A 144,179-nucleotide genomic window follows, 5' to 3' on the forward strand; every position below is an offset into this window, starting at 1 on the left:
TAAGAGCAAATGCCATTTTTTGACCACTTGAAACAATGGCTTTTCAAGAATTACAACTGGCTACTCAGAAATGCTGTTAAGTCAGGCCATAAGTGACAACACATTTCACACCGTGAAAGGGCATCTGATGCTTCTCTGCTACTATGGGAAAGTAAAGGAGGCGGCTTAAAAACCATCTCCTACACCGTTCACTTATTAACAAAGCAAACTGCTTCCTTACAAAAAGAGCATTTCCTTTTTGCTTTTCTCAGAATAAAAACTTTTTTAAATTCCAAAGCAAGTTATAAACTTATCCATATTACAGTAGTTCATATGGGGTTTGGAATTCAAGAACAGCTATGGAACTTGGTCTCAGTCTTTGTGCTGGTGGCATTTGGGCATGACTCACCCATGACATCTCCTGAAAAAGATGACCACAGAATCTCTTTGATCAAGCTGGTTGCCTACAGGGCTCTGATGTTACCATGGCGAAGGACAGCAGACAACCACATCAACACTTCCGTACTAGATTCTCCACTCTCTACCTTGGCAGACACTCAATTTACTGGCAAAGATAAAAGAGGTTGATTAAGAAGTTTGGGTCTTGCATCTTCTTTAGACTCAATAGAACCTCAGTGGTTTTCATCAGCAGACAGAGAAAATGTGAAGGACAGAGGAGAGGTCTGAATTCTGGAGTCTCCAGTGAGACAGAGGACCAGGACAGGAACATTTACTGCAAGAGATCTCCTGCATGAAATAGAGGCCTCTAAAGCTCATGAATTTCAAAACTCTGACATGTTAACAACAAACAGGTACTTTCACCAGTACTTTGAAATACCAAGTAGGTTTCGGGAAAACTGATTTCAAGACCACAGATCATATTTAAATTTACAGAAGTTAGAACAGAAGTCAAATGCACATACTGAAAAACATGAATCAACTCTGAGTTGTAAATATTCACATACACCTCAGCTAATGATTAGTGAAGAAATGGTATGACATCACCTTCTACTGGATTTTAAAATGAAATATTAGTGCCTTGGCACAACCAGATCTTATTTTCCTACTTTGAAAAACTAATGCATACACTGCGTGGTTGACACATAACATCTGCCTGAATGGCACTCATCTCAATGAGTTATTCAAACAGGCTACTCTGGACACACAGTTCCATGATGAAGCCTTGTAAAATTATCTATTTTTCTCAGAGACAATATGTTGTACGGGTGTCATCACATTCTTCTACTCACATTCAGGTAGCTGAAGACATCTGTCCCTCAAAAGCAATTTTTTTCCCAGGTATCCAAGAACAAATTTACCATTACTGACAATAGTAACATTAGGAACAACTGCATAAAAAAGGTGTACCTAATCGCCACCATTCACATGTTGTGTAGACTAGCTCCAAGTTTACTACAGCTCATGTTCTGCCTATGGCGACACACTTACCATAGCTACATATTGGTGGAGCAGCAAAAGCAACATTTGGTCAAGACGTGAAAATTGCAGAAACATTTCTCAGTAGAGCCATTGCAACGTTCATCCCATATAACAACTGCATTACCACTAAAAACTACATTCTTTTTTTCTGTGGTAGAACTTTTATTCAGAGGGAAATTATAACTTTTGCATTTACATGGCACAAATTATATACAGTACACTTTCCATGATAAGAATTATGATGCTGTTCACAGAAAGGTATCAAATTTGAGATAAATAATGCAGAAGCTAAAATATACAAACCAGGGGTGGAGGTGAAACTATTGGCCATTTTTATTATCTATAGAAGAATTTCAAGGAATAATGTTAATTCAATGTTCAAAAATTTTTAACAAACTTCTAGTAAAGTTAATTGAAATATTTATAATACTATTCAGTGGTTGCACAGTATTTCCAATATACAATCAAGAAGATGCACAGAACACAACACTTAATATGAAAAAAAATCTATTGCACCCACAATTTAAAAGGTTTTACTGCCTTCTGGATGCTGCACTACCATATTTATATAAACATTTACAACACTTCAGTAAACACAAAGGTTCTAAATGTAGTGCAGCATTATGGGGGGCCACTTTCAGCTCTTAAAATAAATGTTAAATGCCCATACACTGTGCCATTTATTCTAAGACGATGGTTTAAGCTGTAACCCTTAATTCCTACTGTGAGTATCAAACACGCTTTCCCCATGTTGAGGAGATTACCATCCTCTATATTCTCTGTATTCTGAAACCTAAACTGTCCTTGGCTTCATTGTCATTTTGGCTTTTTGCCTCAGTGCTTGTGACAACCATCCCTTCTATTGGTTTTTTAATGTCCTGTTAAGTAGTCCTGCGTAGAATCTGAAGCAAAAGAATCTGCATCTTCATTATCAGAATCATCACTGCTGTCATCAGCCGCTGGCTCCCCTGTCAGCGCTATCCGGGCATAATCGTCAGTGTCTATAGACTTGCAGAAGTGAATGGCGTACTTCAGTTTTTCCTCTAGCACTTGCTTACAGGAATACCGGGGCAGCTTCAGGAGAAAGAAGCAAGTGTATGACTCAGGAAGGAAGTGGTCTGGAGGATTGTATTTATCCAATACCTGTTGAAAGCAAAAAGCATCATATTTTTCATTCACTGTCCAAACTACGAATAAATATCAGAATAATACTTGAGACATTTTTTTAACAGCATGCTAGATTTGTCATTCCAATGTTGAAGTTTTTTAAAAGCACAAGGGAAAGACCAAATGCATTTTCCCTACACTAAGTAAATAGATAAAAACAGACATATGTGAACTTCTTTGACTACAAATTGGGTTGGGAACAATCTAAAAAACCATCGTGTTACTTCAGCAAATATCAACATATGATTTGAAGATTGTGGGTTTTTTTTAATTTAGCTGAAATGATTACTGAGCAAAATGCTTAACAAATACCAGCAAAAACAGTTGATGACTGACAGTATAAAACAACCAAAATCCAGAGAAGCAAATGGCTGGGAAATGAAATGAATATCCACTCGCCCAAATCAAGAGAGAAAAATATTTAAACACATTAACGGTCTCTGTTGCGCTGTTGAATCTACAATGTAATGTTGCACAAACAGTCTAATGAAATCAGCTGTTCTCTTGTTATATCATGCTACTACTTCTCCACTACCAGATTTCTAAAATAAGAATGCCACAGCCCTCACCTGAATAACAAAGTCCCTCCCTCTGAAGTCTGCAATCGTCCTGGGCAGCCTCGTTCTGCCCCACACAAACCGCAGGAAGAGCGACCGCTCTGTGTTGGAGAAGGACTCCATCACTTCCCAGAACCACTGGATCAATGAAGCAGTTGGCTCAATGCCTTTGTAAGTTGCTACAGATTTCAGAAGGTGAAGTGGAATATCTGGGCTTCCACACACCTGAAAAATAAAACACAGTGATAGGCTACAGAAGTCTGATCAAGTCAATTACAGGTGATCTGTTCCCTCCATTCTCATAAAATATTTAATGAGCTTTTACACTGACAAAATGAACATACAAGTATTTCAAGTGCTGTGGATAGTCTTCTATTACAATAATACTAAATATACGTCTTCCCATCGGGGAACAATAATGAACCTTCTTTCACGTTTCTGAATAACACAAAACTAAACTTTTTACTCGGGAAGATTATCTCCAATTCACCTCCTATGTCCCTGTTTTGTAGGAGTTTTTTTGGCTTTGTTTGTTTCATCCAGAAATAATTAATTACATCATTGCTCAGCTATATCAAAATAACCTTATTAACACCAAAGGGGCAATTAAACATTTGCTAGTCTTTCTTTGGACAAAACGTTTGCGATCACAGAGCTAGCACTGTAAATAGTATTTAACGTGAGTTTTGTGTTATAAGATGTAAGTGCAGAATCTCACTCCAAGTCAGTCTGACAGAGGTAGCAAAACAGAAATTGATACCATAGTTTCCAGTTCATATCCTGTAAAGAGCGAAAGCAGAGGGACTGGAACAACACGCGCCATCCCCTCACGAACTGCTGCAACTTGTTCATCAAATTCATGAAGTCTGCAGAGACAAATTTTCAGAGTTTCTATGAAGGCCGTTTCTAGCAATTATTTCTAGCAATTACTGTAATATCACGGAAACTCTAAGCAATTCTCCTGAAGTCCCCAGCTATGTGCCAAGGAACATTAATAAAAATTTATCACACAAGATACTTGACTTATACCAGTTTCTACAGCAATTGCACAGCCAGCTCAGTAGGGAGAGATGCCTCTCAATGTTTAGGATATTTTATTTCTAGTATTATTGCTGTGCTGTGCCTGGCAAGACCAAACCAATACCCCATTTGGAAACAACGTGCCCCTGGGAAAGAAATGTCTGTGCTTTGAAACTCTGCCCTCAAACGTTCACAACACTAGACAGACATTATGGTAAAAAAAAAAAGGGGGGGAGGGTTGGGTCTGAGATAAAACATGGTATCTGAGGACAGGAGTTACTGTATTTCAAGACAGACACAGTTAAGTCTAACACTTTGCTGCTTCTGCTGCCACCCCTGATTTGTGTTCTGCATCTTCTTCCCTATCAAATAATTTCTGAGATGTTTTACAAAGCTCTCCAGAGCGAAGATTCGTTATAATTGACAAGTCCTGTCCTCAGGCTAGTCACCGCCAAAATAAACAAAGATGTCAGGACAAACTTAGTCTTATGCATCCACTTTTTCACATGTATTCTCTTCAGGTGCTAATTTTTATCTCAAGGGCTTCCTATAACTAAAAAAAACTTGATTCCTAATCTAACCATTTAAATGTTTCTCCCAAAGCACTTTTAACTGTAAAATGCTTTAGAATTGCTCATGTCCTTTGAGGATGGCCAGAACTGGTGAGGGAACAAAACAATTTCTTCAAAGGAATGTAACATTTTATATAGACATACCATTTATCCATTTCATACGAAATTTTTACTGTCAAAAATAGGTTTAAGTATGGGTTCATAACCATTTATACAAAACAAACAAAATACCCAGAAAAACCAAACCACCACCACTGACTATAATTCAAGTAGTTGTTGGCAGACACTATAACTACAAACTAAGACGCAAGTATATAGTGTATATGATACAGTCTTGCCCAAGCACCCTCTAAAACATTTATCCATGGCAGAAAGAATAAAACAACTATGAATCACTTTCTTGTCCAAATTATCTAAATTTCTATAGTTCAAGAGGCACTAGGCTCACTGCTTCATGTAACACATGGTTCCTTCTGAGATATATGTGTCTAGATTAGTTACCTAGGTATTTAAGCAACCAAAGGCGTGTCTTCTCAAATACTGAACAAGTATTTCCCCTTGATTTCAGTGCAATGTTCAGCTTTGGGCACCTGTGGGTGAATTTGCTTGCCTGCACACAGGTATCAGACCTATTTTATTGTGTTCAGGCAACGAACACTTTGGTTTGTGTGTTCCAACTCTAGCTCTATCCCAGCCGAAACCAGGACAGAATATAATAAGAATTCGTCTGGGACTGCTCTTGATTGCGACTGCTGACATGGACAACTGTGGGAGCAGTAGTACTATAATACATCTAAGGTCTCTCCACAAAGAACTAAATGATCAAGCTTACTTCTGTATCACATAGGAAGAACTACACAGACAGGGCATTTCTCCACCTGTTAAACTGGCTGCCAAAACTGCTCTGTCAGGACAGCTATTAAAATCTAGAGCCATACCTGCTAGTTTGTTTCCTGAAAATTAAGTTTAATCTTTTCTCTTTGGAGAGAAAGCAATCAGAAAACCAACACTGTAATCACATGAAAATTTTAAAATACTTTCACATAGGAGATTGAGGTAGTACGTTGTTTAAAACCTTTTACATATTTGTAAAAGAAAATGCTTATTTGTGTCAGTAATTTGAATGACTTATTCAACAAACCTGTAGTTTATTGCCATCCTCACGTATTCAGCTCTATTATCCAGTGTAATATGGGTGTACTTGGAACTCAACTGAATATCCTGACCACTTGCATTAGGCACCGTGAATGGGAGGCTCATAGCTTCAAACTCTTCTGAAGTAGCTTCATTGTCTCGAATGTACATAAGCCCAGGAATAAAATCTTTATCAACCTTTTGAAAACAAGCCCGAGGTAAAGTCAGTTTACTAGCACTATACAACAGCGTCTCTTGCATTCCAAAAGCAGTGCATCATGTGTCATCTACCAAAAGCACTGTCAGATGTCTGACTATAATCCACCCAACTGAATTTCAAAGCCATAAGATATCTTAGTATTCTACACAAAATTTCATTACGCTGGGATGTGAGAGGGTGAATGTGTTCTAGATCTCAATCCTTATCGGGAGCAGTTGCAAGAAACTGTATTATATAAGAAAATGGATTTAGAGCTTAAAAACATAATAACGTCTACAAAGTCTAGTGCTGGTTTCAGTACAAAAGGAACCCCCTTACTGACAAGAAAATAACTCAATGTCCTTACAGTAACTACATTTCTACATGATAGTATGTGAGAAGAAGCTCTTCTCTGTAATGAAAACCTCTTCCTCCACATTTACTGAGCTCAGTAAAAAGAAAACTGCGGTGTTCAGTATGTGGGCACAAACTATTTTCAGTAGTAGTTTGAACTCATTTTCTTTTCCTTCAAAACAGTGTAGGTGTGTGCACCCCATCAGTTACTGCATCTTGGCACAACACGCAGTAACAGCTACAAAAAGGTCTCCTGGAAAGTAGGAGTTCAACCACAAACATTTGTCTAGTCTAACCCATGGGAAGGTTTGAGAATGCTCTAGAATTCAAAAAAGCTTATTTAACTACTTTTGAATGACTTAAATTTACGGTTTTAACAGGCACTAGAAGTCGTCCTTATACACAAGCTCAAAATGGAAGAGGACAGTCAAAATACAAGTATATAGAAACCAGGGAAGCCAATCACTGCAGAAAAGGTTATGCTATACTCTTGTGTCTTCTCTAAGTTACATCCTACTCAGAAACTTCGTGCCTACCTCACTGAGATCAGCAATTGTTAAATTCATTCCTGCAAGCTGTTTCCATACTGGCTCAGCCAGGTTGAGGCTCAGAGGGCTGCCAGTCCGGATAGCGATGCCCAAAAGTACACCTGTAAGTTTAAACATAATATTTTTAAATTTCTTTTTGTTACATTCCAAATATTCTGATCGTGTAACAAAAGTAGAATGTCAAAATGCTGCTGAGAAATTACCAAGAAAACGAAACATGTTCATATGCAAGAGTGACTTGGCAGCAGGATTTAATAGGAAACAATCTCTGTTTGCTCCAGATTCATCTCGTCCATTTGGTGTCACAATTAACAGAGGGGTCAGCCCATTCTGAAGCTCCTCACACATTTCTGCTATTGATTCACTATAACCTCCACCGCAATCATCCACAGATTCACCTTGAAGAAGAAAAAAAAGGCTCCAAGTTAAATGCTCTGCCAAAAATAAATGAAGTATTGAAATAAACTGTATTTCCTTCCATAGGGATGACATAGTAAACAGCAGTTTACTAAAAGCTACGCTGTCAGATCTGTCATATGAAAACCCTTCATGTTTTGCTTTATATTTAACCAGTTCATTGTAAACTGTATTATTCAGAAGATGACAGAACATATCACAGTGTCAAAAATGGTATTTTGCCAGAGTATAACTAACATTTTTGTGGTATACACCAATCAAAATACAATAGAGGCAGAAAGTCAAAGCACTGTGATTCCTAAGTGACATTTTAAAGTAGACACATTTTTTTATAGCTTGAATGCAGTAGATAGAATGGCTCTTCAATCCAAGATATTTTTCATCAAAAAGCTCAAAGTAATACATGAATTGTAAAAATAGTCCTATCAGTAAAACCAGCTAGCCAGGATTACTCACCAGTCTGGACAGCTGAAAAACAGGTTTAGGTTTTGCAGAATGTTTGTTGTAAGCAAAAGAGTTGCCCCTGGTATTTGAGGACAGACACATTTCCACTAATCTTGAGGTTTTTTAAAAATTCATTTTAAAAGGCTTTTCTACTACCTGACATTTTAAGCACCTTCCTCTGCCTACACACATACATTGTTTTTCTATATGCCTTCCTTCCTTCAGGTACTCCAAAAAAGTAAATCTGAAGAAAATTGTAAAGTTAAGTGTGAAACATGTTGGGGTGGAGAATCTGCTTACCAACAAACTTGACTTTCCAAACACGATGAGGAAGCAGAAGGCTGTCAGGGCTGAAGGAACTCATTTTAGCACACATCTGTCCAAATACTGACTTTGTCCCATCAGGCCCAGCTAGTCCTCCTTTGCTCCTAGAGCGTTTTACCTATTGAGTAAGCACATTATAGAAGTCACTGTAAAAAACATATTTCAGGTGGCATCGGTGTGCAGATCAGACAATAAGATCAAAGTTTATTAAATACTAATGTGTTTAGTGCAACATTTGCAGAGGTCCACAGTGTATCTTGCATATATGTGACAGATACAGAGGTAGAACCAAATTTCAAATTACAGTATTTTTCAGTACTATGTAATATCCATCTCTATAGATATCACAGACTCCTATCACATATTCCAATCCTCTCTAGGAGGATGAAAGCACTTTAAATCTCAGGCTATTAGGAACCCAGAATTATTTCGTAATCACATGATGGATGAGGTCCGAAGGCACCTCTGGAGGTCATCTGGTCTAACCACCCTGTTCAAGCAAGGCCACCTGGAGACAGCTGCCCAGGACCATGTTCAGACAGCTTTTGAGTATAACCATGGATGGAGACTCCACAATCTCCCTGGGCAACCTGTGCCAGTGCTGGGTCACCCTCACAGTGGAAAAGTGTTTCCCAATGGTCAGAGGAAACCTTCTGTGTTTCTGTTTGTGCCCATTGCAAAAATATACATCAGTGAGGTGCCCCTGGAGCTTTCTCTTCTTCAGGCCCTTCACTGGACCCTCTCCAGTATGTCCATGTCTCTCTTGTACTGAGTAACTCAGAACTAGGCAGTATTCCATGTGTGGCCTCACCAGCGCTGAGCTGAGGGGAAGGTTCACCTCTCTTGACCTGCTGGAAATTTGGATGCCCAGAAATTTCTAAGTTGAGAAACCACTCAGTCTTCTCTTAAAAAGAGGAAACTATGATTAGAAGGTCTGTGAAAGCAGTAGTTAATTCACTGTTTTTAGAAACCCCAGACCTAAAACACAAATTAATCAAGTGACAGTAAAAATGCAAGCAATCCTGTCTGAACTGAATAGGATGGCATGCACATTTGCTATTACACGTTTAATTTAGTATTTATTTACTAGCAACACGGAATTTTCATGTAATCTGAACATTCAGATGCAGGAATGGTTACAACCTGACTGGTAACAAAGCAATGTCCCATGAAGGATTATTGGTATTTCTGCCAGTACCTTAATACATTGCTTGCTGACAGATGCCCATATTAAAATGTATTATGTCATTAGCAAAGAATAAAACACTTCACTGAAAAATGGCAAAAAAAAAAAATCATACGAATGTTTTTAGGCCACAATCCACCACAGATGTTTTAGTGTTTTATTGTACATGTCTACAGCAAAGCTGTTGTTCATGTTTACAAATCATCCCCTTTAGAGACACAGTAAGTATTCTGTGAAACCTATTTTACTGAATAGGGTCAGATATAACCCTCATTAAATACATGCCCAAGAAGGATTTTCATAAAACAGTCTGCCATCAGAAAATATCACCTTCTGGAAAACCGATTTTTCTTGGACCAGGGAGAAATGCAGTTGCTCAAAAGCAGCATACAGCAAATTGTGAATTAATTGAGTCCAAGAACTTGCCTCAGTGAATAATCACTTTCTGGGAGCAGAACCATTGCAACAAAGGGGCAGAGGCACTCAAGTCAATCTGTCATCTGGTTAAAGCATGTTGAAATAAGAAAGACCAGAAGTTAAGTTCTTCCTCTGAATCTGAAGAACAAAACTTTGTCTCAAGCAGACTGAGAGGACCCACTGAAATACTGGCAATCCTGTGGGAACTCTCTCCGACTCACCAAAACCTGGGAGAAATGCAGTAAATAAAGCCATGTACTCAGAGCCTAATAAAGAAGTTTACAAAACATTGACAGCTTATTAGCTGGAATCAGCTAGGAAAGAGAAGTATGTACATAGAAATATGTACCTAGAATACAGATCCATGAAGAAAACAAACACAGTTCAAGGATATGCCATTAAATGAATCTCCAGAAGAGGCAGAGAAGTATCAGTGTGATAGTTACAAGAGCTCAGGCACAGTCTCACCTGTCCCATGAAGGTTTCAGTTATCTATGCTCAAACTGAAATGCTACCAAAAAATACTGTATAAAAAGTTGAAGATTAAAGAAAGACTATTCTACACAAGCAGACAAAAATAGCTCTGCCTGATCAGTGTAGGAAAACGAAGGCTGTCATAAAATGAGTGTTCTTTAAAAGCACATTTGATAAGGCAGAAGACAATAACCAGGAAGGAGGAATGTTATTTAAACTGAAGTATAAGACTCACAAAAGAACAAATAATTAATTCATTGATATGCTGCGCTTACTTTAAGATCAGATAATTTTTAATCATCATGCTAGTAAGATTTCCGTAACCCACATTTAATAAGGAGCCCTAGTGAGGAGGAAGAAACAGTTCTTAAAGTGGTATTTTGTATATCCATGAGCATGCCACTCCTCTCATGACAGTAGAGATCATTGAACCAGGAGATCCTTTGCAATATTACATTCCTGAAAGCAGACATTCTCCTTGATAACTGGAATTTATTTCCCTTTTAAGGGGAAGAAATTCCTTTCAACTGTTGTGATAATCTCTTTCATCCAAAGGCAAGATACAATTTAACAGCATGAATGTGTTTGCCTATAGGTCATAACACCCTGTCCATTTGACACCACATGAGCTACACTGGTATTAAAGTACTAGGTAAATCTGACCTGCTAGTAAGAGGGTCAGTAAGTAAACCTGACCACTGGAGACCCGTCCAGACATGTCACTGTTAGTTCACTTTCTGGGTCAGTCTTCAACTGCTTCTATCACACCTTTCCAGAACAAGGCCCAAGTCATATGGATAAAACCTTCATTAAATTTGCTTTCTTCTGCCCTACAGAGACCTCCAGCAGTGTCCCAAACTATCTCAGTGCATTCAAGCTTGTCCTCATACAACACCTTAAACCATAAAGTGTCTACCCTCAATTTTATGCTATAGGAATACCAGGCTGGCACTTGGGTGAGTTGCAGTTACAGCCATGATGTATTTCACACACCTCGAGCTGGAAAATTACATAGAACTACTGTGTCCTCCTATCACAAGGCTCCCAACAGAAAAGATCCAGGGCCAAGTAGCTTGGAAGGTGAATGTGATCTACTCTACAGGAATCTGGTTCATGTAAAACTTGACCACAGGACAAAGGAGTGATGTTTGGCTTGCTTTTACACCACAAGTTAGACAGCTGTTATTTCCAGTCCTGGTACTTCCAAAGAAACCACTGAACAAAAAGTTAATCTGAGGAAATATTTTGAAAAACAAATCAGTATCTGGAAAAAACTTTATGAAATAAACAGATGAGTTTTTATCTTACAAGGAAGATTAACTGAAATGACTGCACCATATAATATGTAAACTGTAAGAAGAGTCTTCTGAAAGCAAAGGGATCGTAAAGCCTAGCTGCAGTTAAACTCAACTGCAAATAAGATTTAAGTTCTTAACATTGACAATTAGCTGTTTGAGACTACGTAAAGCAGCTTTGATTCTTCAGTTAAATATTATAAAGGATTGAACAGTCTAAGAGCCTGCACTTTCGTTCTCTGCAAAAGCTAACTGAAGAAATTAGGACCCATACTTGGTACTTTGTAATCAGGCCAGATTAAGAATTTGGTCTTTTGCAGCCTTCACTTAGCTAAACCTAGGACTGACTTGTGTTACAGCAATACTTCATTTTCCCCAGAAGCTATGAAGAAGGGAAGCCCTGCAGCTACCAGTTCTTTTCTAGATTTCAAAACGGATTCAAGTAAAGAACAGGAATACAAGAAAAAGCCTATCTTAATTAATTAACTCAACAGGAGGAGGAAGACACCATGAAATGAGCCCCAAACCTATTGACTAGTTCCCTGCTCTAAAGTTAACTACTTGCACTGTTTTATTGGACTTTCTGAATTCACACACACACAAAAACTAACGAGAAAACCTGTGGCACTCTCTTCAGGTTCAACATCCCAAATAATAAACTAAAGCAACACATTTTAATCAGAGAGTCATGGAATGGTTTGGGTTGGAAAGGACCTTGAAGATCTGCTAGTCCCAAATCGCCTGCTATTGGCAGGGACACCTTTCACCAGACCAGGTTGCTCTAAGCCCCGTCCAGCCTGGCCCTGAAAACTACCAGGGATTTTGGGCAACCACAGCTTCTCTGGGCAGCCTCATCATCTGCATGGTGAAGAATTTCTTCTTTAGATCTAATCTAAATCTACCCTCTTTCAGTTTAAAACCATTAACCCCTGCCCTATCACTACACACCTTGTAAGAAGTCCCTTTCCAGCTTCCTTAGGGGCCCACTTTGACTGCTGGAAGCCTGCTGTAAGCTCTCCACAAAGACCTAACATTACCACAAGAAATGTTACGTGCCCATAGGAAATTGCAAAGAAGAAGAAACACGGTCCAGCCACAACAGGATGTGCTTATGTTTACTAATTAGTCAGCATCTTCACAATTTCTCCATTCTAGCCTTAGAAAGAATAGGTTTTCTTACTTTTTACAATAAAGAAAGAAAACCACCACTAAAGGAAATAAATGCATGAGAACTCTGTAAGACCAGGCTTCAGTCCATTTAAAGGAAAACAATCATTTACTATTCTATGTTACAGAAGTATCTACGGGAAAAAGACATATCTGGCCTGAGGCACAACATCACATCTTCTAACATCAATGTAAGGAAAAAAACCCTTTTGTATCAAACAGTTCTGCGATCAATATGACCACATGTGATGACCAGTAAAGGACAAGACCTTATCAGCCTGATTTTTAGTTACATTCAAGGACTTTTTTTCCTTGCCTTTTTGCTTTTCCTTCATGTGCTCTGTTAGGAGAGCAACAGCTGAATAATTCATGTGACCATTTGGAAAGGTAAGAAAGGCATCAGAATCACTACTCTCAAGTTATCTAACGTAGCAAGTTTTGAAAATGTGGTCTTTTGTCAAACAGGACATACTTTGCTCATTAGAGTCTAAATCATTCACTCAATATAAGTGACCCACATCCCCCGAACAACTACAGTGTGGATGAAAATATACTGAAGAGAAAATGAGCAGCCCTTTCTGCATTCGCTTCTTCATTGTTTGATTCTCTCATAAAAATCCAACTCTTCAGTACTCAGATACCAAACAGCTGAAACATAAAGGAACTTGACAAATGTGTAGGACTGTGTACTAAACATACAGATGGTAAAATCAAAACTTGAGCTTAAGTACCTGTATTCTGTTGAGCTCTACAACTGGCCCATGCTGACGATCTCTCACCATAGTTGCTTGCACAACTTTTCTGAAAGCTGCCTCCTAAAAAAGAAAAATACAAAAAAATCCAGATAGTGGCAAAACCGCAAGCAAATAAGAAAGCTGCACATATTTCACAGATAAAATACATACTTATTTGAACTAAGGAAAAGAAAGACTCTTCAGCAGAACAGAGAAACTGATCCTGCAATACTATCCTTCAGCAATCTCCTTCTGAGTATATCACTAAACACTACAAAAGGCATAACACTTCTGAGTTTTTCTTTAGAAGAAACGGAAATAAGTATCAAATACTTTTGAAATACTAAAAATAAACAAAACCAACAGAAGATAAAGCTGTGAGGCGTTAGTTAAAGATCATGTTATTTGTGCTAATACAACCCAACTCTGAAACAGATGGGATACTAAAAAAGTAAAGAAAGCCTCTCCTGCATCACCCAAAATCAGGGCTTGAAAAGTTGTACTGCACCCAGATTCAGTTATCACTAAGCGACCAACATGCCACTGAGCATAGGTATAAATTAATTTATACCAGAATAATATATGTATATGGAGAATAATTACTGTCAGCGAAAAACAATCAAAAAAGCCAAAGATGAGACTATCTTACTATGGAATGCCATGAACAAACAAATAAAAATAAACTAAAAAATAAGACTTTTCATGCAAATTCAAGTGTCTGAGGTTCTCTCACTAAACGTTTGGATCAAATGTTACACGGTCAGTTTCAAGCAAGCTTTAAAAAGATTTTTAAGTCTTTGGAATCCCTGAAGGTAAGCCTGACTTAAATGCCTAGATATGAATATGGCATCGCAACTTCTGGTGTCTCTGCTTAATGCTTTTGACATAAAATGTCTGATATCACATTTTGTCTTATATCTGAAGCCTTTCTGTAACTGTTATGCAGACTCTTAATTATGCAAAATGTGCCTCCTGCACACCCATTCCGATACTAAACATAATATACCTAAAGACTGCCTATTAATAGCGCTGACATATAAAAGTGTAATGAACAGAATAGCTAGGATTTCTCTTTCCTTTTTTTCCAGTGTAGGTTTTGATGAAAAGTGTGCAGTCTTCTCTTGGTCTGTGAAGCATGCTTTCTGCTGGATTGCTCTCCTAAACTATTTTACTGGAGTCTAGAGAAAGAGACCTTGAGACAACACATGCTAAGGAGCCTAGTTACAGGCCGTGTGTCTCATTTAAGGACACAGAGCAGCACTGCAGAGGGAAACTTAACTGCTTCTCTTTTCAAATATATCTCCCAGCAGACTTTGTTTATATAAGGTTATCATTTTTTGTTAGACAAGTTACTACGACAGTGAGAAAATTCAGATCCAAAACTGATGATCATGCTGAAGGCAAGTCAGGTTTTTAAAGGCTTCCCACATCTGAAGTTTTGAATAAGCGCTGTAGCCTTCAAGCATTATAATTATCTGGATTTTCTTATGACTGAATTTACTTAAAACTGTAAGAATCCACTTCCTTTACTGATTTGAAATCGGACTCCTCTGTGTTCTGTCTTCACTTATAGCTCAGTCTAAAACAAGTCTGTACCTGCACAGAGTTTTAGATCACCTCATCACAACAACTAAAATAGGAAAAGCAGACAATGACCATTTCATATGTATCTTTTTTTTTCCAGGATACCATCTACTGAATACTCTAGAATTCAGCTATACTACAAACTGAAGTATACAGTTATTTTAAGATGAACACACAACAAATCTATGATGAAGAACTGAGGAAAACAATAAAAATAACATGTTCACAAAGAAAGAAGTTTGCATAATCAGAATGCAAATATTTGATATACAACTTAAAAAACAAATGGAGATAGATGGCTCTATTTTCTTCAGAAACAGTTTAAACAGCACATTTCACTTACAGCTACAAATCATTCCCTTAAAAACATTCTGATAAATACCTTTCCCTGTGATATCAGAATTCCCCGTAATGTGTCAAAACCAACTGAGGGTCCTTGGCCAGTTTCATCAAGTCTTCCTTCAAGATCAAACATTGGAATGCAAGGACAGAAGAGTTCAGAAATGTGATGCAGCAGCAGAAGCCTGTTTCTCAATGAAATGATGGGAATTTCCTGTAGATGATTGTACTCCATAGGAACCTATAATAAGGCAATGATATCCAAATGCAATTTAGAATTATTATATATTTTATTTTATTAAATAGAATAACCATTCATGAGATTTGTAGGCAAATTTGTATTAGAAATTCAGATATTTACTTATTCACACTGTCAAAACTTAATTCATGGAGTTAAGCTGTTTATAAAAAATACTAATAGTATCCATCTCAACCAGAACAAGTATTAGAAACACGACAATGAGACTACTCTTGCTAGTCCTTATTTTACAAATCTCTTTATTCATAACCAGACATATTTTACATCCCATCATCACTACTCCCAGGCATTACAGCTGAAAGAAAAAATATTCAAAATCTAAACTTCTCAACATAAAGAAAGCAATGAAGAACTCCCCTGGAAGACATACGATTTTCATGGCTGGAATACAGAACTAAAATTCCTGCCAATTTGCAAACTGAGTTACTGTTCTGCATTGGATTAACACTGAATGAAGAGTGAGTCTCACCTCGGAAAACTGGAATCCTTCTTTGGAAATATGGAAGTAAAAACAAGTAACTCAAAGCCAAATCAAAGCACACTGAGCTTATGCAGGGATTTAGGAAGGAAATACGTCTACTGAAAGATCAGCAATACACATACTAAGTACATTTAAAATCTGAATGCAATAAGCCAGAAATATTACCTGTGTAGGGAGCTTGCCAGCATTAGCAGGTTTACTGGTTGACCAAGCTAAAGTATGTGCTGAGCCACATGCTACTCTGTTGATCTTTTTACCCTGAAGTGCTGCAACCAAGCGTGGTCTCTGGATGGCGTTAGTTGTTCCATCTCCAAGCTGCCCTTCGTCGTTATCTCCCCATGTATACACTTCCCCTAAACCAAGAAAAACAATTAATTGTTCTGAAGCTTTTTGCCTCCCCCACCAGCCTTTTTTTTTTGTATCAGGTTTTATAAATCATTTAATCAAAGGAGGCCTTGGATGGTAATCAAGATTTTTAGGACTGACAGCCATCCTGAAATCCACTATCTAATGCAGATAAATCTTGAACAACACAGTTAAGCCATGGTCTATGTCGAGCAGCTAGGATAAGATGCATTTATTTCCTCACAATTTGTATAGCTTTAATAGTTCTTTTCCAGCACAGGAAGAAATGAAATGGTGGATCAGAAGAATAACAGGTACACCAGAACCAGCCTATATTTGATAGTTTAACAGCAAAAAAAGCTGATATTGAAACAAAAAATAATTAGAAAAGGCTTGACATTTTGTATAAGAAAGATCCTGTAATGGGCTGTATTACGAGACAGGACATTAAAATGGCTGCTTATTGCTGCAAGATAATTGGAAAATACTTTTAAAATAGCAATCCCGCTTCTGAGCATTCATTATCTGCAGCTATACCCGATTTCAATAGCACCTATAAAACACTCAGTTATTGTGCAGACTTGTTAATCAAATGTGGGAGTCTGCTACAAAGAATATTCAGCTTCTCAACCTGCTCAGTAAGAAGCAATATTGTTTATGCAGTGATTCATTTAGCAAGTTAAACACCTCAGTAGGATCAGAAGACTCTGTAAAAAAGAAAAAGCCAAATCCATTCATTCTACTGCTTGACCAATCTGTAATTACTTTGGGAGCTCTATATTTTGCTTTGACCATCAGCATTTATGAAACTTAAGTCTCTATTTTTTTATTAATTAAAAACTTTCAGCTGGTTTCATGTGATCGTTTTAAATCAATGACATGCTTGCTGCTCAAGAAATATGCAACATCTGCAAACACAAAATATGTCCACACATATAAGAGGATCAGCATTTTTAGTAAGGACAACCTACCAACAGCTGACTATAAAACAAGGTTTCATTTTTCTTAATTCAGTACTGAGAACTAAGTAAATTATTTGATTTTTATACCATCTTCAGTGCAGCAAACACAGTGCAAAGACCCAGTAGCAATAGCAATGACTTTCTTTCCTTGCAGTCCCTGCACTTGTCGTGGTCTTCTAACATGGTCATCAGATCCATGGCCTAGCCGATGATAATCTCCTTTGCCCCTGCACAGGAAGGTAAAACATTGCAAAACTGTGTTTTAATTGTGGAAAAAATGGAATGACAGACTGCGTCTGACATGTGGCCTGTAGATGTATTTATAAACAGTTTAATACCAGAATATTCTCTACATATTCAACATTATACATCGCTAGCTCGTATGACATGGGTGTGATTCTGCTGATATAGTGAAAGTTCTTAAACCTCCAGCGTGCTGTCCCTACTTATTCTGTGTCCGTTCTTTTACCACTTTTGCACGGAGTTGTTTGCTTTTTTCCTCTTAAAATGGTGAAGTACTACAAGCATTCATCTGCAAAAACAGTATGTTTACTGACCACAGACACTGAAACTTTGTACAGATCTCCCTAATGCCATGCAAACAAGGGGGAAGAAGGATGTTGGGAAGATATTTTTAGTCTTTTTAAACACTTCAGTCTAGTAGTTTAAACTACAAAATTTGGAATGGCATAGGAAGATTAAAACAATGAACTTATATCAAATTCTCGGACTGCAGCCACCACAAGCTACACACAATTTTGCTAACATATGAAAATCCTATTTATGCTATCATCTGCCACCCTGCATGACACTTCAGGCTTATACTTTTATTGACCTCCTTGGAACTTGTGCATCTTATAGTGGTCAATGCCTGGAATGACAACTCTGTGCTTAGGTTTCCAAGACAAAATACTTCAATTCTTCATTCAAATAGCACTACAAGATGTTCCTCAAAGTAGTAGATTTTATTACTAATCAAGACACAGGAATTCAAAGAAGTTTTTGATGGCGGGGCAATTTAAAACTGTGAAGGCAGTATACTGCTAGTACCTGTTGTAGACAAAGTTGCATCTAACACTGTCAAAATAACTAATACGAAATACTTGCCACGTATATACTGCTCCAGATTTTGTAAGAGCCACAGAAAATTGTGATCCACATTCGACTTTAACCACGCCAAGGCCTGTGAGGGAATCAATCTAGGAAAATAATATCAAATGAAATTGAAGTTAATTAAGGATGTTCTAGTTTCATAGACTGCACTGTCTGAAGTAAAATATAATGAGCAAGTGTTTGCCTATATGTGTATTTATAAATTAAAATGTGTATGTAGATCATTTAGCAGAATGCTACTCCTTTCATCTTTCTACAATTTACTACTTAAAACGTTAAAAAGAAGCTCAGATTTGGCAAACTGTTAAAGATCACCTCTAATATGTTTCGGCAATAGCTACTCAGGAGTTGTTCCTTAATAGAAATGGTAAGGCTCTGTCTTCAAATACTCAACATCAATCATCCCTAGCTTGTATGACACAGATATGATTATCCCAACACAGCAAAAATGCTTAAACCACCAGTACAATCTTCCTATTTATTCTGTGTAGGTCATTATGCCACTACACCATCAATCCTATGAGACTGATGATCGATGAAATGCAAACAAACTATTTTCATATTGTGTCACATCATGCGATTAAAAAAACTGATATTTGGGATAGGCTTCGTCCACTTGGAAACAGAACTGGGACACTTGTATCCAGGTAATAAAGTGTGATTCTGGACTAAAAATCTACAATCCACTGTGCATACCTATACACAGTGACACAGTTCCCAAATACAAACAATGCTCATCTTCATAACAAGTGCTGTAATTCAAATTAGATGGCTACATGGATTTCATTTGTAACATATGAAGAATTTCCAAGTCAACCATGGGATTTCATTTGTAACGTATAAAGAAATTCCAGGTCAACCACGCATTCACACGAAAGGTTTAATATAAAGTAAGATTATTTTTCAATCAATCAATCAATACCCTGTTCTGGAATTCAGGTATGACTTCAGCAGTATTATGGAAATGTATTGGAAATATTGGAAGTATGGAAATATGAAGATTTCTTGGCAAAATCTAACATTTTGACAGGAACCAAAATTAAAATGATAAATACTGCTGGAACTGGCAATGTTCTCCAAAGAAAAAACCTTCAAGTGCAACTTTAAGTATCAGCACAAGATTTGAAGACCTACTGTAGCCTAAAAAGTTCTTTCTCAACAACAATCAGAAGGATCCTGATGTCCTAGGACGGGTAGAAGTTTGCAAATATTGACAAATGCGTCTTCAGCATTCTCCATCAACCTCATGTTTTCTAAAACAATGAAAAAATTACATTCAAATACCTTCATTGGTACTTTACAGCCGTCACTGCCTCCTCTCCCAAGTTTTCCATAATCTCCATCACCCCAGGACCAGACTGTATCATCATCAGTCAGGCACAATGTCTGTGCATCTCCGCTGCCACAGGCTATGTCAATCACACGGTAGCCCTGGAGAGCTTCCACCTGTAAATAAATCGCCCATTTTTGTTCATAATAGAAGACTCAGTCATTCAGTTTCAGAAAAGATGACAAACCCAACTTGGCAAGATGCTTTAGTGGAACCACAACTCCGAAAGACCACAGGAACAAGCAAATAAAAACAAGTCAAAGGGCTTTGTTCTTTTCAAATCAGAAAAATGAAAACTAACCATGTATTTTAAATACTGGATTGTTCTTTTCAATTGGTGAACTAGTTAAATTTTTTTGACCAAAAAGTCAGGGAAAACAATTCATACGAAACACCTAAGGTTATCAAAGGCTCTATTCTGTTAAAATAACTTCAGGTTGTCTGGGTGAGTACTGTATACCGTAAGAAAAAAAAAAAGTCTTATTTTCAAATGCTCTTCTACTAGTTTACAATTTTCCAGTACTTGCATCATGATCTGATTTTAATCAACATCTTTTGAAATGCTGCCATCTAGTGATGAAGTATAGGATTTGGATTTATAAAGTAAAAGGATGGTGACCCACATGTATTGCACCCTCCGCATCCTCACCCCTACTTGAAATAGGTTGCAGGTTGCACAATCCATCATTCAAAGCACCATGGAACTTCACATACTTCAACTCATCTACAGATTATCTATGTTCATACTAACTAAGAACGTGGAATGGGGAAAGACGTATAGGAGAGATGGGTAGGCCTTGTTTTTTGGAAGGCAGGGGAACAAGAACAATTGGAGACAGGTGATAGAGTGCCAGAATTGACTAAGAATGTACAATACCTTCATCCCACAAATTCAAGCACTGAAAAAAGTTAATGTTTGCACAGAGCTACAAAAAAAAGTAACAAGCTAGCATTCAGTTTGATTCAACTAATGCAATCTTTGCTGTATTTTCAGCAAGAGAAAACAGCTAGCAAAATGAGCTCTCATTTGAAAGGCCAGGCAGTTTTCTTAAGAGCACTATTGTAACTTTAGGCTCTTACAGTCTAGTTGACAGGAATACAGCAGTCTGAATTACAACTCATCAGCTAATCAGTACACTGATTCTTGCCATATTCAGTACTGTCCAGGCTCTCAGATTTACCACTTAAGAATCAAATAGGAACAGCTATCTTAATCAATAATTGCTTAACTCAAATTCCTTTAGCAAATAGCAATTAAATGCCTTGTAATTACTTAGGTGGAGCTCTTACTAACTTACTATATACTTCAGCAACATCTTGGTGTTCAATCATGGGAATTAAGAGTAAAATTACAGTAGTTTGCAAGTGACTATCACAGTCATCACTCATATTTCCAGAACGTGAACAATGAGGGGACCCAGGAGACAAGGAGCTCCTTTGGTACTTTTCAGTGCAAACCACTCTTGTGAAGGGGTGGAATTTACTTCCTGGCAGGTGGAGTGTTTGACTTGGGGTTTTCTGTTAATCTTCTCCAAGACAAATTCCTAAAAAAATGTTTAGTGACCTCCAGCAAAGTTTTACAGCTCCACTTTTCGCTTTATTCCTCCAATCTATTCCTGTTTTCTAAAGCGACTGTTCATTTCTTACAAATACATGCCACCATTTTGCCACTGCATTCTTAACATGCAGAAATCCAAAAAGTTGCAAATCAGAAGGGAAGAACAGGACAATGGCTACATAAAACTCCGAAGGTTTCTTACCAGTTTAGGTTTTAGCTGGTCTTCACTATCTCCATGCCCCAGGCGTCCATATCTTCCCTTACCCCACGTGAAAAGGTCTCCTGCAGCTGTAATGCAGGCGCTGTGGGCTCCCCCAGCCGCAACATCAACCACTTCTATGCCTCTCAGAGATTCAATTACACGGGGACGATCACAAGGGCTGAAAAGAAAATAGTTGCCTTGACAAAACTTTTAGAGCAGACCATTCACATTCACTAATCTATGGAGAGAGGTTTTTAAAATGACTACAAGGACATGTGAAATAACTGAGTATTTGCTTTTGCTCCAGCTTAATATCCTAAAGATATATGTTTAATTAGTCATCTAGGAATGTTTTACAGGTCTATAAAAGCTTGAAGTATTTTACCGTACTTTATACTACAGCATTACGGGTAAGCTGAAACTACAAAACCACTTCCATTAAAATCTAGTGAAAGCTAAGCATTTACCCTGGAAAAATCAGTCCAATTTAAGATACATTATGAAAATTTCTAGCATAAAATGCACTCTTGCACCCCATGGACATTTTCTTTTTGGATCCAAACACTGTTATCTTTAACACAACAGAACTTTTGCTTTAATACAGGCAGCAATGCATATTGAGATCAGAAGCAGAATGGCAGTACTGCTCCCTAAAGTGCAAGACAGATCCCAAAGGAAAGCCACCGGACTTCAGCATCCATCGATGCGTTGGAACACAAAGTCTGATTACAGAAATCAGAGTAACTGTTTATCTGAAAAATATTTTGTGGTTCTCCAACTTAAAAATGTATATTTCCACACCGCTACTTGACAGTAATTTCTCCATGTAGGCAGTGCTCATACAACATTTCAAATAGATAGCAACTATAATAAGTATCCATTAATAGGTTTTCAAAACAGTATTTCAAAGTGTTATTTACCTTCTGTTTCCATGACCAAGTTTACCGTCTTCTGCTTCACCCCAAGAATAAACTTCTCCCTCAGAAGACAATGCCAAACAGTGCTTTCCTCCTGAGTTCACTGCAACTTTCTTTATAAACACATGTTGAATGGATTCCAGTAAAGTTGGAGTAGAAACTGATTCTGTTCCTCCAATTCCAAGCCTACCACCTGCTCCATATCCAGTGGCATAAAGCTTTAAAATGAAGAATAACATTATGTTTTTTCTCTCGAATAACATTCACTAGACCTATAGAGAAGAATTCTTAATGGATGTATACTAGAATACAGTTAAAGGAAAGCTTGAAAAAACAGTGTCTTGCATACCTCTATACCATCTTCTGGAAAATAAGAAGTATTTTGAAATATTGCACACACAAACGAGTGAAAATACAGCTACATATAAGTCAATGAGATATTCCATTTTCAACCCTAAGGCTGACTTTGTAAAAGTATCAAGAAACCACAGCTCTGTGTGATAATGTTACAGAATCGTTTATCACCTGTAGGTTTCTTTCAAGTGGCACTATTCCAGTTTTCTTTCTTCTGTGGAATATACACACCTAAACACAGTTACTTCTTCCTCTCCCATCCCATAAATACATTTTCAAGTACTGCTTTTCACTCTCCTTTCATCTATCTGAAAGTAATTTCTCTCAACAGAATGATGCCAAGTGACATCATTAATCTGCCCCTTACCCTTCTGTGGCTCGTTAACAAGGATGATACTGACTGCTGAGGACAAAATCATGAGAGTATCTCACTACATGAATGTAACTTAAAAAATGTTCTAGCTAAAATTCTAAATTACATTCTTTACACAAAGCTGCCATCTGTATAAAAATAAGTATTTTTTTTCAATTTGTGAACTTATTTTTCCTGTACCTTGCACTAAACCTCTGCACAGTGCTCCTTTTCTCTCAGGATTTCAGCATCTGCTAATTAGAACCTGCAATATCTAACTTAGAGGCATTTAGCCAACTGTGAACAACCTGAGATTCCAATTACACCTCTCCCCTGTTTGAGAGACATCATTGTCATAACATTTTACTGTCTGTCCTCTTTTATGAGACTGTGAGCACGTTACGGGTATTCAGCTTTGCTTTCCAAAATCTGATCTGTTTTGAACTGACAACTAAAATATATATCTAGTTCCATGCATTTAATGGTACAGTACACGGAATTTTTAGACTGCACTGGCAGAGTTGGTATAGTTCTGTTTCTTTAAAAAATAAAATAAACCAATAGTAGTAGTGGTAGTAATAATAATAATTTAAAAAATCCATGCTATGCACATTATTTTTCATTAGGCTGAATCTATTTCGACTGAAAATGAAATATTTCAAGGCAATCTAACAAACAATTATGTGTTGTATCCTTACTTTCCCGTCAGCAGTCACTGCAAACAGAGTCTGTTCACCTCCAATTAACTGCACTGGTCTAAGTGTAGCAAGAGCTTCACATGGAGTTGGGACTTTGACTTTTGCCCCTTCAATCCCACCAAGTTGTCCTCTGTGGTTATGACCCCAGCCATAAATCGTGCCACTGCCTCCAGCTGAAAGCGTCCAATCATCAGGCCGTCTGCAGAAAATGCAAACCAAAATTTTAAAAGAGCTTTTAAGAAATCACAAAAAATGTGTTTTATCACTGTAGAACAATGAAGCATCACAAGACCAAACCAATAACAGTTGAAAGAAATAACCTATTCATCCACTGGACAAGCTGCTCATCCTGTTCTCTCTTAAAGACATCATGGCACTCATGAAGAACATCCATATTTTCATTATCTGCCATTAATTCTCGGATTTTCTTTGCCACCTGTAAAATATTTTGAATTAAACAATATTATTCAAGCTATCAGTTACTTGTACCACAGTTGGCATAAAACACTTCAAACTCAGTATATATATTTTTAAATGAAACACTTTTGTATGTTCCATGAACCATTTAAAATATTTGTGCAGTACCTCATCAAGGAAAAGGCGAGGTAATGGTGTCCTTTTATCAAGAGCCACAGCAACCCTGGATGCCATACAGTATCTCCTGAACCAGGCCCATTTGTGGGTCTCTGCACAGCAAGGAAGAGTGTCCAACTCCAGATCACAAGCAAGAGCCACAAGCACCTGCAGATAATCAAAAAACATTTTAGAGATGTATCAAAAATGTATAATAAAATGTAATATGCTTTTCATGTAGTTGAACAGCTCATAGATCAGTAAGGCCTAACATAGTCTCAAAGACATGTAAAGTGCAAGGGATATTAAAAGCCATCTTCATTACTGCCATTGATGGGGCAGCAGCTAACGTACCCACAGTATTTCACATGGATATGTATCTAATTTCCTTTTTTGATCCAGAAATTTTCACTACCCACATGTGATAAACCCTCCTAGATTAATTAACTTTTCTATACCAAATGCCACGTGCGGAACTTTTAACCTTCCATTTCTAAAGTAAGTCTCCTTCATACAATTAAATCAATTTTCAATTTGATTCAATTTCAAATCAACGTTGCTGATGGAAGATTGTGAACAAAGGATTACTTCTTTCCTATATGAATTTTTACATATTTTAAGAATTTATTTTCTTTAATATAGATAAGTCCTCTTAGTTTAATTTTTACTACATATGAGGCTTTTTCAGCCTTTTATTCTTGTTACTCTTCTCTGGACTTCCTCAGTTTGTTTATTTTGACTTTGAAGTACAGGGTCCAAAACGGAACAGCCTTCCTTTCAAGACATTCTTATCTGTTCCAAATAGATGTAAGCAAAAGCTTCAAAGTATTTAAGTAAATAAAAATACACAACACTGCTACTAGGACAACTCAGAAATCACTTATCAAAAAGTGTAGTCTACTGTACTCCCAAGATATTTTTCTGACCTACCCATCTTTGCCTAGCTAGGTCCTCCTTTTGGAAGTAATATTCTGATTTTGTCAGAAAATGTTTCTAATATACAACTAGGTGACCATACCACATCTCACCCAAAAAAAAAAAAAAAAAAAGTCAGAACTATAATAATCAATTATTTACTGATTGTACTCCATTACCTTAAAGAAAGGGCTGTGGAGCAATTGTTTGCCACCTCTCACAATGGGGTCTTCATAGTCAAACTGTCGCTGCAAAGCTTCTGGAAGACCTTTAACCAAAGCAGCTAAAGCACTCCCTGTGAAACTCTAGAGAAACCACAGAATTAGAAAGTTAGTCTTACTGTATGTATTTTAAAAGTACATTACTTAGATGACCATGACAAAACCTAATTAACTTCCCAAACTGCAGTTAGCTATGTGAAGTATCATTTACATCTATTTCCTAATAGAAAAGTACTTCTATCACTTTTTGGTAATTCGAAAACAACACCCACACATTATTGGAATTTTTCTCTAAAATGGAATACCTTCACAGACTTGCAGACCTGTGCAAGAAAACTATTCATTTGTACACTTCTTTTTTTACCGTTAATAACAAAAATGTTGTACCTCAGGGCCAGCATTTTAACGCTTCACATACATCTTAGTATGAAAAATGTGAAGAGGGGAGCACGACTGCCTTCTTACCAAAGCTCGTGTTTCTCCATCATTATCCCCTAGAATCCGGTTGATGTTAATAGACTGGCCAAACTCTGTTGTGAGCAGTTTTCGTAGCCTCTGCAAGGCCCACATTCTGTGGCCAGCAGCTAAGGAAACATAAGCACACAAAGAAGGTAATTACTTAAAACAATCATTTTAGCTTCAACCAAATAGGCTTTAGTTTAAGACAACACCTACCTAAGGCACTCAGTTGAGCACAAGCTGCAAGAGAAGCTGCCAAGCGAGGAACTATACTCCTGTTAGAAGCAAAATTTAGGCGAAAATCCAACAAACACGTAACCAAATCCATCGAGGGACATGAAAGAATGCAACGATCTGAGAGAAGGTCTTTAGGGCCTGCAAGAAACAAAAAGCAAAACCAATAAAACAAAAGGTGGGGAAGATTTATCCTCAGACTAGAATAAGAACAGAACATAGGCAGGATTTAGCTGACCAAACACAGCAGTCTACAGTACAAGTCTGCATCTGCATTGGTCCATTCCACCTCCCTTTGAAGGGACTGGAAGAAAGGCGCACTTTCATAACGTAATTCACCTAATTCCAAAATAGATTCATTATTAAAAAAAATTAAAAAAAAAAGATTAAATGTGCCGCAAAGTATCCTCTTTTCACTGATGAAGAGGAAAAACTGAGTGATCACAAAATATTTTAATCTCTTCCCTATGTACAAGTGCAGCTCTCAAGACTTTATTGAAAATGTTGTCTTAGTATGAATGAAAATGTTTTCTTAGTATTTATGAAAATGTACTATTGATCTTGGGCATGTAAATATCTTGCAATAAATACAACTGTAATAAACAGACATGTAAATCTACTCTCTCATCCTTCTGTAAACACCATATATGATACCTTACCTGCAGCTGGCATGATAGGGTAAACAGTGAATCGCCATCCCCATCCATTCACAGAGCCATCACTGATGAACTTCCACTTTAGTTCATCACCTGGAATTCGCAATTCACTTGACCAATCTGACCACTCACGACCTGTTACAGTAGGTAATATGAACATATTCATTATACTGTTTGAGCCCATGCCAGTCCCTCATCAATAGAAACTTCCCTCCATGGTTGTATATTATAAACATCACATAAACGTATTCACAGAAAAGAAAAAAAAGCTATGTGAAGTACATGAACATTAACTATAAGGATGTTACACTAACACAACTTAAGCCTTAAACAGTTCGATTCACACTGCTAACAGATACCCTCAGTACTTTTAATACCACATTCAAAAGACAACTGTGAGGTCTTACTGAAATCCGTTGTCCTACTTTCAAATTATCTTTTAATGTAACAAAAAATAAAACAACATATACATTAAATTAAGCTTTACAGCTTTTTCCAACCAGAAATCCAATTGGAAATATCTCAATAATGAGACACATGTGCATCTGAAACAGTCTGAAGAAAATTAGTCAACAGTAAAAGCCCAGAAATGTTAAGCACAGGCAGTAACTACCAGGATCCTTGCACATGATGCAATCTATGAGTAGTTCAGTGTAAAATGTGATGAGATTAAAAACATTCCTCTAAAAATCTACTGCAAATTAACAGTGCTTAAAACTTAAATCAGAGATAAGAGGATAAAAGATGGGAAGATTTTTTGGAGGGTCAAATACATAGGCCAGAGTAGAGAACAGAAAGAGAGAGCCTAGATAATATTTGGGGCATTCGACAGCAGAAGAGCATTTGTCTTGACTGTATGAAAGCTCAAATTTCTCTAAGTATAACTCAAAAAAAGAAAAAAAAAAAAAAAAAAGCTAGTGAAAAAAGTACCCTTTTCCAATTGTGTTCCAGTCTGCTAAAGTATACTTTGGTTATACAGAAATTCACACATTGGCAGGAGTGCTCAACACTGATTCATTACACTCTAACTGCTCTTAGGAAGAGCACAACAACATGCTCTTCTGATAGATTCTTTATATTTAAAGATGCAAGATCACTCTTACATGTCTGTGTCTAGATTCTACATCTTTTTTAGGTTAAAACAGAATATCAATTTACATAGATTTTCCTCTTTTTTTCTTGGCATATCCCTCACAGTAAGTCAGTCACAGACAAGCGGTACGTTTCATTCAGCACTTAACAGTAAATCACATGAGACATTTTCGAAAACCACTAGTTCTCATAACCTGATCGGACGGAAACAATTCTGTTGACACCATCCATTATGGTGAGTGGATCGTGCCGCCGCTCTGTAGAACACTGGCGATCAAATTCTACCCTCAGTCCCTCAGCACCTAAACAGCAACAAAGAGTTTACACACTTCTACTGCGCAGTCAAAGTCATGAGCAAATGCAGTACTCTAGAAATCCACATGAAATCAAACACAGTTGTCTGGAAGTCATAGCGCTCATTAATAAAAATAACTTCCTTGGGTTTAATGACATTATTTGTCTGTAATTTCCTCTCTTTGAAAGGCTTACATCACAGCAAGCTCATGTGACTAAAGGCTAGCAGACAGAAGACTATATTCAGAACATTCCCAACTAAAGCTGCAACAGAAAAATTGTCTATTTACAGTGAAGGCAAATAGCTCTTTGTTGCCTGTACCTTTTGTTAAGTACTAGGTAACTTAGTGAAGGAAGCACAAAATGAAAAGACAGCATTAAAACAAATTATTTCCTTAATGCTAAAGACAGGTGTTCAATTACTGACCCTGAAAAAGACTCCGTCCTTCTCAGCTTCACAACTGAACAGAAAACAGCAAGGATATACAGCTGCAGTCACAGCCAGCAAACCCAAAAATGCGCATTTCACAGGATCAAGATGCTCATGCAGTAAGTGTTTTAACAAGTAACTTCTTATAGCAACAGGACATGTAACGTTGCTTTAGAAGTTCAATAAACAGTTTTGTCAGCTAAGGAAAAATTTTGTGCATGCAGGCTTGAAAAATTAACTGAATTTTAGTACCATAAGAATTCCATACCTGGTATTTTAACTGTGCCACTAGAAGACGTGTCATCAGTATATGGATGGCTGCTTTCTACCACAACCGGTTGTGAAGAGAGGCGACCACTTTGTGAATCAGTTGCCACATCTTCTAGTTCAGTAACACACAGCTCCAACAACATATCAGCAACCTAAGAAAAGAAAAACATACACTTTAAGAACAGTAAGTTTGGTTAGTCCAAGAAATTCAAGCTAACTACCATTCTTCCCAAATTTAAAATAAATAAATAGATCACTTGTTTTCGGAATTCCGATTCATAAACAATCATATTCATTCGAAAGTACTCTTTTTGGTGGTGTTGAAGCTAGAAAAACTCCTAAAAGCCAAACAAGTTTGCAGTAAGTAAATGACAACACAAAAAAATTGTTTTCCCCTTACAGACCAAAAAAACCAAAACATACAAAAACACTGTAAAATCTAAACTGTGAAGCACAGGCCGAGAGCTTAATGAAAGTTGTGAGTCTCCCACTGTATTCAGCGTTGGTGCAGCCTCACTTCTAGCACCATGTGCAATTCTGGGCCCCACAATTTAAGAAGGGTGTGAAGGCCCTTGAATGCCTCCAGAGGAGGCAACAAAGCTGGTGACAGGGGCTGGAAGGCAAGTCCTGGGAGGAGCAGCTGAGGACTCTGGGCTTGTCTAGTGTGGAGAGCAGGAGGCTGAGGGGCGACCTCATGACTCTGCAGCTTCTGAGGAGGGGAAGGGGACAGGGAGGTGCTGAGCTCTGCTCCTTGGGATCCAGTGATGAGACACGTGGGAATGGCTCAAAGCTGTGCCAGGGGAGGTTCAGACTGGGCACTGGGAAGAATTTATTTACTGAGACAGTGGTCAAACACTAGAACACGTTTCCTAGAGAGGTCAATGCCCCAAACCCCTCAGTGTTTAAGGGGCATTTACACAAGGCCCTTAATAACACGCTGTAACTTTTGGTAAGCCCTGAAGTGGTCAGGCAGTTGGACTAGATGATCACTGTAGGTACTTTCCTGCTGATATGGTCTATTCTATTCTAAATGTTTAACCAATATGTAATACTGCAAAGCATTTTTAGAGAGAAAATTCCAATAATACTCATTTTTAAAGAGCAGTTTCAAATAAAAATTCTGACTCTGGAGGTAAAACAACTAACCAAAACCACCACCAATGACAAAAAACACCCAAACAAATCACAACAAACACCCACAAAGTTGTTCAGCTACTCACTATTAATGCTAGAAGCAAAAAAAACAGATGTAAAGTTTAAGTGTATATAGTGTGCATCTAACTGGTGTGGGAGGGGTGTATACCCAGAATATGGGCATACACAACCAATTAATGTAAGGAGTTTGAAAACTGGGGTGGGGGTGAGTAACAATTTGAGAAATGCCACTGAAATGCCTCTACACGAATAGCATCAATTAGGCTTTCCCACAATCCAAGTTTACCTGAACACAGATACCGTAAGATTTCATTGTTTGAAACTGAAGCAGTTGTTGTCATTTATACCATTAATAAATAAAATTTCTCTCAATTCAATGCGTACTCCTTAGCAAAGTCATTATGCATCTTTCTGGTCACTGAAGCCAAGTTTTATAAAAGAACACAAAAATCAGCTTTGTATAATCACTTCCAGTGTTTCAAATCAGTCTTTAAGCGGTGCAAAGCCATAAATTAATTACATCATGTGATCATATTAAAAGAAACGCATTGTTACTCGTCGGAAAAAAAAAAAAAATCAAAGGGTAAAACTACAAGAAATATTAAGCAACTTTCAATTCATTACTATAGGCAGATATTATATAAATAATTTATGACTGGTAATATTCTTTCATATAGCTGTTGGTACCAAATATTAAATCATTTTTACCTGTTTGTCAGTTGTCCCAAAAAACCCCACACCCATGGATACTTTGTAAATAGTTACAAAGTTCAGTGCATCAAAACTAAGAAAAATTACTATATTGTTAACAATGTATGAACAGCATTTTTAGCTAACAATACTGACTGCATTAATTGGAGAAATGAACTTGGATGCAAAACACAAGAAGCATGGAAGTTTTTAAACTAACATTCCACTGATCCAGGAAATACAGCTTTGTTTAATTCAGCTTCATTCCAATAAACAAAGCCACTTGTCCAATATATAGATACAGTTCAGTAAGCTTCTATTTTAATGTCTAATTGCATCATGACAAATCAAGGAAATTGTCTATTATTGACATTTCTAGCACATGCATGTATTCATGTGATAGAACCATAGCATCACTTCAGTTGGAAGAGACCCTCAGGATCATCGAGTCCAACCCTAGCCTAACTCTGGCACTAAATCATGTCCCTAAGAACCTCATCTATATCTATTTCAAACCTCTCCAGGGCTGGTGACTCCACCGCTTCCCTGGGCAGCCTGTTCCAGTGCCTGACAACCCCTTCTGTGAAGAATTTCTTCCTAATATCTAACATAAACCTCCCCTGGCACAACTTGATGCCATTTCCTCTCATATTATCACTTGCTACTTGGGAGAAGAGACCAACCCCCTCCATGCTACAACCTCCTTTCAGGTAGTTGTAGACAGAGATAAGGTCTCCCCTCAGGCTCCTTTTCTCCAGGCTGAACAGCCCCAGTTCCCCCAGCCGCTCCTCATCAGACTCCTCATTCAGACCCCTCCCCAGCTTCGTCACCCTCCTCTGTGCTCCCTCTAGTGCTTCAATGTCAATCTTAGGATGAGGGGCATCATGAAAGCTCACAAGCATTTAAGTTCAACTTGAATTTTCGTTTTTATTAAGTTTCTCAGTATGTTGAACTGCACTTCAAAAACAAGAAAATAGCCTAGTAAGCTACTACTAAGAAGGACATAGTTAAAATGCAAGAGTAACAAAAGCTGACCTGTGGGTAAGCTGTGCCCATACCAGACAGAACAGCCGAAAGAACGTCTCTTCCCTTTTCGCCTGCTCGGTTGGACACAGCGAGCTTTAGCAGGTCAACCATGACTCGTGTGTCATCTGGTACCAACAGACTCGTAAACTCATCCAAGTACTGCGGTTCTGGCCCAGATACTTTACTCTGACTTTCCACATCCTACAAAACAAATTGAAGAAATATTTAGGCAGTGAAGATGAAAGGAGTATCTCACTGAATCTGAACAAGTTAACTTGTCTGAAGAAGTTCAGAGGTAGTTTAAAAAACAGTTCATAAATCCAGAATTATATGGCCCCAAAATTAACCTACTGTGAAACACATTTCTCAAGTGAAAAAGTTCTTCTAAAACTTTAACTTCAGACAAAAAAAAAAAAAAAATCCATTTGTCTTCGGATAGATTTTCAAAATGCAATCACATACGGAATAACTTTAAAAGCATTTAAAAAAAAAAAAGGCAAAACTGCAAAACTGCTTGATATAAGCATGGCAAGGACTTCATTTTTAAGGAAGGTATTAACAACATTACTTCTTTGGTTTTTGTCATGGTTTCTGCGATGATACTGGCAGCTCCAGGATCATCTGTGACTGGAATGAAAGGACGGGAAGAGGCAGCAGCAGCTGACGGAGTTACAGCAGACGGTGTCACAGCATCTTCAGAAGAAACAACCTAACCAAAACAAATAATAATTAACAAAAGCTGCAGCAAGATACTGTAAAACCTTTAGGAATCTAATTATTTATTAGAAGGACTTATGTTCAAAGACAGAAGCAATGTAGAAACAGCCATAAATTCAAAGCGAATAGATTCACTCCTTGTATTTTTAGCTTCTATTTTTTGTTCCTTGGCAAACCAGCCAACAACCCCCTCAATGCCAGCTGCTACAAAAACATACAATAAAACATCAGTGCCTGCAGAAAAGCCTAAAATGTACAAGACAAGACCTAACAACACGTGTCAAATTAATAGTCTGTTAAAGGAAAAGATCTCTTCAGTAGCAAGCCTTTTCTTTTTTCTGCTTCTGTTTGCAGTAGAGAATCAACATAACAGAACTCCTTTCAGGTCCTCCTGTGTACATTAGTTGATATAAGTTCACAATTACATATCATTAAATAACTGTCAAATTTTCCCTTAGACGTTGACTTTTTTTATTTAAAGATCACTCCTGTAAAATTAATTTCATACCTAGTCACATGGTTAATATTTTCTTGTTAATTCTAAAATACTATTAGAAATCACCACAATTGCATTTAAATGACACAGTGCATTTTGAAAGTTCAAAACTGATTTCACACTAAAACTTCACTTTTTCCAAATCTGAAACACGTAGAGTACCCACTCCTGACATCAGAGCATCAAAGAACTGTTTAATCTGTGCTATTATCAGACTAAACAGGACAATATTTTTCAGCTTTACTCTTAAATACCGATGGAAAAATTCACTCGACCCTTTACCTCTCCTCTCCTGTCCTGCCATGGGTTTGGGCTCAGCCTCTCTTCTACATCTCCTCCAAGCACGCATTCATCTCCACTGGCAGGGCTTCCTGCAGAAGTAGCATCTGATGGGGGGGCTGGTGATGAAGATGGACACTCTACCGGTGCAATCATACTTGCAGGCATCAATGCTCCAACAACTGCATCCCTGAAATAATTGAGGAGAGATTAACATAAAGCTAATTATACTCCCTTGTTGCACTTAGAAAAAATATGTTAGCTTGTCTTAATAAAATAAGGAAAGGTTTCCAAGCTCTGAAATGAAAGAGTAGTTTTATCTCTATTCTCCTTTGGGCCTGATGCTTAAATATGGTGTTTTAAGGTCACTATTTTACATGAGTTCCTCGTCATAAATTTTAGCACAAATACTCTGTTCTCTACCAACAAGGAGGGCACTATAAAGTTATGTTGTTCCTTCCACCCTGACCCCCACTGCTTCCTCCATGTCATCTATCGTGATTTACTTAAACTCCTTTTACGTGATTTACTTGAGCATTCTTAAACATTTTTTCCCCCCCAGGTACTGGCAGCTCCTGTAAAGAAAGCATTAAGAGCATAAAGCTAAAATCAATATAAAAAAAATTAAATTGAGCTTAGGCCTATCCTGAAGAGTCCATATTTGTGAAACAATGTATAACTGAATCAGAAGACCCTACTAGACAGTAAGTTATGTCACGTTTCGCTCTGCAGAAGACAGGAAAGTTTGTGTGCCTACCTGGCATACATGATTTGTAATGCCATCAGTATATGAGATAATGCCTGCTGTTTAGCAACGTTCCCATCAAGTGACAGGAGAATCTTTGCAAGGGAAGGGCGATTCGGCTTGGAACTGTTTGCCCCACTAATTTTGTTACTGGCAGCAGAAGAATCTGCATCTGAAGGAACACCTGGAATGCGGGGGAAAAACGGCAAGAGCTTTTTATAATGGTGTAATACATAACTGGAACTGATTTATCTAATTTTTTGTTTAGTCAGAAAGATGACTGTAAAACTAACTCTACAGTAGATTCTTAAACTGCAGTGTCTACAGTTACAACATAAAATCAATACTGAGGCTTTGCAGCAAAGGCTTTCATAAAATAATGTTCCTCCTTGTTACTTACTCAGGAAGATTAAGGTAACATAGATATTAATATTTTTGTGATCAGCATCTAAAACAAGTTTTACTTACACAGAAGTTTCTCAAATAATATTAGGTAGTCTTAAAAATACTAATCAAATAATATATATGTAGCTCTTACTCTCTTTAAATTACATTGCCTCATTCACAAAGGCTTAATTAGCAAAATATTCAGTGCTTTTATATTCAACACAAAAAAACCTGCTTTTTTGCCTCCCTAATTCTTAAGTCACTTACCTTAGAAACAAAAGGTTAACAGTAGCACCAAGAATTATAGCAAGCAGTATCATGTAAGACCACCAATACTACAGTAGCATCCATCTACAATTACCTCCATAAAGCTCTATCCCATAATAAATACGAAGTCTTTGGGGCATTTCATAAAGCATGTTGCATTTTAACTTCTTGAAGCACAACAAAAGTTCAAACTAATTATACTTCCGATTAAAGTCACTTACAACTTCTACTTTCCGGTAGAGATTTTGTTGGGATATTTGTAGAGGTGTTTATGTTTCCTGCTGGGTTTTTTGTGGTGTTTTTTTTAAAAAGAGAGTTTCCTTTTTGTGCTCTTCTGTCACCTATTAAACTATACACACAACGAACTCTCTAATGTGATTAAACACAAAACAAAACAAAAAAAAACAAATAACAATGTAAGCCAATAAATACCAACCAAGATAAGATGCACCTAAAGGGTCCCTCGCTGTCTGGAAAAGCACTGGTTCATGAACAGCTGGTGTAGCTACATCCACTGTTGTCCATGCTACACTGTGGGAAGACCCACAAGCAACCCGGGTGATTTTCTGGCCTTCCAAGCCCTGGACGAGCGTGGGCTTTCTATTGACTGTAGTAGTTCCATTGCCTTGTTGCCCATGGTCATTGTCACCCCAAGCGTAAACCTGCCAGTAAACATTTCCACACATTACTTTGCTTCACTAGTTGCTTCATTTAATTGTTTTCTTAAAAACTTGAAAAAAGGAATCTTAGTGATTTGTATTATTAATCTAGGACACTTTAAGAGAACCTATTGCTGGCACTTTTTTTCCCCCCTGTTAAATAATGCAAGCATTATCATACTTTAAAATAAAAAAAAAAAAAAAACAACCATTCAAAGCAGCACTTTATCTGAGGATTCATACATTACTGCAAATTCGGAAATCATACATTGACTCATAAATTATTACAGTGAACAGTAAGTCAGTAAGTTAGAAGAATTAGGTGCAAAGTATTTACATTGGGGAACTGAATCAATACTAGGTAATGATAATGCTGGATCACAGGAGAAAAATCTGTCCAGAATACTATGATTGCTGTTACATTTCAAGAGTGAGAAGCAGGAAACTGATCACGAGATAATAAACAAACTAGGAAAATATTACAAAAGCTACTATGGTAACATTTAAACTCCAATAATAATATGAAAGCTAATATATTTAAAATTACAATCATGCTTATATTTATTCAGGACTTTAAAAAGTAAATAAATACCAACTGACATTTTTATTCCATTTTATCAGCACTGATGCTATTGCACTCTTCTTCCTCAGCAGTTTAGTTTATTCCTTTCTGGATCAAGGAAAAAGCGGGTGACACACAACGTACCTGTCCCGTGTCAGTAACCGCGAGACAATGGAGTGCGCCTACAGCCACGTGCACAATCTTTTTACCCCTCAGTCCTTCCACAACTTGTGGCTTTCGTACATGTACATCTGTGCCATGGCCCAGCCTGAAGTAGTCACCCTTACCCCTGCAACAGACAGTAAGCGTAAAATTCAAAACAATTCGATTGTTTACACATTCCTCTGTCAATGCAGCTTCCTAAATGAAAACACTTTGTTTATCACTGGAATTAAACAGAAGCAGCAACTAGTAAATTCTTCAAATCTGAATCACAAAGGCCTGAAAATGTGGATGACCGCAGTTCTGTGACTCTGTAACTTCTCACCTCAGTAAAGAACAGATATCATTATGACTAATTTTTGTACATAGTGCAACTGTGATTACACTGAATATCCTCTGTTGCAGAAACACTGCAATTGTAAATACTTAAAAAACTGATGTGTTTTGATAGACTTGGACAGATTTATATGCCTTAGGATAAACCTAACAATAACAGACCCCTTGACAAGTTAACTCACATGAAAAAAGATATATGTGAACTAACATGTTTTCAGAAATGAATTTTTTCACACTATTGCAATCCTCAGTGTAGGTTTTCAAGTCTCTATGGCTTAAATTCTTCAAAAATTGTTATACACAAACTGCACTAAAAGTATATCACATACAAAAGTAATGTAAACATCTTAAAATGCCTCTAAAAATGTCAGTAAAGAAGAAAAAAACCAAACACAAAAAACCCCTCAGATTTCTTCCGCTGTGGTTTTAGCAACTATTCACTCAGTTCTGCTGCTCACCTCACCAACACCAATTTTTCTGAAGAAAGGTTATATTATGCTGCCGGTGAATGTGATACATGCAATGCTATTGCCCACCTAAAGTTGTAACAGAAGCTGTGATGTTTCCCTCAAACCAGTACAAATTCAAGAAGAATAAAAGTTTAGAAGCAATGCAGCCATCCTAAAGTGCAGACAAGCACAGCTGAAACAGCTAAAAAAAGTCTCCTTGAAGACCTGTAATGTCATGAAATAGCTAGATGTAACAGTGTAAAGACAAACTGAGGGAATGAAGGAATGAGCAAGAATTTTGCAGAGGTCTTAAAAGACTGTTAGATTCCCTTTCCTCTTAATCCTTTTGTCACTACAAAAAAAAAAGAATTTAAAAGATGGGTGAAAGTGAGAGAGAGAGAGTTTCTTGTGGCCACTCTGAGAAACAACATCTCTGCTAAAACTTCATCTCCCTTTTGTAAACAGAAGGAACTTATAAAACCAGAAGTTTTGTGGGTTTCTCTTCATATCATTAATCAATTGCTGACAAATAATACAACAAAAAATGAGCATTTTAAGACTTCTTAGCTTTGATATACATCAAACAGGTCATAGTCTCATTACACAAGGATGGGGTAAGACTTTGATCTGGTTAGAGCTCTGAAGCTGATATGCCATACAGTAAGCTCCCAATTTTACAGAAAGGTTTATCAACTCAAAAAAACAGGTCTGTGTTCAAAACAAAGCAGAAGCAAGCAGACAGAAGAAAAATAAAACCAGTTTCTGAATAACTCTCGGTGATCCTTCTCATACCAGCTGTTGTTTTGAGGCATCATTACTGACAACTCAGTGGCCCTCTGAGCCTGTGTTTCCAAGGAAGTTCTTCCCATCTCCTCTGAATTTTAGTTTACTTCCCTATCTACTACATCCTTACTCTCCATCTCTGCTTCAGCTGTAGGTTACATACTCTGAACTATAATTCTCAGGTTCTCTTTTTCCCACTCCACTCCAAAGTGTGGAATTAACGTTCCTTTACACACCCCACTGCTCCAAAGAGAGGGAATGATCTTCCCCCTCCACCACTGATTTGGTAAGAAGACCCAGGCACCCTAACGGAGTACAGTACACAACTGAGCATGAGAGTAATTGAAAAGATCAAAGCTTCCCTGAAGAGCTGCCAGTTTAAAAGATAAAGCATATAAATAAGGCACAGATTCAAGTTAAGATAGTCAAGCAGTAATAAATGCAACACATACTTAGCAATTGCTTTGTTAATGCTTTCTGGCAAATGTAACGTACCATGTCCACACCACTCCCGACTTGGTCAGTGCCAATGAGAACTGTGCACCACACTCGATCTGACAAACGCCTTGGCCGTTCAGCCTTTCAATGTTCTGAGGAATGTTGCATCCTTCACTTCCTCCTCGGCCCAGTTTCCCAAAATCGCCATCACCCCAAGAAAACACCAAACCTAACAAACACCAAATGGCAGGTCAAATGACAATCACAGTACTCCTATGAGCTAGAAACCTTCTGGAACAAGATATTCCTACCTTCATCTGTCAGAGCAAGAGTCTGAGCATCTCTGCTTCCACAAGCAACCTGAATGACTCTGTGGCCCAGGAGGACTTTAACCTACAAAGCAGAAAAAGTAAGAAAGGCGTTTCAAAAAACTTTTGTTTTAAAACTTCACAGACATTTTCAAGCTCTTATGACTGATCTTCCTCATTGTGCCCAGCCTGAGCACACCATTTAGCAAAGGATTATGAAGCCTTGCTCACTCAGGACCCAACGTTGCTCCATGACAGCAGCAGCTTCCAGCTGTGTATCAAAGCAGATGCAGACATGAATGTTCCAAACGGCACAAGCCATTCCACACCACTTCCCAAGAAAAAGAGACTGGATCTTTTTGGCCTTTCCAAAACAGTCAGCCTGTTATTAGAGGCATGTGTACCAAAATCTAATTCAGATCACCCCAAAAGGATGTCTTCATGCTTCCATGAGTTTTGTCTTTACTCTAGCTCTATCATTTATTAAACTAACAAACACATTCACATTTCAGAACAAGAAACATTTCTTTTACCATCTTAGGCTTCAGCTGCGTGGTATTATCTCCATGTCCCAGCCTTCCATATTCTCCAAGACCCCACGTATACAGTTCACCACTAGAGGTAATGGCAGCGCTGTGGGAACTGCCACAAGCAATATCACGGATGCGTTTGGTTTTCAATGCTTCTATCAGTCTGGGTTTATCACAGTTCCTACAGAAAATTAGTAAAGAATTCATTGCATTAATTATCAAAGAGAGCAGTCAGACAGAAAGGGACCTGGGGGTACTAACTGACAGGAAGCTCAACATGAGCCATCAGTGTGCCCAGGTGGCCAAGAAGGCCAATGGTATCCTGTCCTGTATCAAAAATAGCGTGGTCAGCAGGACAAGGGAAGTGATCCTTCCCCTGTACTCTGCATTGGTGAGGCCACACCTGGAGTATTGTGTTCAGTTCTGGGCCCCTCAGTTCAGGAAAGACATTGAAGTGCTGGAGCGAGTCCAGAGAAGAGCAACACAACTGTTGAAGGGACTTGAACATAAGACCTATGGGGAGAGGCTGAGGGAGCTGGGGTTGTTTAGTCTAGAGAAGAGGAGGCTTAGAGGTGACCTCATCACTCTCTATAACTACCTGAAGGGAAGTTATAGCCAGGTGGGGATTGGTCTCTTCTCCCAGGCAGTTAGCAATAGGACAAGGGGGCATGGGCTTAAACTCTGCCAGGGGAAATTTAGGCTGGATATTAGAAAGAAATTCTTTACAGAGAGAGTGGTCAGGCATTGGAATGGCCTGCCCAGGGAGGTGGTGGACTCGCCGTCCCTGGAGGTTTTTAAACTGAGATTGGACATGGCACTTAGTGCCATGATCTAATAAACGGACTAGAGTTGGACCAAGGGTTGGACTCGATGATCTCTGAGGTCTTTTCCAACCCCGTCAATCCTGTGATTCTGTGACAATATACTCTAATCTTCACAATACAAAAAACCTTGTGTAATAGCTAACAGTAACCTAAAGATAAGATGCAATATTATTATTACAAGAAATACACTGTAGTAGCACCATAAATCTAAAGTTTACAATATTTTAACATATTTTGAAGTGTGTTTAAATAAATATTTTATGTATACACTGCAAAACTCAGGTGGCAAAGCCAAAATACCAAAATGATTAACCAATTAAAAGGTGTATAAAACAAGATGAAAACTGATATCCTGCTATTGCCCAAAGTTGAGTGATTTGTTAGAAGAAATTATTTCTTCACTCCGAGGACACAGAGACAGTAAGATTAAGAGGTGACACTCCCATCCCAACTTTGCTCTTTACGAGAGAGAAATTAGAACTGGAATTTACTGTTAGGCTTCCACAAGAGTACTGGAAACTTTTACTATTTATATGATTAGAATATTCTCTAAACAGAGGGAAGAATTTCAGCTCAAGGTTTTCTAATGTTGACTGTGTATCAGAGCCACTGTTAATGTTTTATAGAATTATGTATGGCCTCTGGAAAATCTGCTCCCATGAAATGCCCAAGAGTTCCAAGTCTCACTTTTAATAAAATTACAGGAAACACAAGGCAGTTGAACAATAAACAACAATAGTGCTCTAATCTGGACTTCCCTTTTCACTGATCTGACACACATACCCCTACAAATAAATATTTGTAGTCATATATTAACTGAGTTGGGCACTGTAATTTTTTATGTATTCTGAGCAGATCTTCAAAATATATCAGAATGACAAACAAAGATTTCCCCATGGGCTATGTTTATCTTTGTTTTCTTTCAAAGGATTATTCTGTGGTGCATAAAAAAAAAATCCTGAGACAATTCAAATTTTCCTCAAAACTGTCATGTGAAGGATTAAACTACATATTACTGAAAAGTGTAAGAAATGTATTTCTGGTTAACAAGTTTGTGAATTTGTCTAAAAAAAAAGGCTGCAAAATACTGTTCGAGGCTTGCAGTATGAACTGTTACAGCTCGAGAATGTAAAACTGGTACGGTTTTATACCTCAAGGCTCCTCTGTACACCTTACCTCATAAAAGTAACCAAGAGCTCTAATGTCCAGAAATATGCTATTTCATCAATGACATTCAAAAATACTATTCAATGACATTCTAAAATACTATTAAATAGTGTATCCACTATATTTCCACGTATTACACTAATTGAACCCCTCCTTTTTAAATTATTTAAGACCATTACAAACACTACACCATGAACTGACATACACTGCTGAAAGAATCTTTTAACAACACAATTTTGTATTCCCATTGTATTAAAAATCCTGTCATTGTCAACAGAGGTGGTCAGCTAATGTTATAACATACAATACAAAAGTTTTCTTACTGAAAAACAGACAAATTTGGTATCCTTACATTCGGCTGAAGTGGCCAAGTTTTCCATCATCTCCTTCACCCCAAGAAAATACCTTTCCATCAACAGTTAATGCCATAGCATGTCGGCCACCTAAAAGTATAAACATAAATCTAAATTTTCAAGCTTTCAAGCAGGCTGTAGGTCTAGTAAAATCTCAGAAATTTGACACTGTTGTCCTTCTGTAATATTATTGCATGATCCTTTCAGCCCAATACACGTTATTTGTTTTCATCTGAGTTTTTATGTGATTTAATTTAAAACACAAAGCTTTTGTGAGAATAGGTTTCCTGGCATATTAAAAAAAAAAAAAAAAAAAAAAGAAAAAAGAAAAAAAAAATAAATAATCACTCAATTTGCTATTTTCAATGCTGCAAGAAAAAGAAAAACTAAATCCACCATTTAGCAATATTCAAAAATGAAAACACATTCTTTGGAACAGACTGAAGAACTATTCAGCAGTTACCATATTTAACTTCTAGCAAGTAAGAAACTGCATATGGCCTAAATTCACAGATTTTAATAACAGAACCATTAGATTCAATCTGACATTTTCTGCAACAGACAGAATTTCATAGCTTCTATTTATTTTTAAAAACTTTTTAAAAATGGAATATGCTTGGGGCATCACAGCACCCAAAAAAATTGCAAAGCAACTATTTTCAGGCTTCATACGTTATGTTTATGTACATAAGAACAGCAATAGTCAGTACCTGAGTGAACAGCCACCTTCTTTACCACATAGTTACTGAGAGCTGTAATCTGGCGGGGAATAGGCACAGTTCCACTAGATATTCCTAAACCCAGCCTTCCATTTGTGGCTTCTCCACAGGCATATACTTTACCCTCTACAGTCACTGAAATGAAGAAGCGAGAGTTTGAAACACCATTAATAGTTCACAACTAGAAGTCTGTTTCTGCTCTTAAATAATTATATTTATTTAAAACATATTACCTGCAAAAAGGCTTTTGGACCCTCCAGCTACTTGTACGACATTCAAAGCAGATAGGGTTTCAGAAAAGGAAGGAACCTTTATCTAAAGCAGACAGGAAATAAAGATCGTTACAATACACTTTAAAGTTTCATGCTTTCAAAAGAAGAGCTATTCTTAAGTGATAAACCAGTTAATCTAACAGGTACTTTTTTTTTTTTTTTTCAAATACATGAAACTCCATGTATTATTCAGACGAAGCAAGAATGGACTGAAATCTGCACTTCTGCACTGAGGCCTTTACGCACCAATAAAATACAGGATGGAGAAGACAGAAATGGTTAACTTTTTGTTTCTTGAAAGGCATTCTACGTATACAATATTATATGTTTTATTTACAACATACATTAAATAAATGCTCTCTTAATATACTTTTCCAATTAATGACACCTTAAATTGATTAAACATTTGCCATTTATCTCCTGTTTTGCATTGTATTAAAAATTATGTATAAATGGCTGCACACAGGAATGAAATTCCTCTCAAATTACACTGAATTCTAATCAAGTTATACCAATCAAAAGATCAGAATTCAACTTTTTTCTGCTTACTGCACCAGCTCCAAGTACAAGACATACATAGAAAGGTTCAAAATGTTCATTTCATGCACATAAACTCAAAAGGAACAAAATACATATAGTGCTACACATTTTTAGAACAATTAGTTCACTATCATCTAAAATAAATGGTTAAATGGCTTTTAAAACTCAAACTGGATTTCAGCGTAACAACCAATTTTCCATCCAGGAGACATCCATGTCTTAACAGTAAAAAGCCATTAAAACCTACTCTTCGTAGCTTTTGATAATAAACTTTAAAATTCTGAATACATTTTAATTAATTCTGAGTTGTGCAAGACTTGCACATTTTATTTTTAGCTCTGTCTGTTTTGTACTGAAGTATGAAAACAACAAACATACCTTGGAACCTTTTAGTCCTCCCAACTGGTCTTTGTCATTCAGTCCCCAAACAAAAACTTTGGTTCTTATTGTAGCTGCCGATTCAAGCCCAGCTGCCTTCTTTCTAACAAGACTGAACATATCGAGAGGAAAAAAAAAAAGTCAGGTTAGCAACCTGCATACTACATAGCATAGGCATCTTTTTACTCTATTTATTGATTTTATATTTTGGAACAGTTTCAGTACTCAGATTACACCACCACAGTTAAGTGGTGGCTGTAACAAATAAATATCAAAAAGACCCAGAATGTTTTGCTGAGCAGTGGGGTAAATATACACTACACCACATACCAAATACAGACACATCAAGTTTTTAGGTAGGCTTCAAACTCCAAGTATACTGCAGAAGCAGAAGAGTTGTACAAAATGCTACCACCTCACCAGTGTGACAGTCTTTAAGAAGTTAGTTATTAACAAATGACCTACTTACAATTCTGACAAACTAAGATGCTGATTTCTCTTTCCGATCTAATTAAGTTGCTCTTCTTACAATAATCTCCTGATTAGAATACATAGACACTGCAGTTCTTTACCATTTCCCCCCCACCCCTGCAGTTTCCTACCTGCCGGTGTTGGCTTTATCATCATCCTCTTCCTCGTTATCAGAAGCAAGGAAAGGGACTGCCGCCAAATCTTCATCCTCTGCACGTATACGTCCCAGTATGCTGAGGCCATGTATCTTGCAATCAATCCCAGAGCTTCTGCACTGCTTGATTGCAACCTCAATATACCTGTGGTACTAAGAAGAAAAAATTGAATTGCCATCTTTTGGGTCTTATGTAACTTTATAAAAGATAGGAAAGAATTAGAACTTTTGCTTCACTTTGTCACCTTAACAAAATGAATCCGTAACTTCAAATATGTAGGGCTGAAAAGCCAAATAATTCATACTTTAAGATAAATACATGGAGAATGTTATCACTTCCAATTTTCTAAAAATTTATTATGCGCTCCTCCTTTCAGTTACTGAAAAAGATCAGAACTACTATTCAAAATAAGCTTTATCACTCACCAAAATTATCCCCAAATTTAAGTTTATTGGGATGTCTTTTTGGCTCATAGGTATGTTGATTTACACCAAAAAAACTAAAATACCTTTGCTACTAAGGGTAGTATAGAGTTTGCTGTGATGATGATAAAACTTATCAGGGAAATTAACTTTACTAAACTCCAAGAAATAGTGCTAAATCAGAGGAAAAGTTAAATAAGATGCTTTAATAATCACAACAGGGCTTCTCAGCTTTCTCTTGCAGCAAAATATTTTTCTTTTGCATACAAGAGTAATTCTCACACAAACTTCACTTACTTCCGTACAATCACTGAGAAGAGGCACTGTGGTGTCTGTAGGATTTATATTGATTGTCTTTAGCTCTATAAGGTTATTTAAGGAATTCCCCCCTACAAAACAAAACACGGAAAGAAAAATATTTTAAGATATGGTGTTTGTTTCATAAACAGGCACTATGCATGTTAACAGATGACTATGTTAACTGAAACCAGAAAATTATCTATCGTTGAATGTACAAAAAAAGTATTTTTCAGACTTCTCAGAGAACACACACATACCTGAAACTACAACTAAAGAGGGCATGTAACTGCTGTCTGCAGGGTCCACTATCATCTTCAGTCTGTGAACAAGAACATCTGGAAAAATCTCCAAGCGAATCCAGTGCTAGGGCAAACACACAGAATTTCATTTTCAGACAGTATTGTTAGGACTATTGTACAGTTAACAAGAATAAAATGTGTGCTGATTTTGGAGAAAGCATGAAAAACACTTAAGAAAAGCACACGACAGCTGCAATGCACAGGAAATCGCCAAAGGAAAATGGCCTTGTGAACTTCTCACCTGTCCAACCTCCACATACAAGAGAAAGATTTGCAGCAAATTATTTATTTAACTTGAGAGCAACCCCATTGAGAAGATGGAGAAAGCACAATACCATACAGAGGTCAAGAAATGGGACATAATGTAAATCTTTGACTGGTTACAGTCTGTAATCAACCCGAAGGAAGGGTACTTGGGGATACACATTCTCAACATGGTCATCAACAGAGCATCAAAACACACTGTCTTGCCACAAATCCCAGTGCCTAGACTGGCCACAAAGCAGTGCTGTGGGCAAATAAAACTGGCAACCACAAACTAAGGAACAATACTTAAATGTTTTTATAAACTCTCTGGGCACAGAAGTTGAATGTACATTGAGCAAGTTTGCTGATTACGCTAAACTAGGAAGAGCTGTGGACTCCCTTGAGGGTAGAGAGGCCTTACAGGGAGATCTGGATAGACTAGAGAGCCGGGCAATCATCAACCGTATGAAACTTAACAAGAGCAAGTGCTGGATTCTCCACTTAGGATGAGGTAATCCTGCCGAGAGGCTGGAGAGCAAGCCTCAGGAAAGATACCTGAGGGTCTGGGTTGATGGAAAGTTGAACATGAGCCACCAGTGTGCCCTGGCAGCCAAAAGGGCCAACTGTGTCCTAGGGTTCATCAAGCACAGCATTGCCAGCCGGGCAGGGAGGTGATTGTCCCCCGCTCTGCTCTGCACTGGTGCGGCCTCACCTGGAGCGCTGTGTGCAGTTCTGGGCACCTCGATATAAGAAAGATGTCAAACTACTGGAGTGTGTACAGAGGAGGGCAACCAAGATGGCAAAAGGTCTTGATGGCAAGACTTATAAGGTCACTTGGTTTTGTTCAGTTTGGAGAAGAGAAGCCCGAGGCGTGATCTCATCACCATCTACACCTTCCCCAAAGGGGGCAGTGGAGGGGGAGGTGCTGATCTCCTCTCTCTGATGACCAATGATAGGACAAGAGAAAATGGAATGAGGCTACGTCAGGAGAAGTTCAGATTGGACACTGGGGAAAGGTTCTTCTCTCAGAGGGTGGACAGTCACTGGAACAGGCTCTCCAGGGAACTGGTCACAGCACCAAGCCTGTCAGACTTCAAGGAGTGTCTAGAAGACATTCTTAGTCATATGATTTAGTTTTAGGTAGTCCTGCGAGCAGCAGGGAGTTGGACTTGATCCTTATGGGTCGCCCTTTCCACTTGAGATATTGTATGATTCTATGCAACTGAAGGAGTGCATGGAGGCAGTTTTAGCTAGTAAGAACATAGGTGTTTTTTGTATAGCAAAGTAAATTTTATATTTCACCTAAGTAAAATATAATCAGTGTGTTTGTTAAGAACAACTGTCACCAGTTATTATACTGAAAAGGTAACTGAAACCATATAACCAACTACAGAATAGAGTAACTACCCTGTATTCCAAAAATCACACAAGTTCCTTATGATTCACATAAAATAATTAGAAAGATGAAGCAAAACTTTAAAAAATAGGCACATTTACTATGAAGACACAGTTTTGTACTTCAGATGCCTGTTTTTACTACTCTTCTATCTTACACAAAGGTAACAAACAAATATATTTCACCAAGGTAAATACTTCTCCTATTAAGAACAAAGTGTGCCAGAATCAACCAGTTGTGGCTTAAAGTTACCTTTCCTTGTGAGCCAGAAGACTGCCAGCACTGCTCACTACCATCAATGAGACGTGAAGCTTGATTCACGGAGGATGAGACATTCAAATTCTTAACTATTCTTGACCAATCATCCAGTAACATTCCCCGCTGGCTGCTGTGCCGTCTCTTCAGCTGCTTTCCAGAACGTCCACAAAACACCGGAGACTGACCTGCAGGGTTAAATGAAATGTTAAGCACGTACCTCTCAAAGAAAATTGCTTTCATTAAAACTATCAGCAATGTGAAAGGAAATACACCAAAGATTTCAAGTATGTAGTCTAAAAGTTGACTACAGAAGCACGTCACACAGGTATGTTAATACTACTCATGCTTGAAGGTCACAGCTCAAGATTTTTTTCTTAAAGCAGTTTCAAGCACTTTACCGGACTACAAGTTGTCACACCTGCCACTTGGGATAGTCGCAATTTCTATTCTTACACTTATAATTGATTTGTACCAAGAAACGAAGCATAATTTGGTAAAAAATAAACATTAAAAAAAGTAAGAAAAATTACTCTCTTCAGGAACGTAAGACACCAAGATAAATTCCTAAAACTGAATGATAAAACATTACATTCAAACCTTAAACTGCCAGAATCTTTAAAAGACTAACACTCTTGACAAAGTAGCCACTTCAAAGGGTCCTTCCTTTTGAAATTCAAATCAAAATTTACAATGATATATACTTCAAAATAAAGGCCCAGAGCACATGAATTTTGTACACAACCATAGCATAGAAAAATATGCAATCAACCCTCAAAAGAAATCCCTTATAGAAGAACAACCATAGCTAAGTTACAACACTCAAAACTTCCCAATGTTGTCCAAGAATGAGGTGTCTTAATGAGTTGTTGATTTCCTCCCTGCAAAACCCCACTTCTACTTTCCTTCACTGATCTTTGTAGCTTTTAGAAAGCCTGACTAAAAGAATACTGTAACTCCTCCACCCTATCCAGGGCAACAGGAAGGATTACAGATGCACACCATAATAGCTGTACAGCCATATTAACTGATTTATTAATGGAAGGTCTTTCTTGCCCTTTGGACAAACCATCATACAGACACAATGCATGTTCATGATTCCTAGTAAGGAATCAGTTTTACTCATTTTCCAAACAAATTAATCTGTCTACATGTAAATATGAAGAGCTTTATTCCGGAAGTCAGCACCATCCTGCAAATACTAGGGATCATACTGATTTTTCGACAGGTGGAAAGAAGAGGGGAAGAAAGAAGCTAGTGTCAGGTAAGTTTTGCATAATGATGCAAACCCCAAAGTTTTGGACTTAAAATGGCTGCACCTGTTCTTGTCTTAAAAACAAGAAGTTCTGATTACGAGTCCTTCAAAAGGCTTCCCTGTCCTACCTCACCTCTCCGGAGTCTCCAAATCATTGGGGAAACGAGGCAACAGCCATTACACATCAATAGGCAAAACTGTTGAAGAGCAATTCAGGTGTGAGTAGGTATCTTATGTATTTCAAGCTGCACTTGCAGTCATGAGGATTCCATCCAAATACATTTAGACTGATAGCAAAAGGCAGGTGGATTAAAAAACTATCCATTTTACTCTTGGTATAGCTGAACACTCAGTTCTGACAAAGAGTTACTGTCAAGTAGCCGCATTTTTACAACTTTTTTATCACTATGAAGAAAGCTTAAGGGCTGTGGTTTTGGTGTAGTTCACCACATGCAATTGTAGCATTGCTATGATCTCCTAAAAATGTTTTGTTGTCTAGAGGGTCAGTAAGAACACTGATTTCAGTGTGTTAAGGAGCCAAAATTTAAGACTTATTTAAAAAAACAAACTAAATGCGTTTAAAATTAATCTAAGAAACACTTAGATCCTGAAACATACCTGGTTCATTTATTCTGCCAAAAGTATGCCGGGTGTTATGCTTCCTCGTTTTAAAACAGGTTTCACAAAAGTCAAAATCATCACAGTTTCTGCATTTGAATCTAGGTCCATTGATAGGAAACATCTGACAGCCATCACACCTGATTTCACAAAAGAATGACAAGTAAATACACTCATGGTACATCTTAATTGTAACACAAGTCAAGATAATGGAATCAAGACAATAAAGCTATAGGATAACCCATATACATTAATAAAAATGTAGATCACCACTTACGTGACTCCAGGGTGAATGCTGGGGACCAGTTCCATTTCTGACAACAAGCCAGTCCAATGAGACTGCTGAGGAAAGTCTACGATGACATCTTTTCCATTGGCACTAAAAGCTGTGACAAAAATATGCAGAAAATACATGTTGCAAATCTCTATAAAAGGAAGCAGAAAGCACCCAGTGCAACAACAAAGCAGAAACGCGTAACAAAAGTGACTTTCAAAAGTCATATTTTATTTTAATGGAACTATCTATTAAGCTAATCAGATAGCCTGAAATGAGGCAGATGGAAGGGGAGTTCTAAAGAATTTTTAAAGATGTATATTATTATAGTTAAATTCCTTCACTCTGGATTTTTCATTTATTTTTTTAAAAACAGTTCCAAAAGAGAAAGAGTACTTCTAAGCACAAAGACAGTATGACCAAAATCTGTACCTCTTCACAGAATCTATGCCTGACAGATTACTTCTATAACATCCCTTACAGCTTGACACTAGTGCAGCCCAGCTTCTCCACCCTTCCATATGAAGTCTTCAAGTCAGATATGCTTCTCAAAAGAAGACCATTTGTGGTTCATCCGAAGTATAAATGAGAACTATTACAGGAAGCTGCACAGATTATTTGAGATCTTTACAGTATGTGAATGGAGTGGCTCAAATAGCAGATGAACACACTAATGAAATGGGCTGTCACAGAGTACATGCCTATAAAATCATCACAGACATCAAATGCACTCTATGCTCTCTTATCATCATGGAATATTTCACAGAACAGTGTGAATTCTAAGTGTGTCTAGAAGATTCTCTCCTCAAACACTGCAGAAAGCCCATGTGGTTTCCACTTTTATTAATTCCCCACACCCCATTTTGAACATACATTACCTTTGACAACTCCCACGCTTCGGTGAGTAACTGATCCCCATTTGTATTTGGGTGTGGTAACAGAGCTTTTCACACGCACTTTGTCACCTATCTTGATATGAGAGGCAGAACTCTGCGGTGGGAATCCTGGCAGTTGCAAGAATAAATGCACGGTGAGTGGGTTTTCACGCCCCCCCCCAAAACAGATCTCCCTTAGTGTATCATTCAGTTTTTCATTAAAAAGCTGTCAGCAGTGAACTTACCTAAAAGCTCAACATGGATGTATCTGACCCAGTAAGTACCACCCTTTTGTTGCCAATCACACTGTACGTTCAGGTCATGCAATCCATCTCGATCCAATTTAATAACTTTGCCTACATCTCCTTCACAAACCTCCTCATAGGTTCTGCAGCACCTAACCATCATCCCCACCTAGGGAAAAAGGACAATTGGATGCCATAACTATGCAAAGACTTTTGTACCAGGAGGAGAATAGTTTCAACCTAGCTTTTCACCATCATGCTTACCTGAATATTCTCCCTCACATACACAGCATAGTCATCGTTACTTAGGAAATCAGCTCGTTTTTTATAGGTCTGGCTCTCTGTTACAACAGCACCGCTTGACTGGAAAAAAATCCAAAATAAAAGCATAACAGTTACAAAATTTGTTTTCAAGTCAGATCAAAATTGTTAGAGACTGAAGACAACCCAACCAAAAAAAACCCGATAATATCGAAATTGCATGCCAAAATGAGAAAAAAAAACAAACAAACTGCAATAGGTCAACTGACTACACGGCTAACATTCACAATCTACCTCACTTTAAACTAAGGTTTAGTTTCCAAAATTACTTGCAAAGAAACGTAGCTGCAAATTTTCAAAATGTATGAAACAAGCTGCAAGTTGCTTTCACAAAATCTGCTTGCCTAAGAAAACTAAAACAAAGACTATTTGTAAGTAATCTACTTAGCCTTCAGATCACACATTCACATTCTACTGCTTAGGCTACTTGTTTGGAGAGAAAAACAACAAAGACACAGTGGTGAATGCTAATCTTCTGCCTAAAGTATACTATTAATTTTTCTGTTCTGTAATACAATTGGATTTTGAGTATTCCCTTAGAAAAACAAGCTGAAGAAAAAAGATAAGACTGTAGCTATCAGAAATCATTCCTTTCAACACTTGATTAACTGAAGAAAAATTATGAGAACTACTGCATCCCAGCTGGGGTGAGAACCTTCAGAAAACTTTGTCTTGTTTAAAGCATTAAATGTTTGTTGGTTTTGTTGGCTTTTTTTTTTTCATTTGAGGCCAACATATAGTGCAGTTTCTCACTGCAATATTGATAATGATATCAGAACTCAATATCAAGTTAATTTCCTTCAAAACATAATGCATTTCTTTCAATTACAAAGTCTCATATGTGCCAGAAAACTCAACCTATCTCCTTAGCAAATAAATAGAAATACAGAATCCATTTCATTTTATTGGCAAATCCTTACTGAAACAGCTCGTGGAAGCTAACAGAAGCTTAATATAAATTCATATTAAAGCCATCACACACAGTAGGCATTGTAAAGGTTATTTCATCACCCATAAGTGAAAACAGTTTTTACGTTTTTGTGATTCAGTTATTAATTCCTCAGTCATTCCTTGTAGCTAACATACTTTTGTTTTTCAAACCAATGGAAGGAAGGCAGGGGAAAAAAGTTAAAAAAAAAAATAGAGAGTCCTTTACAAATATTACACTATAATATCGACTATTTTAGATGAAACCAAGACCAACTATCAGGGATACTTACAGCTATGACTAGTGAAACATCTACCTGTATTCCATTCTCCCCCTGTGCTACTCAAATATTTATAGATTATTCTTGAGTTCTTTCATGACATGCCTTAGAAAGACACAGCAAATGTGGTCCTGGTTACAGTCTTGAAAGCCTGGGTCAGCAGAATGTCTTTAACCAAGTTTGTAAAAGGAAAGAATTATAGAAGTTCAGCCAACTAGCATGGTGCAGGTTTTAGTAAGTTGATACTTACCACAGGGCAAGCAGCTTCAGCTTCTTCCACTTCCTCTGCTATCTCCTCATCCGAATATTCATCAGAGAGAGTATCGGCATCAGAGAGATCCGTAATTTGAACATCAGGGTGATCCAACAACCAGCCAACCAAGGCTTCCACTCCTAATACAGAAAACAAACTTAGTCTGTCTCTAAGGGATTCCCTAACATTCTTAAGATAGTATCCAAAAAGCGAATTAACAATTGCATCCCTGTAAGTAGCGTTTAATCTGCTCGTGACTTTCCTTCATCATTAATTTAACTAAATGAAATACCTGGTAATCCAGAAGCACTTCCAGAAGTTCCAGACAGAGATTTCAGAGCAAATTCTATGTTCTTCCTAGGAAATCCCATTTCCATAAGCTGAACTACAATGGGGAGGGGTGGAATTGGAGACTGTTTGCGCTTCTTCGCTTTTGTGGGTCGGATATGTTGCACTGTGATGGGTGTTGTAGCTTCACTGGAGCTGCAGTCTTCAAACACTGGAGTTGAAGGATGTGTCGACTCTACAGCCAGATACTGGCATACTGCCAAAGCAGCAGCCTAAATGAGAACAAATAAATCAGTCCCAGTACAGCAAGCATATTAGTATGTTTTGCACGTTTGTGTGCCTGAAATGAAAGGCTATTTGCCAAAAAAAGGGTTCAGTGTCATGTTTTTTTATTTAAACCTCTAGATTAACAAGTTTCAACTGGAATGTGAAGTACAAACGCTTATTTAATTACATTAGTTATTAGTGGAAAACACAGACTTACCTCAAGCTCCTGTTTATCAAATATTGCTTTCACAGGTGATGGCTGTGTAGCAGCTGTCAAAAGTTGCTGTAAAAGAATCATGGGAGGCTGAGGTCCTTCAGGAGACATATCTCCTATGTCGGGAGAGGCAACCGCTCCATCCTCTTGAAACAAAAACATTATTTTAACCAAAATCATGTAATATAAGTCAATCAGGAGACTCATTCTGAGGCCCACTGGTTGATCGAATACGTTATTTCTCGCATATTTCTTCTCCACAGGAATCATGCATTTAAGACTAAATCATGTGTGCCACAATCTCCATATAAAAAAGGAAATGATAAATTTGTAGGTAAACAATGATTTTACTAAAATACACACAGAACATGTCTGGCAGAAACTGCTCAGTAGACAGTGAAACTGCACAAGGACCTTCTGAGTCCACCTTGTTACAATAAGATTATTATACAGAGATCCTTCCAGGATAAAACACTTTTTGACAAACAACAGTCTCAGTGATCCCCAAAACCATGGTGTATATTTTATGGGTTGAGTCATTTCCCTCTCTAATATCCCTCTTCAGAAGAGCTCCCTATAGATATTCATTGCCCCTTCAAAAGAGTATACCTTTTTTGAACCAATTGCCTCATGATTCTGAAACTTTTATATTTGATTTGGTATTCTTGTTGGCATAAATGTTCATGTTTCCTAGATCTTTACTGTGGCTACCTCAGGAAAGTATCCTCACTCTTAATTCCAACAAAAGGAAGTTCCCATATTTGGAACAGTAACAAAACAATTAATAGTCCTCAAGTACTTATGCAGTTTGGGTTAAAAAAAAAAAAAAAAAAGGTTGAGTGCTTTTTTTCCCCTTAAAAACTGATGGTAGAAGTAAAACCATCTTCTATTCCTGGGAAAAAAAACCTGATGATTCTGTTGACTTAAAATTTGGCAACTGACAAAAAAAAAAAACAAAACCAGAAATATACAAATAAACCAAATATATTAATATATTTAAAAATTATCTATGTGTGTGTGTTTACATATATGGATATATTTTAAGACTTCATAAATGCCCAAAGACTTAATATAAACTATAAGGGCATCAATAGCTATCCTGAAAGCTGACAGATCTATTTTCTTTATTTTGATACATAGAAGGAATGTATTTAGAGAATGAATTCAAATTATTAAAACTAAAATTCCTTAAACTTCTTTTAAGATTATGCTTAAGACACTGAATCCTGGTACTTGTTTCACTGGAAACTGCAAAACATTCAAAGTAAAAGGAATAGCCAACTGAGAACTCATAGTTTAAGTTCTAACACAGAAAAAGAAACCACTGCAAAAAAACCACAAGTTTTTTTTCAAATTGCTTACAAAGCTTACTAACTACAGACGACTTACAAATTTAGCTAACTCCAATATCTCAAACTTCAAACACTTGATCCACTTAGTCTTCAAACCTAAGTTAAAAAGTCAAAATGCTTTTAATATATAAGGTTAAAACATTCCTGAATTTTAATTTTTATTTGTTGGAAGGCAAACCTAATTTCTAGCCTCCAACTGCCACTAGCAAGAGTTATAGTCACGTACTCTACCATCAAAACAAACAGCAGCACACTCAGGTTGCATTTCAGAATACCTGAAGGATTTATTGTGCTCTCATGAACAGCTGGCTGAGACAGGATCTGCCTTAGTGTATCCTGGTGAGAAAGTAAAGCTCGGCCTGCTTTCAGTATGTACAGCTTCAATTGCTGGCATCGCAGCAGATCCAAATCCACTTGACCTATCAGAAATATTAAGCAGCAATTAGTGATAGGAATATTTTATGCTAAAGAAAGGCTATTACTCACAAAACCTCAGTCCAAAAGCTAGTTCACATCTTATCTCACTGTGTGAAAGCTTCTGAAGTACTGATGGTTTGAAGTAGCTTGAACAGCACCTGGATAAAAAGTCTACATACATTCTACGACCCATGATATTAAAAACACCACCTTCCTAGTTTTCACACTCTAGGCAATCATATAGATGATATATAGCACAGTAAATGGGGTTAAGATGTTACATGCATTCAATATTTTAAACAATTCAATAAGAAGAGTCCAGACTCAAACCTTATTTACACTTTCTCGAAGTCAAAACGGCATTCCACTTACAGCCCAGAGCAATTAATCTCCTAGCTAAACTTGTCTCATAAGTGCCTACTAGTCAGTGTTGACTAAGAAAAAATTGTAAGGTTCCAGAAAACCCCTTTTCTTATATACATATATCCAGCTATTTAAAACAAAACCAACCAACCACAAAACAAACACACAAAAAAAGAACAACAACAAAAAAAAACAAAACCAACCAACCAACCAACCAAAACGCCCAAAAAACCCACAACAACTGTACCTGAAAGACCCTGATTGGGTGACTTCATTCTTTGTTTTTCTGTTTTACTTCCAGCAAGATTCACTAACTGAGCCCAAATTGATAGCATAGGTTCAGTGAAAGGCAAGTTGTTCACATTGAAAGCCACAACTGGAAGCTAGACGGTGTGGGAAGAAAAAGAAAACAAAAACATACAGATAAGCGTTTTCCAAAATTTTACAAAATCATTCAAAAGTTTCAACCGTTACTAACCAAAGAAGAATAAAAATAGCATTTCTCTTCTTGCTCCTGACTAGGAACAACTGGAGAGGATTTCTATTCCCTGCATAGCTCCTAAGCCTGTATTTGTATCACACAATTGCAGGCCTACTTGGTGAAAAAGCGAGAGAGGAAGGAAGAGCTGCAGTCCCTGAAATAGAACAGGCACTTTGCGCTTTCACTAAAGCCGTATTAACCAACTTGAGATTAAGATTCAAATGGAAACACCCAACTTTTTCTACATGACTTATCAAATCAAGTTAAACACAAATAAATAAGCTCCTCTCAGATAAGAGCTACAAATCACACTGTTGTGACTGGAGATTTTATGTCAAGTCAAAGGACTTCAGCTCAAATCCCTTCTTCTTTCACCTCCTCAACAAATGAGGATGAGCATTAGAGGCCCTATAGAGGTTTGCATGAACATCATCTCAGATTTGCATTCAGAGCATCGTATTTGTTAAATACCAGTGTTTTCACTGCATGAAGAACAAGTATTTTCTTTGCATATCAGAGCATTTAACAATACCCTTCCCTGTCTTAAAGCCTCAACGAAATTAACTTACTGGTTTTAGTTGATTCAGAGGGCACACTCTACACGTTCGCATGTCATAAAACTGGACAGTGATTTTCCCTTTGGGGGTGATTCGTGTCACTGTGCCTTCTCCAAATTCATCGTGAACCACTTGTCCACCCAGTCTCAAGCGACTGTCTATGCCCCCAATCACTGCTAACACGGCCATGAGGCCTCCCACCTCTGGGTTCTCAGTGTCAGGAAAGTAGTCATCCAACACGGCCTAACAAAAAAACAATAAAATTAACTGTATGGAGAAAACATGTACTTCTATCTGCTTTAAAATACAAAGTTAATCACGCATACTTCAATTTAAAAATTACAACACAAAAATACACATATATAAATAGAAAAATGGTTTCAAAATTAGGCTTAACATTGTTTACAAGCATTTAATATTTATAATTGCAAAATAAATATTGCTATAAAAATGAGCTTATTTTAAAACGTGGAAACTACCCCTTCTGACTGTTTTCCTGCAAAGATGTGGGTGATGGAGGTTAGCTGAGAGTTGATGTACTTGTTTATGAGTCCATTCCACTGGCTGAGCGAATGGAGCGTCCTCAGCAGTGCCACTATCTCTTCTGCTAATGTACTACTGTGAGTGGCAGTTAGAGATGCTTGGGGCCTGGCCTTTCTCCTTCTCAGAGTAGATTCTAGAAAGTCAAAGCAATTGCACAACAGTTGTCACTTTAACACATACATTTTCTATACATAGAAATAAGACACTTGAGGGGAAAATTCCTCTACCTCTGAGTAGTGGGATATCTGAAGAGCAAGTACTAAGCAGGCTGCCTAAAAATCCAAACAGTTTTTCCACAAGAAACTTCATATCTCTTGACCTTTCATTTTTATCCCAGGATGGAAGTACTGCTTTCAATAAATGTACAGCAAGGATCTAAAAAGAGAACAAAACTTGTGTTATTCAATTTTAAGTCACCAAATATTAAAGAAATTCTCAAACATATTAAGTACAGAAGAAAGACATTTTAAAGGTCAGCCTTCCTTTGTAGTTCTTCCTAAAATGCTGACTTCTTTACAGCTGTGGAAATTACAGTGCTACTGATGTTCTCTTCAGTTTGCTAAGAAATATTTTTTAAAATGTTGTGCCAGTTCAAAATCAGTAACAATTTTATTGGAATATTATATTAGCGAATCCAGTATTTTCAAAAGACGCAAGACAAACACACACTGGAAACAGTGCAAATGACTAAAACACAAAGGAAAAATAGGAATACAGAACGGGAGGGATTGTTCTGATTCCAGCCTCAGAACTGAGTCCTAAAATACATTTCAGAATAGATGTTTCCAAGTGTTCTGCAATGAAGGTAGGATAATTAAAAATCATGAGATAAAAAGCTGAATGATACAAGAAGGCAAAAAGCAACCACAGTGACACCCAAAAGTAGTTACATGAAACTAAGGCCTCCGATAGAGTACAGGAGGAACAGACTGGCAGCTCCACATCAAAACACTCAGCGCAGGACTGACGAGAAGCAGGGGAAGGTTGCAAGCACTTCCATATCAAAGAGCAAGTGGGGCGGCACATTCTGAACAGGAACGTTTCAAGTTTTGAGCTTCCTCATCTTCCACTCAGAAGACCAACACAATAAAAATACACAGTAATGGTGAAAAGATCTCTCTGCTTGTAAACCTCTGTCAATAACACATCTTGCTAAAACTTCAAGGTCTCCTCCTTTTCTTGTTATTAATTTAGATGCTGGTACGTGAGGAATGCCCAATTCTCTCGAGTATTCCCTGAACAACACAGATTACTTTAATGCACTAAGTCCCACATGATGACAGAAGTCTCATCATATTTAATATAAATTTGCTGGAAAACCACACAGGAATGCGCAGGCCTTTATGATACAAGGCTTTAGTTAAAAACTGTTGATGTTTTATCAGGGAAAAGATTAAGAAGATCTGTTTATCCCTGATCCTTAAAACTTGGAAGAGTTACTTGATAATAAGGTTGCTTTTCAGTCTTATGAAAAAGGCACTATAAGATGTTGAGGAGAAGAATAAGAAAGAAAGAAGAAAAGGGAGAAGGAGAAATGGGACAAGAGAAACACTATACCAAAATAACATAAAGATGCAGCTTCTTAAGAGAGACTGCAATTAAAACAATAATAACAGTTTAGTGTGGACGGAGTGACGCTAGATAATACACAATTTGGTAACTTTAAAACAAAATTGCACATTTTTCCTAACCATCTTTTTGTTATTCTTTTCTTTATTCAACGTCTAGGAAATATTAAATGGGTGTTTCCAGAACATATTTGTGCAACACTTTTGGTCTCTCATCTGTACAAAACTTTCAGGTTTTCAATAGAACAAGGAAGGCTATAGTGTCCTGAAGGGTGAAAAACTCACAGCTGTATATTTAAAATAATGAATCCTAAATATAAGAAGACATGTTATCTTTTCTCCAACTAATTAAAAAGTGATTTAAGAGCATCTGTTTTTTCAAACACTTTTTTTTTTAAGACAGCTAAAGTGTATTAAATTCATTGCCTATCAAAGTAATTTGGAAATACACACATTACCTGTCTCTGTAGTGAAGCAGCAGTGAAAGATTCATGCCCCTCAACAATTTTCATTAGCAAAGTTATCCACTGAGATGTACTAAGAGTGCTGCACATCTGAGGCATCAGTGCTATACTTCGAATGAATCCCAACGTGCACCAACTCCTATGCTGTTCCTTATAAACTAATTTATTTGGCAAGGAAGCTAAAAATAAAGAGATACATACTGATAACAATTGACTTTTTCACCAGCTACATATTTCTCTATATACTACACAGGGCTTTTTTGGACAAATCATAACACTGATCTACTCCACTGTCTTTACATGAACTATTAACTTCAATTTTAGAGCCTGTAATTAATTTTATTAAATATGCCTTTAAAACAATTCTCATCCTTATCCTGTTTCCTCATTTCAAAGTAGTTACGAGTGTTACTTCTGAAATCACAAAGCATCTATAGAAATGAATACGACATACCCAGTCAATACTGTTCTCCCCAAAAAGACTGCTAAGAAATCCATTATCTAAGCTGACCATACCCATCTTGATGCTCTTTATCTCATGCATTTCTCCTGCTTTTACTGCTTATGTTATGACTTATGTTGCTTTTGCTAACAGTTAAGATTTTGAAAGCACTGAAAATGCATTTTCCAGCCTTTGGCCTTAAAGGATTAGAAACTAATAGCAAAAGATTTACAAAGTTACAAGACAACAAAGCACAAAACAGCAGCATACAGCTGAATCAGAGTGTTTCTATATAACATACCTGATTTATCTATTGTTCCACTCTCCACAAGCATACGGAGTAGACCACACAATGTCCTAGTAGCATCACTTTGCATGACTTCAGCATGGACTCCAGCAGAGAGACACAGTGTCTGCAACAGGTTCACGGTACTTGTCAGCATCATGGAAGTGGGGTGGAGGTTCCTTTCAACTTGTTCTGCTTCTGAAGGAGACACAAAAAGCAAAGGAATACATTAATACTGAGTTAATCTACTTTGCAAAGAGTTCTGAAAGAAACATGATGCAAGAAATTTGTTGTAAATATTTTCTCTAAGATGATTTCACATGAAGAAAATTCCTTATTTCCAACTGCAAGAACAAAATATAAACCAGATATTTTGTGCAGATATTTTCAAGTTTTTCTCAGCAGTACACAAAAGAAATTTCAAATGCAGTGCAAAGAATAGGGAAGCAGTGTGACTAGATGTATAATTAGGCCATTTAAAAAAACCCATTTTAGAACGGCATTAACATACGTTAAAATGATTACCTCCTGGTGTCTTTAACTAAAACTACTGCAGCTAGATAATACTGTTTTCTTTGGCCCATTTGCAACAAATGTGATACTGTCCTTTTGATCCTCCTTTCTCAGAGTAAAGCTACCTTAAGAAAGATTCTGGTTAGAAATGTACACCTATTAAATTAATCTGCTTTGATGAAGCATTTTCTCCTGTGAAAGAAACTTTCTCATTTTACAAGATATCAATTCTGGAATTCATCTAAAAGCCTGCCTCCAATTCTACCAAAAAAGAGTGGGTTTTTTACCAGAATCATCCTCAGTGTCTGAATCCTCTGTTGTGGGCTGTGTTGCCGGCGGTGGCTCAGCTAGTTTAAGATCATATTTTCCCTCCTTCCCCATTCTGTAGGAATTTGTGCTTCCGGTGTCCCACTGCACTCTGATCCAGCCATCTTCTCCCAACTCTCCAATGACACGACCCAAACCTGGAGGGGGTCCATCCTGCCAGAAAAGAGGCTCAAGTTACATGATCTACAACACTAATTCATATCCAAAGTTCATAAAATAACAAGGCATTTGCTCTTCTTTGCTGCTAACATAATGGTTAGGTAGTAAACATTCAATAATATTTCAAAATTCTGCATAAAATTGGAAAGCATTTCACAATCTTCAAAAGAAATCACCCCAGTGAACTGCACCACCCAAGTTTAGATCTATTTTACTACGTAGTACATAAGTGCTGTAAGCGCCACCTAGTTGGAAGTGTATAATATTGTAGCAAATAAGTGATCCAATTTCCTGTTAAATCGTGATTCAGAACAGTCTCACCAAAAAAGAATTTTCATCCCCCATAATGAAGATAAACAAATAATCGATGTATTTTGTGTTAATTCTCCAAGTCTTTGAAATGTAAAATGACCTTCAAAGTTTGAGCATAAAATTCACAGACAGTCCACTGAACAGAGATTTTAACACAACCAAACTTGTATGAAAGAAGTTGTACCTGATCACCCCATTTCCAGTCTACCCCTCTCACCACTCTGGTACCAATTTTCATCATGGCTGCCAGCTCTGGTCCAGAAACAGGGAGCTGAACAGGTGTTGTTTCCTTTCTTGACTCTTCTAGGACTGTGGCAGAAGCTCCACGAGAAGAGGCAATCATATCTTCTTCAATGTTGTCAGAAGTAGGTCCTGAAGAGGTAAAAACACACAAAAAAATTAAAACTACCTATAAGTTTTTCTACATACCTTTGTCACACTCAAAACTTTAAGGCATATATCTTTTGCAACATAAAAGCAATAACAAATAGGACAGCTGACTTAACAAGTGATACACAGAATCACAGAATGTTAGGGACTGGAAGGGACCTCAACCCTCCTGCCAGAGCAGGAACACCTAGATGAGGCTACACAGGAAGGTGTCCAGGCGGGTTTTGAATGTCTCCAGAGAAGGAGACTCCACAACCTCCCTGGGCACACTGTTCCAGTGCTTTGTTACCCTCACTGTGAAGAAGTTTCTTCTCAAATTTAAGCGGAACCTCTTGTGTTCCAGTTTGAACCCATTACCCCTTGTCCTACCACTGGTTGTCACTGAGAAGAGCCTGGCTCCATCCTCATGGCACTCACCCTTTATATATTTGTAAACATTAATAAAGTCACGTCAGATGAGCTTTTAGGAAATTAGGATATAATGGTTTTCAATGCACAGGGCTCTAAATACTTAGTTTTGAACAAAAATAAGTGACATTATAATGATGTGTCCAGTGGCTAAATGTTTTTACTAAAACAATGTTTTTGGAAAAACTTCTTACGAACACTCTGGTTAAGTACAAGTTACGAGAACAAACATTTGCTGTTATCTAAGAAAACCAAAACAGAAAAAGTAGGATAACATGAATCATGGCAAAAAACATCATAGAGCTTCTTACAACAGAACAAAGGAAGACTACAGCTTAAAGATGCAGACTGGGAACAGTTTTAATATGTGGAACACATGAAACTGAATGAGTATCGAGTTGGGAGTTTAATGTTTTCATTTAAAATTTTCCATTTTTAATTTATTTGTAATGTTTCCACCAAAACTACACTATCACTCCTGAATTCTAGCAAAGGATGGCCAAAGAAAAGGCTTAGGAGAAAAGTTATGAAAGAATAAAGGCTCCAGTCAAACTCCTTTCTCAATCGTGCTTGCAGACAGTTTTTTTTGCATTGGGGGTAAAGGTGAATAGCATTAAGTACCATCTTTAAGCAGCAAAGTCATCCTATTTTTTGCATACACCAACATGTAAAACACACAGGAGATTTACAAAACACGTGCTTTCTTCCAAACAAGAAAGCAGAAGATCCCGTACCTATCAGCCGCAGTGCTGTTTGCGTCAATGCCAGCATGCCAGAGTTCAGGAGGAGGCTCAAGGTATTGGCACCATGCTGCAGTGTCAACATGTTGAGCATGACCAACAGAAAGCGTGCTTGTGGAATAGTCCCCAGGCTTGGTCCTGCTGGATTCTCATTAGTAATTGTTTGAAGCGGAACAGGCTGCACACCTATCCACAAGTAACATAAATAACAAAGTCAGTTGACATTGGCGAGCTGCAATAAAATAGGTTCTAATTTGTTCGATGGTTTAAAATATTTTTTATTCCCTGCCAGGCTTTAAGAACTTATAAGCTCAAGTCCCCAGAAACTTTTTATAATTTGCATTTTAATGGCAAAATGTTACTAAAGAGTAATCAATGACCTGCTGCTATGACATCAGCAACATTCTCTTAAACACTGAAAAGTAAAGTTAGGGAGGATCACGATGATGGGGTAAAATGATACAAGGATGGACAGAAAGTCAAAGTATTTCTCAGCACAAACCAAGGGAACCAATTTTAGGATCCCAATTATTGGGAACTTTAAAAAATGCAACAATATTAATTTAAAACAGTTTTGACCCGAGCCAACAGCAACAAAATGAGGTTCACCTAGTTCTTTAAATTTTGCATTAGCATCTAGCAAGATGTTCCGGACATTCTGAATAGCCCATGCATACAACTTTCCAAAAGTTACTTCTAGCAGCATTCTGTTAAACGGTGGGATCAGATCAACATCCTTCAAGCAGTCGGTAAGAGGTTCCCTTCATAGAAAAACAACAACACAAATAAGTATTTCTTTCTTACTGAAGAACTGTGAAAGCAAAAACAACAAAAAGTTTTACCCTATATTGGCTCCTTCTGGAATAAGCCTCTGCCACCCACAGAACATTGCATACTGGACAGATGGGAGCAAAAAATTTTTTGCTGCTAATTTCAGAATAGTATCTATGCCCTCCAAACGAACTTCTGCTCTTTCCAACTGCAAAAGAGAAAAAAAAAAAAAGTCACACCCATGCAAACTTCTAATACACGCAAGCCCATTTTCTTCCATTTTACCTGTTTTAATAAACATTTTCTCATTTTTTCTACATCCACCGGCTCTTCTTTCAGTGCAAATTCAACAATGGTATTGAGGAGGGCAGACTGTGGATACAAGCCTTGGACATTTTGCTTCAGCCATTTGTATTTGTGAACACCTGTAACTGTACTCAAAAGTGGTTGCCACTTATCCTACAAAACGGGAAGGTAGTATGTTAAAACATATTTTAAATTACTGAAAATATGTTATTTCATGTAAATACATGTCCAAATTTAAAATACTAGGAGGGAACAAAAAAGAACACTTCTTCAAAGCCAGGAAAGAGCTTAGTATTATTTGAAATTCATTACTTTATTTACAATTACTACATAAAATTTCAAATGCATTAATATTCAAAAAATACGTAGTAACTCATCACAACCTTTTGTTTTGAAATGAAGCTTTATCTGAACACTTCTAAGATTACCAATAATCTAAAAATTAAAGAAGGTACCTTTACATATTCTAAATATGCAGTACACAAGCTTACTTTTAAGAATTATTCACCAAAACAATGCACCATACTCCATTATATATCTCAAACATCATTAGCAGAATACTACATGTCAAGTTACAGCAATCTTGCTTTAGCTAATATTTTTTCCTCTTGTTTTTCTTATTTACAAGGTTGACTCAAAATCTAATATCTTACCTTGGGTGATTTGATCGGTATGGGCCTTTTATCTATAGGCACAGGACTGTGAGGTACAACACAGGATTCTTCCAAATCACCCTCTTCATTTCCAATTTTGGGTTCTTCCACATCAGCAGATTCAGATTTTTTTGGCACTAGAAAGCAAAAAAATATTATTTCATGTAATCTGATAACATTTTACAGTGTCACATTTTTAAGTTTTCATGATAACCTAAGCATACAGAACTCTTAAGATCTGCTTGTAATAAAATGGAAATGTACTTTCGGTGAACTCTATGTCCAACTATTATCAAATTAGCTCTGGTAGTATCTCAATATGCTTCTATCTTTAAAGACCAAATTCAAAAGCACTTTGAGGTTTGTCTACCACATTATTTCCAGTTAAACAGTTTTTTGACTACACTGCTTAACAACACGTTTTTTTAATACGATGCCGCTTCTAGTTAAACTTTATTAAAACTAATTCAGAGGGCTGATATTATTGATGGATCATTTTTAATATGCTGGGAGACAAAGAAGCACGTCTCACCGGAACCTGACCCTCTTGTGTGCCTGTTTTTACTGTAGGAACTGACATGTAACCATTCATTTAGAAAACCTTGTGAAAATGCAGCAGAAAGCAAATGGCTTTGATGCTTTAGCTACTGAGAGTCTCAACTATAGAGCAACAGACCTTGAAATGAGATTGATTTTCATTGTTTCAAAGAAAATAAAGTATTAATGCTGTCTTACCTCTTTTTTTCCTTTTTTCTCTAATTATTTTCTGAGCTACCCTCCTCCATCGGGGCAAGGAACTCATAAGTTTAAATTTAGACATTATAGAGAGATCGTTGCAAACTGCAGGACGTAATTCATTGAATAAGAATCTCAAACGTTCAATGACAGGAGCACAAACTTCCTTGTAAGAACGTCCTTGCTCTTGATGAGTCTAGAAAAGGCATTGAAAGACGAGGTTACTCTTTAATGTATAATAAAATGAACAATATATAACTTTTTAATTAGAACTTCAAATGAAAAATAATCTAACCTTCAGCAAGTAAGAAAGAGCCTTACCTTAATCAGTGAGCATTTTGCTTGGTAGACAACACGACACACATCCACGACAGACTTTGGTAAGGTTTTGTGCTTTACCTGGTCAACTCCAAGGGCACCAGGATGAACAAGAGACAGTGCTACATGACCTAAATGGGAAAAGACACTCTGAATATGCATTTCCAAAATCATCCGTAGCAGAGTTAAAACTAGTCCAAAACGTATTCTGGGTCAGCTATACCACAAGCCTACCTACCCAAATCTTCATGTTTCAGAAGACAGCATAATAACAAACGTCCCACTTCTTCCACAGGATGCTCAGGAGGGAATGTGATTGGTGTTGTTAAGTGACACTGTTTACAGTATCTCTCTATTTGACACAAGAAGTCCTACAAAAACACACAACAGCCTCTATTGAACTTTGTTTTTAAATGTAATGAAAAGACCAAAATACTGCAGCCAGCACTTAAATAAGACTGAATAACCTCTACCATCTGAACATTCGGAAGTGAGATAAACCATGCAGTATGAGCTATTTAATACACAGCAATTACAAACCAATACCACAAAGAATGCCCTGTATCACTCTTCTTGTATGAAGAGCAATGGGGCTCATGGAACAAAGCTACTACTGCTTTTATTTCTTTCTGAAATAGCCAGGTCACCTCACACAATTTTTAATTGTCTTCTCCTGACTCGTCATTACTGCTATCCTATCATCCCAAGGACTTTGTGGTTTTTTGGTGTTGGTTAATTTGTTTGGGCTTTTTTGGTTTGGTTTTTGGGTTTTCTGGTTGGCTGGTCAGCTGTTTGGTTTTGGGGTTTGGTTTTGGGGAGGGGTGTGTGCTTATGGGGTTCTGTTTGTTCATTTTGGAAAAGGAGCTGAACTCAAAGGGTAATAATATCTGAAGGCATTTCAGAAGCCAGTGATCAATGTAAATCTTATGGGTTTTCATAATATCCACAATCCCAACTGGGTGAAACCTGAACCTCAAGGCACAAATGGATTTTAAGACAAAGGCATCCATGCACCTGACCCAAAAAAATACATTTATGCTTTAACAGAGGAAACTCGATCTTAGTTCAACCAGAGGTGAACATGGCCTGTCAATAGTACTAAAACTTGACCGGGAAAGTAATGCATTTTTTGTTTTTCTGCTAAGCACACATTTAAATTTTTTAGTTCACCCACTCAAAAATTCAAAACAAAAAACTATATGTGAAATACACGAAGTTCATCCATTAGTAGGACTCAACCACTCCTTTCACAGAAAGTAATTCTGAAATAACTTTTTCAATTGTTTTGTTGTTACTTTCAGAGAATTTTAATGAACAGAACTGTTTCAGGCTGCCACTGTCACCCTTCAGCAACAATTTTTGTGAACATAACTACTGAAGGCTTACCTTCACAGTGTGATCCTGAATATTATTATCTGCAATAGCTTGGAGAAAAGGTTGTGAATGGTCACTCAAAGTTAATCGATGTGTATATAGTTTTGATTTATTTGGGGTAGTATTACCAGGTGAACTGCAATGGTCTTCATCTTTTTCCTCATTATAACTGTAATGAATCTGACTAGTTTGCAAGCCTCCAGAAAAGATAGATGACTTCAACCATTCTAAAAGAAAGAAAATGCAAATGTGTATTCCAACGAAATACTAAGCTATCAAGATTCAAACAATTACCTCAAATAAAATACATACACAGCTTCAAACAAGGTTTAGCAGCTCTTCCATTTGCTGAAACTTTTTGACAAAAAAAAAGGGGGTTGCAAATAAGAAACAGTGAAGTAACATGGTAGTCATCATCTGTTTAGAGATAACACGGCCTTAGCCATTTTCATGTGATTAATACTGAATTATACTCCGTTTACCAAATTACAACACCCAAAAAGACAGAATCCAACAGCAGGTGCTTCAGGTATTCTTAACTGAACACAAGTGAGTGAGATAACTGGGCTATACATAGTTTCCTTTCTATTTCAATATTCTATCTTGTATATTACAAAATTCTGGATATTTAACTGTTCAAAATTATCTAATCCCCACTTAAATCTTGCTAAATGATTGACCTTGTTGAATGCAGCAATTAATGTTAAGAATAATGAACTTATTCAGAAGACAGCAAAACTAAGAAGGTGCTAGATTTCCAAGATAATTTATTCCACCTGTGTCTTTTTCTTGCATACTTCAAGAAGTATTTATCACTTAATTAAATTCAAAATGAAGTTCTGCTTACTGGCACATTCAACTTCCAGAGGAGAGAGTGGTGTGCTCATTGCCAGGTAGGAAGCGTGCAGTCCAAGGAGAAGACCCAAATTCCTTTCTGTATCTATCAGAGGTGATGACAAAGTACTGATATCTGGTGTTGTAATCACCTCCTGGTCAGGCTAATTAAAAGAAATAGGAATTGAAAGCTAGAACTGAGCTCCAACAAGAATTTTGAAAGCAAAGCAATACTTTACTTTAGAAAGAGTATATTCATTAATACATGACATTTTTACCTCCATATACTGGCCCACACAGAAGGCATGCATTGATTCCCGCGTGTCTTCAAACTGCAAAGCAGCTTCCAAAGCAACAACTGGGTCCTCACCTGCAAATTGAGCTAATTAAAGAATGAGGTGATCAGTATAATATCTAAAACCTTGTTTATGCCATCTAGTTTTGAAACAGAAGTAATCTGTGTCTGTAGTTCAGATTAATTTAATTTAGATGCTGACTCTCACCAAGTATGCTATTGCCAGTTAAAGACTGGGTTTGGAAGTCCTTTATATCGTACACCTTCCCATCAATCACTGTCCAAAATCCTCCATCCTTGTTATGGTTCTCTAGATCAGCTTTACGTATAAGCGTCACCTCTTCATTGTTTCTGCAACTCTGGCCAGTAAAAAATGAACCTACAGGTAATAAAACAGAATACTGAATTTAACAACAGAAAAACAGAAAGTTAAGTTTTTTCTGAACATTCTTTTAATAGTTGCCTAAGCAAACTCTTCACTTCTACTCAAAGGTTACTTGTCTTTCGATATGCTCAAAAGTCAAAATGGCAATTTATACGTTCCTGTCCACATATTACAAAATTAAACTGCCTATATTTTGTGTTCTTTTATGCAATAATTTCCAATGTCACACTGTCAAAGTCCCAACATTGCCCAACTACAGAGCTGTTTTGTTTGGAGGGGCAGCAGAACCACTGGTGTTCTGGCAAATCACTGCTCTAGTCAGTTCTCCTTCAAAATTACTTCAGTTTTATTACACGTGCCTGCAGGGCATTGGTTGTATATTTAATTTCTGTCTAAATATTTTTTTTTTTTAATAAAAGAAGCAAGGCTACATACAAGTTGGAACTCTTCCAATTTACTTATCAGTAACCTATTTCAAACTAAAGGTATTTTCATCCAGGCAAGAAAGATCAAAGCAATGTTCACACACATGACCATTCATTTCAGTTTGCTCAATTAGACCAGTAACTCAATTTTCACACCGTTTTTCTCTCACCCCAAGACACTACTCTCTAGCAGTGTGACCTTTAGCCAACCAGGTTTCATACCTCGCTCCACCAGTAAAATGCTCATAGTCAGAAATGCAGATTTTCTGTTTCTTTTCAACCCAGACACAGCCCATGTTATAAAGTTCCCCGGAAATACAAAACTTCCTTATTTTAAAGCTTTTGCATTATTCTCCCTTTATGTTACAGACAGAATTTGGTAACAAAGTGTGTAGATGTACTACTCATGTTTTCACTGCAACTTTTCACAATCAAAGCACAAAATGATGTGAACTACTTATTGAAAAAGCTGCACCTCTCATCTGCTTAATCCTACCTCTATACATAACTTCCCAAAGAATTTACTGACAGCAATAAACACTGCCATATAACCACCATATGAATTGGTTTATAAAAATTGTACTATAAAGTAGAACTCCCTTCCTGAAAGTAGTTCATGAATAGTCACTATTTTTATATAGCTAATTTATGAAAACATAAATAAAAAAATAGTCCAGATGCTACTAGTACATACCCATTATTCCTGGCCATGCTAAATCCTCACTGTCATCCCTTTCCTTTCCAGGAGCTAAATGGTTAAATCTGTCTAGATGTTCTAACAAGCCAGCCAACAGAGGAATGGCACCAGCTTCCTGCATTAATCCAGCATTTTTACTGAGGAGTAGCACTATAGAAACCACCAATTCTGGAAGAAGAATGCCTGAAATACAGAAAACACAGAAGACATTCACATTTAATTCAAGACCTACTTCTATAGCATCACAGAAGTATATCACAGAACAATGCCTTCTGCCTTCTATTACCACTTCAGTACAAAGCTCTTGCCATCAAATTTGCCCTCTTTCCTATCAACTGGAAGATTAAATTGACTCTTTTTTAGTTATTTAGAACTTTCAAGAACATCTACCACATAACTCTATCACCTCCTGGAAGGGAAGGAAAGGAGGGCAAAGAAAAACCTACCTGTTAAATCTCCATCCACAACACGAGATACTTCTGCAAAATGCCTGTGACTAGTAGAAGCAATGCTGGTTGCCACAGGAAGGATATCACCAATGTGCGTGCACAGCAGAGCAGTGTATTTCTTCAGTAAAGAGCCAACGCCTAAGAGGTCTGGACCTGCATAAAAAGCAGGATGACAACAGAAAACCTTCGCATAGCCATATTTAAGAAATAGATTTCAAAAGCTGCCAACATGTTCTGAAATGCAGCCACTCAGTACTAGCACTGAATTAAGAAGCCATTATCTTTTTAAAAGTTTATGAAAAAATGTGTTATCTAGATCCTGTTGTCTTCCAAAAAGAAATTTTCCTTTACAGAAAACAATTTAAAGAAAACAGTTTCAAGCACTTTTCAGACAGACTGTGCAATTAATCTGATAAATGAGACAAGAGGATAAGATAAAATAAGAAACTGCTATCCTGTAAAAAAGGTATTAGAGAAATACTTGTGGGAGGTGGGGCTTATTTTTTTTACAATAACTTACTGTATGTATTAGGGACCTGCCCAACACAATCTCCTGGGTAAAGTTTACTAACAAGAAGACGTTGAAAACGCAGCAACAGGTCTAGAGAAGCAGATCTCTCTTTGTTATAATGTTCTTGGTCCATGCAGGAAGAAATGCGACGAGCAACATCTTTTAGTTTGGCTATCGTCTGTGAAGCGATGTTCCTAATTGATATAAAAGTATTATAAAGTACTTAAAGGGGGCTGATAATAAAGACAGTGCACAGAAACACAGGTTAAGCTTTTGCTAAAATTTCACACAAATATATAAGAAACCTATGCAAACTTTCTTTGGAGGATGTTCCCTTGTTTGCACCATAGTACCCAAAAAGTCAATTTTTTTAATTATAGAGGCATTTTGTTTAACAGGATTCATAACATATATCAATTTTGTATTTCTCATCATCACTCACTACAACAAAAATAGCCTGACAATTTTAACTGAAAGGCTGCAATGAAAGTCATGACACTGTAGTACAAAAGAGTCTCAATACTGATTAAACTACATGGTTACTATCACAAGTAAGTGAAAAAGCACCATACATTTTTTCTTTGTAATCTCATAATTACTTCCTGCTACAAATGCTACATATTAAATACTGCTGTAGTTGCCAAAGCAGCTTTGTTCTCAGCACCCTATGGGTCACGCATTCACAGTTCTCAGTGTCAAGAATTTAAAGTTCAGGTTTAAAAAACAAGGTAGGAGAATGTTCAATATTTTGAATTCTGAGGAGCTAAAATGCTACCAGGAGACTATTAATTTGCTAACCAAAATTAGTCATCCTTTAGCTGACTAGTTCATAGAACATCTAAACAGATGTTCTGTACAAAAAAAAAAAAAAAAAAAAAAAAGACAAATTCAAAGCAATTACCTTAGTAACTGCTGAATTAGCTGAACTAATGGTAAACTTTGTTTTCCTGCAGATTCATAGATTCCAGTATTAATAAGGTCTTTGTCCAATGGAGTCCTGCTCCTATGAAGCGTCGATGCATTTGCTTCTTGTTCGTCAATTTCTTTTTCTTTCTGTGCTTCTTTTTTTGCTTCGATATCCTAGAAGTAAATAAAGTTAAAGAATACACACAAACTGCCACAAGGATTAGGAAATATTCTCTTAACAAGTATTGATGATAACAAGATCGAGTTATTTTTACCTAGGTCAGAAATGAAACAATTCCTACCAGACAAATGTGTCTTGTATATTCCATAACAACCACATAATCAAACTTCTTAAATAATTATAATATTTTATATGTATATGTAAAATAAAATTATAATATAAAAAGCAGGGGAGGATGAAGGTAAACAGGAGCAGACCAACTCTAAATTCAATTTCCATTCCTGTAAACCAAGTTAACAATTGATTTCTGTGCTATGTATGTTTAAACATGCCAGTATCTGATGCACAGCTCACAACCAAAGACATGTTTATGCTGTATTTAAAAGTAACAAATCCAGGCCACTGCAGAAGAACCTGGATGAGATTTGCTACTGAGCAATACTCATACAGAACTCCTCTCAGACTTTAGACAACGGAAATTAACCTGCACAGTGCTGTCACCTAGATGACTTTCAGCATCTATCTGAAGTTGGCTCAAGCACCTCTGACATCTGCTATAATGTAAATGTGCCCTAGGAGACCTGGTTAAGAAACAAGAGGTCCTGAATGTCTTTAAAGACAACAGAAAACTCTAATGCTAGATTGTGCATTAAAGCAAAACTTAATACATGCATTTTCTCTGCATCACAAACCTCTCCATTTAACAACATTGGAGGAGAACCAAGAAGAAAATGTACTATGAAGAATTAAATAAACGAAGAGGCAAGGAGGCAACAAAACATTTTTGTTTTCAGAGACATAATTTAAGGCAGTCTGTGCAGAGGATGTCCCATCTCCGAGAGGCTAATAGAGAAAACAGTGTATACAGGAATTTTCTTTCACCCTTTGTGTAACCAGTTACCGTCTGCTGAAAATTCGAAACAGTCTGAAATTGAACCTATGGAAACCTGAGATGCTGCAAAGAATTCATTCCTCTTGAATTCCTAAGTAATATGGCTGAAATTTCTGCTGGAGAGATATGGGTGACATCAAGGGACTGAAGAACTCAAGAATCCCACAGAAAGGTACAACACACTTTGGTCCTATTAGAGAACTTTACGGAAAAGTTTGTTACCATTGTTAAAATCACCACCCTAGGCAACAAAAAGAAACGCTCTGCTAAAAAGAAGAATATGATTCCTTCTTCCCTACAAACACTGGCTCAAGTTTCAGGTCTAAAGAAGGTAACATCAATCCACAAACTTCAGAAAACACTTGATACATCTTGTTATTCTGTTTATATAATACAGAACTCCAAAGCTTCTGAAACATACCTGAATTTCTGCAGTAATCGCAGCATTTAGTGCAGACTCTAAGCCCCCGTCAGCCATCAAGCTGCCCACCAAGAGGTCAATCATAAATCTACGGCCTGGACTTACATTCATTTCATTTCCTGAAACTAAGAATGGAAGAAGCTGTTACTGAACTAGGAACGTAAGCACAAAACAAAGAGCTTTAGATCTCAGGACCAACCTGCACTGGGTAAGAGCGCTGAGAGAGCCCTGGCCCGTTCTTCTGCTGTTGGCAGCAACACAGACCAGCCGCTCTGCAGCACCGCCTGGGCGGCCGACTGCACCGTGTTCAGAACACCAGCGTTGCTTGCTAATGTCACCACTGTCTGCTTCAGGCTGTTGAGCAGGATACTGCCCAAACCTAAGCTGAGGCATTCCGGATCCACCTGATGACTAATGGCAGCATGAAGCTGAAAAAAGAAAGGCGGGGGGGTGGGGGCAAATTTGAATTAAGAAGAGGTGTCAACTTGGGGAAAAAAAAATAGTCCATCCTGGTGCAACTAATTTTGCTGATTGAGATACAAACTTTCGTAAGTAGATTTGTGAAATCAAAGGGAAAAGCTAGCTTGCCCAAACACATACATTATTTAAATTCATAGTCAAAGATTATGAACCATATTTACCTATATCCCCTAAATCTCTGAACTGTAAATAACCTAAAAATAACCTAAACTGATTCTACTTTGCTACAGCATGCTAGGAAAAGTAGCATATCTCCAGTGAATGTCAGATACCTTCTAAAGAGGACATTCACTCTTAAAAATGCTATTTAGAATTCTTAGAAATGTTCAAAATCTCTGAGTGTATGGGCTTACTCAGTGAGTATAGAAGACTTAATCCATTTACATTTATTCTAATAGTTCATTTTTAATGAGATCCAAAAGCTGTCAAGAAGAAAAAAAAACAACCAATAGCTGCCAAATTTCAAAGAGCAGAAAGTGATATTGTAGTTATGTCACTTTTTAAATCAATAAAAATGTTTTAAAGCACATTAAGTCCACTATTTTCATCCAAGCAATTTAATGAAACATTTAGTTCAAGGACTGCTCAATGTGTGAGGAACTGAAGGTACCTGAAGCCTTAGAAGGTTTAATGTTGCCACAGCCATACATTCCTTTTCTTGAGGAGGGGGCCAGTCAGAGGATCCATCCATTCCCTCTGTCACTTGCCTCAGTAAAAGGTCTAGCTGCTCAAATGTCATGGGGCACACATCCACCACAAAAGGCACCCGCAAGCCTATTGACCATTCGGAACACGATGACCAAGCAAAACTCTATAAATGGAAACAATATACAAAGTCCAACAGTTATCTCCCAAATACAAGATGACACTGACAAGAGATAGAAGTGTAAATCTAACATCTGTTTTCCAACAGTAACAGATGATGCAGAAATAGTATCAGGAACATCTGTTGAAGAGAACCCTCCACTTGCATCCTTGTAAACATACATTAAACCCTAGCAATCCCAGAAAATAACTCTCTTATCACATTTTCCAAGGTGCTGTTATGCCAGACCAGATACCTCACTATCTTTGCTGCAGGAACCATTCTGTTTGACAACTCTTCTTGACAATTGCTGTGTTACAGACACAAGTAAAACAGGTAAATAGCTGCCTCTCAGAATATCCAACAGAGGGCAGCTAGTCATCCCGTTTTGGCAGAGGAACTGCGCAAGATTTTTTTTCCAAGCTTTCATTTATTCAGAATAAGAAATAAGAACAAGAGTAGTCACGCGAGCAGAGAAAAAAATGGATTGGGATTAGTGTATAGAACTAGTCTCAGTAAGAGACAAACACAAATCGCAATTAACAATTCAAAAATAAAACTTACCTGAGCAGGCCCACAAGCAATTCCAACAATATGCTTCGTGTCTAATCCTGGGAGAGCCGCGGGCTCTGGTTTGGTGACCCGCAAAGTATCAAAATGTTGACACTGATCGTTGCTTCCCCAGCTATGCACTTCACTATCTTCAGTCAGTGCTAAACAATGGGTAGATCCAGCTGCTACATCTATCACTTTTTTTCCTGATAGGAAAGTCAGATATTGAAAATGTAACTTAAAGATTACAAACATTAACAGAAAAATATCAGAGGTAATGAAAACTGTGCTAATTACAACCATACTTAACTATGAACCTATTATGGATGTCAAGAGTCTCACCTTTGCCTTAGTAGTGAATTGGAAGAGTACAGTAAAAGAAAAACCAAGGAAATATTTAAAGATTCTTAAGAGACAGCTTAAGTAAAAAAAGTCTGCAAGTTAAAGAAAAAAAATCTTCTCTTGTGTATCCCTTCTACTTAGATACTTTCTCAGGAAAGGTTTATTGAAAGATCTGCCCATCTATTCACGGAGACTGTAAAGTTGTATTGTACTCATCAGTTCAGAAGTTACTTTCAATTAGATCATCCACCATATATGAACGACAATTTTAGAAAAGACAGAGCAATAAAAGATGTTTCTTCCTCATCTTTCCCTACAAAACCTCAGGTTTCTCACAAATGCAAGAAACAACCTCCACTTTCTTACAAACTCATCAAAACTGCTGGCACAAACACAAGTTGAACATTACTTGTTGCCTGTGATTTTTATTTATTACATTCACATGCCTCAATCTAAGCATATATATATATATTAAAAAAATATACATTTATTTGCATGACAAGGCAAAAATACATATTTTAAATAAGCATTTTTATGACTCTAATAAAAGAAAAGCAGTAAGGCTAAAGAGAACACAAGACTGGGAGCATTTAAAGTGGTCGTAACAAAGCAGCTCTAAGTCTGCTAGAATTCTAAAGGTAAAAATGCAGAAGTGACAGGAAACGTGCACAATCACCTTTTTCAATGTCACCAGCATAAAACATGACAGAGTACATGGTACCATAATTCTTAAAGTTGAGATTGCTAGTGTCTGGTAAAAAGATTTCAACAACCACAAAAAAGAACTCTGGAACATTTCCAGCTCTGATAATTACCTTTCAAGCCTTCCAGCAGTTTGGGATATCGAACATGCTCTTCCGTTCCATGCCCAAGTCTCTGATTGTCACCTTTTCCCCAGGTGTAGACCTGGCCATCTTTGGTTAAAGCAATAGAAAACTGGCTCCCACAGCGTACTTTCACAATATCCAGATCTTGAAGTTTTTCTATCAGCTTGGGAGTCTTGCAACCATCACTGCCTCCTCTTCCCAGTTTTCCATAATCTCCATCACCCCAAGACCACACTTGGCCTTTAAATCAAGGGACAGAAAACAAAAAAAAATTGCACTGCTTTTTCATGTAATTAAGTCAGCTGTTCTGACAAGCAAGTTCTCAAAAATCTGAGATTCTATAATAAGCACAATTTTCAAATTGTAATTTAAGAATAGCAGTTATGAATTAATTTATAATTGTTCATGGAATTAAGGAAGAAAAATCTTGGAAAAGTTTTCATGTTGATAAAACTACACATAAAAACAGTAACATAACATGAACTGAAATATCAGTGTACAGGAAGTCCTTAAAAACATATTAAGTACTGAATTTATTGCAGATCAAGCCTGTGGTATGATCTTTAGTAAAAAACTGTCGTCTTTCATTATAAGGTGTTATTTCTAAGAACATGCAAAATCTTTTTCCACATCAAACAGCCAAACTGTCTGTGAAACCTGTTTTCTCATTTTCAGTTATTGTCTTTAACCACTTCACAAAATGAAATTATAAGTGCCATTGTCTATCACGTTATTTTGAAATACACTACTAAATCAATGCCCTGATGTAGGATGTCAGAAATACTCAAGTCATTCTGCATCTGCTTTAAACAAAACTATCGTTCAAGAATGGTAAGCCCAGGTGTGTCCAAAATGAAAGTCTGTTTCACACTCCGATGCGTTTCTGTTGCATGTGTGCATAAGCCAGTCTCTAAGGTACTCTGATAAGCAAGGGAAGCATGCAAGGAGACAAATAGGGAAGAAAAAAGAAACCCACACAAAACAAAACAAAATCCCACAAACCAAAAACAAAACAAACAAACAAAAAATCCACTACTCTGGGTTTTCATGTCCTGGATAAGCAAATCTTTCCGCTTTTAAATAAAGCACATCACCATAACCAGCTATATTTCAAAGGAACAACTAGCTTCCAAGAACTATCTGCTTTCTAAGGGATGCCTTTGAGGCTTAACCTCACATAGTGAAATTCAGGTTTTGAGTCTGTCTCATGTCAGGCACCTCACTCAGGGACGCTGGGAAGCAGAGTTTCAATACAGCCTCTCTTTGGCACTTCCCATAGGGCAACATGGACAACTCCTCTACCCAAAATTCTGGCTGTTGTTACAACATGAGTTATTTGCACTTCTATAATAATGCATAAAATTTAGACACGTATGTACATATATGTAGTATTTTGTGCATATACGATACACTTACATGGGTATTTTAAATATATATATACACACACCATAAACAGAAATATCTATATGCATATTCATAATTAATACATCTAATGCATAATGCATAAAATTTATAACACATACAATTATATATAATGCATAAAATGTAAACATGTATGTACCTATATGTAGTATTTCGTGCATATATGATACATTTACATTCCCTTGACCGGAATTTCAGCTAAAAATTCTTACGGAATTGAAGCCACTAAAATAAGCATATCTGCAGTATAAATATCTTCAGAATGAAAGGAAGAAAAGGCAAGCTTACTTAAAGTGTTGTTATATTTTGCTACTAACCATTTTCAGTAACTGCCAGAGTCTGAGCATCTCCACTCCCACAGGACACATCAATAACTTTGAGCCCTTTCAGCCCCGTGACCAGCATTGGGATGGTCTGATCTTCACTGGAACCTTCAAAACAAAGTACTTCTGTGAGAAGCAAAACCAAGAAGGCCTGGTATGGTTTGGTTTTGTTTGTGTGGTTCTTTTGGCTGGTTGGTTTTTCGCTTGTTTCGTTTTGTTTTGTTTCTTAAGTTGCTTTTGAGTGTTTCGTTGGGTGGGGGGGTGTTGGTTTGCTTCAGTTTTCAGATTTGAGCATCGTGATTGAGCTGCCACATTATTTCTTAGGTATCTAATCCAGATTTAACCCATGAAGTAGTCTTTGCTTCACAAGGAAGAGAGAACAGCACAGACTATTCTTCTCCATCCACTTGCTTATTTTCACATACCTCATTGAAATTTAATGGTTTTGAGACAACCCCTCCCATAATTATTCCAATTTATGTGAAACCATATATTGTTCTCAAATCAGCTTTAGGTAAGTTGGACAAAAGATCACTGGAGACAGGCACTAAACAATTCTTTAACAAACAAGTTACTTCAAGGTATCAAATAACATACCATGACCAAGCCTGCCATAGTTTCCTCGTCCCCATGTATACAGCTCTCCTTCAGCAGTAATAGCTGCGCTATAAGTGCTTCCACATGCAATATGAACAACATGTTTCCCAGCTTGCTTTCCAGATAAAGCAGATATCATCTTGGGTTCCTCCAGGGGACTATTTAAAGAGAAATCACAAAAGGTGATCCGATGACTAGATAATAAAATATCTGACATACTTGCTAGAAAACAACTGCTGCAATTCTATCTGCAAACTTTGTTACTAGTCTGAATGATGAAGATATAAATAGTCTATAAACCAAAAATTAAGTTCAGCTTGTTCAACAACATACAAACCACTGAAGGAATGTCTGCCAACTATTATTTATATTTCCAATTAAATTAATGCATAGTTTTTTAAAAGTATTTGTCTACTATAAAAAAAAAATCTTTCATTATGATATCTGAACAATTAATTTCATGACATTGCTAACCCTTGCGTAGTAACTCCCTTGCTTTATACAGAATTCAGAACTGAGGGAAGACACTTAAAACCTCTAAAATACACTGAAGCACACCCCTTACAGAATGCCTCTGTAGAAGACTGACCCTCCACAAAAGCAGGACAGTAATGTTGCTGTTTAACACAGAGGGAAAAAAAGGAATGGTACATGCAACACAACTACATAGGAAACGATGACCCCGCTGCTCCAACATTTGAGTCGATGTTTCTAGAGAAAATGTGTTGTGGATTGATAAAACCATGAATAGAAGGCCTAATAGTGGTGCAACCACTACTACAAAAGTATTTCAGAAAGAATAATACAGAACTGGGAATATTACTGGCAGATAGGACATGCAGAAAGAATGCAATTTCTGTTCAATAACAGAGACAAATGCCAAATACTGAATGTGCTTGTACAAACAACTGAATAGTTTTTACTATGAATTCAGAACACTGCCAAATAAATATGATCATTTTTATTACATACACTGTATCCCCATGGCCTAGTCTTCCACCATCTCCACAACCCCAAGAGAAAACTTCACCATTTGCTGACAACGCAAGATAGTGATGTCCATCAGAATGTGCTGCTATCTTCACAATATTTCTGGAAGCTAGACTCTGCACCAGTTGTGGCCCCTGTGAATCAAACGATAGCAATATACTTACAAAAACGGCTCATATTTTCCATCACTTGCTAATATGCAGAATAACTAGATACAGTTTTCCCAAGGCTTTACCAAAACAGTACACTCAAATCAATGACGTGAAGGCTTAAAGGAAAAAAAAAGAAGGTCAAATCTACTATTCAAGTCTGAAAAAAATAATGCTTTAAAGTTATTTTGTTTTCACCCCTATAAGGTCTCCAGTATATAGAAAAATGGTGTTTATCTTAACCTTACAGGCAATTTTAATGGCAAACGTTTCTGTTATGGTATAGTTTTGTTTGAGAAACTGAACAGTTTGGGCACAGTCTTACATGACTGAAGTAAAATCTATTTCACATCTGCCAATTTCTACAGTTGTTACCAAGGTCAGCATTGTAACGAAAGCAATTATCATTGTATTCATAACCTCTAGCCCAACAGAAATTAGAGAAACCAGATGCATTTCATCAAATCAATATAAGAGATCAAAACCTATTTCTGAAAGTTCAAAACCAACAACACAGAAGCTCACAAAAAATCAGCATGTCTCCATCTACTCTTCCAAGATGGTGTAAACAGTTAAAGGGGCAGACCAACGTTATGAAGTAAAACAGAAGAGAACACATTTTTAAAAACATATAAAAAAACCTCTTACCAGTGTATCGCTGTTGTACGCTTGTGTGTAAACTCGTCCATTCCTAGATAATATTAGAAAACGCTTCTCTGCACAGGCAACTTGCACTACGCCAAGATTGGCAAGTCCTTCACATTGAATTGGACCACTCACATTAGCATAATATTTCCAACCTATTAAGCCCCAAGCAATGACCTCTTGTAGAGATCCCTAGAAAAAAAGGAATTCTTTAAGTATTAGTTTTGAAGAATGAAACTTAATAAAATGCATAGAGCAGATTATTTTTTAAAACTTTATATGTCAAATATGCTCAAATGTGTAACAGTCATTACTGCCAGTAGTTAATAAAAGCTTACCCATTAGAAAATATCAAAATAAAGACTTGCACGCATGATATTCAGTTTAGTCTGGCACAAAATAAGCTATAAATATATATTTCAAGTGTTCTGAGATTTTTCAAGTTTGGAAGTTTATAATTTACTTTTTTTTTTTTTTTTTAATTTTTATTTTTTTAATACATCAGATCTCAAACATTTATGAAGTCTGGTCTTGACCATTTTCTCTGATAAACACAGGGAACAGCTCAAAATATGGCAGAATTAGCCATAGCATGATAAGAACAAATGGTTCACAAACCAAAGAATTGTACTCCAAGGCTGACTGAAAGAGTGCTCGTGAAATAAAAGATACCCAGGTAAGACAGGTTTAGGCAACTCAATCTTGCCTTGTGAAAATCAAAATAAAATTTTAAGTATCTCAGGAGCTGTTTTCCTTCCAAACTGAAAATCAGTTACACTTCTAGGAAAAGTATCTTACTAAATGTGCTGTTGCAAACAGTTACCTTATGCGATGTAGGAGAGCTACACTGTGGAGGCATACAGGGGGTGGCCAGACGATCTAAATGGGCCATGATCACTACAGCTGTTTGTCTGAGATCAATCGCCAGCTCATTGTCCTGTGGTAAAGTCAGATACCTCAGAAAACTTTCATTTGGACTCAAAGGGTAGGTCAGGAGCTAAAGAAGAGAAAAGAGCAGTCAGAAAAATATTCAAGGTATTTCTATGCCACTACACATACAGACACATAATCTATTTTAGACATGCTGAGCATCTGCACAAGTTTAAGAAAAGCCAAATTAACTCTACACATCCTTTTGCTTACAGTAGGGGAAAATTCCAAACATGTATATTGAGAAAATACAGTAAAATTAGAAACATAATAGAAAGTTACAAGCATAACGGAAGTGAGGTTTACTATCTTTTATCAACCCCAATAACATTCACTAAGAATCATAGTTAAACTAACTTCAAACACAACTAAATAAAAGCCACCCAAATATATAGAAGAGTTAACTGGCTGCATCTCTAAGTTAATTACCACAAAAGCACTAACTCTGAAACACAATGCTCACCTCTAACCATACTATGACGTTTCTCCTCCTACCTCAACAAACTCAAATGTATGCACGAAAACTAATGACAGTGGTGTATATACGTATTACATGGACAACACTACTGCCAATTTTATAATTATTTTAGCCAGTCAAGTGAAATTTGATACCAGAACAACGATCCTTTCAAATAACCCAAAAGTAACTACCTGGATCTCTTCCTCAGTATTGGGTGCATCTTTATTACATATTATACTCTGAAATCTTTGCAGCAAAGGAAGAAGGGGTGCACTCGTTCCCTGTGCAGATCGCTCATTATCTGTTTCCCTCGTTCCATTATCCCAAAGTTGAAGCAACAACATAACTGCAGACAACATTTGGCTGAAAGACAAAGTTTACATCTTCTATTAAGAAGCATTGGTTTAGGTGATCCATACAATTCACATTCTACATTTTCTAGTTTAGCCATGTCAGATGCCATGGCTTTCCATTTCAAACATATCATCAAAATATCAAAAATGGATTTTGAAATCTAGCTAACATAAGATCTTGATTGCCACTGCATTACAGAAAAGGTTCACGTGCTTTGAATCACAATTATTATGTTAAGTCCAAACCCATGGAAACTGATGACATGCACTGCTCAGGCTATATTCTACAGTTAAAAACCAGAGTGCTCATGCTGCTCACCTCAGTGTGCCCCTCTGCACCGCCAGCTCCAGCAATATGGCAAGTGCCAAGTGCTGATCTTGTAACGGAATGTTTCCTGGCCCTTTGGTACTGGGAGCTCCATGCACATCTCTATTTGAAGTCAAACAAAACACATTAACCAAGAAGTAATCAGAAACAATACATATTTCCTTACGAAAAGCATCTGCAGCCCACCAAGAACTGCTAAATTTACGGAAAAATATCACATTGGTTCTGAAAGTTGCCCCCAGCTTCACTATCTACTCTTTAGCTCTATTAAGCATGATGAGAACATGAAAAACATTTTTCGCAGGTGAAAGCCAAATATTCTTTATGATAGTCACTATAAGGATGGAGTTTGAGTATTCAAGAGACAATTTCTGCAATATTGTAAAAGGGTAACTTTAAGCCTCTTTAAATAACAGGGAAAAAATGAGAGGAGTGTCCAATATGAGCATATTTTCCCTCATATATACAGAAGTCTGCACTATGTTACTATACTATGTACAACTAAGTGTACAAATATCTTGTATTGCCAAATCACTCTTCATGCAGATCCAATTTACACTAGTGAGACACTATTTTTCAGTCTACATGTAGTCTATGAAGTCTACACGCAGTGATTCAGAACGCTCAAATTCAGATTTTTCTTAAAGTTAAAAGGAATTAAATCATATTTAAAGAGCATCATTTCAACAGCTCATGTATTATTTCTTGTTTGTGTAACAATAATAGAAAAAGAAAGTAATCTTTTTAATTTTCCATAAACTATTATGTTTATAACATCAGCTGCTAAGAGATTCAAGTTTGCCATTTAACAGCTACTTCAGCAACGCTCAAAAAAAAAAAAAGAAACTTACCCAGTCACAACAGACCTTAGGAATTTAGTAGCTCTTTCTACCACTTCTAGCCATACAGAAGACACAGTCCCTTCATCGAAAAGGGACGCCTCTGGTAGAGCTCGTAGTGCATCAAGTGATTCCTGTAACAATTCACTGCACAGGTCTGCATCTTCACCTAAGGAACACAGTAATATTAGTTACACTCTCATCTTTACAGAAGTTACACAAATTTTTACATACAGTGTTTTATGGATTTTTTTTTTTAACTTCAAGATTGCAAGTTACTTAATAATATGCACAGAGTTCTGTATTTTCACACAAAAATTTTGACTGTAAGATTTCTGAAGACCTATCTGCGTGACAAAAAATATATTCAGAAGGGTGACAACTCTTAAACCAGCTCATCCCACTGTATATCTGCTGAGAATATCAGAGGAAAATCTAGGGCTAGCTGGTCAAAGAGCAAGCCAAATAGCTACTTTCTGAACAAACAGCACAGAGACAAACAGGTGGGTTAAGGTGGCAGAGATGACAATTCTGCCAATTCGTGCAATTCGACAGTCACTGACAAGTACGCAAACCAATCCAGAAGTTTCACACTACTGCTCCTATCCTGCCCCTATGAAAGCTGCTACTATCATGTAGTAATGTATTTGATCAACCCTGTATCTCACTTTTCTGAAACCCGGCATTAAAAATACGTTCCTCTTCATGAAATCCCAGTTTCCCTTCCTAAACATAAAAGCACCCCAGCACAACACATTGTTGGTATGGGCTTGGATGCCTTCGATCAGCAACAGTATTGTTGGGCATAATACCTCATAAACATCAAGCACAATTATGCAAATCTAACATTTATAAACGTATAGCTCTATGCAAATATCTAAGACAGATATATATTTTAATGAATTGTGTCTTATAATGAAAAATATAGGCAATATGCCACAGAGTAGACCTACCTGACCTCCAGGCTCTACGAAGGAACGCAAATGCAAATGAAAGTGCTGCTCGGGATCCAACTCTTGCAAGTCCTTCTACACCTTTGCCTACAGGTCTTGGGCTAAATAGAATTATATATGCATTCTCTCAATATAGTATATACAATAAATACATATATTCATTTTAGTTTGTATATTTGACAAGTTTATAATTTAGCTATACGCATGCGTATATAATTACACTATTTTTTTTTCTAAAGAATTCTAATTGTCTCTTGAGAATGAAGGTGATCAACATCAAAAGGTCATCAACCAAAATTCAATTTCAGGCGCTTCAAAGAACAACCAATTCAACCTCCAACATCAAAAAGCTTCACAGAAAAAACAAACTAGACTGGTATAATTGACTGCCATCAGAAATGTGCCTATGGTTACTCAGAGTGAAATTATGATTGTGTACTCAAGATACAGAGATGTAAGATACTTCATGTACTCATTTACTCAGGACGTTTATACTTCTAGTTAATTTCAACTGCATAAACTACACTTATAGGCTATTTTTAAATGAATCTTCAACTACTGGTAATTAATTCCATTAGTTTTGTCTCTCCTTATCTTTCCATTCAAGTGTCAATGTTACAAATCTCTCTTTGCAGCTTCTGTATTGGCATGTGTAAGGAACTTTTGTTAATACTCACTGGACTCACATATGTTTCTGTTACATTTTCATTTTATGCAAACAATCACATTAACTTAAGCTTTCCTTTGTACTGAAGGACAGGCTTTCTCTCAGAAAGACACCAACAGTTCGGTTTTCTTTTTAATCTCACATCAAAAGAAAGTGAGCTGCTTAGGAATTTTTCAAGAGAGAAAAAATTTTAACTGGCATTTTTAGCAGTCTGATAACGTAAATATATCAGTGCCCATTTTAATCAGAACTGGAAAAAAAACTTGCAGAGAACAGACTATTCTGAGAAAGATATCATTGTCAGAACTCCAATCCCATAATATCTAGTCATGATATCTACTTACTGTCTCCTTTTATTTTTTAAGCTAGAGACTATCTAACCTAAAAATTTCCCTGATTGAATTGCTTGTTCGGTCAGACAGTAACCTTGTTCAGCTACTGAATAGCTTCTTTAATGCCTCATCTGGTAGATTTTTTCTATTTTTAGGTCAACAAGCTATCAAGACATGGCAAGTAATCAGATGATTTTTTATTTAGTTATTTTTCTGGAAACTGTCTCTCATGAAATGTACAATTACAGCAGTTCTCACCCAAGCTAAGGAAAATTATGTTCAACCTTCATTATTTGTATTTTTAAATCCGTTATGTGCCTTAACTGAGCAAATATTGACCAAAAAAAATAATGTTATTAGAACTATGTAACCTACATCAGCATCCTTTCTGAAATAGGCTTATCCATACGTTCTAGCTGAGTAGAACAAAAGGAATACTTCAATAAAAATATGCTTGCAGCTCAAAGAATAATATCTACAGCAATCTTTTACAATAAAAACCCAGCAGTATGAACAGAGACACTATACGTAAGCATCAGCCAAGGAGGAAAACTGTGGCAGATACCATGTAAAACCATCTTAAGAAATAAAAAGAGTTTCTTGACTGCTAATGTTTTATGACTAGGAAGAAATCACATTAAGCTCTCACATACAGGTTGATAACCTTTTCAGTGACTTCCCTAATACATTAACTTGTCTGTGCACGTGTCATTACCTTTTCTTATCCACAGCAGGCAGAGGAATATTACTGCTTTTCCACTTAACTTTGACATTCTCCTGAAGAACTGTCCTGTTCAATGCAATGAAATACCGTTCCAGGATAACTAGCCTCTGCTTTAGCCTCATAGCTGAAAGAGCTGTTGTAGCAGTTTGTGTGGCCAGAGTTTGCTGTTCCTTCACTAGTACATGAAGGCACTCCTTCAACTCATTCACATCTGAGAATCAGAGAAAAATACCATTTTATGGGTGTTCATCCTTGTCACAAACAGTATCAAGAAAAATCAAGACAAACTGAAAACTGCAAACTGACCAGAAGTCTGAACATCAAAACCAAGTGAAACTCCTTCTTTCCATATTTAATGAGCAAATTTCTTTTCCACAGTATAACATAATCACAATCATACTTAACATGTGTTTTGACAAAGGTTATCATCGAAACTGGTTTTGTGTGAATACTTCTAAACCTTCATATTTCATGTCTGAAATTAAAACACCACGGGAAATATTTATGCGTCTAAAAAAACAAGCTAGACAGCAAATTCTTATCAAGAGCAGACATCAGAGAGAGACTTACGTGCAGGCAACAATCTTGCAAGTCCCATAAGATATGCTTTCATTTTACACTGATACACATTAACTTAAGTTTCTCAGAAGTTATAAAACTACTCTCAGAAGCTCTAGAATCACTGCTGAGAGCTGCTAAGCTTCTGAAACGAATAATGTCAAATCATGCTTTCAAGTACTATTACCAAATAAAATATTTGACTTATGTACCATGACCAGAGAATTAATTCTTCATCAACCAGGAGAAGCAGTCAACAGCTCAAGTCCTAGTAATCTAATAACGGATGGTAACAAGTACAGTGTGAAAAAAAGAATAAATAATCCTTGAAAATAAAAACTTGGAAATTGTGTATTTTTGCATTTCCTGTAGCTTTAATTACTAAGAAAAACATCAAAGGTTTCTTTCCTGTCCCTTTATTAAGAGCCTGATCACTGGGACACCCCGCTCTGCTTTGCACCAAATTACTGTACTCATCCCTAAACAACCTCATTTTGTCACCTGGCTGCTACACAGAAGTACTTTTGTTTTAACTGACACCTGACTAAGAGGTAGGAAAAAAAACATATGTAACAAACCAAAAAACACCACCACACACACTCACATAAAACCAACACATTTTTTGGAACAGCTGCCTCCAAGCTACAGAAATTCAGACACACTTATGGTAGTCTCCAGAGTTGAAAATTGTATCTAATGAGACATAACGTGGTTTTTGCAACCATAGCTGTATAAACTATTTCAAACTTTTGTCCCCACTCTGTGAGGCACCTTTGCATACCCAGCAGAGAATTCAAGTGGCCTTCTCTGCTATCAGATCACATTGCATTCACTCATCGTTTGTTGTCAGCCATCACCCCAGCCTGTTTTCAACATTGCGACTCACATTTCATCATTTCTTAACGTGTTAGATTCCTTACCCTGAGGCAATTTACATCCTTCCACCTGACTATGAGGAACAACTTGTTAATCTATTTTTACTCGTTGAAAAAAAAAATGTGTTCCTTGCAGTCTAGACCTTAAAAAAAAATTAGACAAAAGCAATAGCACATATTATACACATTCATACCTTGACTCAAACACAAGAAGAAACGTGACAAAAAAGCCACACCATACTTAATATCAGGTCTACAAAATTCCCTAAAGGACTCTACAGCACAGTCACGTATCAACAAGTTACATAGATAGAGCTACTTCAGATCACAATGTAAAGTACCACATAAATAAAACAGATGCCTGCGAAAGCCATGTTTCATTTGTTTGGTTTGGCTTTTATAATGTCCCTCAACATTATGGCCATATAGAAGTTCACTCAGAAGGTTTAATGGATGACCGACTGTATCAGTACCCAGTCTGAAGCTTCAGTATACCTCCAGATTGATTGAACTAAAATCCTGTTTCATTAAATACCACAATTTTGAGTGAAAAATCTCAGTTGTGAAGTGTTAACATTACTCAGAAGAGCAAAGTAATAACTTTCACAAAATATAAACTACATGTTCTGAGGTTGCTGCTGTTATCTTAGGTGTGCTGTAACCTTTATTTTGTAAGGAAAAATACAAAATCCATATTGCAGCACATGGCTTCTGCATTTGAGTATCATAACAGAACAGGGTCAATACCAACATGCCATTTTCACTATCCCTCTAAACCATCAGAAGAGATAAAAATCAGGATTTTGGGTGGGGGTTTTGTTGTTGTTTTTTGTTGTTGTTTATGTTTTTCCTTCCCTTCCTGAACACTAAAGCCCTTCCAAACTCTAAATACTACCAGGAAACAACAATGAAGTAAGAAATGACCATGCTCTCCACTTCACAGAGAGACTTTTCCTAACATTGTTCTTTTTCACAACTGATTTCATTCTGCAGATTCATTCCCCACATATTCCCCTCATGTATCTATAGGAAAAGTAAACAAATAGCCAAACAAGGCTCTTTAATTAACTCTTATATTTGGGGAAAAGAAAGTCTATGTTTGGTGCTACAGAAACCAAGCACTATTTGCCAGACTCAGCAGAGTCCACGGAATAACACAGAGCTACAGCATTCACCATTCCTTCCTGACTGACAAGTTCTCTAAATGTGGACACCCTTTAAAATTATTTCTGTGAGCTGAAGAGTAACATGAAAAAGACCTTCATTTCAAAATTACATGCTTATTAAACATGTCACAGGGACTACTGGGACAAAAACAGTATAGGCAGAGGCCACCTACAGTCCTCCAGCAATTACTTTACAAGGAAGTTCATAGAATCATAGAGTGTCCTCAGCTGGAAAAGACCCACAAGGATCATCGAGTCCAACTCCTGTCCCTGCAGATGACAACCCCACAGTTCACACCATGTGTCTGAGGGTGTTGTCCAGTCTCTTCTTGAACACTATCAGGCTTGGGGCTGTGACACCTCCCAGGGGAGCCTGTTCCAGTGCTCCACCACCCTCTGGGGGAAGAACCTTTTCCTCATGTTCAACATAAACCTCCCCTGGCACATCTTCCTGCTATTCCCTCAGGTTCTGTCACTGGTCACCAGAGAGAAGAGCTCAGCGCCTGCCCCTCCTCCTCCCCTTGTGAGGAAGCTGTAGCCCCATGAGGTCTCCCCTCAGTCTCCTCCAGGCTGAACAAACCAAGTGACTCTAGCCGCTCCACACACGGCTTCCCCTCCAAACCCTTCGCCATCTTCATGTCCCTCTTCTGGACACTCTCCAGTAGCTTTACATCCTTTTTATCCTGTGTCACCCAGAACTGCACACAGTGCTGCAGGTAGGAGTTTCCCTGTAAGTCTACCACTGCATACCTTCCAATCCACTTCCAATCAACCACAGTACTGCTCTTACCAGCACCCCAGACATTCTGATGCAACAGGCGACACAAGCTACCATACCAGCTTTGGATGCATAGAAAACAGAATCCTACGGAAGCACATGCAACAAGTGACATCAAGCAGTACCAGCTGTAAAGCTGGCCATCGTATACACACACACAATACTGTGTCTGTGCAGGAAAAAACAACACAGTTCCATAAAGTTATAAAATTATTTCCTACTGGTTCAGCAATACATACTGAGGGTAATCTGCAAGATACTCAACATCGTACTCAGTGATCTGGTAGGACAACCAGCTCCTTTCATAAAAAAAAAAACCAACACTACTGTAGGTCTTAAATACTTCGAAGGTTCAATTTGCTTCTACAAAAACATTCCATAGTTCCACGGGCCACACAACGTTTCATGAAACAAAACTTCACAATAGTGCTTTCTGAAGTAAGGGATTTTAAAAGTAAGTTATTTTGCTTTCCTGTCAACAAATAAAACAAAATCTAATTAAGACAATACGAGAGCTAGAAAATTAATCGACTGAATTCTGTCTTCAGCTTTTTATGAAGAAAAAGGGCTGGAAATAATTCAGTTCTTAAGTGATTAGCACCCAAAATCGCACAGTCTTTATATTCAAAAACTAGTAATATGAAGAACTGTTCAGTTACAATATACTATTTTCAAATATTTAAACACCGCATGCAAAAACATTTTTTCTTGTAGAAAATACTATTTAGCTTCACCAAGATTCAAACCACATAAAAATAACCTGCATGAAGCATAAACTTAAATTTATTGAATTTAGTTGTAATAAAACTCCTTCCTTCTCGCTTTGCCTTCACAATCTCAAATGGCTACAATTTTAGGAAGGCTTCCTATGAAAATTAAATAATGCCACTCTTACAATATTTTATAGATGATTCTTTAATATTTCAAGAATGCAGAACTAAGCTCACATGCAAAGTGTAGTAAACACTGGAACAGGTTATAGTAGTCCTATAACTCAGACATCTCAAAACTGAACCAAGGACTGTCTCGTTTTATTAAAAGTAACATTATTTTAAAGTGAGACATCTATACACTTTTTTAAATGATCTCTTATTCTGTAAGTAAATTTACAAAAACTCAGTTCATCTTTAGAAAGATTTAAATATATCCAGGAATCAACCCAGTGAAATTGATTTCAGTAAACGCTCAGGACTGAACAATGTTTATTACCGAGGAACTAAATACACTAATGAGGGAATAGCTTATTAATAGTAACGGTTCAAATTTCATCTGAGAAGGTTACAGGGAACTCTTTAAACAAAACTGTTCATATGCCACTACGCCAGCCCTTGATGCTAACCATCCCCTAAAAATGGTTTGCTTTGTCATTTATTTTATGAAGGGTGTAGATGTGTTATTTACCTAATCCATACCTGCAATATTAAGAGTTTAAGTCATACCATACAAGTTTAAACTCTCATGCAACTATTAGCAGAATAGTTAACTGACAACTACAGTCAGATATATTTCTGGTTGCACTAGAAATAGGTAAGGGTTTTACCCTCTTATATTAAAATTTTTATCACATCACACTCCACCCACAACAACTAACGTAACATCTTCACTTCTTGTAATAGTTCATCCTGCCAGAAGTTCTCTGCATTAGAAGGAAAAATACCAGTAATGCTTAACACAGATTAATCGACAGAACAGGGTTAAGAAGTGACACGTTATTTCGGTATGTCAGCAAAACTGAAGGGGAGGAAAAACAAGCAGCTGAAGACAGTAACTTCTTAAACCATCTCAGCCATAGCCTGGACACTAACCTGACAGAAGTCCAAGGCAGAAAGCCTGTCCCAAGGCATGTTTGCTCCTGATTTAGCAGCTCAAAAAAAATTAACATATTATGACAAGGTGACCTGCTTAGCAGGTGAAGGAAAGACTGTGGATGCTGTATACCTAGACTTCAGTACTTTGACACCGTACCCCGCAGCATTCTCCTGGAGAAGCTGGCAGCTCATGGCCTGGATGGGTGTACTCTGCAATGGATAAAGAACTGGCTAGAGGGCCAGGCCCAAAGAGTTGTGGTGAACGGAACCAAATCCAGTTGGCGGCCGGTCATGACTGGTGTTCCCCAGGGCTCAGTATTGGGGACAGTTCTGTTTAATCTCTTTATCAATGATCTGGATGAGGGCATTGAGTGCACCCTTTGTAAATCTGTAGATAAAACCAAGCTGGCAGGAATGCTGATCTGATGGAGGGTAGGAAGGCCACACAGAGGAATCTGGACCGGCTGCATCAATGGGCTGAGGCCAATTGTATGAGGTTTAACAAGGCCAAGTGCCAGGTCCTGCACTTGGGTCACAACAACCCCAGGTAGTGCCACACGCTCAGGGAAGAGTGGCTGGAAAGCTGTCTGGAGGAAAAGGACCTGGGGGTGTTGGTCAGCATTCAGCTGAACATGAGTTAGCAGGGTGCCCAGGTGGCCAAAAAGGCCAACAACATCCTGGCTTGTATCAAAAATAGTGTGGCCAGCAGGACTAGAGAAGTGATCATCCCCCTGTACTCAGTGCTGGTGGGGCCGCACCTCAAATCCTGTGTTCAGTTTTGTGCCTCTCTCTACAAGAAAGACATTGAGGTGCTGGAGTGAGTTGACAGGAGGGCAATGAAGCTGCTGAGGGGCCTGGAGCACAAGTTTGATGAGGAGCAGCTGAGGGAACTGGGGCTGTTCAGCCTGGAGAAAAGGAGGCTGAGGGGAGACCTTATCGCTCTCTGCAACTACCTGAAAGGAGACTGTAGCATGGAGGGGATTGGTCTCTTCTCCCAAGTAGCAAGTGATAGGACAAGATGAGATGGCCTCAAGTTGCTCAAGGAAAGTTTCAGATTGGGTATTAGGAAAAATTTCTACATGGAAAGGGCTATCAGGCATTGGAACAGGCTGCCCAGGAAAGTGGTGGAGTCACCATCCCTGGGGGTGATTAAAAGATGTATAGATGAGGTGCTTAAGGATATGGCTTGGTGACAGTATTAGGTTATGGTTGGACCTTATGATCTTAAGGGTCTCTTCCAACCAAAATTATTCCATGATTCTAAATTATTTCTTTACGCTTATTCCATTAGCTCTTGTAGGGCACAACATAAGCTTCTAATGAGTAAATTAAGGGCCTTAAAAATGCCAATATCAAACTGAAAAGTTCCAATGACTTCAGTTGCATCACAAGCTTTAGTAAAGGTAAATATAGATGTTATGGTGTGGAGAGATTTCAGACCTAAAAATGCAAAACGTATTTCAAACAGAATTTGGCAATAATCTACTGTTACAGTGAGTACACATTCCTGTCAGCTGCAGAATTAATGTGCTCTAATTTCCTAGAGATTTTCCTGTTTTGTCTCCTCTTTCCCTTTCCACTACGTAGTATTTCCACTGGACAAAGGGTAGACAGAGGATGCAGTTGGCTTGGCTTACAGGCATCTAATGGCCCTGCAAGACACCCCCACAGAACAAATGGATTCAAAAGTTAGAGTGAAAGACAAAAATGCGATCACATAATTTATTTCAGAAATAAAGCTAAAAATGTTCCCAAAGTTATTTTATACCAAGAAATAATATAATTCCTAAAAGGAGTTTAGCTTTTAGCTTCCTTCTGTCTGCTCCCCTATTCAAAAGATGTCCATCAGCAGAACTCACCTTATTAGTATTCAGCAGGGGAAATAATCAGCAGTTGCATGCACATTCAGAATGCCTCTCATTATGTGGCTGGGTACTTAATTTTCTAAGTTTTATATTGTAAGGAAAACTTATTTAAACTGATGCTCAAATACTCATGCACAGAAGAAAATAGCAAGAACTGAGCTTGCGTGTGTGGGACAAATAAACACACACGTAAACATACCACTTAAGAGCATAAACAGCAACCCAACAGATACTCGGAGCTGGACAACAGCTTTCAAGTTCGGGAGGAGGGGGAGAAAGATGTGAGTTAAAATCTGTTCCAAGTGGTAAGAAAGTCAAAGTAAAACAGGGATGAAGGAGTTCTGAGAAGTGGAATGTAAAACAGAGCAGGTCAAATTTCATCCCTTGACTGAATCATTCTTTTATCATAATTTCTGAATGTAAATTTGAAAGTATTGATCAAGAAGTTTTATTAAACTAGAAAATGTTACTATAAAGGAGGTTAAAAATGGGGTTTTTTTCAATGCCACAACTGCTTTTAATGATTTTTTTACACAGTTCAGACTTAGATATAATTGTCTAACTGACAGCCCTAACAAGGCCCTTAGATGAAAGTTCTACTTGTCTCCTCTCTCACTAAGCAAACACAGAAAGATTTGACTGTTGTTGGTAGTGACATGTATCTCAACAACTTCTCCAGGAATTCACATGGGTAATTTTAACCTGCCTCCTTAGGTATTGCTTCTAAAGCATTTCTTAGTGCAATCAGCTACATAACAGTATTTGAAAAACAAAATGCAGCACTGTCTGCAAACAAGTTCTCACTCATACATGAAGAAATCCCAGAAGTGTTGCATCATGACACTGATTTACCAGCATAATGGCTTAATTCACTGCTAATATAAAGCAGATCCAACTACACAAGAAAATAATATTCCCACTTCAACTGTTGATTGCTTATTCATTTAAGGATAGTTGCATTATTTTCTCACTTACTATTTTGACCTACAAGGGAAACAGAAGAGTAGCATTCCTACTGAAATTTCAAGTAGAAAGTAGCATTTTCTAGTCAGATAGTTGTTAAGGTGAATTTAAAGTAACTGTCTGTAGTTATACAATATTTGCTATCTTAAATACATGAAATTAGACCAAGTGTGTTTGAAACATATGCTATTTAACAGTTTTTGAAGTGAACCTTTTAAACACAGTCACTGTATCAGTTGAGCTGTTTCTATTTTTTCAAGAAATAAAATTTACCTGAAGTCAACCAAAAAAAAAAAAAAAAAAAAGGAACAGGACTCATCTCTAAGTGAAAGCTGCACTTTTGAACCAAAGTAAAAAATACTGAAATCTCTCAGATTGTATATCTACAAAGACATGGTGCGCTGAAGACATTTCTAAACACCCAATAGTGATATATATTAAATGTGAAGAGTTGGAACCCTTAACGCTGATAGAGGCACATATGGAACGCATCAGAGACTATGAAAAAACAGCAGATATACGCTTAGGATCAATAACAACAGCAAGTCCTACAGAAACCTGTGTAAGTTCCTCTGCTGTTGAATACATGCATAAATTGTGTGGAAATGAAGACAAACATTTAGGTCATTAAGTCTGTTGGTACTACATTAGAAACAATGACAGCCAACTGCAAAAATATGCAGGCAATTAAGTGAGCAAAAAAACAGTAGATGTACATTTATAAGCAAGTGAAACAAAATTCCAGTTTTCCCTGTTAAAGGGGCTCCAAACAACCTTCCGCTCAGGAATGAAATGTTGGCACTACAACAGGGTAGTTCCAAGAAGAAATTGCTCCACCGTACAACAGCAGCTGGATAAACAGGGTATCAAGACAGAATGAAAACCAGAGATCATTATGGCACTTCATGAAACCCATGAGGTACTCACAGCTGAAGTAGTACATACAGTTCCCAAGCCACCATCCTGGGCATAAAAATATAGAAAAACAATCAAATAAACAAAAAACACAGAAGGAAGAACTAAGTGTTTGGAATAGCTTCTGTATACAAATAAGTTGCATGAAATAAGGTCTTCAGCAAGGGAAAGGAACAACTGGGGGGTGATTACGATAGAATTCTTAAAACACAATAAAAACCACCCCACTGGTGCTCGGGAAGACAAGGAACATCCACTCAGTACCTCTCACAGTAGAAGAATAACATGGCATCAGATGAAACCAACAGATGTCAAAATGAAGTCAAGGACTAGGAGGAGATAACATTCATATGATAAACAGCTGAATTACAAAGCTCTTTTCTACATATAACTGTGGATGCTAAAAGTTCAGAATGTTCAAAAGGGACTAGACAATTAATAGGGAAAAAAAAAAAAAATCAAAAGTATTAAAGACATTATGCCTTGCACACATATGCTCCAGAAAAATAAAAGGGGGTAGGGAGATCCAAACACACATTCACATTACCCCATATCACCACCTCTAGCTCAAAGTCTATAGGCTACAGATAGTGTGTCATAAACACTGGACCTAATTATTCACTTGGCTACTGTTATTTATGCTGCCGCAGTCAGGACATTGGACTAGACTGTCCTTTGGTTTGACTCAATATAAGCGACCTCAAGTATATCATGACTAAGGAAAAGAAGCCAAAGAAAATGAAATACTGATCTATTTTCTGTAAGGTTTGATCAACCACTTCAAAGGGTTTCCTCTTTCCTCCCATATCCAGAGTCAAACACTTGGACTTCTCTCCCAATCATGTAAGATACTAAAAACCAAAAATTTTCAGGAAACTTCTGAAAGTAGTAAAACAAGATTTCCAGGAAGAACCAGAAGACCTGGTAAAAGAACACACAACCTGGTAGGAATAAGATAGGGGGGAGATGTTTTAAAGACGTACTCATGTCAAAAATGAGGCCTGACATCAGTTAATAGCTGAATATGAAATTGATGAACGCTGAGGTGCAAGAGAGAAGGAAAATCACCTTGAAGTCAAATAATGACTTATCCGTGTATTTATTACTATCTTACACATTTTTACAGTACCTGGCATAATAAGCCCATTCCCAAAAAAAGCTATGACCTCTTTGCTCTGTTCTGGCAGAGCAGTGATCTCAGAATAAATTAGAACTAGGAAAAGCATTTTGCTTCTCTGAACTTGTGACAGGATAACAAAATGGTGAGGGAGGAGGGCAGAGTGAAAAAGTACTGCTTCTCAACACGTTGTATGAGCAGGGGTTTTTGTATGCTCTCAAAACTTCTCAGCCCTCATGGAGGAGGGATGTCACAAGACCCACTGACCTGGATTAGCCTGTTGAAGTTCAACCCTCCACACTTCTTGGTAAAATAAGATTGTATTACAGTACTTCTGAAACATAGATACACACTGTCTAATGTCTAGATACTATTTTCATAATGTAAGGCTGTAAATCACTAAATTCAGTAGAAATAGTTCACAGTATTGACCTGAAACACACTTGAAATTCCTCTTCAGTTCTTTTTGTAAAATAACTCCAAGGTCACATCTCCAAATTAATACCTTACTTGTAAAGGCATACAAAACATAAATGAAAACAGAGTAAGTCTTTAATTCTTACTTGATCAGGAACAATATACATAAGAAACAATTCTCCTTTTGAAAAGTTCCTTCATGCTTTTGACAGGCAAATGTTCTAAGGTTCATTTTATTTTTATGGAGGATGACAGAAGACAAGCTTAAAACAGTTTTCCTCATTTTATAAAACACTTATACAGAGCATCAAAATTGAAGTGATTCTCTGTATTTTTTTCAAAATTAATTACCAAGACAAAAAACTATGATGACCCAAAAGGCAGCTGTTAGCTATATTTCTGACAAATACAAAACTAAGTCACCTACAGTCATGAACAAAATCCACCTGCTAACACTTCTATAAATAAACTGCAATTGTGTTTGTAGTGTTGTTTAAGGATTTGTATGTCACAGCTAGGTGATGCAAGCTTCAAGCACAAATGGTAACAGAGTCCAAGGAATACAAATTTATTAAATAAATTATTCATAAGTGACTTCTAGAATAAGTATCCATATGTGTGCCACACTATATATAAGCACTAAAAGTAAATACAAGAGAGTAAGTTATTTATTTTTGAAAACTCCAAACACACACACACATATCCCTTTATTTCTAAATTGTTTTTTCAATTTGTAATAAATAATTGGAGGGTGAACTTAAAGGTCAAGTCTTCTCCCAAACACCTTGGTCAGGTGGAAGAAATTCGGTAAGATACTTGGCATTTAGATTAGCATTTTATAAAACAGTTTTATTTTACTCTTCAGCAACAAACACTAAATAAAAATATAAAATAAAATTAATATGACCTTCATCTTGACATTTCTTCAACACATGCAATTCTTGCTCCCCTTTCCACTGTAGTGGCAATTCTTTTCATTCCTCCTACACTGCAAAATTCTGTCCCGCTACTAGAGTGACAGCAAGTCCATCTGTCCTGCTGTCCTTACGCAAAGGGGGCAAGCTGGCTGGCACAGAGCAGAGTACAGAAAACTGGCAGCTGACCTGTGCCCAACAGAACCAAAGAGCTTTCCTAGCACACAGGGCCACACAGATGGAGATTCCAGTGCTCAAGAGACAATACTTTTCCCATGGATCTACACGTGCTTCTGGGTGAGGGGAAAGCAAAAGGGGCACAACAGATACCTCCAAAGTTTGTACATGCCAAAATGTGAATCAGGCAGTATCATGCACCGACCAGAACCGTAAAACAAGCCACTAAAGTGAAGCTTCTTCTGATCTGCTATTTTTGGACATGGACAATTTTAGACAATGAACTGCTGCTCTGCAACAATAACAGCCATGAACTTCAACTGGCTTCGATATCAAAATGAGTATTTTGTAGAGCCACACATGAAGATGTAAACACACAAACCATTTTTCCACTGCCGTCATAGGTGAGATTACTGTCAGCAAAGGTCAGGACAGACAGTTAATCGAAGTAACCTTCTTCCCATGATTCACTCAAACTTATCCACCAGACCATGAAATCAAAAAGAAAAATCACCTACTAAACCTTTATTGCCTGTAGAAAATTCAGGCTTCAGAAACCAAGCAATTTCTTTTTAGCGTGTGCAACTGGAAAGAAATATTCTGAAGGCATTTCACTGTAATAACTGCATTTGTTCCAAGTCAGTTTACCATCCCTTCAAGCAGCACGAAAGGTGCAAATTGGCTCTTCAAGTCACAAGTCTAATTAAATCTGAAAGTAATTATAGTAAATGTATAACTTGAATCACAGCTAACCACTTATCCAACTTATTCCACTAACCTAACAGATGCATCTGTCAGCAAGTACATTTGATCCAATTCCTTCCTGATGCTACAAAAGTAGCGATCAATATAGAATACAGAATGCTTCACTGAGAATGACCAAAACAACTGTAATACCTGGTTGTTTGCCCCACACCCAACTCTCAACAATCGATTTGGCCCTGTAAGTGGGCGGTGGAGCCTCTTCTTCATCCTTCTTTTCTTTGTCGTTTTGCTCTTCTTTCTTCGATGCAGTTTGGCATTCAGTGCTATCATCTAATGAAAAAAAGGGGGGGTAAAAAAAGACCAGTTAGGCTTCTTCCTCTTTGAATTCAGTTCTATTAACAGATTAGACCTGTAAAGGTGAAATGCTTAGCCCACAAGTTTGCAGCAATATTGTCTATCATGAAGATCACAGGGTGGGGGAAGTAGTGTAGCATGTTAACACACAGATATTAGGTCTCATGTTACATTTCATAAGACAGTGACCTTAGAATCCAGAAATCACTAGTGTAACCTCCTAGGGACGATGAACATTTAACATCAATACTGTCATGTAAGACTTGCAAAGGATCACAAAGAATGGACTTTAAGTCAGATTTTGCTCCCAACTATCAGCATTTCTGCAGTATTTACTTGTTTTCATGTTCCATTTCCAACACAGAAAAAAAGATAGCAATTGCCTTAATTTCAAAATCAAGGAGAGTTATATATTGGCATTTATGCTAATTTTATGCAGCAGTACTTCAATATCTGTAATGTATCTAGCATCTTAGTAATTACCAGCAAGTAATGAAAATAATACCACCACTTTCTGCCCAAGCAACAAAACAGCATTTGCAATCCTTTTGAGATTACTTTCATATAGAACACAGAAATTAGTCACTTATCTCTGTAATCAAAGTCTGCATGAAAGTCCCAATTTTCTAAACATGGTAGAACCAGACAGCTGGAAATCTCTCCTTATTCACATTGGGGATATGGATTTCCATATTCATAACGTCAGCCAGTTCAATGTACACGATTGCCTGGCAATTAAGGGCTACATTGGCAACTGTTTTCTTCACCCTGACCTTGTCTAAAAATATCCCCAAAAATTTCTCAAGTCCAGCATTTGTAACTTGCTCATGAAGAGTTTAGTTCCAGCCATTTTCATGAGGCTCTTCAAAATGACTGTTCCTCTATTCCTGCCTGCAACTTAGTCCACAGAGACTCTACCACCAAATGGCCCAGCCACAACAAGCAAGAGAAGCATAAGAATTTTGTCTTTTTTCCTGTCTCTCCCCCTACACACCAAATTTATATACATTTTTACCAGCACATTTCAGAAGACAATAAAAAGCAAGAGGTTTAGAGCTTTAGCCAGACAGGGCACATCTGATTGCAGTCTATCACAGGCTCACCACAACCCCCCTAGAATAGAACAGAATGGTTTAGGTTGGAAAAGACCTTCAAGAACATCAAGTCCAACCATTAACCTAGAACTACCAAATCCACCTCTGAACCATGTCCCTAAGAACCTCATCTATATGCCTTTTAAACATCTCCAGGGATGGTGACTCCACCACTTCCCTGGGCAGCCTGTTCCAATGCCTGACAGGCCTTTCTTGTGAAGAAATTTTTCCTAATATCCAATCTAAACCTCCCCTGGCACAACTTGAGGCCATTTCCTCTTATCCTTTGGCTTGTTACTTGGGAGAAGAGACCAACCCCCTCCATGCTACAACCTCCTTTCAGGTAGTTGCAGAGAGTGATAAGGTCTCTCCTCAGCCTCCTTTTCTCCAGGCTGAACAGCCCCAGTTCCCTCAGCTGCTCCTCATCAGACTTGTGCTCCAGACCCCTCACCAGCCTCGCTGCCCTTCCCTGAACTCACTCCAGCACCTCAATGTCTTTCTTGTAGTGATTCAAGGTGCAACCTCACCAGTGCTGAGTACAGGGGGATGATCACTTCTCTAGTCCTGCTGGCCACATTACTGCTGATACAAGCCAGGATGCTGTTGGCCTTTTTGGCCACCTGGGCACCCTGCTGGCTCATGTTCAGCAGAATGCTGACCAACAACCCCCAGGTCCTTTTCCTCCACACAGCTTTCCAGCCACTCTTCCCCGAGCGTGTAGCACTGCCTGGGGTTGTTGTGACCCAAGTGCAGGGCCCAGCATTTGGCCTTGTTAAACCTCATACAATTGGCCTCAGCCCATTGATCTTTGTTTTGCACTTAGAGAGCAAAAGCTCTCATTACTTCAGACCATACAAAATACACCTATCACAATGTGCAAAAACATTCAACTATTTTTTCCATCTCATCTGAAAAAAAGTGAATGCCTAATTTAGGGGTTAGTGGATCTGTGACTACCTCTGTTAAAAATCTGTTATGCTGTAGACAATAACACCTCCCAAAATAAACTATTTAAGGTGCCCTAATTATACAAGTTTTAAATTAAAGCCAGCTTATAACACACACTACTGCTCAGGAGGTGGCAGATGAAGACTGAAGAACCAGAAAAATGGAGACATAACTACAGCATGCATGCTACAGCTGAGACTGTGGGCTAAGGAAGTTACAGCAAAGGTCGCTTGAGAACAGGAAAAAGCAGTTTGGATACCCCACTTTTAAATGGAAATCATAGTGAGTATAACTGTTTCTCTCAAACACAAAGGAACAGCCAATAGTCCAGCAGCCACCAGCATGATAACACGTCCAAAACGTGACTGAATTCAGCTGTTTCATTCTGAGGCACAAGCAAACAATATTAAAGGCAAAGAGTCCATTATAAAGTTAAAGCAGTGACTGATGACCCTGTTAAGCCCCAGTAGTTTAGAATATTACCATAGTAACACCATAACCTCACTGTTTCTCCACTCACCCACACATCTAGAGACACACTCCACAGGGTCTGGGATTTTAGTTAGTGGGTAGAAGGGTGCTGTGCCAAGACACTACGTTTCACAGGCAGCTCTAAGAGAACTTGATGCTTTTTCACAGAACCCTGGCAAAGGATGACAACAAAGGCTACAGACTGAGACATTTTGGCCGGCTCCTCACTGCAAAAAGAGAAGGTCCCAATCCAGTCAGGAACTTAAGTTTCATATTGTACAAAAACAACCCTAACACAAAAATCCACAAGAAGGATTTTTTTTCCATTGCCTTTGTGAACAGAAAAGGGAAGCAATGAGAGAAGTGGGAAGTAGCTGAGCTAAAAAAAAAAAAAAACCAAAAAAAAAAACAAAACAAAACAAAAAAAAAAAAAACAAAACAAAAAAAACCAAAAAAAAACAAAAAAAAAACAAAAAAAAACAACAACAAAAAAAAAAAAAAAAAAAAACAAACACATACTAAAAGCCCATGTCAAATTATTCCACCATGGCTTCTCACTTTTCACTATACTTGCAAAAAAATACTTGTACCATAAGTGACAAAGCTGATATCGTCTAGGCTGAAAGCAGCAACCCAGACATCATTATCGTAGAAGCTCAGTTATGTTTAAAAAGGGAATCCCAAAGATCTTTCAGAAAGCGGAGCATGGAGGAAGAAATCTTGAGTGAAGCCAGAACAGGTCAAAAAACAACTAAAAGGTCAGTTTTCAAAACAATGCATGCAAAAACACGGTGCAGCATGACAACCTGTTTTAACTTGATCTTTCTCAGACTTGAGTGTGAATACTGTAGTAGGGGAAAACAACCGCGTACCATTTCCCTGAAATAAATTTCTCTTAACTACTTTTTGTTTTACAGCCTTAATACTCCACACTGAGGTAGGTATGCTTATAGCCAGTCAAAACTGAGCAACTGAAGTAACCATCTTCAATGAGAAGCTAGCTCCATCTCACACAGCAATAGCCTAATCCAGTATAAACAGGATAAAAAGGAAGCAGCTGAAGGCGGAACTTACATTTCATATTCAATTAAGAAAATAACTGACACTGCATAGTCGCCTCCGGCACCTGTTACAGTATGATCTTCTACTGCTCTTAAATGCCAATGAACTGATATAGTTAGGAATCCCTCAGGAGAGAGAAAAAGCCTGCAAGTTTCCCAACAGATGTTAACGTGCACAAGACAAAAAGTTACGTGCTGTGCTTTAGGCAAGGGCTGTATTTTACAACCACTTGAAAACAGTATGTGGTAATCCCACACCCAGGAAATATTCCAGCTGCAATACAAAATAATAATTTGCTCTCTGTCAAAGAGCTTTTCTTTATATATCTATAAAAACAACTGATAGTTATTTGTTAAGGAAAGATACATCCCTAACCATTTACAGACCATGTTTACACAGCTTTGCAGGTGTAGCAGTCCAGAAGATAGAAGATTCTCATTTCCTAACCCTAATCAGAAATAAAGCATCTTTTCTCCCCGGTATGCTATTTTTTAAAATGTATTCTTTAAATTATCTGTTGAATATGCAATAAAGCATTTTACACTTATGAAGTCAAACTGTCCAACAGGGTGACTACAAACTTCCCTCTGTCCTGCAAAGAGAGTACGATAATCCACAGCTGAGTACTGAACACCTGAGCCCCTGGGTACAGCCAATATAGCTGGGTTGGGGGAAGCAGAAAAAGAGGAAAGAGGCACTTACACTTCTAACAAGTTCTTTTGTACACAAGAAAGGAGGCCCAAAGCAGGAGCCAGTCTATACACCTGTTCACTACTACAGTTTGATACATATGCAGTCTGAACAGTAGCACCCATAAACAATTCCCACATACTGTTACTCTTATCTTAAAGATTTGGTTTCTGCCCACCTCTCTGTAATCTTGTGGCATTTGTACTTTGTTATCTATGTGCAGGTCCACCACTGAGTGAAGCTTGTGGATTCAATGGTGCTAGGCTGACAAAGGTCCAACTTTCAGAAAAGGAGGAAGAGAAGAGGAAGCCCATGGTGTTTATCAAAGGCAGGACAGAAGCATCAAATTGATGATTTTATATGCTTGCCCTGGAACTTAAAACCCACAAAAAAACAAGAGACCTGCATAGTGCATAGTTGGCTCATATGTCTTAAAAATTACAGTAATTATTTTGTATCTTAAAAATTTATTAAGAAAAAAATTATTTAATACTTTTTGTTATTTTCAGTAGATAGCTTCTAGTAGCTGGAATATGTGCCAGGAGGGTGGTGGAGCACTGGAACAGGCTCCCCTGGGAGGTGTCACGGCCCCAAGCCTGGCAGTGTTCAACAAGAGACTGGACAATGCCCTCAGACACATGGTGTGAACTGTGGGGTTGTCATCTGCAGGGACAGGAGTTGGACTCGGTGATCTTTGTGGGTCCCTTCCAACTCAGGACATTCTATGTTTCTATACAAGATATTAATCTGATCCAAATTTCCTGAGGGCAGCCTGATTATCTTTTAAGTACACGCCATGTGGCAAGTGCACCTGTATTTGGACATCACTACTGTCACAGCTGTGTCCTCAGACGACACTTGGAAACATGTAAATACACTCTGCTGAACACATTTATCAAACGCGTTCTTCTGAAAGCGCCAAGGAGAAAAAACAAAGAGGTTATTCTTAACCAAATGTTCTCACTAACAGTGGAAAAAAAATACACTATTTGCATATTCTTCCTAGAGAGAAAATGAATGCTTTTTGCTATCAATAGTGTATTCTTCCAGTCTCTTGTCACCACTGATATCCTCTGAAAAAATGAAATGCCTCTTCTGAGCAGCCCAGTCAGCACCAGAGCTACAGCGCTAGTGAAGAAAAAGCAGGTGCAATGGATGAGCATAAAGCAAAAGTGCTCAAAACAGGCTAAATAAGAAGTTCTACTTACAGCAATGTCTCTTCTTTATCTCCAAATTAGTCAATATAGCAGCAGAATCTCAATACTGAGACTAAAATATATTGCTTTTAATATAAGCCTTAATATAAATCTCATTACTAGTATGTACCTTTACCTTGCCTCTTAAACTACACTTCTAGATCACTTATGCAAAAAAAAGTAACGGCCAACAGACTGAAATACTCTAGATTTTAATTTCATGGAACTCAATTTGAGCTGTGAGTTCAGAGGTGCAAACTCACCACCAATTCTTCTGGTTCCAAGACTCGCTACTGCCTAATGGAATCAAATCTACAATGTGATGAACACTGACCAAAAATAGCTTTGGTTAGCCTTTTCTTCTCAAAGCTCAAGTTTAGTAAGCAAGATGTTTATATTTTACCACTCCTGCAGGCCAGTACAATACCATTTATGAAGGCTAACTTCACTGAAAGATAATTTGTACATTAATTCCAAAAGTTAAGAGCCTGAAAAAGCTATAGTCAAACTTCTAAATTACTGTAGCTTTTCAAGAAACAGGTGTTTTAGCAGTACCTATGTAGATGAAGCTACACACTCCAGTTGTGAAAAGGAACAGATGCAATCTGTGCTATATAATACCTACCCAACAGTACAGTACAGTAAGCAACAGAAGCTAAAATAATAGTTCACTGCTACCAAAGGCAGTATTTCTGCCCTTCTCCTAGACAGAGTCTCATTTATTTGGGGGTCACATGAATTACTGGCAAAACCTACCTGACCATTTGGTGAGCCCATTTCAGACAGATTAGGAAACATAAACCTTTTCCTTCTTTGACCAAGTTAGTCTGTTCAATGAGGAGTCAAAAGAGCACCACAATCAGCAGAAGAAAAAAGGGCAAGTGCAGAATCACTCTATTTTGACAAAATCCATCACAAAACAAAATCCACAAAATCCACATCCACCACCAAAATAATCTCTGTAAAGAGATGCAGTATGCTGCTATTTGAAGGATTAGCGGTGTATGGACTACTCTCAAGTACACTAGAAGACCAAAAAAAGAGTACTACACTCTCAAATTGTGGCCAGTTTTTCAGCTGACCTTTTAGTCACTTTGTTAAGATTGTAAACAAAATTAGAAATAGCCGTATTAGCTCTACCCCATTCCTCAGTCCACTTCCCTTAAACAAAGGCTTCAACTGTAAACAGACTAAGCATACCAAACAAAAGGACACTGGCAAGCCTCTCTCGTAACGACATGCCTAGTTACGAAGTTTAATTTCAAAAGGCTAGAACAGATTTAAGCCTTCATTTGGAGGCTTAAGGTTGGAACAGATTTAAGCCTTTATTTGAAGGCTGAAGACTATCTTTCTGTACACTTTTGAGAAATCAGTTTCAATTGCACTTAATTCAAAACATGAACACCTGCAAATTGTATAGACAGGTGGCGATAAACCAAGTTTTGTGACAGTATGAAAAATCAATTCCATTTTAATCAGCAAGATTAAAAAAAAAAAAAAAATCAGTTTAATAAAAAATAACAGTAAGTTAAATATCCATACCTTTTCTTGGAGGTAGTTCACCACTTTGTGTTAATTCTGTTCCAGGATATACAATCTCCCCATCTTTCACCATTTCATTCCACAAGCCACATAGTCCATCTCGTGTAAAAGCGAGCTGTTAAAATCAATACATTATCTATAGTTACACACAACAGTTTTCTCTCAAGCCAACTCAAACTAACATTTAAAATACATCAGATTTTATATTTTGCCCCAGAAAACACATATATCACTTACTGGTATATTCAGAGTGTGACTGCGTGTGTCATAGGGATTTAAATGATCTTCAGGATCTGAATCCCTTAAAAGCTCAAAACGGTAACTTTTAAATAGGTTCAAATATAGCAAGATGCACTTTCTTTCAGTGAAAAATTATCATCAAAAGCATGTCTTGGGTCACCTCAGAACTATCCACACATTCAAGATGACATCAAACAATAATCTGGGGGGACATGGGTGGGGGTGTTCGCCTTTTTGCCTTTAGAAAGATATCTAAATAAAGTCAAGTTGCATGAAGTCACAAAACAAGAAAGCATGAAGAAAGTCACCACAGTCCCCTCTCCAAAACAGCAACTGAAGAGCTGAGCACTCAACCGGAACACACAACATCAAGGCACAGATTCATACGCTTACTTAACTAGTTTAAACTGGTCCTGTTGTGCAAAGCATCTCTGACAGCCCCCCCTCTTCCTTCCAGCTGTTACAACGCCTCCTCTCACACACAGACTAACGCACGTGTGTGATCATCTGGTGAACCAGATTATGGAGCCGATCAAGACTAAAACCAGCTGTGCCTGGCGGAAGAGTGAGGGGTCGCCTCAGTCTCAGGTCAGGTCATTTCCCAACATGCTATGTGTGCAACAGGACAAATGCTCCCGTTGGAACAAATTGGCAGATCTGTGCTAGCTGGAAGTGCTCACGAAAGCACCGCTGTAACACGAGTCGCCTAATGATTTATCAATTTGGACCTCCCTTGAAGAAATTTAACAACCATGGCTTGTCTTATACTGCCGTTGTTCTCTGCTTTGTAAAATGCTGCAAAGCAGGTGTCAACATCCCAAGCGAATTCCATAATAATCAGGCTATAATTTTCAACCATACAGCATAAGGGAGGAGGGGAGGACATGAACCTGAAAAACAGAATACCTTTAGCATATCGAAGCAGTGCAGTGGAGACATTAAAAAAATTAAAAAAAAAAAAAAAACAAAAAAAAAACCACACAAACAACTGCTGAAGGCTTATTTAGAAGCATCTTTGTGTTATGTAACTCCTATTCAAATCCAAAGTGTTTGGAGTACCACAAAGATGTCACTTACACAACTGCTATAAAATATCTACCGTTATACACGGAAGTCCACTTACACTTTATTTCAAACCATTTGCTAAAGATATTTTAATTATTAAAAATTACAGACTTCCCCACCAGCAGGGAAGTCATTTGCTGATCTAGCTAACCTCAGTTAAGGTGAAGAACTAAAGACAAGCTGCATGTTTTGACACCACTATAACACACTGAATTACCATGTAAGTTTCTGACTTCATGTTACATACTTCAGATATTCAGTCCAACACACATCGACTATTTCAATCCTTTTTCTTTCAGCATAAAGTATGAGCTGACACACTGTACATATTTGTCACTTGCTATTTCTTGACCTCAGGAGAATGAGAAGGAAAAGAATCACACAGCATGAGCTAGACATTATTCAACTTATCTGTCATTTATCAGTTGCACAGCACCAGAATTACACTGTGACCATGCTGTACTGAAAGGTAAGGACCCTGTTCTTCAGAGTACACAGCAAGTAAAGCTTTTGCAAAGATTCCACATTCTGCTAAAAGCTTTACATTCGACTTAATTTAAAAAAAAAAATCAGAACAGTCTGAAGTAAAGTAGTATCTCAACAATGGAAAAAGAAAAAATCACTACTGACTGAATTTCTTCCACCGTTCTCAGTCTATAAATATTTCAAAAATAAATGGCATTCACTTTCTCCATTAGATGTGGTCACATACTTTACTGGGGCACTTAAGAAATAGATTTTTCACTATTTTTTTTTTCTTGCAAAAATAACTAAACACAATTGTTTCACTATTTTTTGGCTTTTTTGTCACGGAAGTTTGTTGGGTTGGGGGTTTTCGTCGTTGTTTGCTTTTTGTTGTAAACATTCACCTGCTGAATGCTAGCCTAGGCCAAAATACAAGCTTGAAAAATAGTGCGACCACCCTCCACATAGGTTGCATAATAAATTATGGTTTTCACAAAGTCAATAATTTTGTCTTGACAAATTGTCTTTTCATACATTTCATTTTACATTCTCAGGTCACCTTGGTATGGAAAATCATTCTCACAACCCTAAAGGCCTACAGGCTTTGAATTCAAAGTTCTTCAGAACACGGTATTGTTTTATTTCAGAAAACTTACTATTTTAGTAAGCATTGCTGCAGAGTCAAGAATTGTTTTCTCCATTTTAACCTTTAATACTTTCACACGGCACCAAGTTCACGCAAGTCTTCGAAGCAACTAAAAAAGTAAACAAAATTTCTTCTGCCTTGGGTTTGGCGTTCAAATTCTTATCAGTCATTTTCTTGGTATGTTGCATAAAGATAGAGCAACTACCAAGATTATAGGTCAGAGAGAGTTCCCCCACTCCAAGTATCTCACGTGGAAACATGCACCATAAGCAGCCTTCAGATAAACAATTTTGCTTTTATTCAGGTTGTAGTTAACATTTTGCCAGTGGTATAAGTGGTATAAGTGTTGATTGAGGGGGAAAAAATGACATGTTTGAAAGTAAAGGAACACTGGAGGTTTTTTGTAGCACTAATCAAAGCAAGCAGCTGAAGGGATAATTAAGAAACAGTATTTACTACCAATTCATCTGTCATAACTGAGGGCAACTCAATTTCAACTGTAACAAATTCACAAATTATCTATTCAACGTTCAACAGCATATTAAAGAGTGTGAATTGCTACTGCAACAGCCAAAAGTGAAATAAAAGTCTGAGTTTTAAAATTATAAATTATTCAAGCAATTTTATTTTCATAATCCCAAAATTCTAAAACCATAACAGAAGATTCACAACTCCCTTTAAGAGAAATATTTCACTTAACCAGCAGAAACAAGGAGGAGTAGCTGGTACACTAGAAAATAGTGTTGCCATTCAGAGGGGCCTTGACGGGCTGGAGAAATGGGCTGACAGGAGCTTCATGAAGTTCACCGAGGAGAAGTGTGAAGTCCCACACCTGGGGAGCAACATTCCCAGGCACCAGTACATGCTGTGGGTCACCCAGCTAGAAAGCAGCTTTGCAGAAAAGAACCTGGGGATCCTGGTATACACCAAGTTGAACATGAGACACCAATGTGCCCTCGCCACAAAAAAAGATTAATGGGTGTCTTGGGCTGCATTAGGAGGACTGTGGCCAGCAGGTCGAGGTAGATGATCTTTCCGCTCTAATCAGCACAGGTGAAGCCACATCTGGAATACTGGGTCCAGTTCCAGGTTCCCCTGTACAAGAGACATGGACATACTGGAGAGAGTCCAACGAAGGCCCATGAAGATGATTATGGGACTGGAACATCTCTCCTATGAGGAAAGGCTGAGAGAGCTGGGACTGTTCAACCTCAAGGAGGTAAGGCTTAGGGAGAAAATCACCAATGTATATAAACATCTGAAGAGAAAGGTGTAAAGAAGACTGAGCCAAGCTTTGCTCAGTGGCAGGATCAGAGGCAGTGGGCACAAACTGAAATACAGGAGGGTCCCTCCAGCCATCATGAAACACTTTTTCTACTGTGAGAGCGACCCAGCATTGGCACAGGTTGCCCAGGGAGGCTGTGGAGTCTCCATCTTGGAAATATTCAAAAGCCATTTGGACATGAACCTCAGGAACTGGCTCTAAGGGCCCCTGCTTGAGCAGGGAGGTTGGACCAGATAACCAAACTCCAGAAGTGCCTTCCAGCCTCATCCATTTGTGATTCTGTGAAACTAGCAGCTGAAGGTAACACTACATCCACTGTATAGTAGAAAAGTCTGCATTGACTACACAATCCTGTTTTTCTTTATTTCTACAGTGTTTTAAGATTATCTTAACCAGCACATATTACTTTCTTCTTTTGTTCCCGTAGATACTTTTTGCATTCAGTCAGTCACAAGGAGTCTATCGACACACCCGAGAGTGGTGAAACAGAAGAACTAGAACTTTGTTCGGAACAAATCTGGAAAACACCTCTCTTCAGTTTCTGTTTTAAAAAAGCACGACTCTTCTTCAAAAATATGGATCTTCTTCCACCCGACTCTTTAAAGAAAATTCACAATGCAATCAATAGTGCAGGGCAAGAGAAGAAAAATACATTTGGCATCTTCATAGTTTCTGACATCCTGCAGTTCCAAGTACAAGAGTATTCACCTGTGGTTTAAGTCTAACTTAGATTTCTTATGTCTTTCTCTCTAATGATTTAGTAACTTCATTTGTGAATGTTTAAAGGGATTCCCATGGCATCTCCTTACCTCCTCTCTGGTAAGATCACAGCCACATATGCTCATCTCCAATGCACCTCACCTTCACAAACTCCAAGCCACTTCCACCTTTTGTCAGACATTCTCATCCCCAGACAACATCTTGATCTCTGCACTTGTAAGGCATGTATCTCACCAAATTCATACTTTCCACATAGACCTCAGTCTCAGCCCTGCTCACTCATCCCAAGCCAAAAAAACAAGGGCCTAAAGCAGACTTCAAAATGAACTTCTACTCTACTGTAAACTGGACAGCCCCTATACTAATCTTTTGCTAATCTTATCTCTGCAGTTAAACTGTACTTAATTAAATGTTATACTGGACAGTATAAAGTCAAAGGAATATATAGTTTAGTCGCTGGCATATGCTGCTACCATCCTCCAATAGGGCTGGCAGGGAAACTCTTGTCCATTCCCACCAACTCCAGAGAACAGGGCATTGGTATTAACATTTCCTTACATTTCAAGAAAATTAAATCTTGCAACTGCAACTGAATAAGCTTCTGGAACTTCTCAAAGCACCACTAGGATTTTGCTTTTAATAAGTTATTTTATGAATAATCAGCAGTTGTGATTTTGTTCTAAAGTCAACTGTTTAAGTCAGACAAAGCTTACACCATATGGTACACCAGATCATATTCTTGAGGTGGTTTCGTAAACTTTCCTGCAGAAGGCACAGAAGCCTCAATAAAAGCTAACTTGAGCTCAAGAAAAATGAAGCCAGGAAAAGAAAATTACACAAAAGGACAAGGGTTGATTCAGGTAGTATTCACGATTATATAACTGCACTGGAAATGCAAGAAAGAAACTTCATAATCACAAAATGTCAATATGGATTTAAAATATAAACTACTTAAATAATCTTCACCTCGTAATTGCCAGCAGGGGGGAGGGGGAGAGAATCTGTTCTTCCATTCAGTTATTTCTGCATTAGCCATTGGCTGTATTTTAAAGACTACATTAAAAAACAACTTTCTTCAGAAACAGATTTTTAAAAAATCAAAACGTTTCCAGCCCACTAATGTGAAGAAGATCACAGAACAGTAAGTCCTTTCTCAAGCCTCTCTGTTGCTTTTGCTTTTTTAAATCCATTCAATTAGTGTTTCCTTTTTCATTGTCATGGTTGTCTTGAGTATTTTGTCCCAGCTTCCTTCCTTCCCTGCTAAAGCATGCCCTGAAACCACAGCTGCTTATCACACCTACGCAAAGCACAGTGAAACATCATTAGGTCTAAACACACTCCTCTGAAGTTCTGATAGCAAAGACAGAAAGTTCAGTGGCCCCACATTACTTCAACAGATCTGGTATTAAACGAAAAGTGTTACCATAATAACACACTAACAGTCTTCCATTTGTTGCAAAACGTTTTTTAGTTAATGGACATACACAAACTATGCAATCCCCTCAGAAGATAAATTCTCTTTTGCCATTTGCAGAGCAGTAGTTCTGTTTGAGACCGAATATTTGCCTAAACATTAAATTTAACTTCTCTAACCTATAACTCCACATAATCTGTTTTAGACATCTTATGGGGAAATTGGATGTCATTGCTGACTCTTTCACAAGTTAATCATGGAATGTGATATTAATAGGCAGACTGTATTATTTAACATTGTATACTGCAAAAGTATACTAGAATAATTTAAAGTACAATTTAGAGAAGAGAAAGCTCCAAGGAGACCTTATTGTGGCCTTTCAGTACTTAAAAGGGGCCTATAAGAAAGATCGGGGCAGACTTTTTAGCAGGGCATGTTACAACAGACAAGGGGCAATGGTTTTAAACTAAAAGAGGGAAGATTCAGGTGAGACATGGGGAAGACATGAGCAACCTGATCTAGCTGAAGATGTCTCTGCTTATTGCAGGGGGTTGGACTAGATGGCCTCTGAAGGTCCCTTCCAACCCAAACCATTCTATGATTCTATATGGTCCTCACCCTTCCCTATGGAAATAATTTATTTTGGAGGGGCAGCATTAGTTCATTTTAAAAATACTTTTAAAAATCCCTATTGCAAACTTCACTGACTTTGAAAATGTATAAGTTGTCGTTTTCTATAAAGACTTCCACATAAGCCCTTCATTTCTTTAGATCAGACAACCAAATCAAGAAAATTAACACAAAATGAACAGAAAAAGCAACTTGCACTAACTTCTTGATTTTAATAAGCAAGACATTATTTGTTTAGACATTGATCTAGATGCTAGAAGAGTAGGATTTTCATGAAAATCCAAATGCTGAATTTAACTTTGAAGGGAACATAAGATTTCAGATCAATGCAACTCTTACAGGTGGCTGTTTCATTTAAAAAGATCACTCATCTCTATGGCAAAAGAAGACAACAGAATAGCCTGTCAACCATCAACTCCATTAAAACTGATGGAAATCCATCTTATTTCTCTTGTAGACAGCTCTTGCACTTTGACTGTCACCTAAAGTTTTTCACCCCTAATCCCTGCTATTAAGCACAAGAGTTCTCCACAGGATCCAAAATCAGCAGACTAATAAACATCCTTTGAACAGACACATGCATCCCATTAGCTGACAGCAATTCTAGTTTTTCGTTATTCAGCCATCACGAACTGAAGTTGTCTGCATAAGGTTCTAAATTAGTAGTACAGTACATGTATTTAATTTGAATTATATTAAACACAGCTTGATTCAGCAAACTGAGTACCTAGGTTTAAGTAAACATTTTTCATCTTCCCTTCTGTTTGTATATTTTTTAAACTTTTTTTTTTTTAAAAAAAAGTCTTCCTCAGAAATGGCTTTTAAAACACAATATCTCATTACATGACAGTTTCTACTAGTAATGGGCATGAACAGGCAGAAGTTTTTAAATTAATTAATTCTAATAAAAAAAAGGAAAATTAAGTGATACACTAACTTTTCTAGCAACTATGCTAAACACGACCCACCCCTTTTACAAATTCACAGATTTATTAATGGTGATGTTATACACATATTGATATATGTAATATGAGAACATACTGCATACTATATTACTGATGTTACCTGATATTGTGTTGTCCTCAATTTTCAACTGCTATACAGCTTGTGTTTTTTCAGACAACATAGAATCTCTTAACTTCCCTCCACGAGGGAATTTAGATTTTTAATAGAACTAATGTTTCTAATCAGTTCAAAATTATAATAGCAGCTGTAAATCACATAATAATACGTCAGTTAATTACAAAGTTAGTAAAAAGACATGGAATAGTTGTGAGGTGCATTTGGGTCTTTGTAGAGCATTTTGGCTTCCTATAATAATATTGATTAGTTTCAGACAAGTTAATATAAGCAAAAAATATATTGTCAAGCTACATTCCCATTAACATTTCACAGCATTTCAGTTAATCCTGCAGGCTAGAGGTGCAATGCTATTACAAAAGGACTTCTGTCTTTGATATTCTCCTAAGAACAGTAATGATAAGTTACAACACCCTGGCTTTGTCTGTTAATAGTAACATCCCAAAACTGAATAAGAACATTTACATTTGGCCCAGATGTCGGATGGGACAGTGACGCATGCAGGTGATTAAACACAATCCATGCTAAAATCCACATGTCATTCTTATTATATTAATACAACTATATTATAGACTTAGTAATGCACACAGTATTATCATATCATGTATTACATTATTAATGCAACGTCATCTTGAGCTGAAGTAAAAAATAATTTGATGATTTTCAGAGAGATTTCACTGGCTTCATCCCCAATAACTGCCACAGCCACCAAGTCTAAAGAGTAAACTCGCTGGCAATAGTGACCAAAAAAAATGAAAAAAGCAAGTCAGACTTTGGAGACTACCAGCCCACTCAATGAAACCTTTCACTTCCAATTCTGGCTATACTCCCCAAGTTTTCCAGCAGCAAAGAACTTCATTTAAAAAAGAACAAAAAAAAAAGATTAATCAATCTCTGTACGTCTCCTAAGGTAAGAATTACCCACTCTAACTCAGTTTCTTCCTCCAAGAACTTTCACCAACCCACTCTTGCACTGCTGTACAGTGAAAAGCTAAAAATGTAGATGCAAAGTGAAGAGTTTCAAGGTCAATTCCAAACAACAATTTGTAGTCAGCCTGATTAATTCACATAAATTAGTGTGTCTTTCTTCCAACCCTCTCCTAGGGACTATGCTCATCTTTTCAATTCCTGCTGACAGTCTCTGGAGGACCAATAAGGCCCTTCTACAGCTAGCCATTAAAAACAGAGTAAGCAATCAGCATATTCAGTACACACAGAACTTAAAGTGACAGGATTTATACATATCTCACACGCAGCTAGGTCATGCTAGTCCACCAGTAGCTAAAATAATCATGCAAAAGAAAAATTCTTCAAAGCCCAAAACCCATTTCCTTGACAAAGACATTTGCCATTTAATACACTAAAAAGGAGCAATTCAAGATTCACACATGTATTTTTTTTAAATACTGAAGACATATATCTAGACAGAGTTCTGTGGCAAGAACCCCTGTAATACCGAAAACAGTTAACCTAATAAGAAAATTATATTATACCCAGGAGGGCTGGCTAGCCTTCAGATTCCAGAGAAGTGATGTTTGTGTCTAACAGATCACAAATGATCACTGTTCTCTTCTTTCATTAATCTCATTATTTTGACTACAGCATGATTGGAAGAAAACAAAGGGAGCACCCTGGCAATTAGAGTCTAACTTGCTATTACTCATAAAGAACTCTTCTTTATAAGAGAGCTTACTCATAGAAATTTGTTATAAATTAAGATTTTTACTATTAAAAGGAATTATTAGAACACATTAACTACACAACAGTCTCATAAAATACAAATATTTCATTGCATTTATACACAATCAGCTGAAAATAATCCTTAAAGTCTGGACAGCAACTGAAACCTTCCTGTCAAAAGTATACATAAACAGAAAAAAGGGATGTAGAAAAAAGGCACTACAGACAAAAGGAAAAAATCTCACAAATCACATGAAGAGTCACATTTTTCAACCCATATAATACAGAAGAAATATAGGCAATGCATAGTCATCAGCTGTTACAAAGAAAGATTGCCACTTTTTCAGCTAAAAATTTCCTCTGTTCTACAATCATTGAAGCAACATGTTTGTAACCTAGAATCCAGCCTCCAGCAAATACAAAAATGTTTCTGTTTTTCTTAATATGCTTATCTTCAAATTGTTTTCTACTATATTTATTTACTACATTAGCCAAAATATCTAACTTTGGATCAAAAATTTTACTTTGGTAAGAATAAAAGATGCAAATAGAACTAATCTACTCAAGTCATACCTCTATAATTTAATAATATTTACATACAACACCTACTAAATAATGTAACCTCTGAGGCTATATCTGACACTTCTGATTCCAGTTTAGTTTGTTTGATGTAAGATATTGGAAAAAGACTACTTTTGAATGGCAAAAAAAAAACTGTCTAACCACAAGAAGAGCTGAACTCAATCATGCAGACTATCAGCATGTAATACTGGGTGAAGCCATTCAGGATGCAATATTTAATTTTTATTATTATTATGATTATTATTATTATTATTAATAATAATAATCATCATCATCTGTAAGAAAGGAATAACACTGGCTGGCCGATCCCAGCAAGTAATTCAGAGTTCTGAGAAAGAACCAGGAAAGGTTATTTAAAGCAAGGTATCTATATGGAACATCCAGGGGAAAGATGACAGACAAGACTAGGAGTGACTCTAGTTAACCATTTCATCGGAAACAAGTGTAACTGACCCAGACCACTCCACTTCTCTATATTTTCCACTTCATTTTCAGACCTGAATTGGGAAAACGTTATAGTATCCTCATCCCTGTGTGATGCAACTCTGAAAAATGAACAGGTATCTTCTAAAACAAAAAAAAACTTTCACCAAACATTGGCACATTTCAACAAAGATGAGTTTCATTTCAACCACATATCTTTAACAAGAAATTAACCCCCTTCAAAAAGGACAAAATTTAAAGGAAGCCTACATATGTTATACAAACAACTACAGTAACAACTAATCTGAATTCTTCAAAATACAAACTGGATTTCCATCGCCTTTCGCTTCAGTTCTCCTGTGCTTTAAAGCTGCCAGCTCATAGGCAGACAAGTTTAGCAACAGCCTAAATAAAGAATTTGTATTTCTATAATAGCAGTAATGCTACAAACTCAGCTACGTGCTTTGACACTCTGCAAAGATAACATACGTATGTAGTCCAGCTTGCTTCTAAGCAGAAGGGACGGGGCTGACAATTCAGATGTATTTGCAACTAAAAAGCGGTTAGTGTTTCTTCAAGATCAGGTTTAGATTAGCATACTCAAAAAAAAAAAAAAAAAAAAAAAAACCCAAACAACAAAACCAAAAAACCTATATATCTATCTCAAGAGCAATGCTGCAGTCTCCTGTTTGTCAGCTATTTAGACTAAAAGCACCCCTGATCTGCACCTCAAAGGTCACAATGCAATATAACTACCCAACTCCTTACCTGTAAGTCTGTCTTCAACCATTTGGAGTCAAACCTAGCTTGAGCAGCCAGACAAAAAGATTCAGAAGACATGTTTCCTTCTCCGGCCTTCTCTCCAGGCTGGCTGAGCAGCACAACCTGCCACAGAGTGAGAAAAATTTAACAGTCTAGCGCACGAAATAAACCACACAAGGTTATTTCTCTTCAGACTAGGATGGCGTCCACTTGATCTTTAAAAATTCACCGTGAATATGGACCTCTCCTCATTCACATCCCCCGAAATCGCAAAAGAGAGCGTATTAAGAGCGCTATTGGAACCCCCCAAGCCCCCGGCTCCCCTTCCCCGGCACCCCCGCGGCCGGCACCCTCCCTCCCGCCGCGCCGAGCTCCGGCAGCGGCCTAACGCCGCCCCTCGGACCCACGAGTGGTGCATGAAATAAATAATTGATCGCGGATTACGCAAGCCGCAGCCCAACATAAAGCGATTACCAGGGTCACCCGTTCCACCCCACACATCCCCCACGGCGGCAGCCGAGGCCCGGGGGGTCCGGCCCTGGCCGCACGATCCACTCTCCCAGGAGCACCCCCCCCCCGCCGCCCTCACTGTCACAGCCCGTTACGGCGATCAGCCACGGCTTTAAACCCACCTCCGCTGAGAGAGCCCGACCGGGCAGGGGCCGCTGCACACGGCCCGCGGGGCTCCCTGGCTTGCGGGGTGGGAGGGTGGGGAGGGGGGGGTCCCTTCCCGGGGCCGCTAGAGCGAGGCGGAGCGCGCTGGCGCCCACCGCCCCGCCACTGCGGCCAGCTCCACGGGGCGTGGACGGATGGGGGGGGTGGGCCCCTCCCCGCCGAACCAGATGGAGGCGTCGGAGCGCGCGCCAGGCTCCCCGGCACTCACCGGCCGAGACGACGACGGCTCCTAGCCCGTTGCCTCGTTCTACCGCCGCCTGCTCGGACCCCGATAATCCTCGTCCCTCTGCCTGCCCGCCCGCCCCCCCCACCCCGCCGGCAGAGCCGGTCGCTCCCTCCCCCGGTACTGGAGACGGGAGAAACTCGGCCAATTGGCGGCTCAGCGCCCCCCCCCCCTCCACATACGCCAGCAAAGCTATGAGCCAATCAGAAGAGAAAGGTGAGGCGGGACATCCTGTCCCGGAAGGGGCTGCAGCGGAGGGGGCAGCGGCGCAGGACGGGGGCTGGGCCGGGTGTGACTCACAGATGAGTCTGAACTCGATGATAACGAAAAACAAAGTCTCCTTTTAGGTAGGATGCAGAGATTTAAAAAAAAAAAAAAAAAAAAAAAGGTCTGAGGGTTTGGAGTTTTTTTGAGGTCACTTTTGAGACCATCTGTAAACTTTACTGTTACGTTAGAGGAAGAAATTTTTTATACTGAGGGTGGTGAAACACTGGCCCAGGTTGCCCAGAGGGGTGGTAGATGCTCCATCCCTGGAGACATTCCAGGCCAGGCTGGATGGGGCTCTGAGCAACCTGATCTAGTTGAAGATGTCCCTGCTCAGTGCAGGGGGGTTGGACTAGATGACCCAAACCATTCTGTGATGCTATGATAAGTTCATTTCTAAAAAAGACAGCTTTTAAGTATTTCGGAGCAGAAAGGTCAATAAAGAGTAGTTCAGAGGCAAACCAAATGGCAGAAACAGCCTGAAAGAGCTGAGGCTGGAAACACTACATGCAGGGGAAGAAGGATGCTGGGGAAGAAATGGGGAACTTGCTTATGGCAGGTGGTGAGGGGCTGCTGGAGGCAAATGGAGTGAGCCTGTCACACAGGGGAGAACCTGCACCAGGGCAAATACTCAGGCTTTGCCGTAAGTTTGTTGAGGAAGATTAAATATGTCAGTAGTATGAGATTAAAATTAACCAAAAGTAAACTTTCTCACCATACTTAGACTACAGTTAATGGCAGCTAGGGAATTAGGGAGGCAGGAGCAAGGCTTGGCAGATGGGACCGTGATTGGCTTCGGCCAACATGAAGTCAGACACTGAACGTCAATGAAATTCTAACAGAACTGTGACCGTTTGCTGGCATTTAGACAAAGGTACACAACATTTTGTTATTATTATTTAAGAAGTAGTGTAATAAAACAATTAATTTGATTATTCTAGGTTCATTTTCAAAGTAAAAAGTGCAAGCATGACCTAACCACTTAGCCTGTTGCTCACCAAAAACCTCTCTTGGATCAAGATACAGTAGTCCCTTTAAGCAAAATACTGCACAAAATTTCTGAAGTGTACGAAAACGTATATAAAAAGATAGAAATACCCGATTTCCTCAAGTTACTTCCTGAAACTTTAAAATAACGAACCTTCAAAACCAAAAGTAGTTTCCCTTGAAAAATCTGTCCAGATGCCTACATGTCAAAAGATTTCGTTTTAACATGAGACTACTGAAAGTTTTGTCATAGAATCACACAAACAGAGAGCTGTGTTGGAAGGTACCTTCATGTTGTGTCTATTTTGACTAGTCCATGGCCAAGCAAGAGCTAAGACAGCAGGATGGGAAATACTTTAGTCTCTTCTTACCTGGTAGACTGGAAATATAAGAAAATAACACTGGAACAGGTTGCCTGGAGAAGCTGTGAATGTCCCAGCATGGGAAGTGGTCAATGCCAGGCTGGACAGGGCTTTAAGCAACCTGATCTAGTTGAATATGTCCCTGCTTATAGCCAGAAGGTTGGACTAGGTGATCTTTGAAGGTCCCTTGCAATCCAAACTATTCCGTGATTCCATGGAGATAGTCATATTGTCGTATTCCAAGCAGGAATGCAAACCACTTTGCAATGTATGGAGCTCAAACGAGAAGAAATAGTAAAACTTGGTTGAAACCACAGTGCCCGCTGATTGTGCCTACTGCTTGCTTAAGTGGTTTGCAAGTCAGATCTAAATGAGATACTTTGCATATGCAGCATTCACTGCCATTTATTGTTTGGCTCTCCAGGAGGAATATCTTTAGACAATCTGCATTTATTTCAGAGAGTTTTCTTTTACTAAATAACAATTGGCAATAGCTTTTTGCTGGAACTCTTGATGTGAATAATTTGAAGAATGTATAACTACCTAACTTGTTAGACTTGAATCACTGGCCCAGTTAGCAGGTAGGCACTCACTTCAACAAAACTCAAAACATATTTGGGTGCTCTTACAGTGGAAATTCAAAGCTAGAGATACTTCTGAAGAATTTATTGATTATTTTGTATTTCCAGATTTAGATCTCGCTTCGGATTAATATTTTTGTTTGCATTTGAAATACACTGTAGTAGCATTGTACAATCTCAAATGGAATTCTCATCTATAAAAATATATACCCACCAGATTTTCCAGAGAGAAAAGTATGTCTGGTAGAACAACATGAAAGGTATTTTGAGAACACTATTAAAAATAATTTTATTTTTACAAATAATCAGAAAAATCAATGACTCTGGTACCTGAAGTTTGTCTCTATACAGAGTATTTGCAGTATTAAGTCCATCAATAGCTGTTATTGTGATGTTATTTAAATGACAACTGCATATTGTTTCACTTGAGACTGGCAATGTCATAAACATAATGTACAGGTCTGACAGACTTTGGAAGGCAAGTTCAAGCCAAACAGTGTTACCACTCCAATCCTTGTGCTCCACTCTTCTGATGCAAATTTCCACCTCAAAGCAGGCTTATATGATCCTGCAAATCAGTTCTCCAGCCGTCATCCTTTGCGCCCCACCTTGCTGAAGTAACCTGCTTTACACCCAAGGAAATCATTGAGTGGATCTAACGGTCCTGCCTTAGAGACACGGACACCCACAGGAGCTGCAGGGCAGACTGCTTGTCAAGTGGAAGTGACTTTAGCGCTCCGCTTTCACTGCAAGCCTGCCAAAACCCTCGCACATCTTTCTTGCTTCCTCCAGAGAAATGGCTGGGCATGGAAAAATTTTGTTTACGTGGACAGACACAGTCAGTCATTTACATTTATCTGCTTCCAGGCATATGGTCACATCATTATTATTATAGGTTAAAGCAAAAAGTAAAACATCAGAATGAAAGGCATGCTAAACTCAAGGGGTCACATTTTCTGGTCCACCTCTTAGAACACTCACAAACAATACAGAGCACTTTACAAATGTCTTGCTCTGGGCAGGAGACCTCTCTTGCTGTAAATGTGGCAGAGAAGCCATACCAGCTTCTACAAGAGAAGAGGCACTGCAGAGGTGCAGGATATAGAAGAAAATAAGGATGGTGGTGCACTGCGTGGTGTCTGTGTAAACCATGAAAGGTTGAAGAGAATAGGGTCGGTAGCATGAAGAATGACCTCCCTTCGCCTCCATGCAGGACCAGTTCGCAGCACTGTCAGGCAAGCTGAGGAGATGGGGAAGAACAAACACTAAGTTAATAAAATAAAAACTATCACAGTAATCTAAAGAACAGGCAGAAGGAAGAGAAGTCTCTTCGGACAATCTGGGCAGCACTATATTTCTTTTTTCATTTGTGACAATGGGATCATAAATATTTCTGGGGTCAGTCTCAATAATGGAGGCAATTGCATTCCCAAGTAATTAAATCCCAAACCTTAAGAGCTAATGAACAAATGGTGAGAATGATCTTTTTTTTTTTTTAATCAAAAAGGCCCAAAAATAAGCAAGTATATGTTTACATAAGAATAGTATCCAGTTCTACCTGCAGGCCTTCTAGGTATAAGTGTGAAATATTTACTAATTAATATTTATTTAAACATGCAAGCTGTAGAGAATCCATTTTAGTTATAACAGCAGTGGAATGTGGGACATTTTTTTCTCTCATTAGTGAATATCAGTAATTGTTATGCATGTGAATGGGACACAAAACCATCTCTGTAAGAGCAGTGCCTAACTGTTAACTGCAAGACAATGCCTTTTTTGTTTGCAGTTTTTTTCAAGAGCCATTTATGTTGAGCTCTCCCACTGAGTTTGGAAGCCTTTGTGTGTTACTAACCACAAAATGCAAATTCCAGTACACTCTGGGCTTAAAACAAGTCTCAAATAATTTTTTGGCTTACTTCTCAGTGATGAAGTCTTTCCCAAAGAAAACGAGAAAGTTCTATGATTAGCCTTTATTATTTTAATACTCTTTGAACTGAACTGTTGGCCAAAATTTCAGTTTTATACAATTAAAAGCTCATGATGAGGCCCATTATTTTTTTATTACATTATCTGCAAAGAACTCCATCAGTTCAAATTGGTCAGTAGATATTATTTTGCCACACCAGTGCTTTCTGCAAGGGGAAGACAGGACTGAGTAATTACATAAAAGGATTCTCCTCCTTCCCACACACACTGGTATTTCTAAATAGTCACAGTGACACTTTCTACTAGCCACTTTTATTACTGAATACATATTATTTATGTAAGCAGAAGAATGACCAAACAAAAGAAGCAGCTTCCATGTTCAAAAACCCAAGCCTCTTGCAACCAATATCCTAACCCTCTTTCCTCATTCCTCCTCAGGACAATGAATCAAGCTCATGTATCTCCATGCAAGTCTTTCCTCCCCTTCCGTGGTAACAGCCCTGCTACTTCTCACCTTTTTCTCTAGTCTGTCTCTGGTCTAACCCATATCCTTCACTTCATCCACACTTCCAAGATGATTTCACTCCTACCTTTACTGCACAGGGATACACACTTGTTTTATTTGAGAAACTGTATTGTTCCTCCATTAAACAGAATTAGGTTAACCCCCCCGTTCACTTTTTTTACTCTGATTTTAAATGACGAATATTGCTTACACCCAGAATTTCAACAAGTTCTCCTCCTGTGACAATTTTTCTTTGCTAAAACAGTCTGGTGTGAATCACAGTGTATCATACAGCTGACACGGCTCAATGGCAGAGGTGGTGTTGGAAAAGCAATTCAGAGTACAGAGAACTGGAAAAAAAAAAAAGGATGTGACAAACTGTAACAATAAAGCCACCATTTCCACAGGTAGCTAATTAGAGTGCACTGTTAATTACATTTTCCATACTTAAATGATTTTTAAAATTGGGGTGAATGGTGTCCCTGTTAAAGCAAGCAGTAGCGTTTCCCTTGACTTCATTAAGCTCAGAAATTCAGCCTTGTAGGTCCTTTATTTTATTCGTCTGATGCCAACCACGCTAGTTTTTAGTCTCCCATAGAAACACAATCCCAAAAGCTTGCTTTCCAGGTTATGTCTTCTATTACAGAGAATAAAAGTTGTTTTGCTTCCCCTAGGCCAGCCCGTGTTTCTGTCCAGCGAGTCTCTCACTTTACAGCCCAAACCAGTCTGATCTGATTTCATCCTATATATCTGAACTCAATAACAGTAATGAATTCTCTGTGGCTGTTCCTGTTATTTCTTGAAATTATCAATTCAAAATAATCACTTCATAAAATATCTAAGATGGATGTTGTGCTCTGACTTGCAAAGTAGCTTTGGAAATGCCAGCTTGAGTATGCTCACTAGACAGATCTTTGTGAGACTTTGAAAATAAACACTTCATAAATATTCACATATCAATTACAGACCTGTTGAAATTAAATTACTTGGTATACAGTAAAGGTTCTATCAGAAATTCAGTAGGAAATTATATATGTTCCATATACTAAAAAATAGCAACCTCCGTAAGCTCTCTGTAATTTTCAAATTAAATACAATTATGAACTTAAAGTTAAGCAGAAAGTGTTTGCATTTAAGAGGCCTTTTCAATTACAGGCATATTCTTAAAAGATTTGCTAATAATGCCATCTAAAGATATATTATAGTACTAAGCTATGTTCATAAAACTGTTCACCTGCAAATATTGGATTTGCAAAATGATCAAGATAAAATTTTAAAATCCACCCAAACATCAAGGCAATGCTAAGGGTAGTAAAATCAATATGGTGTTCCACTGGAAATTGAAATATATCTTCACTATTATACTAACTTATCTACTGAGGGCAGAATTATTCTGTATTATCATAATACCAGGCAAATAGATTATCAGTTATTAGAAGATATTCTACCTGACAAGACGCTAGTTGCCTAGTTAAACATTTGCAAATTAACCCATCAGTGGGCACTGTAACATGCTTCCCAATCACTGAACATGGTGGAGGGGTGTTTAGTAGGCACTTTGAGGAGCAAGAACATTTTGAATTTTGAGTTTAAGCAAATAAACAAAAATATTGCATTTTTTCCCTAAATTATTATGCAAAGAATAGCTCATTGCAGAAGACTTAGAAACAAAATGGAAATGATTTGACAAAATGAGAAAAGCCTTAAATCCATTAGATCTCTTAAATTAAAAAAAAAATCTGTGCTCTTTAGTTTAGGTAGGTGGATGGGGTAGGCTGAAACCTGTCTAGAGAGAGGGGAACAGGATCCTTTAGCCAATAATCAAAGTATGAGAAAAATGATGCTAATTTTACTTCTTTCCATTTAGAAGCTACCAAGTATTGAGTTTCTCCTACTGCCTGGAAGGTGGCCGAAAACACTTTAGCTTTTATACATTGCTTAATATATAGGGAAACGTTTTGTGAATGCTGATAGGATTCTTTACTCATATAAGCAGGAAAGGAAGCAGTATTTCTATAACGGCTTTGTTAACCTAGAGCCATATGGTATCCTTTCACACAAAAATGCTTCATAAGGAAAAAAAAAACCTTCACTCTAAAAAAAAAAAAAGTTAGAACATGTTGGACTTATGCCATGTTTTGTCCTTGCTGCAGGGTATTGGAAGAGGCATTAGCAGTGGAATAGAAAGGTCAAGGGCAGGTTCGTCAAAGTATTATACAAGCCCAGAGATATTGGCTGGGGCAGTGGGAGGAGGGAAGGGAATCAAGACAAATTTTTAGGTCTGTCCTTAATATGTAAAATGAATACCAGCCCAAAACACCAACAGTCTGCTTGGCTTATGAATCAGGCAACTGTCCACAGCTCCCTTCCCACAGATGTGTAAAAGCAGTTGTAGAGAATCTCTGCCATGTTTCTCCAACATGCCAATTTATAAAGGGAGCTTTTTGCGCCTCTTCTGTTTTGCCAGTCCCCACCCCACTTACAACCATTTCAGAAACTGTTTTATCCTCAAGGGAGGCTCGTGTGATATTTCAGACATGCTAATGTCTATTGCACCCTTAAAAGTTTGGGGAGGGTATGCGAACAACGTTAGTGACCTAAAATAAAGTAATTGGTTCAAACAGGAAGGAAAACACTCCAGCAAGACAATGTGTGCTTCAGCTTGTCCTGGCACTGGTCTGCTGTTGATTTTGCTGTATGTTCGCTGCAAGCACAATAAACTGTTGCAACCAACAGCATTTGCACCTGTTACTTTTCTGCTTTCAGTACAAGAGAATTAACACCACTAAATACTATATAGCAGTTGGACGCTTCTTTTAATGCTTTCTTCAGAGCCATATTTTTGTGTCACCTCTCAACCAGATCACAGATTTGTCTCTATGCCATGTCATTTCAACAAATCAGTTATCGCTATTTTTTGAAAAATTAGACCTTGAATATATTTTTCTCCTTATCTTCTTCATAATCCTTTGAAGAAAATTAGAGTCTGGGAAATTGCAACATTGGGAAATAAGCTGCTATGAATCTTCTCTTCCATATTAATTTCAAATTACTGCTCCATTTACAGACAGTATATAAGATTTTAACAAACATTTATGAAACCTTTGCTATAAGGTTGACTGTTCCACTATGATAGAAAGCTGTGATGCCTGTGCTGTGGTAGTAAGATTCTGATTTTATCACAAAGTTCGGAGTCCTTCTACCGTACCCTTGCCACTTACACAATGGACCCTAGTAATTGCGTGTACTTTTGGTTCTTTATACACATGCATTTTAAAACACTAGATGCATGTCTTCTTCCACCAACACATGGAGAGTGGTATTCTTGCTCCTACATCTGTCCCAGATGGACTTTGACTTTCAACATAATACATTTGAGACAGCAGTGTCTAAAAAGTTTTGCGCCTGTGTCACTCATACCATCAATCCTCTTGATTACCGGTGTCACTTTGCATTCTTTTCAGATGTTTCTTGATTCTCTTCTCTCTCTGAAATTGTTATTTATTAACATAGCCTCAAGAGGACCTGACAAATCAGCTGGCTTTAACGCTACTATACTACATTTGAAACCAGAGCCAAGAGGTAAAACTAGTTTTACAGCCTGTTACATTTATAATAAACTAGTTCTGAGGCTGACATTAATGAAGTTGTTTATTAATATGTTATTAGTGAACAATATTTCATAGGTTAAAAGATCATTTTATGTTTATCAGTTACACAAATCATAAAAGCCTCCTTCCTGGTTTGAGGACTGGCAGCTCAAATCCCATTTGAAATCTGCAGTTGTATTTACTTCTTGTCTGGGTAATACAACTGCAGGCACAAAGTTTGATATAGAGTAAATCAGGTGTAACTGATTTACAGTGGTATAAACTAGATGTAATTGAAGGGGTGTCATCAGGTTTATGAATCTAAAATATAAAAATATCAGAAATAATCCTCTAGAAATATACTATTTTAATTATAATTAGTGGCACTCAATTCTCCTCCCACTTACACTGTTGTAGAATACAGGTAGGATTTATTTTGGCTAGTATCATGCATTCTAAGCTAGTCCTTTGGACTACCTCTAGTGCTAGTAAGGAGGGATAGGCACCTCAAATGCAACTCATTGCCCCCTAAAACAGGGTGGAGGAATTGCACTTGTAAGCACAGGCATCTCCCCACTCCCTACACAGTAAAGAAAGTGAATTCTACAGCAAGATGGTAAGGCTGAAAGAATGACTTACACTGATAGTTCTGAGAGTATAATCTTGTCTTGGCTCTTTCAGTGATCTTATGAAAAATACACAATACTTTTTTTTTTTTTTAAAAAAAAAGAAGGAAGGTCACAGGACACTGATCTCATTTCTAAAATCAATTCTGATAATAAGTTGGCTCCATTCACTCCAGTTATATTAGTCGCGTTACGTTATGTTAGAGCTTGCTTACTCACAGGAAACGACGAACTGGAATTGGTTCACATTGTATGTGTTGTTTTGACAGTAGAATTAATTCTCTGTTCAGAAAATGCTAGTTCAAAATTGTCACTACAACTTCCCTGAAGTATCAGAATAGTTTTGCAGCAGAGAATTGTGCTACCCACGTTTAAACAAATTTCATTAACCTCAGCCACCCCGGCAAAAATAACAACACAAAAGTGATGTTTCTTGTCATATTAAGTTTTCATTGTTTAATAGTAATGAACAAGCTAGGATAAAGTACCTCACATGTACATAAAAACCAAGCTAGAAAGAATTCCAAAATATAAGATGACAATATATTTATAAAAACAGTTACTCAATCCACTTGGAAACCTCCTAGGGAAAAAGCGCATTCTTTAAGCCTATAGCCACAGACCATCTATTTTCTCAGACCTTCAGCCAGCCTGAGTTTCACAATGAAGTACCTTTTACTGAAGACTCTGCTACAGTGAGATTCTTCTCTAACGCTGATTCTCCAGCACTTAGGAGACACTCCAGAAGCCTCCGTTTTACAAGTTATGTTAGCACATTCTGACATTTAACCCTGGTGTGAAACTGGGCTGGATTGGGGTGTCAGAGCAGGTTGTTCTCTGGAGTCATCCTGCTTTCTTACTTCATTCAGTCTTTGGATGCAAAAGGAGGCTTCAAGCAGAAGCGTATGATGTCTATTTTCATTATTCATTAACTGGCTAATTAATAGTAGTTTACTTTTGTTTTTACTTCTGGATATCAGATACAGGACCAATTCAGACCACAGCCCCAAAAGCCCTTTAGGTTCTTTTAGGCCCTTTTACAAAGTTCAGGGAGTTCCTCCACCGTGAAATGCAGTGAAGTCACTAGAAGCAGCAACACTCCACAAAGCAGAGCAGATGAGATAAAGCTTGACTATAATGGAGTTAATGCAAATTGAATTGGAAACAAAAGGGAAGAGCTAAAAAGGCCTGCCCATGCAAATATTGCTGCACATCAACCCGCTCATGCCCTAGGTTTTCACCTTTTACAGATTATTTGGATATTAGAGACAATGCTGAAGTAATATCCTCACCACCATGTCTATCCCTTACCTGTAAGTATAGTAAGGCAGGAGATGCTGCACATACTTGGCCATATGTATTCTGGCAGATTTTTCATATACTCAGAAATTAGTGTAAGTTTTAATTATCTTCAACATTTTGCATAAATGTATTTCACATCTAATTTTAGCATCTTTTGCTGCTCTGTGGAAGAGTCACAGGCTGTCTTAGCTGTGAGCTGGCTTCCCTGACAGCGGCAAATGGAGCCAAAATTAGCCAACACCTTAGCTCTTTGTAAGATCAGTGACAGACAGACCTCCAACTAACGAACATGTCGTAAGTGGCTTCACAGATGATACTCTGAGTGGTCAAAACGACATATGGGCCAATGTTCTGCAGACTCACATTTATACAGACAGCCACTATTTCAGTAGCAAACACATCATTGATTCCTCTGCGCGTAATGAAGTCTTGGGACTGCTGGCCCTAGTCAAGTGCCATTTTAGTAGCAATGAGGGCATCAATATAGCTATAATATTTCACGAAAAAGAAATCATTTTAGTCCCAGTACTTCTATAGCTGCTTCTGTATTACTAGACTACATTTTGGTACATTGGATGTATTTTAGATTACAGTGATCACGAAGACAGACAATTTGGATAGACTCTAAGTGATGCTTTGTCTTACTTCACTGGCATGTATTGCCTGATATTGAATCTACATTACAGTCTTATTAGATTAGTTTAGCTGGAAAGGGCTTCTACTGCGCTAAATTAAGTTAGAGTTTGACCCTTAAAGCATTAAATGTCCATCATGTAAATGTAACAAAAATTAACACCTCACTAATCTTAGGATGTCTAAAATATTACTACAACAAAATAAAGAATAATAAGAATGGAAAAACTACAAAACAAGTACTCTGCCAATGGAAACTCTTTGCATGTATTAATTCAGCTCTGCTGTTTAGCTTTTCTGAGTAGTTTCAGAACTGTGCTGGCAATAGAGAGTAAATATGATTTTGTACTGTAAGACATTGTTGCCTGTCATGCAAATATTACATTTAAATTTAGCTCTCAGCAACGTCCCATATATTTCCTTAACACACTCGTCCTGGACGTGAAGAAATGACAAATGGTGTACAGTTAGTCTCCATTAACAACCCAACTGGTAAACAGAGCAACAAACAATCCATTCTTTCACTGATCAGTGCCATTTATAATGAAAAAATCTTGCAGAGCCATCTTAAGTACTTAACAGAATTTGTCCTCTACATTAAAGGTTACAGCCCTTAAGCAGTGCTATTTTCTGTATTTCACTCAAGACTATTAGTATGCCATACTGACCACATAAGCTTTGCTATTTTCATCACTATAATGTACAGTAATCTGTTGTGGACTTCGATAATAATATATCCACCTTTTTTTTTTTTTTTTAATTTGGTGCAATTCTGAAATAAATTTATATTTCTGACTTCTTTTTTGTGTTATGAGCATTAATGTCAACATTTATTTTGAAATATATACAAAAGCTAAAGTATTACTTGAGAGCATGTAATAACCAACAAGGTTTCCTCAACACCATGTTGAAGAAAGTACAGAAGAGCAGCCCCAGTACAGTGATCATGGGAATGGCACTAAAGGAAAATGGAATATTGGAACTACACAGCACAGGCCAATACTTCTGAAGGAAAAGCAGGTTGTTAGCCATCTGCTTGACCACTATCCACGTAGATGAGATGTTGTAGACTCTGCCTTCACAAGTCACATCATTCAAACTCTGCAAACATTTTCTGTACTGCTGTGTCACGGCTAAGTCTGGAACAATTTTATTGTTGCATGTTTTGAACAGAACATCTCGTAAATTACTTAGTTTGCTAAAAATATTCACCAGGGTTTACAGTATACTGCATAAGCAGATGAATGACCTCAAGAGTACTTTGACAAAAATCCATTAAAAATTTCTGAGTTGTAGCAGTCCAGATGGCTGAAGCTGAGACCACATCTGGACTGCTGAAAGTTTTAAGCAAACCTTGTTATCTCCGTGGGTAAAAATATTACAAGAAAAATCTCACATGATCTCAATGAACTTGAAAAACCCCTCTGCTCTTCCAGAATAGCCTTACTGGAGTACAGGATCAATGCCTGGGAGAAGAGCCAGAGATTTATGCAACCATTGCATTTGAAACTGTACAACAATTAGGGTTAACAGCTTTGCATTTTTGGGAACTCATCCACTTCACCATACTCAGGACATTGTGGAGACCAAGGACAGAAGAAGGTGATTTTTACCCGCCCTGTGATTATTGGACAGAAGAAAGATTTTAGGAGCTGCAGCACTGGCTGGGTGCCTTACAGATAATTAGATTTTTATTTTCAGAACTCTACCCTTATATTTAGAGATGGAATTACACTGCAGCACTTAAAAATACATAGTCAATAAATATACATTGCAAAAGGTCTGTTAATTTCTAGGATACCTGAGACACCTCTGATCATTATGAAAACAGGGTATCTCTACTATAACACAAAGGCATTGCTTAGCTTCAAGCAGGCAAGAGTTACAGCGATGAGGACCCATTTAAGTGGTTGATTCAACGCCTTTCTTGTACAAGAGCTCTTCTGTCTCTCTGTGCAAAAAGAGCAGCTGAAATGCTCACCTTGTATACTTCTATTAGAAAGAGCCATGGCCATAAGCTTCCTGGAATTTGAATACAGTCACTTTTGCCTCTCTGTCCAAGGCCTGTTTATGTAATTTAAGGGATGCTGGACTAGCCCAAGCCCCAGCTCAGAGACCGTATTGCATGATACAGCTGAGCCTGTCAAGAGCAAAGACCCAGCAGCCTGGAGTATGACCAACAGACTGAATAAACACCATGTGAGAGCAGCCTAGAAGACTCAAGTTTTGCGGGGCTGAGTGTTCATTCACACAGTGGGAGAGGTTCTGGCGGCAGTGGGCTTCTCTGCAGCAGAGAAGGGAGACGCTTGCCAGCATTTCAGGGCAGCTGTGAGGCAGCCAGAATACTGGGAGGTGGGATTGAGCAACTAGGATGCTGTAGTCCGTGAGAACAAAGCTATTGAAAATGATGGAGCAGGAAGGAATAACAAGAAACAAGAGATGGCAATGAACTACTGGCCTTATAACCAGAAAAGCCTAATGGTGCAGATTCAAACAGGAGGAGAAAATACTTCAGTGCAATTAAGAACCAAGAAAAGGAAACTGTGGCCGTCATTACTGTACTGCCTGCTTGAAGGTGAACAAGGGTTCTTCTTCACTAAATGTTTCCTGATCAGCTCCTGTAGTTTTGCATTATTACCTTCCAGATCTTAAACAAATGTAACTTCTACAACTTGCTCATGCATACAATTGTAGACCCTTATTTCAGAATCATTACGTCATCCAGTCCATTTTTCAGTATAGCATAGGCTGTAAAATTTCATGCTTTGGGGATCAAATATGGATGGCATAAAATATGTACCCAGCCCAGGTATGAAGCCATCAATAGGAAAAGGTCTATCAGGAGATGGAGTGTATCCTCCCCAGCTCCTTGGGGTTTGGCTGCTTGGACTCCAGGCTGATCTGTATTACAGCCATCCAGCCTTGAATCAGAAGATAGTAGCCTTGGTAGTAGGTCACTCCTCTCAAGAGGTGCTTTTAAGGTGAGACTCTTGCCCTTGTTCTCTACCTAAACTACACAGCAGATCCGCCATGCCTGGCACCTATCCAGATGATCCAAACCCTGACTTTCTGCCTTGGCTTCCAGGCTTGACCTCAGACCTGGCTCACCACTATGACTTGTCCAGTGAACTGGACTATTGGATGGACCTGGTTATCCTCGCCCTACTCTGAGACTGCACCCCTTTTCAGCAAGGTCACTGCTTCTACCCGCCCTTCTGTCACACCTATCTCCCCTTCTTTTGTGGGGCAGATCATGGTTGGTGACCCTTGACCAGATCTTTTGTTGTTTCTCTTGGGAGTTTGGCCCAGCAGATCATCACCACTGCTAAACAAAATCAAATAAATACATCCCTTTCTAACTAGTAACTACTCATTCTTGCTCCTTTTCCTGCCAAACCAAAGAACATCAATACCCCCTCACCATGAAGGAAGGGATTATATGCTTTGATCAAATCACCCTTTGATAGCCTGTTGAGATTTAAAGCAAGTTCTTGAAGTTGTGAACTCTCAGACACTTTCTTTTATCTCTCAAATAATTTACAAGCTTTTCCTACATTACTGGCTTTTCAACATGCTTTTAAAACATTATGAGCAGAGCTACACATCCTATTTCAATATACTGTATGCAGTACATCATACAGAGATCCTATTCTATGTCACATTACCTACTTCCATAAGTTCTATTTGCTCTACCATATCAGGATTGCACATTCAGGTGCTTGTCCACTGAGATGCCTAATCCTATTCACAGCAAACTGCTTTTGAGGATACACTTCCTCTTTTTCCTCACCTCCCACCCCATTCTGCAAGTGGTAATTTGCCTTCCTTGGTTTTTGGGTGAATTTGACAATACCCAAATTATGTGACAATGCAGGCTTCTCTGCATGATGAGAGCCAGGCACTCTTCCTGTATCATCTGCAAGTTTCACTATCTGCACCTTGGGGACAGTGCAGAGCCCCACTGGAGCATGTCTATTCAGTGATTCCACAATGACTGCTATATTAGTGTATATTCGTGATCTTGGTATCAGTTACACCCCAGGTATTTAATCTGATATGTACTTGCTTAGTGCTGTACAAAACTAATTTCCAGTCAAAACAAGTCTAATGTTCTTAAGAAAGTTACGTCTATTAAATATATACAATTACTTTTATCAAATTTGTCATCTCAGCAAAGACAAAGATCTGTTTTTCTTAACAAGGAAGCTTTCCAAACCTCCCTATATTGATCCTTTCCTGCTCTTTTGTAGTGTAATGCTATATCAGTTTTTCCCCTGTTATTTTGCCTACGATCAATGCCAATCCAACAAACCTAATTATCCAAAAAGGGTAGGTGAGATGTCCTAAGCCTGGAACAACATTAATACCCCTTTTTTCTTTCATTTTCGCAGTATTCCCAGACATATTAGCATAAGCACCACAGAGATCACCTCAAATATCTCTGTGGGAAGTTACTTAGAACTGCACTGCTGATTCCAAAGTGGAAAGGTGATCACAAAGACAGCCTAATTCCATGTGGTTTGGCTCCTGAAACACAAGAACAGGGATTTTAATGATGCAGTGTGGCGAGAGGAGCACTGGAGAGGGCCTACAACATGATGAGACACACTCTGCTGTTGGCTGGAACTGCTCAGATAGGTTCTACATAGTTGAAAGACTGAAGACTTCAGCCCCAAAATGCTGAATGTATGAAGCCTGTTCAGCTTCAAATAATGGTTATGTACCTCATGTCTGTGCCACCAACAGGCTGACAGCACAGGGCTTGGGCACAGAGTCTTCAAAACCTATAGGAAGGAAACTGCCAAAGAACGTACCCCATCTCCTACATAGTTATTACACAAGGACAAATGGCTTGTGTGAAGAGATCTGGGGGTAACTCGTAAGAGTTTTTTCTTCTTATTCATGCCAGAGAAGGTGGAAGTGATGCTGCTGCATTAGGCCCTCATCCACAGCATAGCAGGAAAAGTACCTTGTCTGCTGGATAAAGATGGGCTTAATAGTTATCCACACCTGACTTAGATTTATGCTCTTAATCACAATGAAAAATAGGTTTAAAATTTTCTACATAATGTCAGAAGCTAAGCCTATTCCCCCTGCCCATCGTCCTTCCAGAATTCCTTCCACTTTATCGAAACACCTACACATTTATGCTTCAGACTGATTTATTTCTTAATATTTGTTTCAGCTTCTTTAAACTACATTTCCGGACCAATGCTAGTATCAGCTGTCTCTCTAAGGAAATTAATTTAAGTCATATTCCATATTGTCCTCCTGCTTTTATTTCTCTATCATGCTTTTCAGGAATACATATTCATTTGGGACTGTTTTGAGATCTCAGTGCTCCCTTAGTTTAAATCAAGCTATTGCTCATATTTTCCTGGTCTCTTAGCTGCAGCTATTCCTGCAACTGCCTTTAAGAGCTGTTAATCAAAAAAGAAGAACAATTCAAAATTGCAAAATTCACATTGAACATTGTCCTAATGTTTGTTAGCCTCCACCTAAAATCCTAATTTATAGTAGATGAAGTATTCTTAATTACTGTCAGAATTATCTTGAGATTCTGGACTGGGTGATGGTTGGATCCACTCTTCATATGAAAGCCAAAAAAACTTGAGGTTTTGCCTGCTCCTCCTGCGACTGTCTGGCAGCATAAGATGCCTCTGATAGTGACAAACATTTGCCCCAAAACCACTCCAGAGCTGACTGGCCAACCTTTTTTCCCAGAAGGAGTCTCAGAAAGGAAAGGCACCTGGTTCTGTGACTTGAGGAAGCTCACAGGCTTTAGCAGAGCAGAGAGCAGCACATGGCCCACGATAATCCCAGACCAGCTACCGCCCAGGGGACCTCTTGCTCATAGTTCACGCTCCTTAGTTTTACAGTTGTTGCTGTAATGCAGCACATTTTCAGCAGCATCAGACACTGCTCCTGCTTCATCACACCCGAGACCGAGCCAAGAAATGTAATTATTAATTTATATGTAGGATACCACTGTGACCAGGAAAACAAATTATTCAGTGCCTCTGTCATCATTAGTCTTACTAAAATTGTTGGATGAGTACATTTTTACCTCCATGCTCTCAGACACAACCAGCTCCTTTTCCAGTCCGAAAAAGAAAATCAACTTCTGTTTGTACTTGGAATTTGAGGGGGAAAAAGGAATTCTACAAGTGGAACAATCATTTCTCCCTTCTTATTTCATGTCTCAGGGCCAGCTAGGTCTTATTTCCAAGTCACCTACTCACATGTTAATTTCACAGGAATTGTATTTTTGGGGGAAAAGACTATTTGTGAGGAAAAAGGAAAGGACTCCTACTTGTGTTAGTGGGGATTATCCACAAGGAAACCGGCGCTATTAGAGACATGCTGGCTACTGCTTTCCAGTAAGAAAAAGCAAGACCCGTAAGAGGCTGCCCTTGTAGGCAGCGCAGTTCCCCCACGTTGTGCTGTCCTCCATGCTGTGCTGTTTTTAGCTTCTGCTATAGATAGACCTTGCCACTCAGAGACACGTCCATTTTCCTTAACAGCATCTGCTTGTTTACTAAAAGCAAACTCCTGAAAATACTCCTTCTCCATAGTCAAGTGCTCCAGAAGATAATTCGACTTTGACATTTACTGGCAGCAAGGAATCCTTGAGCAGCGAGGGGATGATTGATTGTCATCTAACCCTGTTTGCCTTTGGCCTCCAGTCCCCTTCCTGCTGCCTGTGCTCTGGGCTTCAGGGAAAGACCCGAAGGGAACCTGAGCAAGTGTGAATTCCCATTTGACGCTTCCTCTCCTTAAATCTTTCCCTTCAGGGAATTCAGGAAATTTGCTTTAGGAATAACAAGCTACATATATATGTGCATATAGTTTAATACCCTAAGGAAGTATATGTATTTTCTTCTGTCTCAGTGTCTGATGCATTAAAATTTTAAACCTTAAAACTGTAACAATACAGATCTTAAGTTTTCTTTGAGGCAAAAATGGTATCACAGTAATATTGCATATGGTTAAATTCTCAGTATAGGAATCCGTATCAAAAAATATGACCGTCTAACTTTAACTTGGTCTCCCTTGGATTGAAACTGAGAATGAGAAGTTTGAGCTGCAGTGCATCATTCCAAAGTTGAAAGAAAGCGAGAAGTGTTTGCCTAGCACACATCTTAACACTCACGTGAAAGATTATATAGCTGATTATTTTTTTACTTCAGACTAACCCATAAGCATCTTGCATATTAGTGAGCACTCACTGTGAGTGGGAGAATTGGGAACACTTCTTTCTATTTAAGATTACTCACAAAAGTACCAGTTAAGAGCGACAGGTACACAGCCTCTCCTTGAAACAGAGCAAAAGCCCCAGGAGGCAGCAGGCACTGTAAAGGCCTGAAGCTTTTTTGGTAGAGGAACAAGCAGGTCCTTTGTTCTCTTCCAGACTTTTCCCCTTCTCACAGACACACCTAAGGGTTTATGTCCTGTCTGAACTTCACAATGTTTGCAATGGTATAGTTTCACCAGTTACAACTTCCAATGAATGGGAAAACCTCTGAATAAATCTTACTGATTTAAGTATTAGTAGGGTAGTTGAGCATCAAATAATTAACTTATGATGGCCTCTGTCTGCATGCAATGTAAATAACAAGCTGTAGGCTCCGCTATCTCCAAATAAATGGCACCCCTTAAAATAGAAGGGTAGGTACAAGTAGCATTGTGCTTTGGTATGGAGATTCATAGGATTAGGAATGCTGAATGTCATGGCTGTAGCACCAAGCACAGTCCTTCTGGAGGCCACACCTTTCTCCATGGCTCAGAGGACCATAAGTCAGCCAAGATGGATTTCCCTCCTTCCTCCCTTTCTCCTCAAGTAAACATGCCAAAGGGCTTCTGTGTGAATCTTGTGTGTTGTAGCGAAGCAAGGCAACTGTAAATAAGGAAGCCTCAGATCTGCTAAAAAATGTGGCCTTTGAACAGTGGTGCCCTCCCCCATTTCTCTGAAGTCTAAAAGGACCTCACGTTCAGTTTTTGTGCTAACCAAGTGGCAGAAGAACCTAGAGAAGAGTATATGAAAATTCTCTTTACATAACCCCTGAAGCATGGCTCTGGGCCTGCCGTCCGCAGAGACAGGCTCCCTGTTTCAACCAGAGTTTGTCTCCCCTCTCATACTCCTTCCCCTCTTGCTGACTCCCTTCCCACCTGTGTTACCAGTGAGTCTGTTCTGCTGGTCCTTCCACAGGAGCCGTGGTCCCTCCTGCCTCCCTGCCACAAGGTCCCTCATGACCGAAGCTCAGCAGATGGGGAGGAGGTAAAAAGGCAGTTTTTCTCCCTGCTGCCCACTGATGTGACTTTTTCATAGGTATACAACATGCAATATTCCCATGCTGAAGCATAGGCGAGTGAAAAATAATTCTGTCACGGAGATACTATTCCATTTTCATACTGGTGTTTTCCATTTTTGTAGTCACATAGAACAAGATTAAGGTGTATCAAGACTTGTACAACAGCCAAAATCTTTCAGGCAGTTTTCTCCTCCTTTGCTGTAATAGAAGGGAGGAAACCTACACGCTGGTGGAATCAGTGTATACAGGTACAGAAAACCACGTAGTACAGACATGGCCGCTGGCCTAAGCTATTCTGAAATGCCTTACAGATTAAATTTGTTGGGGTTTGAGGTCAGCTTTTAGGCTGAAAGAAGCTTTAAGTGTTCCTTTCACACATGCATTTGAGAAGATATTTTTTGCATAGTTCATAAGAGCTGCCTGTGTTTTTGAGCTGCTGAGCTTTCTGACCTCTTGCCATTGAGTGAGCCATTATTTATAAAAATCGAGTTCAGTGCTGGGCGAGGAAGGGAAGGGGACGCTGGGAATGAAGGGCTGCAGCTAACCTGGGAGCTGGAAGTGTTCACCTGATGGTTTGCAGCTGATTGCTTATCTTAAGCATCAGATTTCCTTCACTAGGTGAACAGAAAATCATTTAAGGCATTAGAACAAGTTTTAAATACAGCACTGATGCTTCCCTCTCTAATAACCATCCTCCCCTCCAAAATGATGGCCTACTGCCCAAGAATTTAGCATAGTGCTGCTCTTCAGTGCAAGTTCAGGGTTTACGGGCCCATCCTCTCATTTCCCTGGTGAGAGAGCTCCACATTGTGGGAGGAACATTCACGGAGAGCAACAAAAATATGGGATGCTGAGAAGAGAAAGCGTTGCACAAAGTTTACCCTGCTATTTCACTCATCTCTTTTTCATGAGGGGAGTGCCAGACAAAAACTCTAATCTCTGTTTTGAAGGGACAGACTTATGATAGCAACATCTCATTTTACTCTGCTCTTCCCAAGCATGTCAACACTGTTAGAGAAATATACAGCACAGAAACGGGGAAATGCAGAGTGATCCCAGTTCAACCAGGTATTTATTTCAACCAAGCTGAAGGTAAGTTTAGATGTCTTGGAATCATAAGCACAGATCAGCATCCAGAAACAACTAAATCTGAAGCTAGTAAATGTTTTCATCTTGCTAAAGCGATGAATCTTTTAGAAAATGCATGTACTAGAATTTTCTATGCTGTCATTTCATACATATTTAGTTCCTTGATCCATTTGAGACATTAAAATCTAAACTGGCTTACTCTAAGGCACATGCTTACTTCCCTTATTTTTAAGAAAAGCTAATAAAGGAGGCACTGTCTATTAGTCAACTGAAGTGCAGGATATGAGAATTAGAATGCCATGACCTTTAAAAATGAAGTTGCTTGGTACCACGAAATTTTGTTTGTGTGCGGTGATTGGGTGACATTTTGTTGTGCCAATTTTGTGCCAGGCAAAAACTTTAAGTAAAAAAAAACAAACCTAATTTCCTCTACCCTATGACACCTTTTCTCTTGAGGCCAAATTCTCCTACCTCTGGGTGGCGCACAATTTTAAACCTCAGAACCACTCCCTCTCATGATAGTATGCTGATTTACCCATTTTCTATCTGGTTCTGAATCTCACTTCTTTTGCAGTTGCCCATCTAATAACCTTTTTTCTTGCTTACAATAATTTCCTTCCTTTGCCATTGACAAGCCAACCATCATCTTTTTCACTGCCTTTTAATCTCCTATTTTTATACTCCATCAAAACTCAGTGAGCAATAAGCCTCTCCCTCCTTACCACTCTGACAAGGCAGCTTGGGCCCATCTCCTTTTCACTTCATGATGTGCTTAGATGCTGAAAAACAGCTACTAAGGCAGCATCTTACAAATAAGATGAACCTTTAATGAAAGAAAAGGCTTGTCTGAGGAAGGTTTACCTCTTAGTCAGGCTGCTTGAACCAGAAATTCAATAAAATGTTTTATCCTCAAACTTTTAAAGGCCGATATATTTTAAACTAACACTAAATGAATTGACTTTCACAGCTATTTAGTTTAGTCTAATACTATAGACTAGCAATCTACACAGGGACAGAGACGCCATCTTCTTGACAAGAAAACCATAGGGTCCCCAACAAGGGAGGCAGAAGGATGAGCGAACCCACATGCCAGATTGTCCTTGAGCTTCTCTGCTAATTGAGAATGACAAGGTATAGATGTGCCCACAGGGCATCTCTTTTCATGTCATCGTGTCAATCAGGCCGTTGTATGGGAAATGGGGTGGTAGAGTTTCTACCAGCATGGTGGCTCTTCTTACCCCTTCTTTCTGTCTGCATCCTGCCTCTGGGATGAGGAGTGAGGCTGGAGGACACCTGCCTCTGTGGGCTCCTCCTCCAGGGGCAGTAAGGGGACATGTCAGGGCTCTTCCAAGGGTCCAGGTACACTCCTCTTTGGGACACCTGTTGCTGCTGCTGAGCATCTGGTGTCTGTTGAGTAGGTCCCTGAGTAGGCAGTGAAGATTAGCTGCATCTGACTAATAAATTCCTGTTTTGCACCAGGATGTGCCAATTCATGGTGATACCGTAAGAAAGTCACTCAGACTTTGTAAAGAGAGAATAGTAGACATAATATTATGTCCCTTTAAATGCTGGAAGCCTCAAGTCATGCAGCATCGAATTGGGCTTCTGATCCACATGGAGCACACTGTGCCGACCCTGTCTGTGAAAAAAGTTACACCATGTTGATCATTCAAGCTATTACAAAATTCTCTTACAAGAAGGCAATTCTATTCATCATGTCTACTGTCAAACAGAAAGGATGCTCACACGAGAACTTCTTGCTGCACTGTTAGATAAAGGCAAGGACAGAGAGGTGGTGTGACCACTGGTAACAGGTGGGAGCTGTTGGAGTGAGCTGTCCGAGGTTGTCCTGCAGCCAAGGGGTATGTGTAGCATGGCACAAGCCTGAAGGCCAACCTGTACGTGCAGCAAAGCACAGACCTGGGCCAGGTTGACTGTTATGTGGATCACAAACTCCTCAGTGTGCAATGGTCTGCTGGTCAGGACCACTACACCTTGCCCAATTCCAGTTGAATGGCTCAAGGACCTGAGGTACAGAGGTTACTTTTGATGCAGGGGATGTGAAAGAAGCCTGATGGGCTGCTCTCTGCCTCTGCATGCCAACCACAACTTCCTGCAGGCTTTACAGGTCAGACAGGGGAAGCAGGGGGAACCACAAGGGCAAGAGCCTGTGTGCAGCCTGGGAGCCAATGGGTAAGCTGTTTGGGACAGACCCTGGCACAGCCTGGGTGACAGGCTCAATGGTACTCAGCTCCAGGCTCTGGAAGACCTGAGGTAACTGCCAGCAAGCAGCAGGAGCAGATCTGCTCTAGAAAGGAAGGCAAGCCAGGAGCTGAGGGTGACCACAGCACAGGCAGTGCCTTCACCAACAGGGCTTCTGAGCTGGGCAAGCAGGGCAGGGTGGTGAAGGAAAGGAAGTGGCAAAGGAAAGGTGACAAGTCAGGTCTGAGGTGAGTCTTGGAGATGCAAACAACAGTTTAGTTATGTCAGGGACCCAGCCTGGAGCTCACACTGCTATAACAGAGTTTATACCCAGGCCCAATCTTCAGTGGAGCTCCTGCATCAATGGGCAGAGTGTGGATGGGGATCCCAGCTGAGGCTGGTGAGGGCAAGTCGTACCTGCCAGGGCCTTTGTGGCCCTGATAGCAACACAGTCCAACTGTCCCACACAACAGTCAGTTGTTGAAGAGAATGACAGTTCCCTCCATATGGACCCCTCAGTCATCTGACATCTTCCAACTTCTCCAAGAAGCTGAGGACCTCTGCCTCATAGTAGCCTCCCTCCTTACTTCTGCTCATCTTGTACGTGTACAGTGATTCACAGCTTTATGATACAATATTGCTATATCAGCATATACTTTCTGTAGAGGGCCATATTAAGACTGAATGGGAAGGCCGAATTCGGGTGTTTCTTGTCTGAACCATCATATCAAACACACTTTGTGTTTAACCCACATCGGCTATCCAAACCGGCCAGACTGTCAAACTAACCAACTATAAAAATACACATTCTACAATTAAGTTGCTAATTCAGTTTGCAAGTATTTCTTATACTGAAGAAATGTAGTTTTGCAGTAAGGAGTTTTTTCATCTAGTTCTAACATATAGGTAGGAGGTCAAAGTTAATCATTACTGTTGCATAAAAGTTCAAGAAACTATCTCAATTTCCCATTTCTCTTACACTTCAGTGTAGGAGTCCTACTGTAGCAATATTTAAGTGTCTGACCAGAAAGGAGATAGAAAGCACAAAGTTTCACCCCTTCAAAAACATTAGTCATTGGAACATGGGTAAGCAACCAGAAAATACTTAGCAGAGTAAAACAAGAGAAGAGTTTGCCACCACAAAAACAAAACAAAAACAAAACAAAAACAAAAACCAAAACAAACAAAAAAACCAAAACAAAACCCAAAACCACCACCAACAACAACAAATGAACAACAGCAACAACAAAAAACACCACCACAAAAAAAAACAGCAGAAAGGGAACTCCAGAGAAGGGGAGGGATTCTGTCAACAAATAACAACTGAAAATCAGCAGCCAAAATGACAGTTTTTCTAGCTGCTAGGTTTTGTATGAATGACACAGATTGTAGTTCTTATCACATGATGACAGGAGATAGACCTAAGGCTCCCTTTGATGGAGGGAGCAGCTCTGAGCACCATGCCAAAGGACACTGGGATCTTACCAACAACAATGCACTGAAGCATTTGCACTTAAGTCACGGCTCGGCAGGGCTGACAGGCTGGATAACTACCTAGAAGGGCCAGAGAAGATGAGTGTATGCTACCTTCAATTTCTTCAGGGTGAGCATCTGTCCCCACAGGTTCCCTAGTTCTTCTCCTGGGAGCCAGCCATGTACTAGCATGACTTGTTCCCTACAGAGATGTTTCTTGTGACAAAGGAGAAACCCTTGTCATATCTGCATACTGTGCCATTTGGGCATTCAAATGTTGTCATGCTATTTTGGGATGCAGAGAAGTGCCACTTTGTCCTCAGCAGTGTGGGAGAAGATGCACCGAGCCAGCAGTCCTCATATTGCTGTTCTACATCCACTTCACCAGAAGAGCATTCTGGATTTGGGGTGCTCTTCTCATGTAAGAGTTGCTTGGGTGCAGGGGCAGTGCTGGCTGGAGAGCAGCAGGGGACATGGCAAGGAGGGGGCTGAAGAGGAGGTCCTGGCAGCCAGGCTGAGAAAGAAAGCAGCAGTCTGTGATTGTTGCGAGCCAAAACAGTGCCTCTCAGCGGGGACACCAGGACAAGGGGCAAGAGGGGAAGGCAGCTTTTCCAAACAGCTCTCAAAATCCACATAATACCTCAGCCATGTTTCTTGGTGCCGCCTGTCTCCTCACTCAGGGGGAACATTTTAAGCATTTCTTCATCTCCTGGCTCTGTTCCCAGGCCATCTTCTTGCTTTCCTCCCTCTGCTGCTCATCCCTCAGCAGCTCCCCAGGGACAGGCCACCTTCCCTTGGTAGATGTATTCCCCAGGTCCCTAATGCACCAACCATTCTCAGTCTGAGAATAGCTGTGCTAATGCCATGTCCTCTCCAATGATCATGAACAGTAGCACAGCCCAGGGACCAATTAATCAATTACGATGTGTGGCATTACTGAAGAAAATTGTTGTCAGGCAGTAAGAGACCCAGGCAAGACAAGGAAAACACACAAAAAAAAAAAAAAAAAAAAAAGCAGGAGAAAGAAAAAAAAAGGCGAAATTGTTGACTCATATTTGTCTCATATTCATTATTAAATCAAGGCCTCAAGATAAAACCACTAATGTGAAAGTTATAAAACTGAGAAAAAAACAAAAGGTAGTTATACGACAGCAACTCAGCAAGACAGAGGATTACCTTGCTCCAAGGAACAACAAAGACTGGTGTTTTCCCATGTGGCTGACAACTGTGTGGCCAACGACAACATGTCACCCTGCACTGGGGAGCTGAGAATAGTGCTTGCATGCTCTGCTTGTTAGACCTAGCTAGTTTCTGTGCACTTGCACCATGTATAATTGTTGTGTACCTAAAAGTCTGTGTACTCCTGCTTGCAATCCTCTGTGCATGGAAAAAGATGCCCAAACATTTGTGAACCAGTGGGAAAGAGGGGCACAGCCCAGACACTCAGGTGGCATTTAGGTGTGCCTCTTCCTGCTCAGCATGCTGCTGTTAGAGTCATGTGCTTAATCTCAAATACTGAGAAGAACTCAGTACTGAATCACAGAGGCTAACTGTAATTTGTTCATTTCACAGTTCAGATGAGTGAGTGTTTGCATGTATTTGCTTTAAGCACTACTGCAAATAGCAGGCTGTTTTCTTGATAGAAAAAATATTTCCGTCCACTTTGTCTCAGCATCCCAGCATGGAGGTCATTTCCTCAAGCTACTGCATGGCTGTAACCTATCTTCTAGCAAACAGGCAAGCTGTGGCTTTGATTCTGCTACTACTGTTTTATTTAGATCATTTGAAAAGAGTTTGTGTTTTATGACACATGTGCCCGGGATCTAAAGGTAAGAGGACTTTTACATCCCGCTGTGTTGTCAGCAACCCCTTGACCATACTCTCATCACAAAGGCAGAGGGAAAAAAGGGCTAATGCTTGGTGGCCCCCCATGATTTGTGCAGGAGAGCTAATATGCACAGTGTTCCTCAACCATTCCCACAGCAGGAAGAATTGGCATGGGTATAGGAACCTACAGAAAGAACCAGTCTCCACCCAAAACGTGTCTTCCTACTAAGCCAGGCAGTAGTCCTGGGTGCAGTACTAGTGACGTATATTTCTGGTTCCTGGGCTAAGATCTCTGTTTTTCTACTTGATGCTGCAGCTGGCCTATTTCCTTCTCCCTGCACATCTGACTAATGCCCATCTCAAAATCCAGCTGGCTTTTTGCTTTTGAGGAGCAGGAACTCTGACAACGGTGGTCAAAAGCCTTCCCTGCTCTAACCTGGCAGGTGTTGCTGCACCTGTCATTGTCCCTGAGCACAGACTGGGGCAGAAGAAGTTTAAAATAGAAAACAAACAAACACCCAGTAAAGTAATTATTTATTTAGTGGCCGAAAGAGGGAAGTCTCCCAAATATTAATTTTGGGGGTTGGCAAAACTGAAGTCAGCCAAACAGAGTCCAAAAGAAGCATTAAGGTAGAGAATGATTCTGTTTCAGCTGCTGGCTGAATCAGAGAGAGGAAGGAGCTTCAGATGTTCCTGCTGTTCTATTGCTGAAGTAGCAATTATCCTATCTGCCTTTCACAAGGCTATTATGCAGTCAGCCTCATTTGAAGGAAAGATGTCTAGAGACAAAAGATTTATAAATACTCTTTTGTTCACAGGTTCCTTTTAAAAATTGTTGTTTTGTTCTGTTTCTTTTTTTTTTTTTTAATGTCACATTTATTTGACAAAGGAACCTCAAAATTTCATTGAGTTTAAGATTAGATCATTAAACCTGAGACACTATTATTTGTTACAGTTGTCCATGACTCAACCACAAGATCTCATTTCAGCAGCGGTTATCATTAAAATCAGCATTAAAATACTTTTTGTCACTAAAGCAAGAGGTAGTATGAAGTACATTAAATACCTTTGAAGGAAGACTTGCCCTGAAGGCTGACCCTACTTACAATATTTGCTGGACATCTCATATAGCCAGTAAATGTTTTTAGGCACTTCAAAGTTAGTGACAGCTAAGCGCAGCAATTCCTGTTCTCAGATCTCTTTTGGACAGTTTGGAAACCACTAATACCTTGTGTGCACAAGTTGACTGTTGTCAGGGTACCAGTAATCACAGTCTTTATATATCCAGGATAAAGATAACACTGTCCAACTAGCAGTAGAAATGTAAGGACTGACTCCTTTGGAGTAATTATTTGATGAGCAAACACTATCAAAGAAATCTTTAAGACAGATGTATGTCAAAGAGGCCACCAATGCATCAGTGAAATAAGTGAACTAAGAAGAAACTCAGTAATTCAGTCTAATAATTGTCTCACATCCCTGGTACCTCATCTGCTAAGGACCAGAAACATGACTTCCAATTTCACCTAGTTAGTTAGCATTCCTGTCAGCTGCTGTGCATGAACTCAGACCAAATTCAACCTAAGCATTTTAGTCATCACTAGATCTCACTTTACATTAGGATCCATGACATATGACAGGGTATTAATATTTACCTATAATATAATAGGCACTCTGACTACTACGAAAAATGACTTTTCAATGTAGACGTTGCCAGGATTTATAGAAAATTAATTAATTTTCCTAGAAGGTGACAATGCCTTCCCGACATTGGCTGAGATCTTAATGGTACACTTAATATAAATATAGCCTGTCTTACTAAAAAGTGCAGATCAGCCTGTGTGATGATTGTGTGATAACACTGAACATGTGCCAAACACAGTGAGACTTACCTTGTGCCAACAGGTTTCCTTCCAGCTTAGATAAGTAACCACCACAGCTGCCTTTCATTACAACTCTCAAACCAGCTCTGTTTTAAACATTAAACTCAGTGTTAAATACTAAATGTTAAATACTAAATATTAAATACTGAAGTAGCTGGCTCTACAGCTGCTCTGATTTGGAGAAGAGGAACTTCATGGAAAGCCTCCTCCTACCATGCACTGTCTGGTAGACTCTCCCTAGAAATAGTT

The 144,179-nt window shown here is 38.2% G+C and overlaps 1 protein-coding gene across 4 annotated transcripts; it reads right to left on the bottom strand.

The window, feature by feature from the left end:
• Window positions 1-1,557: 1,557 nt before the first annotated feature.
• Window positions 1,558-116,495, bottom strand: HERC2 (HECT and RLD domain containing E3 ubiquitin protein ligase 2). Of its 4 annotated transcripts, none has more exons than XM_082053874.1 (93): window positions 116,354-116,495; window positions 115,477-115,593; window positions 104,479-104,593; window positions 97,314-97,451; window positions 84,855-85,074; window positions 83,141-83,241; window positions 82,215-82,356; window positions 81,340-81,450; window positions 80,859-81,030; window positions 80,101-80,274; window positions 79,281-79,469; window positions 78,466-78,617; window positions 77,494-77,651; window positions 76,891-77,004; window positions 75,140-75,391; window positions 73,995-74,188; window positions 73,236-73,436; window positions 72,345-72,573; window positions 72,146-72,270; window positions 70,647-70,825; window positions 69,755-69,939; window positions 69,232-69,387; window positions 68,783-68,968; window positions 67,487-67,657; window positions 67,262-67,365; window positions 66,997-67,147; window positions 66,162-66,376; window positions 65,014-65,146; window positions 64,779-64,906; window positions 64,458-64,653; window positions 63,723-63,859; window positions 63,049-63,222; window positions 62,835-62,971; window positions 62,602-62,753; window positions 61,987-62,178; window positions 60,639-60,826; window positions 59,944-60,136; window positions 59,159-59,341; window positions 58,410-58,594; window positions 56,611-56,758; window positions 56,320-56,516; window positions 55,853-56,083; window positions 55,050-55,185; window positions 54,298-54,441; window positions 52,674-52,816; window positions 52,194-52,461; window positions 51,899-52,041; window positions 50,384-50,482; window positions 50,120-50,288; window positions 49,878-50,003; window positions 49,003-49,111; window positions 48,726-48,865; window positions 46,850-47,040; window positions 44,914-45,019; window positions 44,654-44,745; window positions 43,911-44,086; window positions 43,309-43,420; window positions 42,352-42,433; window positions 42,110-42,253; window positions 41,399-41,489; window positions 39,059-39,236; window positions 38,529-38,610; window positions 38,275-38,446; window positions 36,194-36,338; window positions 35,265-35,490; window positions 34,187-34,358; window positions 33,433-33,619; window positions 32,506-32,646; window positions 31,947-32,138; window positions 29,065-29,218; window positions 28,267-28,374; window positions 26,984-27,115; window positions 26,307-26,465; window positions 26,097-26,215; window positions 25,590-25,715; window positions 24,508-24,663; window positions 24,243-24,358; window positions 23,923-24,121; window positions 22,522-22,736; window positions 21,602-21,779; window positions 19,796-19,957; window positions 18,506-18,597; window positions 17,486-17,625; window positions 16,257-16,444; window positions 15,395-15,592; window positions 13,426-13,509; window positions 8,132-8,273; window positions 7,174-7,368; window positions 6,959-7,071; window positions 5,877-6,067; window positions 3,904-4,009; window positions 3,156-3,368; window positions 1,558-2,562 (listed from the first exon to the last, which is right to left on the bottom strand). In XM_082053874.1, the coding sequence occupies exons 2-93, from the start codon at window positions 115,546-115,548 to the stop codon at window positions 2,290-2,292; spliced, it is 14,505 nt and encodes a 4,834-aa protein (XP_081910000.1). In that variant the 5' UTR covers window positions 115,549-115,593; window positions 116,354-116,495; the 3' UTR covers window positions 1,558-2,289. The 4 variants fall into 4 exon arrangements, with proteins under 4 accessions (XP_081910000.1, XP_081909999.1, XP_081910002.1 ...); XM_082053873.1 differs by having other exon boundaries at window positions 82,200-82,356; XM_082053876.1 differs by lacking the exon at window positions 116,354-116,495 and adding an exon at window positions 116,103-116,310 and having other exon boundaries at window positions 82,200-82,356.
• Between the last annotated feature and the right edge of the window lie 27,684 nt (window positions 116,496-144,179).

Source organism: Streptopelia decaocto, assembly GCF_964273445.1.
Source record: "Streptopelia decaocto genome assembly, chromosome: 1".
Lineage (NCBI taxonomy): Eukaryota > Metazoa > Chordata > Aves > Columbiformes > Columbidae > Streptopelia > Streptopelia decaocto.

Bases quoted from the DNA above. Each gene is read 5' to 3' on its own strand.
- HERC2 (XM_082053873.1), bottom strand. From the start codon at position 115,548: ATGTCTTCTGAATCTTTTTGTCTGGCTGCTCAAGCTAGGTTTGACTCC. The intron at 50,004-50,119 runs GTAAGTTCACTG...TGCAACTGCCAG, and splicing joins CATCCATGTTGAGCTTTTAG to GATTCCCACCGCAGAGTTCT. The intron at 41,490-42,109 runs GTACTGACTATT...TTATACTTTTAG, and splicing joins GAAGGTGGCTGTTCACTCAG to GTGGCCGACATGCTATGGCA.